The sequence below is a fragment of the Cryptomeria japonica genome, chromosome 1 (genome assembly GCF_030272615.1).
Source record: "Cryptomeria japonica chromosome 1, Sugi_1.0, whole genome shotgun sequence".
In the NCBI taxonomy this organism is placed as follows: Eukaryota; Viridiplantae; Streptophyta; class Pinopsida; order Cupressales; family Cupressaceae; genus Cryptomeria; species Cryptomeria japonica.
The window spans coordinates 561110719-561254897 of record NC_081405.1 but is presented as its reverse complement, the minus strand read 5'-3'; the positions used below and the strand labels follow the sequence as shown (position 1 = coordinate 561254897).

At 34.9% G+C, this 144179-nt stretch overlaps 2 protein-coding genes across 6 annotated transcripts; both read left to right on the top strand.

Moving 5' to 3' along the window:
• Positions 1 to 50539: 50539 nt before the first annotated feature.
• On the top strand, positions 50540 to 99198 carry LOC131029160 (monothiol glutaredoxin-S17). Of its 2 annotated transcripts, XR_009102706.2 has the most exons (4): positions 50540 to 50853; positions 50958 to 51032; positions 97115 to 98511; positions 98719 to 99198. XR_009102706.2 is itself a non-coding variant. In XM_057959556.2 (3 exons), the coding sequence occupies exons 1-3, from the start codon at positions 50683 to 50685 to the stop codon at positions 98372 to 98374; spliced, it is 1506 nt and encodes a 501-aa protein (XP_057815539.1). In that variant the 5' UTR covers positions 50540 to 50682; the 3' UTR covers positions 98375 to 98653. The 2 variants fall into 2 exon arrangements, 1 of the variants encoding a protein (XP_057815539.1); XM_057959556.2 differs by lacking the exon at positions 98719 to 99198 and having other exon boundaries at positions 97115 to 98653.
• A 26888-nt stretch (positions 99199 to 126086) lies between these two features.
• On the top strand, positions 126087 to 136336 carry LOC131029158 (uncharacterized). Of its 4 annotated transcripts, XM_057959554.2 has the most exons (8): positions 126560 to 126696; positions 130501 to 130643; positions 130766 to 130849; positions 131079 to 132155; positions 132249 to 132431; positions 135285 to 135376; positions 135478 to 135549; positions 135803 to 136336. In XM_057959554.2, exons 3-8 carry the CDS (start codon positions 130810 to 130812, stop codon positions 136334 to 136336), a joined length of 1998 nt encoding a protein of 665 aa, XP_057815537.1. In that variant the 5' UTR covers positions 126560 to 126696; positions 130501 to 130643; positions 130766 to 130809. The 4 variants fall into 4 exon arrangements, with proteins under 4 accessions (XP_057815535.1, XP_057815538.1, XP_057815537.1 ...); XM_057959552.1 differs by lacking the exons at positions 130501 to 130643; positions 130766 to 130849 and adding an exon at positions 126087 to 126339 and having other exon boundaries at positions 126466 to 126696; XM_057959555.1 differs by lacking the exons at positions 130501 to 130643; positions 130766 to 130849 and adding an exon at positions 126089 to 126339 and having other exon boundaries at positions 126466 to 126696; positions 135840 to 136280.
• Positions 136337 to 144179: the final 7843 nt, after the last annotated feature.

The window sequence follows — 144179 nt, the reverse complement described above, 5'->3', positions numbered from 1 at the left end:
AGTATTATTATTTTTCTCATTGGTGGTAGAAGAAAATTAAATCTCCAATGTGTCTTTTTAATTTTTTAAAACTTCTTGTGTGGTAGTGTCAATGTAGCTTACCAAGTCTTTCATTTAGTATTTTTGTGTTGCATGTTATATGCTTGTCAACAAATTGTTCTTGTGAGGTAGGAAATAGGCAAAGTAAATCATAACACAAAAAGGTCAACCACAAAAGCTAAAATGCAATGAAATATAATCCTAACACATTCAATAGAAGTATGGAAACAAAACACTTAAAAAAAATGCAAACCAGCGCAAGCGCTTCTTCCATTCCCTTCCATTGTTCTTCTTTCTCCTTCAAATGGATGTGGCTCTCACCTACAAACACAAGTGTATTGAAAGAAAGATAATGACAAAATGATAGCAAAATGATTTTGATAGCATAAAGATACTCGAAATGTAGTTGAAAATCAATGACAAAAGGGCTCAATTTATAAAAAAAAATTGAGACTGATTTGAGATTGAAAGTAATCAATGGACGAGATTAAACGAGAGGACATGTCAAGTGATGATAAAAAGGAAATTGTATTTCCAATGTTGAGGAAGAAATAGAAATGAAAAGATTTAAATGAAAATGGTTGATAAAAAGGAAATTGCATTTCCAATGTTGAGGAAGAAATAGAAATGAAAAGAGTTAAATGAAAATGATTATTGGAAATATTCGTTTTCAACAAAAATGTGCCAAATAAAATAGAGATGAGTGAAAATGATTATTGGAAGTATTTATTCTCACTAAAATATGCCAAAATGAAAGTGGAGGAAATGAGTAGTGATGAAAAATTTGAATGGAGAGTTAAAGGGAGATAGAAATTAGCAAGTGGAAGAGATAAGTGGGAATGAAAATTGGAAGGTGGAAGAGTTAAGTGAAAGGAGATGGAAGAGTTAAAGGGAGATAGAAATTAGAAAGTGGAAGAGTTAAGTGGGGTCATAAATAAATAAAGAAAAATCATTTATTTCTCTCACACATGGTAATTATTAGAATAATTGGAGAAAGGGATTAAATAATTATAAATAATTATTTAATCATGGAAAAACAATTATCTTAGAATAAAGGGATTAAATAATTGAGTGAATTATTTAATCAAAGAGGAATAGTTAGGATTAGTCAATTAAGATCAAGATTAATTGATTAGAAAGAGATAATGATGAACATTAATTAAATAATGAAGATTATTTAATTAATAGCTTAGAAGAACAATAATTAAATAATTAAGAATTATTTAATTATAGGAAATTAGAAGAAAATTAGTACTAATTAAATAATTAAAATTATTTAATTAGTTTAGAAAAAAAAGGTTAGTGAAAAGTGTCGACGAAGACATAGGACAATTTTTCAGTATCTACAGTTCTATTTCTAATTTTTTTTATTTTCCAAATATAGGAGCATCTTTAACCCATATTAAAGTATGATCATGTTCATTTCCTCTATTTTGGAATTCTATGACAAAGAAGTAATCATTGATATGTCCTAGAATTGTGTCATCGCTAAGCAATAATTTTTTAAGGCAACTAATTCTATGTCTATAATAATGAGTACAAGTGACTGGATCTTTTCAAATAAGCAAGTTAATCTCAATTTCATGTTCTTGTTCAAAAAATTTCTTTGCTTGTCCAGTTTTGTACAACATGGTTAAAGTTGATATTAATGGTTGTCATGCATGCTCTGCACTTGAGAAGGTCAAAAAGAAAGTTGGAGGACCTTGTTGTCTTATCATTGCAAATACATTTTTTTGTTTGTTGTAGATAATCTGGAGAGATACGAATATGCTTGAAATCCATGTATCCAATGTCTGATTTTAATTTTTTTTTCTAAATTTGGTTTGTGCTTAACATCTTTTGCAAGTAGGCTTGTCCTTTCAATTGACCTTTTCTAATTCTTATTAATATACTTGGAATAATTTTGTCTATGATTATTCACACGACTTTGAAAAATAGATTTGTTGTATGAGTTGCAAAATCACCACTTGAGCGTAAAATCTCCCATTGAGCAATTTTTTGATACTTAAATTTTTTCTGTTATGTCTATATCTCTTGCATCACCAAAAAATAGAGTAGGAAAAGTTCATTTCTTCTACGTACCTATCCTTCAAAATTCCAAGTGGTTGATTTCCTTCACCGGGTTCTATTTCAATTATTTTATGATGCAAGTCATATATCAACTGAGATTCTATAAATCCGTGTACAAGTGTATTGGTTTGTGTTTCTAGTTCATCACTATTATCAATTTCTTCACTATTTGAATCGCTATCACCATATTCAACTTTTAATTCACAATTTGTAGTTTTTTCTTTTTGAAAATTTGTTTTCCAAGTGTTGTCTATTGATATTTTTTCTTTTCTATATAATTGTCTTTTGCATAAAAGTTTTAATGCTTTCATGATTAGTTTAGGATGAACAACACCAATTTAATATGGATTTTTGTATTCTAATTTCCTCTTTAATGCAACAACAATTGTTATTGTCTCATTTATTGAACATGGAAGCAATGCTTATATTTGTAGGCACATTAATAATAGAACCGGTTAATCCAATTTGAGACCTTTTATGTCCCCATTGTCTAATTTGTGCAAAAGCAAGATGTGGCGATATGTCATTCTTCAAGTTCTGATATAGATGACAAAATATTAATAGGCTTGTTTCACCTTCTGAATTGTGGTGTAGGAAAGAGTGGTAGGCTACCATTTTGTAACATTTGTTTATAATGTTTGCAAACATTTACTATGGAATCTACAATTCTCAGGCTAGTGAACCTTTCATAGGTTTCTCGTTCTCGCTTGGTAAGTTTATTTATGTTATGACCAAATTATAATCTTTGACAAACGTAGCATTCATGTTGAGGAAAATCTTGAATTGCTTTTGAATATTTTTTTGTTGATCATCCTTTGAGTGACTCTTGGCTCGCACAGTGTGCCCTCTACAATTTGTAAATAATAAGTTTAGTTTTTTTGCCCAACCAGCTAATCTAATAGAAGTTAGTGAGTTGTATTGCAAATAAAACTACTCTGAAATGATTGAGATTCTTGGAATGAATTTTTTGGGACTTATTCTTTGTCCTCTTACCTTTCCAAAACATATTAATTTTTAAAATTTGGATGTGGGATCTAAAAATTATGTCTCAATTATAAACTCCTATCTTCATACACTTACTGTAACAATGCTTCTCTTCTGCAGAATGCACAAGCTATGAACAACAACAACAATTACACTATCTTTCATTCAAGTTCCAAAAGAATTAGTTTTTTAAAACACCCATAGAATTAAAAAGAACAATAATCAAGTCCTTGAGCTACATGAAGATAACAAGTGTCATGCAGGGATTGCAAATTATTTTTATGATCAAATAGATAATTTCTATACACCTTGTCTTGACAACAATATCTTTGTGCCTAATTTGGCTTGGGCTCAAATGGGTACTACAAATCCACATAGCACTTTTGAGCAGGTATCTCTAAATGTTGATGGTGGTTACAGAGATCAGTTGAGTTCATATGTGAAAGAAGTTCCATATGGAAGTTATAGAATGAATTCATCTGTGAAAGAAGTTCCATATGAAAGTTATAGAAATCAATTGTATTCATCTATGAAAGAAGTTCCATATGGCAATTATAGAAATCAGTTGAATGCATCTCTGAAAGGAGGTCCATATGGTATTGGAATGACTGAACAAAGATGAAATAATTCATATAGTTCACTTCTATCGAACAACCATAATGCTCAGACTCCAAATTTGTAGAAGAGTTGCATGCATAATTATATGGTGTGCAATTGTTTACATCCTATCTTGGAAACACCAGTTGCCTCAGGAAGGGATGCCATGGCGATGGACAACAGTGTTCAAAGACAAATGGTTGACAAATCAATTTCTTTCTCAGAAGAGAATCCTCTATTTTAGATGGGGATTTTATGGTTGACAAACTAATTTTAGTTAAGTATGAGGGATTTAATTATACTGCATATATATGTATATACATAAAATTTGAAGTCTATTCAAAATCTTCCTTTTATATGATTTGGGCTTTCTAAAATTTTGATTTTGTTTCAGAGGATGTGTGCGCAAATTGAACAAATTATTTTCAAAATTCCAAAGACAAGTTTTTTTTTTCCTTTATGTACAAAGCAAATGCATGTGAATTTGGTTATTAATCAAATAGAAATATGGAGATGGATATTTTTATATAACTATGTTTTAAACAATATGATAAGACTCTAAATTCATGAGAATAATAACATGTTTGTACAATTGTGTTTATTCAACAAGAGATAGAGCATATATTATACAAAATGGTTTAAGATTGTGAAATACGTGTAGATGTATACTTGTTTTATAAACAATATGATAAGACTCTAGATTCAATAATGCGTATATTTTTATAATTGTGTTTATTCATGGAAGATAGAGCATATATTACCAAAAAGGGTTTAAGATTGTGAGATACACGCACATGTAAGATTATTAGTAAGTGTATTAGGAGATCAATAAGAAATGCGGGAAATTTATCAATGCCTTCATTGTGCTAAGGAAGTTTTAAAACCTGAAATTTCCTACTTTTTTGAATTTGCTGCCATTTGTTGTGCCATTATGTTGAGTTTTAGAGGCATTTAGGCACAATTCTAGTTGTTACATGGGACAAAATGGTGAATGACGAATTTAGAAATGCCAAGACATTAGCATGGTAGGATTTGGAGAAGTGCCCAGTAAAAACTTATGTGAAAAAGCATTACCGAACAGTGAAAAGACTTGCGTAGAAAAGCATTAGAAATAATAATATATCCCTTCCCACTATTTCCATGTCTAATGAGAAAAGGGGGAAAAAAATTTTGCCAAAAAGCATTAAAAATAGTAAATCCGAAAATTTTGTCCCAACACAAAACTTGTTAGACCAATAAAATTGTAGATAAATAAATTTTTTAGTTATTAAATTTAAAAATATGCATTCAACTTTATTAAAAACAAAGTTTATTTTGAAAAAAAAAAATTGTCTTGAGATTGGTGCAAATTAATTGACTAATTGAGCTTCATTGAATGCAATAGTATTGCCTACGACAAGTATAATAAAGAAAACAATTTCATTTCATTTCATTTAAGATATTTAATTTAATTTAATTTGTTTAATTTAATTTAATTTAAGTTAAATTGTTTATTTGATTTTTTAATTCTTATACAATTCTTACTTTTAATTAGTTTAGATTTTACTGTTTAAATTATTTTATTTTATTCAAGTTACTTAATTTTAATTAATTTAAACTAGTTAATTTAATTTATTAATTTAAATGATGCATGTAAATAAACTTAACATTGGTTTCTTCTTTTTCTAAAGAAAGAAAACTATTTAATTGAATTTTTCTTTAGTTATTTAATTTAATTAATTTAAGTTATTTAATTTTATTTTATTTATTTAATTTATGTTAATTTGTTATATTTGTTTTTTTACCTTTTATAGAATTCTTAAATCTTATTCACTTAAATTTTATTATGTCTAAATTATTTAATTTAATTTATGTTACTTTATTTTATTTTATTTTATTTTATTTGATTAAAATTTTATTTAATTTAAGTTGTTTTATTTAAATTTTATGTAATTTTTAAATGTTAATTAGTTTAAATTTTACTATGTTTAAATTACTTAATTTAATTTAAGTTACTTGATTTCAATTTAAGTTACTTAATTTTGTTTTAGTTATTTAGTTTAATCTATTTAAATTATTTAATTTAATTTAAGCTATTTAATTTAATTTATTTAGTTTAAGTTAAGTTATTTTATTTGATTATCTGAAGACTAATTATTATTATTATATTATCATATTTTTATATTATTATTATTATTATATTAGATTGACATAATTACGAAGTTAACTATTAGTATGATGGAGATAGATAGAATAAATTAATAGTTAAACTTAGAGTGAGTGGTAGTTGAGAGAAGAAAATAAATAAAATATTTTTTGTTTTTTGTTTTCATGCATTTAAGTGTCACAAACACATCAAATTTTATGATTCTAGTTTTTATTAACACATATTTGTACATCCATTATGTGAGTGACATACGCCTTCGACGTAATAACAACTAGTATACCTATCTTTAGAGAAATATAGGTAAAGTGCGTTGAAATATATCATGTGTTCATTATTCCACATAAAAAATAATTATATTATAATTAATACTATATTAAGATACTATGATTAATATTAAATTATTATAAAGATATTACTATATTATTTATATTTGTATGATAGAGATAGACATAATTGATTAATAGTTAACTCTTTGTATGATGGAGATAGACATAATTGATTAATAGTTAAACTCAAAGTGAGTGGTAGTTGTGAGGAGAGAATAAATTATAAAAAAAAGTTGGGTTTTTCATCATTTAAGTGTCACAAACCAACAAATTTAATTCTTTTAGTTTTTATTAACACAAATTTGTGCATCCATTATGTGAGTGTAATATGCCTTCGACGTAATAAAAGAAATTGAATGTATTGAATCCATTGATATTTTTCCTTAATAAAAATTAAAAATCGTTATAAAATAGATTAAAATTATATGATTGTTCATTAATCTTTATTAAATGTTGTTTCACTTATTGTTAATGTGGTAGTTGATTTTAAGAATTGCTGTCAAAATAATCAATTTATCGATACTATGAAAATTGTTGAACTACTTTCAATTTTTTTGTTTACATATGATGTTCAAAAATTAGAATAGAAGAATTTAATTAAACAAAAAATAGAATTATGTTGCAAATGTTGATCAATGAAAATGGGAATTAAAGTTTTAAATATGATGAAGTTTAATAAGTACATTTGAATGTGAATGATATTAAACAGAAATTATAACTATTTTGTAAATGTTGATCAAAGAGAGACAATGTTGAATGAAATTTAAAGCTCTAGATATGATATAATTTAGTAATTATATTTAAATTTGAATGCATTTAACTTTAAATTGATGAAAGGTTTAGAATTCATAGATTTAAAAATATAATATTCATTATCTTTTATTAAATATTATGTTTTATTATTAATTTTTTAAATATTTTAAACTGAAAGATGTAAATTTTAATTATATTATTAATTATTTTAATCACAAAAATTAGAATAGAAGAATTTAATTAAACAAAAAATAGAATTATGTTGCAAATGTTAATCAACAAAAATGAGAATTAAAGTTTTAAATATGATGAAGTTTAATAAGTACATTTGAATGTGAATGATATTAAACAGAAATTATAACTATTTTGTAAATGTTGATCAAAGAGAGACAGTGTTGAATGAAATTTAAAGCTCTAGATATGATATAATTTAGTAATTATATTTAAATTTGAATGCATTTAACTTTAAATTCATGAAAGGTTTAGAATTCATAGATTTAAAAATATAATATTTATTATCTTTTATTAAATATTATGTTTTATTATTAATTTTTTAAATATTTTAAACTAAAAGATGTAAATTTTAATTATATTATTAATTATTTTAATCACAAAAATTAGAATAGAAGAATTTAATTAAACAAAAAATAGAAATATGTTGCAAATGTTGATCAACAAAAATGGGAATTAAAGATTTAAATATGATGAAGTTTAATAAGTACATTTGAATGTGAATGATATTAAACATAAATTATAACTATTTTGTAAATGTTGATCAAAGAGAGACAATGTTGAATGAAATTTAAAGCTCTAGATATGATATAATTTATTTAACTTTAAATTCATGAAAGGTTTAGAATTCATAGATTTAAAAATATAATATTCATTATCTTTTATTAAATATTATGTTTTATTATTAATTTTTTAAATATTTTAAACTAAAAGATGTAAATTTTAATTATATTATTAATTATTTTAATCACAAAAATTAGAATAGAAGAATTTAATTAAACAAAAAATAGAAATATGTTGCAAATGTTGATCAACGAAAATGGGAATTAAAGATTTAAATATGATGAAGTTTAATAAGTACATTTGAATGTGAATGATATTAAACATAAATTATAACTATTTTGTAAATGTTGATCAAAGAGAGACAATGTTGAATGAAATTTAAAGCTCTAGATATGATATAATTTATTTAACTTTAAATTCATGAAAGGTTTAGAATTCATAGATTTAAAAATATAATATTCATTATCTTTTATTAAATATTATGTTTTATTATTAATTTTTTAAATATTTTAAACTAAAAGATGTAAATTTTAATTATATTATTAATTATTTTAATCACAATTTCTTATAGTTTCTTTATTTTATGTTTTTAATAAATTAAAATTATGAGAAATTGCTTTTGATAATAAATATTTTTATATATTAGCTCACACAATGCATGAAAGTGAAAATGCAAACAAGGGTTCCAGAGGGGAACACAAAGTCCCTTCTCCGAATTTGACTTCGACAAGTGGATCAAAAGAAGGCAGTCAAGGTTAGCATACAAAGTGTGACCATCTATTCTCTATCAATCAAACTGAGGAAGTTGAGGTTGATTTAGGTTTCCTGAAAGATTTAACCATTATCTATCGCCTCATCAGTCCCAGATTAGAAAGAGAGAAAATTTGTGAATGGATCAAGAAATCATGGCAAACAGAGGAAATTACAAAATTCCTACCCAAAGGGTTTTTTATTGTGGTCTTTGCCATAGAAGAAGAAAGAACAAGAATTCTAGGAGGCTTATGTGCAATCAACGGCTTTCCCCTGTATATGCAAAAATGGCACAAAAACTTCAATCCCCTAAAATTAGAGCCATCTAAAAAATCGGTATGGATAAGATTGAACAATTCCCAATGGAATATTGGTCAGAAGAGGCTTTAGAAAAAAATTGGCAGATCCCTTAGAACCCTAATTGGCATAGATGCAGAGATAGCAAACAGAGATCCATACCTATTTGCTCGTATCAAACTTGTTATTGTCTATAGAATTATAGAACAAATAAGACTATTGGTAGAGGGTGAATCCTGGATACAAAATGTGAAAGTTGAAGAAGAAAAATATTTATGTCTTAGATGCAAGAAGTGAGATCACATGGTGGAAAATTGTAGAATAGTGCCTATTAAGAAGAACAAATGGGTTCCCATGAATAATCGAACATAGGAGAAAAGGTTGCAAACTAGTTTGCCAAAAAAGAAAATTTCAAATCTCTTCTTAATACCCCCCAATTCGAATATCAAAAATCAAGAAAAAATCGATGGAGCCAATAATGAAGCAATTACGGATAACCATTAAATTATAGCACATAATAAGGCTTTTGAGGTAATTTCATTAGCGAACAACTGTCCAAAATTAATATTTGAAGAAATTAAGGAGAACGAATTGTCAGAAGGAGAATGGACCTCAGAGGAAGAACAATTGGATGAGGAGTTGGGAATTGTGGACCCCAGAAGTATCATCGAATCAACCACAAGGATTTTGGGAAAAGTTAAGAAGAACAAAGGCAGGACAACCAGCAAGCAAAAAAGAGGAGAGGAAGCCTCAAATATGGGACTGCTCAGTGTTATAGGTTTCCTTAAGAAAACCAAGGGAGACAAGTTATCCCTTGGGAAACAATCAAAATCCTTACACGGAATGTCAAGGGCCTTTTCGCCCCTAACAAAAGAAGGATGGTCAAATGCCATATGGAAAAATTGTTAAGTAACATTGTTCTACTATAGGAGACCAAGATCAATATTGAAGATGGATTTGAATTTGTAAAATATTGTAAGGTCTAAGACGAAGTCTTTCGAGAAGTTATTGGATAGGCTAGTGGACTTGGTATTATGTGGAATCAAGACTCTTGGAACCTAGTAAAAATTGGATGTTATGTATGGCAAACTATAGAATTGCCAATCTATAATTACCACTTTTTAATGTATATGGCCTAATTTGAATGAAGGAAAAGTTTGTGGTATGAACGAATTAAAAACTTGCATTTGAGGCCTGAGGTGTGGCAAGTATGTTATGGGAGGAGATTTCAATGTGATTTGGACCTCTCAGAGAAAAGTGGTGGTTTGAATAAGATCATTACAATCATGTTACATTTTAGAGCATTTGTGGATTAAATAGAAGCTATAGATTTCATCCCCGAAAATGGGAAATACAAATGGACAAATAGCTAGATTGGATTTACAAACATTGCAAAACAACTTGATCATTTTTTTGTTGGACCAAAATGGTTATTGAAAATTGCAATGTTCTCCTCCTCTATTTTCCCAATTTCAGTATCAGACCACTTCCCTATCCAACTAGAATTGGGAATAAGTCATAAAATAGGTTATGGTTTTTTCAAATTTGAGAGTATATGGTGGAGAGATAAATCAATACTAGACAACATTACAATTTGGTGGAAAGAGAATAACATTTACCAGGGTACCAATAGTTTCTACTTCAATACAATTTCTAAAAGGAAACCCGTGTACTTGGAATAAAGATATCTTCAAGAATATCCTTGAGGAAAAAATAAAGGTGGAAGAAGAGTTAGATACCCTCAATGAAAATATTATTAGAGATGGGATGTTCAGAGAATAAAACTTAAAGGAAAATCTCTAAAGGAAAAGCATTCAAAATTGTTAGCAAGAGAAGAATTGTATTGGAGAGATAAATCAAGAGAAAACTAGATCAAAGCAGGAGACTCAAACACAAAATAGTTCCATACTTTAGTTAAAGCTAGGAGGAAAAAAAATCAAATAGAGGAAATTAGGAATGAGGATGACATGTGGTGTAAAGACAAAGATGGTATTGGGGCAGAGGTTGTTTTATATTTTCGATCTATTATTGGCTCAAGATGCCTCCTAGATACCAGTCTTTGGAATAGACTGCTAGAATCAATCTTGCAACTTATAAGTAGTGAGGACAACAACATGTTGAATGGTTCATTCACAGAAGAACAGATTAAGAAAGCTACCTTTCAGTTACATCCAGACAAGACTCTTGAACTTGATGGATTCCCAACTAAGTTCTATCAGATGTGTTGGAGTATTTTAAGAACTAATATCTTGAAAGTGGTAAAGGATATTAGGATAAGTCATAAACTTGTTAAAGATTTGAAATATACATTATTGGTATTGATCCCAAAGAAAACATAGTGTATAACAATGAACAATTTCCATATAATTGCACTTTGTAATACTATTTACAAAATCATCTCCAAAGCCCTTGCAAACAGGATGAAAACGGTTATAGACAAACTAATCTTTGATGGACAAAAATGAGTTCACACCTAGATGGCATATTGTAGATAGTATCATACTCACAATGAAGACACTACATTCAATGGTAGTGGATATAAATGAAAGGAATGATAATCAAACTCGACATTGGAAAGGCATGTGATAAGGTATGTTGGACCTTTTTTATTCAAAATTATGGAGAATTTTGGATTTAATAAGCACCGAATAAATATTATCAAGGCATGTATCACTACCCCACAGTTTTTAGTAGCAGTCAATGGATCCAGGTTTGGATTCTTTGATAGTACAAATGATATGAGAAAAGGTGATCCCATCTCACCTTTTCTATTTGTAAGAATGGCTGAATCACTTAGCGGATTCATTAAAAGGTTAAGAAGTCAAAAAAAATGATCTAGCATATCAATAGATGAGGAATTGGAGCCTGTGAGCCAGTCATAATTTGCAAACAAAAGTAATTAAAAAGGTCTTGGATGATTACACAACAACATCTAATCAAAATTTCAATATCAAGAAATCCAAAATCATATTCTTCAATACTAAAAAGCCTACACCAAAAAAGATAGAAAATATCATTAGATACTTGATCAAGACTCTACCTTCCAAATATTTAGGAGTACCCCTATTTTTGGGTGCCTCTAAAACCACACTATGGGAGGAGCTTATTAACAAATGCACAAAAAAATCTGAGGATGAGTGGTTTTCATTAGCTAGTAGGATTCAACTGATTAAGTAAGTTCTCTCTATTGCACCAATATATGTCATGTCATGTTTCAAACTATCACCCAAAGATATCAAGACATTGGAAAGGTATTTCTAAAAAAGTTCATTTGGGAAGGGTCCAAGGATGTTAGGCAGATCCCATTAATTAACTAGGATACTTCATGCTTAATGAAGGAGGAAGGTTGGGTTGGCCTTAGACACATGGAGCTACAAAACTCAGTATTAGGTGTCAAACTCACCTAGAAGATTTATAAGCACCTAGATAAAGTATGGTGTAATATTATGAGGAAAAGTTATTGAGATAGTGATGACAAAAGTAGAATCCTAACCATTGCATATTCATCAAGTAGCTTGACCATATGGAGATTCATTTGGGATAGCAGGCATATCTTAACAAACCACCTAACATGGAAAGTTGGCAACGAATGTAAGGCTCGATTTTGATGAGATTCTTAGAATGGGTATGATACCCTCTCCAAACTTTTTGATGATTTTGATTGGATAGGGGAAACATGAAATATTAATGGGATTTTTGTTTTCAACTATGTTAAAGAAACTATGAATGGTAATGGCCTCTTTGAGTGGCTTCAGGAGGTAGATTTGTCTATTCCTGATTGGGCTGGACCAATCTTAGAAGTGAAACTCAAGCAAAGGAAATATCATTATCTATGAAATAAGACAAATTCATTTAGTATGCTTCAAATTCAAAAGAGTATAAGGTAAAACTAGGATATAATATTCAAAATAAAATGATGGTAAGAGAAGATTGGCGGGCTAGGCTATGTTGGAAGAAATGTGTAGCCCCACAAGTTGGAGCATTTTTATGGAGTTTCCTACATGAACAAATTCTTACAGGGGATAGATTAAAGAAGTATGGTATTATTGGCCCTAGCATTTGTCTAATGTGCTTAAAGAATGAGGAATCTCTGAATCATCTTCTATGGTGTCCTTTTGTGGTTGAATGTTGGGATTGGCTCATTTCCTCTATTGGTTGAACTACTATAAGGAATGAATCTCTATCAAAATTCCTACAAGGATGGCCTAACTTTAATTCAAAATCTCTATGGAGAGATATTTTGACAATCATTCCTTCCCTTACTATGTGGCATATTTGGAAAGAACACAACAAAAGAATATTTAATGACAAAGCGATGACAATCATTCAAACCAAAAAGGAAATTATGGAAGGTATTAGTGAAATAGCCAACACTAGGATCTATGACAGGAAGGTGGAATATATATCAAAATAGGATAAAAAGATTCAATTGTCTTGGACCTCACTCAAAACCCCATCAATTAATGTTACCAATAAGTATTGTAAGAGGAAAGATTCCAAATGGAAGAAGCCTTTTCATGGAAGATATAAGCACAATTTTGATAGCACAACCAAAGGAAACCCAGGGGCTGCTGGAATTGGATGCATTGTTCAAAACAATAAGGGTAACTATTTATGGTATCTCTATGGCTCTATTGGCTTTGTTACAAATAATGAATTAGAATTAACGACTTTAGATCACAGTATCAAATTATGTGTGAACAAAGGTATCAATTCAGTTGACATTGAAGGAGATTCACAAATTTCTATAATTGCAGTTAAAAATGACCATTTATCAAACTAGAAGCTAGTTGATTTATTGTAAAATATCAAACATAATCTAAGTCACATTAAAGATTATACCATCACCCACATCTATAGGGAAGTGAATAGTACAACAAATTATATTGCCAACATTGGAGTGGAGACCATATAGAGAGAGGTTATTTCAAACAACCTCGAGGATAGACTAAACCTTAAAATGGTAATTGATAATGATAATTCATGCTCTAAAGAGTAGCAAAGGATGGGTGTTGGTTGAAATAGTCCCTTAACAATGATATAAATGATAGTAAATACATTTCCATATCTATTAGACAGAGTTCAAGATCTAAGGTATGATGCAAATTGACGATGCGGGGGGATTTTCTGCCTAAATTTCAATAACTATAACATTTGAAATACAAATTTTTCCTTGAGGTCATGTCAGCTATTGATGCATCTGCCTTCGAAGAAGATAATGACACACAAATCAGAAGGTTGTTTGTGATTGAAGAAGAATATCTGCTTCTAGAAATCAAAAGCGTGTTAGGATCGACATCTACTTAGAACCATCAATATGATGGAAAGATACTGGAGGCATTTTTCATCAATGCAATACAAGTGACTGCAATTGACTACAAAGGACCTAGATTTGAAAACAAACTACTACGAAAGGACTTGAAGGAGGCAGTGATCATTGGAACAGCCAAGATAAAAATAAACTCAAAAAGGGGATTCATCATAGGAGTGTTTGATGTTGAAGTTGTGAGGAAGAAGATGTTTGCAAATGAAGTTCTCAAACTATATAGGGAAGGTTTAGAAATTTTTGATATGGGCCCTTTCGCTGACTATGTTAGTAAACATGGGGATTTGTTCTCTCCCTCTTAGCTTGAGAGGCTAAATGTAATGGCATAAGGGATTAATACCCTCACCCGATTGATATATTAGACTCCTATATATATATATAAGGGATCTACCCCCTATGGTAGAACTTATATAAAAAAATGAATTAAAATTATGAAGAAGTCGATGCTCTAAACTCTAGATATAAAGTTTCCTCAAACCCTAGTATATCAAATGGCTTCCCTTGACTATTTGTATCTCCTACACTCATATACACTATCCATTTCCCCAATGCAATGCTTGTGTGTCCCAAAGTAAGAGATCATCAATTTGGCAAGTGAGGCTTTGGCTCTACAACTAAGGAGTAAAGGTTGGACAACAACATTCATCAGCAGTACATGGACAAGGCCAAATCTTCCTTCGTGTTGGGTGAAAATTTTGTAAATTGATGAAGGTTTACAAAATGTGTGTTTCACAACAACACACATGATTATATCTCTCAGAAGGCAAGATATAACCCCTCCTAATTATAAGGGAAGGCTCCCCCTTTCTACTGCAATTGCTTTCTATTTTTCCTACTTGCTAAGTTTACACTAATACAAGGTACAATAACAACTTAGTCCTCTTCTTTTAGAACCAGTTATATCTAATTCTCTTTTCAGAATAGATTTCCTCTCTAAATGACTTAAAAATTGCAGTAATATTAACTAATTTACTTAGGAAGTAAAGTGTCAATGAAAGAACAAAGTCTTATGTTACTTCTCTTTTTCTGAAAATGACAGAGATGGGAGTTAGCACACTTAGGAACACAAAGATTCTTTCTATGAACCAAAATTCCTATCAACCACTGTAACCCAAATATATTGTCATCTCAAAATATTACTTGTAAAGACTCAAAATACTCTTCAATTTTTAACACCAAGACTATACCCAACTTTAATCATTCAAGAACCTGTGACACCAATGACGTAAAAACATTCACACCATATAAAAGATTGAACTCAAAGCAAAGTTTGAATGCCAAGCTTCTCTCTTTCTTGATTAAATTGTAAATTTACAAAATGAACACCAAGTCTCAATTTGCTCTTCACTTTGGTAATTTTGTTGCATAAACAAAGATGAAAAAAGATCTTTATTACAATAATAACCCTCATATACATAGGATAGGGGTACAACATTAAAATAGGAAATTATGACTAATTATATGACTAAGTAAAAAGAAGAGTTCAATTTGAATTAGGACTTGTGCACTCAATAGGTGCACATGTGTAGTTACAAAATGACACCTGGGGTGTCAATAGACATAATAAAATGCCACTGGAAAAATGCAAAAATGACTAATTTTCATTCCCTTGAGATAAATCTTGCTTCTAGAACTTCTCAATCTTCTACAAAGAATTCTTCATTTGAATTCATTAGGTCCCAAGGTGTTTTTGGTGATGACTTTGACCATTGTGATAGAATCTTCTAACTCGGTACAACACTTCTTATGTTTCTTTAGAAGTGAATCAAGAAAATCCATAATTAATTGAAGATCAAGTAATTTATCAATGGAGGACAAAGAGAAGTCTTCCCTATCAACCTCGGGAGTCTAGAGTAAGCTAAACTCTTTGATGATTTCATCTTCATTGAGAACCCTTTCATTTTTATCAAGGAAAGCACATGGGATTTCAGAGATTTTGGCAACGATCTCTATTTTCTTATCAACACATTCTTTTTGTGCCTTCCTCATATCTTTAAATAAGCACTCAATAATATTCATCTGGTGCTCCAAATCTTCTCGCTACTCAATGTACATGTGTCATGAAGGAATGACACCATTTTGGATGAGGTCATCAGGATCATAATCTTCAAACTTCAACTAGGCTTCAAAATCCTTTTCTTGTGTTTCAAGTTCCTAGGAGAAAAATCCTATTGTATTATCCACCTCTGTCCTTACAACGTCAAAGTTGTTGACAATGGTGCAAGCTGAACTCAAGAGTTGTGTACCTTGGCTTAGAATTTGATCCATCCATTCTCCTATGGCTCTACTCTTTGATGTGACTTGCTTAGCTCTCTTAACAACTTGGTCATCCAAATAAGTTGCCACTAGTTCAACAACTTTTGAAGACTTGGTCATTTTGATAATAATTGAGGTGAGTTGCTCTTTTTGTGCCTTAAGTTGATCTTTCTTGACCTTATCTTTGTCATACCTAGAAACTAAAGTCTCCAAGGTGGATTGGGCATCCTGTGCTACAGAATCATGAGTTTTATTACCTAGATCAATCCTTTGAATGGTATAATCTAAATGTTAGACTTGTCCAATGATAGAATCTTGAGGAAGAATAGAAATCTTAGCATACTTATTCATATTCTTAACTTTTACACTCGACAAAGTTTTGGCTTTCTTGACCGTCTTGGATTTCATAGGAACAAGCTGACTAAAATCAAAGTCTTTGGGAGAAACAACTTGTGTCTTTCTTTTAGGCGCATTTGGCATTAACCAAGGAGGTAAAGTTGCATCATCATCCTCACCTACTACCATCTCCTAAGAGATATTGATAGAATCTTGAACGATGATGGTTACTATAGGAGAGGTCATGGTAATAACATGGGGAGGATTCTCAAGGATGATTCATTAGATCTAGGGATTTCTTCGTTCATGAATTTATCAAAATCATCCATCATGGTTGCAGATACCTCAGACAATGAGTGAAAATCAGAAAATACATTCTCAATATTATCATGGGGTGTATCTAGAGAAGACTCACTAGCACTAGTGGAAGATACATGAATAACACTTGAAGGGGAAATACATGTGACCACTGGAGGCTCAGGCTCAGAAGTAGAAATAGGAACTTGTAACATAGATGAAGGAGAAGATACCTGAAGCAAGGATTCTTGTGCTCATGGCATCTCTTCTGCATCCAATTCATTTTGTTCTTGTTCATCCTCATGTCTGTGAATTAACTCTTCATCAGGATGATCACCCTCCTCTTGTTCATTTAATACCTCTAACTCTGATATTTCCTAAAAAATAGAACTTTAAGGTTGTCCTTGATTTTTACCTTTCTTAGATCGAACTATAAATTTCAACTTAGGAGCCTTTGTCGAAGTAGCAGGATCATCTTTGTTCTTGGTTCTAATCTTTGATCTTTTTCCCATTGGGCCAATAGTGTCATCATTAGAAGCATAAGAGAAAGGTTTTAAAGGAAAACCATGCAAAGATAACCAAACATTAGTATTCATAAGAATACTCTGAAAAATGTGCCCTGATGGAAGTGCATTCCTTTTGCGACCACTGGATGAGAGGCAAAGGAGTAGAAGAAACCTTGTTCTTCTCATACATTGGATCCAAGATATCACCGTCTTCCTCCAAACCTTCAAGAACCTACAATAATCAAATTTTCTCACATCATGCTCGGACCTACAATCATCCCAAACATCTTTAATCTGATGCACATGTACATACGCCTTATTCAATTTGTTTCTCATTCCTCTATAATCAAAGTCCTTTCTATCCTTAAAGAACCTCATGGTAACTCTTCTCGTCTCATCCTCCATTGCCTTGGCCTTAAAGATGGAATTGATAGAATACCTACCAATTGAAAGAGAAAATTTCAAACTTGTCTTGTGAGAACCTGATTGGTCCTCATGCACAACATTCATTTGATGAGCTAGATCCATCAGAATAATCTTATCGGAAGGGTATCTAGGGAGCATGAAGGGCTCACCATTGAAACATCCAACCCTGATCTATGTGAAGGTTGGAAATTGGAGGAACATGCATCCATATTGATTCACTACTTCCCATGTGTGATCATACACTCTCTTATTATACAAGTTCTTGTCTAGCATAACCATGTAATAACCAAATAAAGCATCATTCACTCTTCAGAAATGATTATGACTTTCTTGAAGAACCAATTGGGAATAGTATTTGTGTACCTCAATCTGCTTCATATCACGAGTAGTAGACAATCCAAGAAAATGTCTCATTGAAGTCGTAGCGTACACCAAGTAAGAAGTCATGTAGAACTTAAGTGTAGTAGGAACCTTGGTGAGCTATTCATAGATGGTATCACTGATCTGTTTTCCCCTAAACATCTTCTCCTTGTTTTGTCTGATCACATTAATATACCGATACATCAATTTATAGAAAGTGTAGACACCCAAAAATGGTCAACGCTTGCGAAGTCATACTTTAACATTTGCGCATTGCCTCATTTTAGGTTTTTGCGTCGCATTAACATTTCTCCTATGTCACGCACTTGGTCTTTATCATTTACGAACATCGAGTCATTCTTCTATATTCTTCAATCATCTCGTCCTCGAATTTGGTCTTGTCGGTAACATTATCCAGTCATGATTTTGATCGATTTTATCTTGTTGCATCAATGAGCATGCTTATTTGTCATCATTTTGGACATCGTCAATCCTAATTAGGGTTTTGTCCTCTTTTCAATCTTGTCATCATGTGATCGATTTGTCATCGATCGTTGTCATTGTTTGATCTTGTCATTTTGCGATCGATTTGTCATCGATCGTGGTCATTTTCAATCTTATCGTCTTGCAATCTATTTTGTCATCGATTCTTGTCCTCTTGTCAATTTTGTCATTTTGTGATCGATTTGTCATCGATCGTTATCTGTCTCAATTATGTCAATTTGGATCAATTTGTCATTGTTCCTCGTCAATTGGCGCATTTATCAAATCATTTATCACATTGGTCATTTATCAATCCAAACTCAAATCAAATCGAGTCAATTATCTCTCAAGACCTAATTCGTCTTCCAGGGTTTTGTGATTTAATCATTTAACCTTGTTTGTCATTTCTTCCTCTAGGATTAAATAATTTATTTATTTATCCTAGGTCTTTGTGTCGCAATTAAATGTTTCATTTGATTGGCTAATTAATTATTCCTCTTTTGTGAATTAATTAATAAATGAAAAATTATTAATTGATTTACCTAATTTCTCCTAACTCCTAATTTCCTAATTTTTCATTCCCTCTTTGTGAATTAATTGATAAATGAGAAATTATTAATTAATTCACTAAGTTCCTATTTTCCTCATTTCTAATTTTCTAATTTCCTATAATTTCATTATTTTCCTAATTCCTAATTTCCACCTATTTTCTAATTTTTTAATTCAAAATCCACCTAATTAACTTGTCTCTAGTTCTCCCTATTTTGGTGCTTCATGTGTCATACTCTTGACATAGAAATTTGTCATAGAACTTCCTAATGACATAGAAATTTGTCATAGAATTTGTCTTGACATAGCAATTTGTCATAAAATTTGTCATAAAATTGTCATAAGCCTCTTTGCATAGCAACATGTCATAACTTTGCTATTCTTGATTTGAATTTCTATTCGAATCTATCATGCTAATTTGTCCATTTCTCCAATTTCTCTATAAATTGGATGATTTCCTTCAATCAAATCCTTAATTCCTATCAGACTAATGAACTTATGCTTCTAGTACTCTTGAGCTTTTCATCAATCTTGCTTTCAATTGTATGTGCACTTGTAGGTGAGATCCACAAATTCATTGAAGAGGAAAGAAGAACAATGGAGCCGCATGGAAGGAGCATTCAATTCTGCGTTTGGTTTGCATAATCTTTCATTTTGAATGCTTTGTTTTCATATCTCTGTTGAGTGTGCTTAGGATTAGGTTCATTTGCAATAAGTGCTCTTATGATGTTGCTTTGATTGTCTAGTGTTTTGTTTCTATTGCTTTTAATGATTCCTAATTCCGATGCTACAGAAAGTATTAGAAGTAGGAAGTCCTTTAACTCTACTTAAAATAGTTATTAAATCATTGACCTCTTCAATGAAGTCACATCTAGGAAGAGTCTTTGGCCATCTCACAATATTAGGTTTTGAGGTTTTAAGCCAGTTGTCATTCATATTATGCCTACACTTATCAGAATTTCTATCAAAGTAGGCTATAGCTGACTACATTGTAATATCAATATACTTCTCAATACTAGGACACTTGAAGATTGAATCAAAGAATTCTTTATCAAGCCTAATCAATTTATTCCCAAATTCATCCTTCACACTTGTACTATCTGGATCAAAATGATTTGCCATTGCCATTACAAATTCAAGATCCTGAGTCGACATAGTAAAAGATGCTACTAAGTGGATGCTACTATTGATAATAGCTTCCATGTCACAATATGAAGGTGGTTTCTTGATTCTTTTCTGAAATTCTTCTAAATCAACATGACCTATCTCCGTGTCTCCAATGTGATCAATATTAGAAGTAATTAAAGAAGGTGGAAAAACTGGAGGTGGGTCTCGCTTCTTGAATTTCATCCCTCTTTTGTTTGGAGAAGCCTCTATCATTGATATAATAATAATACTAAGTGAAAAAGACATTCATCAACATTATAATGATATATTGGATCAGTTCACTTTTTTTCATATGACTTGTACAAATTTTGAAAATAGTGTATTTGAAACAATTAGGTTTTCCAAAAACCCCTTTTTGACAAATTCATATCCCATGGTAAATTGGATGAAAAATCACCATTTATGTGTGTGCGATAAATGAATTTAAAATAAATAAATTTTGAAAAACATTTACAACATGTGGGTCAAAAGACATAATTAGGATTTTTTTTAATTCTAATTACATTTGGAAAAAAAAAAAAAAATAGGTGTAATTCGAGTTTATAAACCCGAATTACACATATAAAAATAACATGGTAGAGAGGTGTCAGTTGGGTTCATAGACCCGTCAAACACCAAAAAAGGAAGATCAAAAGAAATGGTGGAGGGCAGGTTTAGAACCCTGCCATATACCATAGCATAAAAGAAACAGTGTCGATCGGGGTTGTAGACCCCCCATACACTGTTCATGGTGTATGGTGGGCCTAAATCCTTGCCAAACACCATGAAATAACACTACAAAAATAAGGGTAAAATATGTGTTGGTCGGGGTCATAGACCCGCCAACACCACATCGTGGTGTATGATGGGCCTGAGGCCTTGCCAACACCACATAATAAAAATGCAAGGGAACAATGTGTGGTCAGGGTCGCAGACTCACCACACACCACACTGCATTTGATAGCATTCGATATAACACAAAAAAGGAAAGGTGGGGTTGTGGCAAGGTCGCAAACCCACCATGAACCACTTAGTGGTGTGTGTCGGGCCTATGACCCTGCCATGATACCAAAGGGTAAAACCAAAAGAAATAATAGAAATTGCTTAGGATCATATGATCCAAGTGAAAAATCTAGTGATGAAAACCAGTGAAATGCATACAAAAATAAAAATAAGGAAGAACAAAGGGTTATAAAACCCGAACAAGAGGGAAAAATAGATACATACCCAAAATGTATAATCGAAATCTTCTCCCTCCAGCCATGAAATCAACTTGGGAAAGATTATAATGAGGGTAAAAAGAGATAAATAAGTCTTAAAACCCGAGGTAAAAAGACTCCTAAACCAACTCTTCAAATGAGCCATACATAACTCAAAGTGAAATTCAAGTTAATAACCCGATTTGCACATATGAGGTGTAAAGCGAGTCTATGCACCCAAATTGCACCTAAAAGGTGAAAAGAGCCAAAAGAGATTTAAATTGGATTCATAAACCCAATTTGCACATAGACTTCACATAAAAGTGAAAAAGGTGTAAAACATGGGAAAAACACGCTTATGACAACAAAAATATCTCATAAAAGTGAACCATAGAGCAGGAAAAGCCACAAATGAGCCAAAATATGTGGGATACCCTCATTTTTTGCTAATGCTAAAAACGAGGATAACACTTCACAAGGTTTGTACTCACTTTGCATTCTTTTATCCCTTCATTTATTTTTTCTTCTACTTGTTACAATGATTGATGGTTAGGGTTGTAAATTATAAGTATCATTTATGCTTTTCTCATTTCCTTCCCTAATGTGCCTCTGGCCACACTCAAAGAGTATGCACATCCAATGATGGAAAGGGGCATGAACCCCCCATCAACCCACAATAATGTTCTAGTAAAGAAGAAGCAAACCATACTGGAAAAATATTCAATGAGATTGTCTCTAAAGTTAAACCCCAAGAGAACCCTAACACAAAGTTTCTAGTCTCAAGCCATGGCAGGGAAGAGGAAGGAGATGATGGAGGAACCACTAGAGATAAAGGTAAGTTCTCTTCAGACACTACTAAATCTCTCCACGTTTCTCCCAATTTGGAAATGTGTCAAACTATAAAAAATGAAAGCAATAGGTTAAAGAATATAGTCATTTTTATGGTAGCAATTTATATATCACTAAGCTACCCGCCCAAAAATTATTGGATGACTAGATCTTTAACATATGGCAAAATAAATTTGGGATCTGAGTTTCATTTTGTCGTACAGTTCAAAAAGGGCTTTTCCCTTATGGATCACAAAATGTAAAAAATAATCATACAAAAATAGTTCTAGAATGTTGGAAAATGCACTTTTCATGACCTAGCTTGGACACTCGATGCTATAAATGAATAAATTATTGCCTTATCGTGCCCTAGATGGATCATGATTAAAAATGTGCCTCCCTTCCTAAGAGTATTTCTCCCATAGTTAATAGACTCTATTGGTAATATGCTTAGAGTAGATGAGGCCAAAATATCCCTCCCACACATGAATGCTAGAATCTTAATGTCCCTCTCACCAGGGGTAGGAATTGTTGATTTTATTGAGATTAATCTTATTAAGGAAACCCACACCTATGAAATTGAAGTTTTAGGTGGGATTAATGCTTATTCTTTATGTCGAAGAGAGGGCCATATAAGGAGGGATTGCCCTTTGATCCTCAATAGAAGAAACCAAACTAAGGGCAAAGGAAATAATGAGCCTTCAACTAACAAAAACAACAGTGAATCAATCAATAGCAACAACCCCTTTGGGTCTAGATCTCGTAGTAAATTCTGAACATTTGTATCATATAACCATTATCATAACAAATCATTAGACTTAAAAATTATCTATGTTTGCTAGCAATAGTGTGAATAATGTTTCTAAGAATGATACTCAATCCAATACTCTTAAGTCCAATAAGGATCCTCCTTATAATAAGGATTTCAAGCACTAACAATTCTATTTTAACATGGTAATATTAACAATAATAATGACAACAACAAAAGCTCTCTTACTAAAGTGTTGTCTAATCTTAAAGGCACAAAGGGGTTTGTTAGAGCGTCGAAAGATATTACTCCATTCGATTTGGTGCTCGAAAATAATTTTGGTGTCCTAGATGAGACATCCAATGACTCCGATAATAAGTAGATTCTTGAGGATCTTGATCTAAACAAGGCCCTTGGGGCCCATGTGAATGAACTTAATGTCGAACATCCAAATGTTGTTCTAATTAAAAGCAATGATCAACAAATAGTTTTAGAGAAAATTAAACTAAACATTTCTAGAAACAAAACTCAAACCCATGCTAACAAGTCTAGTGATTCTAAAAGAGATGTCTCCAATTACACTATTAAAGGAATAATGACAATTGTAGTAATAAAAATTTGAATGAAAATGAAAACCTAAATAAAAACCAATGCAACATCCAAAATGGTATTGAAAATACTTATGAAAATAATTGAAACTCTAAAAGCAAGTTAATTCATAACCCACTTGTGGAGAGTAACAATGGCAACAAGAAAAGAATCAAATCTCTTGTTGAGGAGATGGTGTCATAGATCGAATCTAAACACTAGATTTATAGCAATCTCATTGGAAGTATTAGGAATTTTGATCCTCCATGCCCCAGCTTGGAAGATGAACCAAATGAAGGCAATATCAATAGATACTCCCCCTTATCTCAAGATAAGGATGAAGAAGCTAATATGGAACTAGTAAATGCGAACAATAAGATGAAAAAACAAATGCTTTCTTTGGAAGAAGAGGGAAGAGAGGACCGTAATACTAATAATGGCAATAAGAAGGCTATTAATTTGTCAAGTAGCAAAACCTCCCAAGCTTTGTCTATACCTAAGCGCGCCCCCCCCCCCCAAGGTGACATTAGATATAATGATGCAAGTTTCAGTAAAGAGGCTGGTAGGCATAATATCTTTTGTGAACTTGAGGCTAGTTTAGACATAAAGAAGAATAACAAGACACTATCTGCAAACATGAATGATAATCTTGGTTATCTTATGGAGATACATGGGAAAGAGACCGTCCAAAGAGATCTTGATACTACCCACCCTACAGGGGTAAATGAATTACTACCTAGTAAGATAAGCATTGATGAGCAAGAGGTTAGTAAATTTTTCTCCCCTTCATCCTCAAGAGGAAAAAGAAAGGAAAGGTGATTCCCTCCAGTAGAGGAAGATTAAGTTTGCGTAAGAAAAATAAAAGGAAAAAAACCAACTTAATTATTATGGAGCCTATAGCCAAAAGGCTAGAAGTTGAATATGCAATTCCTAAACGCTATGGCAGTTTTAGGAGCCTTGTGGAGAATGAATCCAAAAATAAATGTCACGAACCTTGAACGTATGTATTGGAATGTCAAAGGGCTAGAAACCCCTAACATAAAATATATAATTAGAATGTTTCTCAATATGGAAAACAACAAATGTGCTGTGCTACTTTGGGAGGTTAAAGCTACAAGATTTACTCTTGAGACTAACCTCAAGCTCATATGGAAAGATGTAGTACAATATGTCACCAAGAACGACAAAGGAAAAGGTGGAACTGCACTTCTTTGCAAAAAATGGGTACAATATGTCTCTGATCATGGTACTTCACCATGTAACAAAGAAGTATGGATTATCACAGAGAAAGATGGTTATGAATTTGAAATATGTTCTATATATGCACCAAACGACTATAGATAAAAGTGTTATTTATGGAACTGGATCTACAGTCTGGAAGACATACCCTAAATCTTAGGGGTGACTTTAATATGACTAAGAATTTGGAAGACAAAAAAAGGTGGTATCAACATGGAGTGGAAAGGAAAAGAAAAACACTTTTGTGAAAGAATGAAACATGAATTGAATTTGTTTGATCCTTTGGAAGGTATGAAAAGGATAACACCAACATCTGGTATACCTAGTGCAATGCCCAAAGAGGTGGTAAAAGGATATATTGTTCGCTTGATATATTCCATGTAAATAGAGAAGTATTCAATTTCGAACCAAAAAAAATGGATCAAAGGTGAAGTACAACTTTACTCCTTTGATCACCACCTAATTAGAGCAAGAATTACAATCAATAATGGTATAAACAAATTGAAAAGAGAGGAGGGTTTCATCCTAAATACCAACCTGTTGAAGGATGAGGATTGCAAAGATGCAATGTTTACACTAAGGGAAATAAACAAATGGATGCTCAAGGTCAAGGATGCTATTGAAAGGTGGAACAATAATTTGAACAGCTAGAAGATTTTAATCAAAACCATTGGAAAAAAGAAAGCAATGAATAGGAGGAAAGAAGAAAATATTTTGCAAGAAAAACTACTTGTTGTAGAGAATCAACTTCAAAAGGATCCTTACAATGAGGGTTTATGTGAGGACCTTGCTATTGCAAAAAAATCCTCAAGAAAAATTCTGGTACATAAGATTCTTAGACTTCAAGTTAGAGATAAACTTAATTAGCTGAATAACAAAGGCAAAGGTACTAAAATTTTCTTTCGATGCTTAAAAGATAAAGGGGCAAAGGAACACATAGATAAGATCTCAAATAAGGACAACTTTATTACTAAGGAAGAGGACATTAAAAGACAATTCTACTTGTTTTCTAAATATTTTTTTACTCCTAAAGACAATATAACTAAAAGTAATAGAATAAGAGAGTAAATTAGACAAACCATCCCTAAGAAAATTGAAGAGGAAGAGATTGGTAAATTAACAAATCACATCACCTATGAGATTAAAAAAAATAATTAACCTTGGTAATGATAAAACCCCAAGGGCAAATGGATTTCTCGTTGAATTTTATAAGGTTAATATACACTGGATATGTGATGATCTATTGCAAGTATATATAGAAGCCATCAAAAAGGGTCCTTGGGGTCCAATATCAACAAAGAAATCATTAAATTGCTCCCAAAATAAGGGGATACACCACTTATTTAAAATTGGATACCTATAATAGTACTAAATGTCTCCTATAAGATTCTAGCTAAAATCTTATCTACAAGGCTAATAAATGTATTGCTAAATATTATTAACAACATGTAAATTGGATTCATCAAAGGTAAATATATCTTAGAAAACTTGATCACCAGTTCATAAGCTATGAACTGAGCTAAATACTCAAAGCAGAATCCAATGATGCTCTTGTTGGATTTTAAGAAGGTCTGTGATAGTATAGAAAGGTCCTTTGTTAGAATGACCTTGAATTATTCTAGATTCACAAAATATTTTTGTGATACAGTTAATATTTTGTTGAATGATGTTGTGGCCCAATTATATGTGAATGGGTCACATTTGGAGGTGTTTGTGCTAGGAAGATAAATAAGGCAAGGATGCCCATTAGCTCTTGCCTTGTTCGTAATTGTCTTTGATGCACTACACTATCCTCTAAGAAGCACAATAAAGTCTCCTAAAATTGAAGGTATCATTCTTGTTGACAATAGTGAGATTACCAACATCTAATTTGTAGATGACACTGCAATTTTTGTGGATTTAGAAGAAGTAAATGTGGATAACTTGACACAAAAACTAGAAGTCTTTCACAAAGCTTAGGTGCTAGAGTTTCAGAAGTTAAATCTATTATGGTTGGCTGGAATGACAACCCCCCTAGCTGGCTATATAAGGATAGTATTCAATGGGGAGCCTTAAAAAACTAAGATACTTGGGGATTCCCTTCACAATCAACCCCAATATCAAAGAACTGTGGATGTGGATTAAAACTAAAATTGAGAATAAGATTGACAGATGGAACAGCCAATATCTTTCTCTAGCTAGCAGAATTCAAGCTTGTCAAAAGTTCTTGTCTTTCCATACCTTGTACTATGCCTCAATATGGTTATTTAAAAGCTATCAAATTAATGACATTCAAAATAAAATCATATGCTTCCTTTGGTTTGATGGGAAAGGAAAGATAAAGAATCATTCAACCAAATGGGACTAGTGCTGCAAGAAGGAATAGGTCTTAAGGATCTAAAAAAGCATGGAAGTGCCTTAGCCATTAAGTGGATCATCAAGCCTTTGGAAGGGGAATAACCTTGAAAGATTCTGGTAAGGAACAACATACAACTCATCATTCCTAAACAAGGAACAACATGGAGGAATTTTCCCCTCTATGACCTTCTTACTAGTGGACATCCTACTCCCCTTGTAGGTTTTGTAGTATTCAAGAGCCTTTGGAAGGCTTGGGAGATGGTTAAAGCAAAGGTAAGAGGTGCTCAATATGTTGAAATCACCACCAAGAATATTTTTTCACGGAGATATGTATGGTGGAATGTAGAACATAGAAGAAAACCTCTTGCACTATTGCACACATGCTTAGATAGAAGATGAGACCAAAAAGGTATCAAATGCTTTAGCCATATTTTCCATAATGGAAAAGATTGGAATTATCCTGGTTTCAAGTTTAATCTTCCTTCTACCTAGTGGTGAACATATTCCATCATTAGGAATGCTTGTAAGGATCTTCACTTTCCAGTTAACTCTTGTGATGATAGGGATGCTTACAAATGTTTAAAATGGGAAGATGGTTTTATGCGAAACAATGTTAAAGTTAAAATTGTTTATAACTCCTTACCTAATGATAATTCTATCTCTGAATACCTTAACCGATGTTATAATGCTAAGCTCAATAACAATCAATGGCTAGATAATTTCAAGAGAATACGGTCTAACATTTTGAAGCCTAAAAAAGCTTGTTTCAGGTGGTTGCCTCTATTGCAAAAACTGGCATATAAAACAAAGAACATTGATATTGAAATCAGATCCCTATGTAAGAAGCCTATTAGAACATTTTTTTTTGAATGCCTATATGCTAAAGAGGTATGAAACATGTTTTGTGCAAGTATTAAGTGATGGAATAGTTGCAAAAGCAATTATTTAATTAAAATTATTTTTGGTTATGTTACTAATTTAAGTAAAGGACACAATATGCTTAGGCTTTGTCTATCAACTCAAATACTACAACAAATTTGGAAGATTGGAAATGAAGAGAAATTTAATGGATATTTTGAGAGTACTTATGGAGTCTTCTAGAAGACTCACATTTCTTCATGTTCTCATGCAGGTTATGGTGACCATGGAAATCTCACAAGCAAAATTCCTTAAACTAATAGGAGAAGGGATCGTGACAGTTAACAGATAAGAAGTAAGACACATACACACTTGGTCCTACAATATGTTGGCCAAGACACTTAACAACGAGGAATAGATGGAGTTTATAAGAAAGCACAACAAAAAGGAAGCAAAAACTAAGAGATTAAAGAGAAGACAACTGGCCTAAGATACTTCATCACTCATGGAGAATAATTCATTATCAAAGGCAGTAGATCTAATGAGGATCTCTCGGCCAAATCCCTTCCATTGGGAGCAATAGATTGGAAGACCGACAGTGAAAGTAGAAACAATTAAACCAGTGTGACAGGTTGTGTTAGTTTGACTATCATTTTGATAAGCCATATGATATATTTTCTTGTAGTTATTTACTATTAACAATTTGGTATTATGTTGTTTTGATATCTTTTTTATTACATGTTTGTAATGTAAGTAATGGTTCCATATGGTGTATTTAGCATCAGACTATTGTTGTTTTGGAAAAGTGGAGCTTATTAGGAGCTATTGTTGGATTTGATAGTGAATTGATCATTGTACTTTTGTAAAACCTTTCTTTAACAATATTTAATACCTAATAAATTAAAATTATCTAAAATACGATTGAAAAATAGTATATTCATTAGCTCACAATCTTTTAAATAAAAAATAAATCCATTTATCAAATAGTACAATGAATAGTGACATGAAAATAAATTTGCAATATTAACTTTTTAAAGTCAAAATTAAAAAACTTAAAAGATTCCATACTTACATCACACTATAAGATTGTTCACATCTATAGATATTTTGAGAACAACTATACATTATAAAATTTGGTCAAACTATTTTAATTCTAACTTCTCACTTGTTCATTTGGTATCAACTAGTAAAATCTAGTGAATGCATTAGTATTCCTATTGTGACATGAACTAGTAATAAAATAATACAGTATTTAGTAATAAAATAACATAGTATTTGGTTGTAAGTGTGATGTTGGTTTCATTCTAATATTCATTAATTTATTAAAATTGTGAGAAAATTAAGGTTTATCAAATCACTAGTGAAATTGAAAAACTATTATATATTGCTCCCATTCACTTCAATAGTTATGAAATAAACTTACACTTGCAAATTTGAATCATTGTAATGCCCCGCCAGGAACCCTAAAGGATTGCAACACTACAAGGCAACTAAAGGGTGAAATAATTTTTTATTTAAAGATAAGTGTATTAATTATAACTTTGCACAAATAATAACACAAGCGGAAGTCTATCATTGACATCCTAAAGGGTTACCAATGAAGATTACTTCTAATTAAAACTACATCACAATGTTAATCCAATGATCCATCTAAATAGGGAAGGTCGATTACGATTAAATAACTCAAACTCATAAATTGATTTCCAATAAGATAGATTTAAAGAGTTACAACATATATACTTCCAATGATTCATTTATACATAAGATGAAAGATAATTGAAACAACATACATCCAATGAACTTTAAATTACAACATTCCATAAATTACATGGCTTCCATAGAACAATAAAGTGCAAAGGTTACAAAGTTGCTGATACAATGACCACACGGGCCTCAAAGGTACAATATCAAGAACGTGAGTTGATACACGAAGCAAGAACCAAGATACACTGGTGAAGCCAATCCTCGCATGAAGGTAAGAACAAGATATCCGATGGGAAGTGGCACTACCACCCGACCATGTGATCCCATAATGGAACCACCCCACCGTGCTAGGAGATAGCAGAAGACCCTCAAGCAAGCAATAAGATAAGTACAACAGTACACATGACTCCGCAGTACACAAGTGACTCAACTCACAAAACACTAGTGACCCTAAAGAGAGAGTGTCATCACATGGCTTAAGATGGTTACCCTAGGTGGGTCTCCATAGGTCCCGGCCCCCATCTTGGGTTATCCTGGTAACCTCTCCCGAACCCCCGGCTCCATCTAAGCATCATGCGGACCCTACCAACCTTTCGTGAGGACAAGGCAGTAGGTTTGCCATTCCAGGCCTTCCCAAACACCTTGAGCCTATACAAGCACTCAACCATGTGCGGGGTACATTATCTCAATTAATTTAATAACTACCCACCCCCTAATCAAGTTATTAGGTTATCACTTAATAGCTGACTTTCGAGAGGTTATCCTGCAATCCACTTTGGGTGCGGCCCTTGCCCAAAAGCCACTCTCTCTACTAGGACACTAACTGGATAAGACTCTCTATGAGAACTCTATGGTGGGACTGACAGCCATATCTAATCCAAACATAACATAGGTGAAGGACTCACAGTCACAAACCTAGGATTGACCATTAGGAACATAGCACATAATGGCTCACGTCCTCAAGGTTTAAACATCGACACCTGACTAAGGGGTAAACATCAATGACATAATGACAATTTTAACAATATTGCAATGACATTTAAACAACTAGACTGCAAATACTATTAACACCAGATCCTACACAAGCAATCTTTCTTTTAAGCAGTCAACAACATAAAATACTTGCAATAAGGATTTCTAGAAATAAAGAAATCGCATCTATTTAACATAAAGAAATGGTGAAGTCACATGTCTAATAAGGTTGAATTGGAACCACATTTAAAATTTTAAACCCCCAATCAATTGATTATGATGAAATTATAATTTACCCAAATCGACCATAACCAAGTCAACATTTAAATCAAATTTAAACAGATATATAAAATAATATAAAATAATCCCAATATAATACATATTCATTGAATATAATATCATATGATTATATTACATTACTTATATAAAGAAAATTAATATTTAATTTAACCAATTTCACTTTTATTCCAAAAGTTAATAATAACTTCCATTTATTTTTATATATTTTCCAAAGTACAAAGAAAAAAATAGAACTAATCACTAAACAGAAGTAATATTAATTAACATTAATATCCTTTTTTTATAACAAATAACTTTAATATTATTATTTAATATTAAATAATATTAATATTATTATTATTTTTAAATAACAATAACATTATTATTTATTATTAAAAATAACATTAATTATTATATTTTAACATTAATTATTATATTTTTTAACTTAAAAAAAATAATAAAAAGAACAAGTTTACGTGGGGCCCAAGGCCTCCACGGCAGCAAGTGCTGCTGCCCCAAGCATGAGGTAGCAGCGCTTGCTGCAACCTCAAGCTTGGGGACGCAGCAAGCTGCAGGGGGGAGGGGTGTGTGGGTTGGGTTGAGCCCAACTCCCCGCCACCGCCCCAAACCCCATTTTTAATTTTTAACTTAAATTTTTATTTTTTTCTAAATAAAACTTAGATAATCGGTAGACACAATTGAAATACGGAGGTAAATCTCTGTTAAAAGAAAATTAATAAAACAATCCCCCATTAATTTTTTTTTTTAACAAAATTTAGAACAAATAGAATGTTAATTTTAATCACTGGTAATAAATTTTTTTACTAGCAATAAAACTTCTGTGACAAAACAGAGATAGGAAGAAGTCTCCCAAATCAACCCAATTCATTCCTAAAATCAAATTGAATGGGAACAAGCTTGATCTCCATTCTCCAATTGAGTTTTTTTGGCTCAAACAAGAATGGACAAGAAGAAATCTAAAACATAATTTATTTATTTTTAATCTGGAAATTACTAGGAAGAAATTATTTGGGAGAAAAACTTGGCAAAATTTTGCCAGCATATCTCTACTCATAAACACAAAAATAACCCAACTACAAACACCAGGAACAATGAATTTCTTGCATAAACAAAATGAAAAACATAATTTAAATTATGAAATTGCTTGGAGAGTTTGAGATTGAAATTTGATAACCAAATTGATGGGATTTTTTTTTTTTTTTTAACAATCTCATGACAAACAAAAATTCATAACCCAATACTTATAAAACCAAACTTTTAACAACAATCAGAAATTGGAAAGAAGCATGGATTTTTTTAAAAATAAACAAGAAGAATTCAACCAACCTCTAGAGTTTCCAAGAAGAAATTGTGAGCTTCAACAGAATTCCAAGCCAAATCAAAACCCAAAATCCTCCTTCCAAGAAATTTTTTCAGAATTTTGTTTTCTCCTCCAACCAAGCATATGCTTCCAAAAATATTTACAAGGGTAAATAGGAAAAAATATTTTAACCTAATCTTTTAGGTTGAAATATTTTTCTATTAAAAAACATTTAAATAAAAACAATTGACTTTTTTCCATATTCCTCCAAAAATAAATGGGAATTTCTTTTTTTTGAAAAAAAATACATTTCTCACATTTAGAAATTTAATCAACTTTTCAACTAAAATAGAAATCAATAATTTAACTTTATTTTGTTTTTCTTAAAAGCAATTAACTTTAATTATTTTTACTTCTTCCATTTGATTTAAACATGATTACTTTTCCAAAATAAAATAACTATAGATTTAAATCTAATAAAATAACCAATTAAGCTAGGTTCAAGACATAAGGGCATAATAATGAATAAATTGCTTATACCAACAATGAATGACAACTTAAACTTAAATAAATAACCGAACCACTATGGCACGCAAATCGAGGAAATGCAAGAAGACTCGAAAGTCGAACACAAGGGATGGACGACTGATTGATGACACTCACAAGAGTAGACTGAGGGTAAGAACTAGGGTCAACAGCTATCTCCTCCACTCCCATCTGATATATAAGGCACGCTCAGACCTGTGAAGCCAGGTGGAGACAATACCCCGTACCTACCCGGTACTTGTACCTGTAATATCTTGCATCATCGAATCACACATGCATGCATATAAATATAGAATACATGGCACACACACTGATGAAGGAGAATCGCGACGTTCCCTGTCTCACCGACATGAGTGAAGGAAAATCGTCCCCTTGCATCCTATACAATTACAGACAGGCAACATATATATGACACATGCCTAGATAAAGTAAGATGTCAATACAAAACAATAATCCATGAAATACCACAAATCACTAGTACTGAAATACTAAAAATAACTCATGCATCTAATATCCAGATAAACATGAAATAATATCAAATACGTCTGAATAATGTCAAGCAATAAAGTGTCAACTGAATAGTAAACTGCAACATAATATCAGTCTAATAAGTCCGATCGAGAAGGGGTACTACATTCTCCCCCCCAAAACTAGGCTTACTCCTGGAAGCCTAAAACAGATAACAATAGAGCTCTCTCATCTTCGCTGCATCCTCCCATGTCGTCGAGGTCTCATCATTTGGGTCCCATAGGACCCTTACCTGGTCGATGGTGCGACCCTTGAGGGTCAAATCCCGACGTTGAAGAATGCGCATGGGCTCCATGGAAAGCTGCCCGTCCTCGACCTGCAAAGCATTCCAATCAAGAACATGAGTCGCATCTTGGTGATAAGGTCGAAGAACTGAAACATGAAAGACATTGTGGATGCGAGATAGACTCGGTGGCAAGGCAAGACGGTAGGCAACAGGTCCTATCCTCTCAAGGATCTCAAACGGGCCAACAAAATGAGGCACCAACTTAGAACCCTTTCCATAATGGATCGGACTCTTTCGCGGATGCACTCTCAAGAATACACGGTCGCCAACAGAAAACTGACGATCTACCCTGTGAGCATCTGCATACTTCTTCTACCTATCTTGTGCAGCTACCAAATGCTCACGAATTCGCTCTACCTACTGCTCCATCTCTCGAAGAATATCCAGTCCTATAAGCACCATGTCCTCTAACCGATCCCAACTCAACGGAGTACGGCAAGGATGACCATACAATGCCTGAAAGGGAGACATACCTATGGAGCTATGATATCCATTGTTATAAGCAAACTCCACTAGATAAATATAATCCTCCCAACGTGATTGCTGGTCCATAACATAAATGCGAAGCATGTCCTCTAAAACCTGATTCACATGCTCAGTCTAACCATCTGTCTCTGGGTGATAAACTGAACTGAAGTTCAACTGAGTCCCCAAAGCATGCTGAAGTGAGGTCCACAATGCTGAGGTAAAGACTGGATCTCTATAAGAGATTATCCGCCTCAGAATCCCATGCAATCTCACCACATCTTCCAAGAAGACACGCGCCACCACTGCTGCTGTATAGGAAGCTCAGATAGGAACAAAATGAGCAACCTTCGTCAACCTGTCAACAATGACCATGATGGCATCATGACGACGTGAAGAAACAGGCAACCCAACAATGAAATCCATGGAAATGGTGTCCCATTTCCAATCCAGTACTATATTAGGTTGTAAAAGCCCTGTCGAGTGCTGATGCTCCGCCTTCACTCACTGACATTCCAAACACTTTGACACAAAATCAGCAATATCACGTTTCAAGCCAGCCTAATGATAAATCTGTCTAAGATCTATGTGCATCTTCTTGACACCTGGCCGAATAAGGTGCACGATGGGCCTCGATCATGATCAAAGTGCGAAGACCCTCCAAAGGAGGTACGTAGATCCGGCCAAGATGACGTAGAAGGCCATCCGCCTCAAGACTATACCCAGAAAATCTACCCTCTAAAGGCCTTCCGAACTCCAACACGGCTCTAACATCCTGATGCCAAGAATCTTGAGGAAGAACTCCAAGAATTCTCTGTCTCAAGTCCACTCCAAGGGATAATGCTAAAACTTCATGTCGCCTATGACTCAAAGCATCAGCCACTACATTCTCCTTCCCTTGAATATATCGGACCTCAAAATCATACTCGTAGAGGAATTCCATCCACCTTTGTTGTCGAGCATTCAAGTTCGGTTGCGTGAAGATATACTACAAACTGCAGTGATCACTATGCAGCTCAAACCGATGCCCTAACAGAAAGTGACGCCATCTAACTAATGCATGCACTACAACTGCCAACTCCAAATCATGAACTGGATAGTTCAACTCGTGGTCCTTGAGTTTGCGAGACTCATAGGAAACCACACGTCCATCCTGCATAAGCACTGCACCTATACCTTCTAAAGAGGCATCTATGCATACCATAAAATCTTTGGATGGATCAGGGACTGCCAAAATCGAAGCACTGACAAGGAGTTCCTTCAAGGCACGAAACGCTGACTCACACTGCTCTAACCAAACAAACTTCTTCCCTTTCCTCTAAAGAGAAGTAATTAGGTGACCTATTCGGCAAAAATCCTGAACAAAGTGATGGTAATATCCGGCCAAACCCATAAAGCTCCGAACCTCTGAAACATTGGTCGGTGCTGGCCAATCCACTATGGCTTGGATCTTTGAAGGATCCACAGATACACCCTCTCCTGAAACCACATGACCAAGATAGTTCACCTCAGTCTGGAAGAAATCACACTTCGCCAAATTGGCATAAAGCAGGTTCTCCCTCAAGCACTGCAAAACTTGTCGTAGGTGACCCTCATGCTCTTCCATAGATCTAGAATAAATCAATATATCATCCAAGAACACAAGAACAAAATGATCTAGGTATGTGCGAAAAACCCCATTCATGAGGCACATGAAAACTGAAGGCGCGTTTGTCAACCCAAATGGCACTACTATGAACTCGGAGTGACCATAACGAGTTGGAAACGTTGTCTTATGAATGTCTGCATCATGAATGCACAACTGATGGTACCCAGATTTCAGATCAATCTTAGAGAACACCTTGGCTCCCTTCGCCTGATCGAAAAGATCATCTATCCGAGGCAATGGATATCGATTCCAGATGGTTACCTTATTCAATTGTCAGTAATCAATGCATAACCGAAGAGAACCATCCTTCTTCTTTACGAAGATAACAGGCGCACCCCAAGGAGAGACACTAGGACGAATGAATCCCTTGGCCAATAATTCCTCTATCTGCAACTTCAACTCACTCAACTCCTGAGTAGTCATTTGATATGAAGCTCTCGAAATAGGTTCTTCACCAAGAACCAAGTCAATGCAAAAATCTATGTCTCACTTCAGAGGCATACCAGGAATCTCCAACAGAAACACATCAGCAAACTCTTGAAGAATAGGGTGACCATCAAGAGCGATTTCTCGACTCTCTCCCTCATCCATATCCTCAAGAGTTACTGCAAAAAGCTAACATCCTCTATGCATACACCGCTTAAGTTGCATAGCGAAAATCATACGTAAGGATATCGATCTCTGAACTCCAACGATCCCCACTTTCCTGCCATGGTCATCTAAACACTCTACTGTCTTCTGATGACAGTCCACACGAGCACTGTGAGATGATAACCAATCCATCCCCAACACTACTCCATAGGATCCCAAAGGAATGATTTGAAGGTGAACAGAAGTCACAAAGGGTCCTAGATCCAACTCACAACTAGGAACAAAGGCATCTACGAACACGCGCACCCCGGTAGCCAACTCTACTTGCCACTTTGTCCACCTGCTTAGCAGACACGAGTCCACACCCCTCCACAATGGACGAAGAAATAAAAGAATCTGATGCACCAGAGTCAAAAAGCACTGAGATAGGGGTATCACACAACACACCTGTGGCCTCAATAACTGTCCTCTGATGCTCAGCCTGGTGGTCATCAACCACTGCAAACACTCGGTGGGATCTACCAGCATCCCCTACTGTAGGCTCTAATGCAGCTGGCCTCTAACTCCTCGTCTGGTGGGAACGCTGAGGACATTGCGCGGCTATATGACCAAACTGCCCACAAGAGTAGCAAGCTCCTCTACCTGGTCCTCTACCTCCAATCGGCCCACTGGACTGTTGAAAAGCTTCCCCTGCTAGGGGACTGAGATGCACTTTGAGAAGACTGTCTTGGAAAACCCTGTTTTCTCCTCTGCCACTTCCTGTTCCTTCTATGATGAGGGTTGCCACCCTGCTGGCCCTGAGACTGTTTCGGTTTTTGCAGCTGCGATTGCTATTGTTGCTGTTGTTGTCCACCCTTAGCGGGTGCCTGAGGGGTCCTGAACGGTGCCGCTGACTGGGACTGATTCCCATGAGCTCTGTTCCCACTAAAAGGAACACTCCCTATCTGAACTCCTGACTGTCCACCATGTGAACGGATGAGGTTCTGCTCAACCAATCTGGCTTTCGCCACCGCTATCTCCACTGAAGCTGGCTCAAAAACTCTAACCCCTCCACTAATGCGGTCGTTAAGACCTCTCAAGAAATGTTGTACGAGCATAGCCTCATCGTTGCCAATCTCGACATACTATTTCAGCTCATAAAATCTATGCTCGAACTGGTCAACTGACATACCAAACTGCCACAATGCATAGAACTCATTTGCCCAAGTCTGCCTCCACTGCGGTGAGAGAAATCGTGCCCTGAATCTCTCCAAGAATATCTCCCAAGAAACGGTGTTGATACTCAGACCAATTTTCTCATCCTCTAACTTCCACCATATCGAAGCAAAATCATCGAGACGCATGATCGCACATCTCGCTCGGGTGTTGCTACTATATGGGAACATAGCGAAACACCTATCCAAACTAATCAACCAAGTCTCTGCCTCGAGACCTGTGCCTCGACCATCGAAGAAGGGAGGGTTGGTTCTCAAAAGGTCCTTGATGTGACTCGAGGGAGCTGAATCATGGCCAACTAGGACCTCCCTCCTCCTAGGAGACCTCTCTCTCTCTCTCTCTCCTCTGAAACATGTTGATGTGACTCCCCAACTTGAGCATGGATGGGTTGCTCACCTTCAGGCCTGGGGCCTAGCCTAGCTAGAACCTCCTAAAACATCTGCCTCAGCTCTTCCCTTTCAGGAACCTGCTCTTCTACATGTAGTGATTCCTGATGCACTGACTGATCCTACTCCACACTCACATGAGCGGGTGGTGGCGAAGGACTATGGCAGTCTGAACCTTGACCCCGTCCCCCACCTCTACCTCTATTGCGGCCACCAACATGGCCAACTCCCTTAGCTTTCCTAACCATGACCAAAACTGCAAAAGAGAAAATAGTTCAGATCTATGACAAGGATAAAGCAAGGGAAATCCAAACACTAAGATCTACACACAAGGTCAAACTGAATGGGCTCACTACAATCCCAAAGTACCCAGTGTTGAAACATGGGCTTTGATAATCATGTTCTTAGATTTGAACTCCACTTGAAATTTACTTGATTTTATTATTAAGAACTATTCAATTTGGCATTTGCAGCCTATACTTAAAGAGGTGTAGCATAAACAGATACAATTTAAGAGTTTTTTAGGCTAGGATTGTTCTCCTTTGATCAAACCTCATTAACAATTCAATGTTTTTGTGAAAGAGATCAAAGATAACAAGTATGTATATAATAATGCCTAAAAATATTGATTTAAGTTGATGATACAATGTCAATGCCCTATAATGTGTTATGATACTCCCAATGTGCTAAGATGTCTTGATATTTTGAAATGAGTTAGGGCACGTCCTTAAATACAACACCCTAACATATAATTTAGAAAAATTAATGCTTAAGTCAACGCATAATGGTTAGTTGGAAAGATCCAATGGAGACCCAAATTTAAAGTAGAATTTTAAAATTTCAAGAGTTATTTTCATTTTTTTATAAACAACATGGATCTATTTGGCTTTTTGTAGATCTAGGCAATGGAACATATGAGCTAAGTATTGGGATTAGTCCTTAGGGATGTATCCAGATAAGCCATCATGTTACGTTCATATTATTTACCATTTTTTGAGCTATAATACACCACTTGCATATTATTTGTTGCATGAGAGATAACCTTATCAAATGGAGCCAAGACAAAGGAGAAAATGTAGTGTATGCATAGTTTCACCATTATGTTTTGTCCCCGTTTTGACTTACATGTGAACTACTATTAAGATGCATGTCAAAGTAAAAAAATCAATCAACATCAAAGTAAAGTATTTATACACTCAGAAAAGGATAAATATATGGATGTTAATTATGTGTACTCTCCTTGGTTTGAGTGCTCTATCTTGAAACCCTTAATTGAGCATTTAAAATAGTATAAAATAATAAGCTTCCTAAAATCTTAATAATTAAAAAGTAAAAGTAAAAAAGATAAGGGATTTCACCTAGAATACAAATGTGATTCTTCTTGGAGAAGAAGGAGAAGTAATACGTTTTTACCCCAATCTAAATAAGCAAGGTGATTCCATGTGGAATATAAATGATTGTGTGCCACTCATACAACCATACTCATTAATGGAATGGTAGTGAAATTATGTATCATCCTTTGGATTGGTCACATACAAAAGATGCAAGAATTTGGAGGAAAGGAGAAAAATATGTGGTTATTTAAACAAGATAAGCCTACATATATCATTGTGTGATAAACATATAACAATAATCATAAAATATGGACATGAAAACAATGTGGAAGAGGAAGCAAGGTGACTCCCAATGTTGCCCCCAATGAAGGTTGTAATGAAACTTTTCTCGAAGACTTAATAAGTAATTTTAGCAAAATTAATAGATTAAATATTAATGTTAAGATAAATTATAATATGTGATGGGGTTAAATTAGATGTAAATAAACAAAGTGACTATGACATGTAATAATTTGATAAGAATTGTAAAGGCAGTTGTTTTGACACAATAAACTGAATAACATAGTCACATAACTTAACCTTATTATCATCAAATAATATATATAACCTTCTCAATATATTATAGCATTAATGTTTTCAACACTATCTTAATCTTGAGCACTTGGAATAGTCATTCTAACTTTGAGAAGATTCTAGTGGCCCTGGGTCCTTTATGGCTATAGCACCCCACAGATGAAACCAGTTCTTACACAAAACTCGCATATGCCATCATGACATGAAAAACATAGCCCTGGCTAGGTCACTATCGAGTGTATGTTGTACCTCAACTTGGACACACATTGTGTGCCCCTTCTCACTAATGCTCAAAGCCCTTCAAGCCACAAATTTCTTCTTCTTCCATGAGTGATCTCCATACCCCATTCCAAGTTTCATGTAAATGACTTATATGACCTTTTAAGGGGCAGTTTCCAAACTATCAGGCCCTTTCAAAACAATCACCTTTATTTAGCCTTTTAATAAATATAATTATTCTTCTCTTTTAAGAGAGTTTTTCATAAACATTTTTTAAAACCTTTCTTAAAACCAAAGGATTGTAACATCCCTTGTTTTTTTTCTCCCTTTTTAACTCTAAAAGGGATTTCATAACTTTATCTTCTCCTTGAAAATAATTAACATAACAATTATCCCCTGTAATTTAGCTATTGTCCTCAATAGCACGAGACATGTCTACATCACAACTCAAAGAAATACATATTCAGTAATTGAACTTTTTTTTTGGTTTACTATCATGCAACATATTTCTTTGATGTAGATGTTCTAATGTTTTATATGGAACTTCAATATAAAATATGAAAAAAATAGTGTTAAAGTTAAGTGGTGGTGGTGGTGTTGTGGTCACCAAGGTTTAAACCCCTCCTAGGCCATTGTGATCACAAGTTTGAACCTTCATCAATCCATGATGCTTGTAGATTTGAGCTTGAGTTTTCTAGCACTTAGAAATAAATATTATCATCTGTTCACATTCCATAAAACACTGATCATAATATAATACATGGGTATGCACACTATCACGGGGGACCAAAAAGATGCCAACTTTTTTTTGGCCCTGAGGCATTTGACAGGTGCCAAATACGACGCTTGCCATATTTGATGTTAGCCAAATAGGTAATCCCATATGTCAATTTGTTCTCTCTCTCTCTCTCTCTCTCTCTCTCTCTCACACACACACACACACACACACACATTTCGTCGGTGCAATATATACATAAAATATATTAGAGTGATACTTTAAGTTATATTTTGTGTATATATTGGCAAGATATTTGTGAGTAGTTTTAAATCTTTAGGAGTTATAATATAGATTCTAGGTTTTATAAGATCATATAAATATTCTCTCTCTCTCTCTCTCTCTCTCTCTCTCTCTCTCTCTCTCTCTCTCTCTCTCTCTCTTTCTCTCTCTCTCTCTCTCTCTCTCTCTCTCTCTCTCTCTCTCTCTCTTTCTCTCTCTCTCTCTCTCTCTCTCTCTCTCTCTCAAGTGTGAGATAAAGATAGTGAGAGAATACTGATAGAAGCATGCTAATTACAAAAAAAACAACTTTGTCTAAAAATTTATATGATTTTTTAAAACCTAGATTCTACATTATAACTCTTAGAGATCTGAAACCACTCTCAAATATCCTTCCAATATATATATAAAATATATCTTAAAGTATAAGAAAGAAAAATACACATTTTAAATGTCACTTGTACTAAACATTATATTTTGTGTATATACTACACTAACAGAGAGGGAGAGAGAGATGAATACAAAATATTAATGAAAAAAATTGACTTTTGATTGGTTTAAAAAAAATTTAGGGGGGGCCACACTCAAATTTCTGATTTTCAAGATGTGTCTACTTCAAAGACTAACAAAAATCATATATTCACCAAAAAATTAGCATAAACTACACGGTGTTTGCTAGTTTTTCATTGTAGCGATTTTCAAAATTATAAAAAAAACATTTTAGGGGCACCACATTCGATGCCATGTTATGTTTTTATGATAGAAACATGATCAACAAATGTGGTGTCCCTTTTTGAAACCCTTAATCTCCACTATTAAATACTTATTAATAGTAGTTTAGAAAGTAGATTCATAGCATACATGTATTTAATAATATAATTTATATTATTAAATACTTACTAAACTATTATAAATTATCATTTTTCTTACCAAATTTGTTGTTTATTTTACATGCACCAGATGGTGGGGGTTCTTTGACCACCATGTAGTGGTGAGGAAATGCAAGCAAACACCATGTAATGGTGTGAATAATGCACTAACCACCTTTTCTTTAGTGTGGAGTAAATGAGAGGGGTGTGTGGTAAGTACCATGTAGGTAGTAAAAGTGAGGGGGTGACCACCATAGGTGGCACACCCTACTTACACGGGAGTGGGAACTTATTTTTGGTGCACCCTACTCACATGGTAGTGGGAACTTATTCCTAGCACACCTTACTCCTAGCACATCCTACTCCCATGGGGTAAGGGGTAATTAACTATTAGACCACCTCCCACCTTGTTAAAATCACCACAAGGTAGGTAATAGGGTGCATGAATTTAGGATTATATTGATAAATATATTTAAAAATGTCATGTGGAAGTTATTTCAATTTTAACTAACCCACATAATATGGATAAAATAAAACAAACTTGAAATTTTCAAGGGAAATGGATAAGCTTAGTGGCTAAAGAATCTATTTTCCTTTGCCTATGTAAAGGGGTGTTTTTTAGAAGAGGTAGACACTTGCTTTGTACCTAGGGAGAAATCATAGGAAATAATAATTAGTTTGTTTTGCAAGGGAAAGTAGTTGTTTTGGTGTTCTCTCTTTCGTAGTTAGGATAAAGAAGATAGATTTTTGCTTTTGTCTTGTCTACTTGAGAAGTTGGAAAGGATATTGGAGGAGATTTTGTGAAGGAGTCTGAGGCTTGCGTCTTTTGTCATCTCAAGTTTTTCAAAGCATTATCCAAGCATGTTCTCCATTTGCTTGGAAGTCATTTTTCTTCATTTTAATTGATATTATAGATGCAAATTGTATGCATAAGAAATGGGTATTTTTATTGAAATATTGCATGACAACATGGAAAGAACCTATTTGGGATTAGTTATTATTATGTTATCAATATGATAAGTAGTTTGATATACATGTGGAATCATGTTTGAGTTCCTTCATATGTGTGTCTATATATTGATGTTTGTTATTTTGTGAAGATTATAGAACATAAGAGTTGTTCTCATCTTTAGAAAGGAAATTATGGTCTTAAATATACTTTCATATGGACTAGGGGTGGTGACCCAGGACCTAGTTTGTAGTAGTAAGGAGGGTACCCATTTTATATACGTACTTAAAACTCTATGTTTAATATGTGATAATTTGTGATTTGTCTAGAGAGTTGAAACTTTCTAAACCCTAGGACGAGCATAGCCTCCAAGTCGAGTAAGAGGTCAAGTGAATTTATGACTATTTTAAAAGTAAAACTTTGGCCAAAGTGTCATATTTTTCACTACATGCAACTAGTAAATCACAAGTGATGCCAGAACATGGATCTTTCACATTGGTCATACTTAGTTAGAAGATAATCTAAAGTAGTATGGTCATAATGAGATATGTGGCACAAAACACTAGTACTCAAATGGCTCGACATAGGTACCCTTGGTGAAGGGTAGGGCCACTTTTAATAGGAAGGTGTGTGGGAGACCATTGGTCTGTGGTTGGAAGAGTATTGCTCGAACGATGCTCTCCCTCCTACAGTTGACTAGTCGAGGCTTGCAAGATAGGTACAAGATTTCTAAGTGGGTAACTTTGGTAATCTTTATTTATACTATGTAATGTGTTAAAGTCTCAGTGAAACGAAAATGAATGGTTACCTTTATATAAAGTTTTATGTAAATATATTTATGCATTCAATTAAATGATTGCTAGAAATAAAAATGTTTTTTTTTCATGATTTACTACCTTTTGGTTTTTAACTTGTGAACAGTGAATTGAGTTTATTTCTTTAGTGGCAATTATGTGGTTGTTACACTTGCCTAGGCTTAAGTCATACTTAGTGGCTCAGTCTAACTTAACTTTAACATTAAAGGTCAAGTTTGCTTTTGAAGTTAGACATTTTTTTGTCTCACCACATGTGCACATGTGAGGTTAAAGACTTTGCCATCTCACCTCATCAATGGTTGGAGATATTATCTCCTCATCTTATGGGGAGGTTGGAGACTTTATTTGAATCACTCTCCACATGGTCTCACACATGGCTTAGTGTAGCACACATACCTTGCATTGTGTCCCAACACTTGTCACATGTGCTAACATTTGTTCTTTACTTAGAGGGTTAGTCATAGTTACCTCTCACCTTCCCATCTCACACTCATTTATGTATATATAGGAGTGTTGCATTATGTACTTCATATCTAGTTTTATGTTAATTGACGTGTTGATCATTATTTGGCTCATTTATGGTTTATTCCTCGTGAGTGGTTATTTGGGCATGACTTCGTGGCCTTGGCTTCCCTAACATAGGGTACATTACTACAGGAAAACTAGTTAGTTGGATTGGAAGGTCAACTTGACATAAAGGTAAAGTAGTACTCTGAGAATGATGTTGAATTTTTTTTTTGCATTTTTTAGGTCTCTAAGCATACTAGGAAAAAAAAACATCCTAATTAGAGAGAAGTGATATGAAAACAAGTTCCTATTTATGATTGAAAGGTTGGTCTTAAAAAAATTCAACTAAGCAGTTCAATTTAAGCATATTTTAGTGTTAGAGTCATTTTTGTTAGTTAGACAAGTTGATGAGTCACATACATGATTATGATCTAGTTCATTGAAGAGGTAAATTGCTAGGTTTCATTCTTTATCCATTTAGTTATCACATTGACTAAGGTGGTGTTTGAGGTTACATGCAAAAGGATTTAAAATATCTTAATCTAATGCTAGATACTATAAAAAATAAAGAAATATTATCTTAGAGAGAATTTCTAACCAGAAAACATTTAAAAACTCTATTGTATGGAGTCATATAAAATGTAATCTACAATTTTTTTTGAAATTCTGTTTCATGAAAATAAAATTTTCATAAGTATTAATTTGTTGTAAATGAACTTCTTAACCACTCTATTCTTTTTCTTATCAAATCGCAAAATGTAGAGCGAACAATGATTCAATTTTTTTTATTTACAATTATGATTAATAAATAATTTATGTCTCGAAAGTGTGAGATATCAACATATGATGGAGAATATAGCAACAATGTAGAATGTGAAGCTACAAAATGCAAGATTTATTCTTCAAATAAACATAGTCATGCAAAAGTACATACAAAATAATAGAGATAACATAGATAATGATACCCATTTATGGAAGTGTAATGCCTCACCAGGACAACCCCGAAGGAATAAAACTAAAACAGTTGATAGGAGAGCAAGCATTTTTTTTTTTAACTTTAATTAGTTTAATTATAAATTGAGTTAACATAAGTTCAGATTACTTAGCAAAAGACTTAACTCACACCTAAGGGGTTTCCCAACATGATTACTTGGTTCATCACTAACTCAACTCACCCTAATTAATCCAATTAAGTTGATTAACTTAATAACATAATTATACTTAAACAATGGTTAAATTTATTCGATACTTTGCATTACACTAAACCTACGTTCTTCATGATCCATATTACTGCATCTAATTAGATAATTTCATACATGTATTTAATATTAATATCATCTAATCCATATTATACATTTTAACCATAATGACATTCATACATCTAAAATAAAAAGGGACCAGATGAACACAAACACCACATAACACCAAATTGATATCGGAGTTCACCCCTAATGGGCTACATCTCTGGGTCTACTTCAACTACAAGAGCCCTCTAATAAACAATAGGGTGAAGAATATATAAGGTTCACATCAATTACATCTTGCCATCAAGGCGTACAAAAACAAATATAATACATATGACCACATTGGTCCAAGAGATACATGAATGATCCAAGAAGAAGAAAGAGTATCCATTTGAAACATGAAATGGAGCAAATACAAAAGAACAACCGGAGCACCAGAGAAACTAAATCCTCGCAACCCATCATAAGCATCCCATGGTATATCATGAATATCAGGTACTCTAAAAGGCATAAGCAATCAGATATGACTCCACAATAGTGCTCCTAGCAAAAACAAAACAAACTGCACACTAGTGAACATAAGGGATGATTGTCATCACATAGCTTGGTATGGTTACCCTGGTAGACCTCCATAGGTCTCGGCCTCCGTCTACTAGGTTATCCTGACAACCTCTCCTGAACCTCCGACCCCATCCAAGTCTCATGTGGGCCCAACACATCCTTTCATGAAGATAAGGTTGTTGGTTTGCCATTTCAGGCCTTCTCACTGCATCTTGAGTCTGTACTAACACTCAACCCATGAGTGAGGCATAATTATCTTGCTTAGTGTTTTCATCTACCAAATCCACTAATACACTATTAAGATTATCACTTATTTAGACACACTTTTGATGGGTTACCCTGCTACCACTTTAGGTGTGACCCCCACTCGAAAGCCACTCTTCCATATGACACTTAACCACAAATCAGACAAACTCCCAAAACCAAGGTATACACAAGAAATAGTACACGGAGTTCAAAACGGTAGGAAAAACCCACTTGGACAAACAAGCCCTCACACAAGGTGTACTGACTGACGATTCTTTGACTAGAGACATGACTAGTTACAATCAACCACATGACAACATCCAACACTCACAATTAAGGACATGATCAATTACAAATCAATCACATGAAAACAACCAATGCTCACAATTAAGGACTTGCCATCTATGAAATCAAATGCGAATACAGTAATTAAACACGCATTTTCATTAATTTATAATGACAATCATTTTTTTATTTTGTTAAAAAAATACAAATCGATCAAAGTTTTCTAATAGATCTAAATTTTCATAATACAACATTTTCAAAATCACCATTTCTTAATAAATTAACTCCAAATTATAATTATAGAATTTTGCCTACTTTCCAATACATAGAAAAATATAAATTAATCAATTGATTTCTCTAAAATGAAGATATCATTAAATTTCCCACTATATCTATTTTCTTCATTTTCCATTTCCAAATTTCCCAAATAATATATTATTTAATTTTCAAATTTTCCAAATAAAATATTATTTAATTTCACTATTTTTTTTTTTTACAAATAATATATCATTTCATTTCTAAAATTTCCAAATAATATATATTATTTCACTTTTAAAATTTTCAAATAATATATATTATTTCATTTTTCCAACTAATATACTTCAGTGAGCATATATAAAAAAATGCAAACTAAATATTAATTAATAATTAATAATATATATATATATATATAAATTATTAATTAATAATTAATAATTAATAATATATATATATAAATTAATAATTAATAATTAATAATATATATATATATATATAAATTAATAATTAATAATTAATAATTAAAAATTACTTTTTAAATAAAATAATATAAAAAAAACTTTATTTATTTATTTTTTCTTTGTTTTATATTTTACAAGCAACAAAGCAAACCCACGTGGGCCTCCCTTTCCTAAGGGAAGGGGCTGCTATGGAGACCATGTCGTGGTCTCCATCCAGCCACGACATGGCCTCACAGCTATGGCCTCTCCCCATGGTTTGGGGAAGCCACGACTCTCCCCAACCATGGGTCGAGGGCCGTGGTATTTTTAAAAAGAAATTCCCCATTTCCTGTGCAGTCTCAGACTGAGAAAATTATGAGAAAATAAATTTCCAGAATACATAAATATATATATACATATATGTATATGTATACATATATATATATATATATATATATATATATATATATATATATATATATATATATGTATATGTATATATATATATATATATATATATATGTATGTGTATACATACATATATATATATATATATGTATATATATGTATACATACATATATATACATATATATATATATATATATATATATATATATATATATATATGTATGTATACACATACATATATATATATATATATATATATATATACATATACATATATATATATATATATGTATATATACATATACATATATATATATATGTATATATACATATACATATACATGTATACGTACATATACATATACATGTATACGTACATATACATACATATATGTGTGTGTGTGTGTGTGTGTGTGTGTGTGTGTGTGTGTGTGTGTGTGTGTGTGTGTGTAAACAAACCCCCAAACAAACAAGATAAACTCAGAAATGGCAAAGAATTTGAAGGAGCAAATTTGGATTGAAAATAAGTAGTCCCAGAAAACTAAAATTGGAAAAATTTCACCAGCATAATCCCATATTTGGGCAAATTAAAATAAATTTCACACATTCATCCAACCAATTTGCCAAACACAAACTAATTTCACAATTTAAAACTTGAATTTGAATGCATTCATATGGAATTTTAGCAAAATTTCACTATGAACAACCACCCCCAAATTTTGATTTTGAAATCAATTTGAGCAAATAAGAATTTGATTTGGAGGTAGGAAATGAGAAACAAGGAGGATTTAAATTCGAAATTTAACTAAACTCTTCCTATTCCACAAGTTCAAGAGATTTTTCAAACAAAACAAACACACATATTTCTTTTAAATCAAAACAAAATCTTTTTAAAAATCAAGGAGGTAAACAAGAATTCAACCTCTATTAGCAATCCTTGAAGTGATTTGATGAAGAGCCCAACCTGCAAGCTCAAGAATTTCTTCCAACCAAAAATGCCCACCCAATTTTTTTCCATTCCTAAAACCATCCCCCAAATTACATGAAAACCTAGGTTAAAAGGAAATGTTGACCTAAAATCTATATTTGGGTCAAAATTATTTTTAACCAAATAAAAATCATTTCCAATCAAATTAATATTCAAAAATTGCTTTTCTTTCCAAAATTTGATTTTCTCAAATAAATTAAAACTAACATTTTTGTTTCCAAAATGTCAATGAGGGTAAGATATTAATTTTCCAAATTTCTAATTAACCTTTTTACAACAATGCATACAAATCATTTAATTCACAATTTAAAAATACAATAAATCAAATTTACGAGTAATATGCATTAAACAATTTGATTTATTGATTAATCACACAAATGGGTCCTATTTAATTTAGTCCCTTTTATTCATGAATGCGTGAAAACACATTTAATCTAATTAAATACTTAGGATTTAATAATCAATTTTATCAAACACACAACACACAACTCAAGAACACCAAACAAATACACGACCCGCATCCCAACAAAAAGGGGAAACTGACGGATGACTGACGACACTCACTTGAGCACGACTAGGGTAAAATGTAGGGTCTTACGACTACCTAATCCACTTCCATTGAACCAATAAGGCATGCTCAGACCTGCGAAGCCAAGTGGAGACGATACCCCGTACCTACATGGTACTTGTACTTGCAATTTTATGCAACAACGAACCACACATGCATACATATATATTCAATGAAAGTGTTAGCCCGAGGTTAATAACACGAATCAAAAGAACAACTAATCATACATAAGAATCAATGCATAATCAACATTCATTGATACACACATCAAGCATAATCCCTAAATATAACATCACAACATGGTATATTAACCATCCAAGTAGGCCACTAAAAAGTCAACCAAGGTCAAACTGGGTTTAAAAATTCTGATCAGGGTAGGGGTACCACATGAAGTTAATGGAAGTTGATTGAATCTCATCTTATACCACTTTGTTAGAAATTGAGATATTTATCTTCGTTAATGATTAAGCAATTTTATGGTTGCATTTATGAGGTCGCTACATAAAGCTACTCCATTTTATAGTATAGTATGTAATCCCACATAGATAACATATGCCAACATATAGATCAAAGACAAGCGTAAGTCAAAAGAGATTACATATAACCAATAATACTATAGAATTCATATATTGTACTTACAAGTTCAAGAAGATTCTAAACATTATTCTCTTAGGCATTCTTGCATTCATTCCAAGATCCCAATCTCTAATTTTTCAAATATTTTACATAGGTACATGTTATAGAGGATGAGAGTGCAAGAATATAGTACATTTTCAAATTTAAATATTTGAAACACATTTGCATGGACAAAATAGTGTCAAATAGGATAAGAATGCATGCTATCATATCCTAAAAACATAGAATTCAAAATTTGAAAAATAAAGACCTTGATGTTGGCTTTAAGTTCTCCAATTCGACAATTTAAAACAAACAACAAAATAGAATTCAAGATTAGAAAATAAAAACCTTGACGGTGGCTTTAGATTCCCCCTTGATTCGGGCAATTTAAAACAAACAACAAAATTACACTTAATATTGAAATACAAAGACTAAATACACCATCCAATTAAATTTTAAATTGTTTTTTAAGTAAATTTTTAACATGGACAAGGATTTTGTCCGGGACCATTGTTTCAGTGGGTTTGGAAGAAAATACTAAATAATTCGCGTAAGATATAAGCTGCAATTATCTCCTCTCAGCTGAAACGCCCCCAAAAATACGATCATTTTTCAGAGAGCGAAAATGGGTGCCAATGTAAAAGATCTCCAATCTAAAGCAGAGCTTGACGTCATTCTTAGCCAAGGAAAACCTGTAATTTTACACTTTTGGGCAGAATGGTGCGAGGCCTCCAAGCAGATGGATCAAGTCTTTTACCATCTCTGCACAGATACTCCTTATGCCAATTTCCTCAGGGTTAGTTTCCATTCACGCAATTTTTTTTTACTCCTAATGTCAGTTTTGTTAAATCTAGGGTGTGTACAGTTCTGTGAAGTATCCTCTTTTTCTTTGCTACATAGGTCGAAGCTGAACAGCAACCAGAGATTTCAGAGGCATACTCTGTCTCGGCGGTTCCATTTTTCGTCTTCTTTAAGGTCTGTTGAATTGCATTGAACCCCAAATCTTTATAAATAAGAAATGGTGTTTTTAATTTTTTTCTCTTCAAATCAGAGTTCCTGGCTTCTTTTGGGTTGAAAGAAGTTTAAATCTTGCAAATTTAGATAAATACGTCTTCTTCTTTTTTGAGTCGAACCCTAATTATCCTCTTTTTTTGAACCAAACCCTAATTGTCATTTTTTATTGGAATCAAACTCCAGTTTTTTTTAAAGTTTGAAGCAAATCCTAGTCGTGCTTTGTTGGTGACGAACCTTAGTTTTTCTTGTTTGAATGATTAACGCCATGTCTTAGTTGTCTTTTGTTTGGGTTAAATTTGTATGAAACGTCGTCAGTTTTAAAGTTTGTTCTCTGAGCCAAATCGTAATTATCTGTTATTCTCGCTCAGATTGTGCCATAATCTAGATATCTGTTTATTAGCCAGACCCTAAGGCAGAAACCTAGATGTGTATAAGCTAGACTCCTAAACTTAGTTGCCTTTTTATAAGCCAGATTTCTATGTTATTCCAGGAATGAGAAATAAGAAACATGCGATGGCAATGGCCTAGCAACGAAAAACGGAATTTGTCATAACATACTTGACATATACATATATACATACGTATGTGCATGCATACATGTAAGAATATCTACAGATATGCATACATACATTTATTGATAATCAAACCAGTGTGTGTGTACTGATATCAAATTATTATAGGTATGTATGCATGTATGCATATTATATATACATACAGATAATGATCAGATTATCATCATATTAATTTTATTAGCATTAGTATTATCAAAATTCATGTATTTTAATATTTATTTATCAATCTAAATATACAACATTTAGTATTATCTATATTTAAAAGTATACTTTTTTAAAAAATAAAAAAAGAACATAAAAGATATCTAAGTTTAAACTAATTATTGGTTCAGATTTGGGTATGCAAAATTGTCAAAAACATTCTTGTGGTTGGGTTTATCCGTACACGGAAATTAAAAACCTTACAAAAATGTACATATTACAACCTAAAAACATGAATGAAGTTCAGAATACCACATGACATGCATGTATTAAACAAAATGCTATAAAAATAAAAAATAATATTTCAGTGTCAATTTGTCAAACTCTATTGTCATGATAGATTTTCATTGTTCAATAGTAAAATATTAAACTCAGCAGTCAATTTCATACGTGTCTTCAAAAAGATCATCATCATTATTTTCATTGACATTAGATGGTGTAGCTAGATCAGAAGAGCCACAACGAGTGGCATTGTCATTCACACTAAAAGTATGCTTGCTATTGAACTCCACAAATGGAAATCGTTGGGAAGTGGAAGCATCTAAGTTAGTATGCTTTGGCTCTACATCCACAATTTTCTAAGTAAAACAAAAATTACTAAAGTGAAACGTATAATTGTATTTATTCACTTAGCTTCAACAACTCCAATTAAAAAAATGATCTCAATATGCACTTCAATATGGTGGATTGTGATAAGCATTTGGATGTCGTCAGCTTCAACGTACATTTGGTTGATTCAATCAATTTTGTTGAGTGGACAACACAAGGTGTTCAAAAAAATGTGTGAATAATCTGCCTCAATCAATGTTCCAACTGCTCTACAATTTTTTGCTTTGTTGATAATGATTTGGACAACATTATTAGGTCCTACTGTTGAGTTTTATGATCAGATTAGATAGAAGATAATTCAATCAAAAATGCACAGCATGTACCCTGGGAAAACCCTCCATTATGAGGGAGAAAAACCCAGCTATAAATCTCTTATAATTAATAAAGTGAATGAATACAATATGGCTATCACACAGCCAGATATGAGGCCACCAACAAGGCTGATCTGCAACTATAATGGTGCCAATTATACCCAAGTCTGAATGTAGTGTGAAGGAAAGCCAAAAATCTTCTATTTCGAACTGCTGTAGTTGACTTGATCTGCTTGTTATGTTATTCAATCCTTGTGGAGAGAGGGAGTTGATCTATATGTACCTATACGTGGTTGATTCCAAGCAACATGTCTATTCCAAGATGTTGTGAGATATTCACACATTGCCCCATTGCAAATGGGGACCCTCACTTTTTTTCCTGCTTGCCTAGTTGTTAGTTGGGTCTTTTTGTTGTTGTGTAGCTAGGTCGGATCCCTTCTAGGGCCGACCTAGTGCACAAAATGCCAAGTGGCCTATCGGCCTTGGCATTTGGATATCTCAGTTGAATGAGTCTAATTTGGGGCAGGCCCTATTTGGGCAAACCACTTGTGTGTAACTTGTTATTAAGTTAAAAGTAACTTGCAACTAAGGGAGACTCATATGTAACTTGTAATATATAGGTCTGACCCTATCCTTGGCGCCAAAAGTACATGGTCGACTTGAGGTCTATTAGGAAGTATTGATTCATATATATGCAAGGTCATGATTGCATCAATGACATGAATTTCAAGAACATGAAGGACGTGTAGTGTGCTCAGGGGTGACGATAAGAGCTTATCGTCTATGGTTGGGAAGGCAACAGATCTGATGTTTGCCTATGGTTAACGAGCACTACCATAAAATCAACACGTTTGCTATTAGCCTTTGCATTAGAGAAGCATAGGTGCTTAAAATGGCCAGGAGTCAAGTGAATAGCCTTGTGTGAAATGTGGAGTAAGTGAGTAAGTTTATAGGGTTTGCATGTCTTGCCGGTTAATCAGGAGTCTAGTTAAAGAGTTTAATGAAGTTGCTAGTAACATCAATCCAAGAGTTAAAGGTTATAGGTAAGCTCCAATTGTTTTAATTTCCCTTGAGTCCTTTGCTTAAGAATTGGTGTAAGTTTGAGTTTGAGCAATTGAATGAATTATTCCAAGGATTGAAATCTTGTGCAATGAAGTGATTAATAAGCTCGTTTGTAATCCGCCTCATCCCTAAGTCTTCTCTAGGTTTTAACTTCATGACTCACACTTTTGGAGCGAACTTCATGTTTGAAGGATATGGAGCAAACTTCATGTTTGAGAGATATGGAGCGAACTTCATGCTTGAGAGGATTGGAGTGAATTTTACACAAAGCGAACTTCATGAGTTGCTACTTGTTGATGTGTTTTTATGCACATGCGAACATAGAATGAAATACCAAGGTATCTTATCCTCTCTTGAACAAAGTTTCCCCGAATGCTGAAGATTTCACCTAAGGATCAATCGAGAAGACTCCAAGGTTCTTATATGTAGGGTCTCTACGTGTGGATAAGTTCTGCGGTTTGATGTGATTATGTTGGAATCACAAGGGATCTTACATTCGACTGCTTGAGCGTTTAATCTGTTGGAACTTGAATCCTATCTACTAGTTGGAAGATAAAGAAATATCAAAAGATACAGGGTTTGGAGAATCTAATCTAAGGCTTCAGAATGCAAGAAGATGGATGAATGACTAGGTGGAGTCCTACTGGGCTGGGTCTCACCATCAGGTTGAACAATTCAACACCAACTCAGTGCGATCTTCTAAGGGATGCTTCGAATATGTTCAAATCGTTTACCATCAGACATTGATCACCATTCAAGATAATGCATGAACAATAGACGTGTAACGACTTGAGATTAAGCTCGTTCTATGCCAGTTGACCACGCAGGGCGCACTTACAATCAGCAAGAGGCTAGTGGTTTGGACTAGGTGGATTCCACGCGAGTGCATTCAATAGCTTCCTTCATTCAATCTCATTATTTACCATCTAAAATGAAGATTCAACAACAAACCATGCGTATTGCAAATAAATAACATCCTTCACCATAACTTCAATGAAAATGGAGTTCATTTACAATCAAGGCAACAATTTCTTGCCTTCTCTTCCTAATCTACTCTATTGCTATTCTATTTGCTATTCTATTTTACCGACTATTCACTAACTCTTAACTATTAACCCACTATTAACCTTTACAAATGAAGAGCCAGAGCTTTTTATATAGGGAGCTCTTTACAATTCAATTGCTCCGATTGATTTACAATCAATGGCTAGGATTACAAGATAAAAACCCTAATTAGGGTTTGTTACAACAAACTCCGTTAGCCAATTAGAAAATTACATTCAAAATTTGAGAACCAATAGGAAACAGGGGTAGGTGCCTCGAAGTTTGTGCAATCATTGGTGAGTCAGGTACATTGAATCTGGACATGGTGAGGTGGAGCTATCTGATTGGAGGAATAGTGACTGGGTTGCCACCTTGTCTGGTACCTACTCATATCTCTTTTGATACTCAATTTGGTGATGCTGAGAAGCTAACTTTGATTAACTCTTCTGAAACTATTTGCTTCTTCAATGTACCCTTGCATTGACTTTGGTTGATCTTCTTCTGTCCTTGATGGATGGCGTACCTCTCCTTGACTCCCCTGTGCTTGATGAAGCCTCCTTTCGGGTCAAGTCACTCCTTGTCTGGTAGCTTTTATATCTCTTTGAAGTTTTATAAGATCTTTCTTCTGATATCTTGTGGTTTCTCCATGTGGTAGAATCAAGATCTTGAGGATAGCTTGCAACTCCTTGAACACTTGAAGTCTTCCAACACTTTAGAAACACGTTGAGTCCTCCTCCATGCATTTGAAGTGTCCTTAATGATGATGAAACTCAACGAGGTCACCCTTGTCCTGGCTTGATCTTCCTTCTAGCCCGACCTTTTTGTTCTACAAAGAAAGCAAAAGATGATTAAGAATACATGATATATATTCATTCTAACATGGCATTTCTTACCTTAAATCATCAATAAGAAGATATTTGAATCAATTTCCCTTGAAGCTAGGAGGAAAAGACACACTTTTAAAAGAAATTCGTTTCTGTAATGTCCCCACTTTGAAATAGAATTTACTAATAAATGATAATAATAAAATTAAAACATTAAAAATTAAATTAAAATATAAAATAATATAATTAAATATGATTAATTAAAAATTAATTAAGTTAATGAAAAGTCAAAAGACATGAAAGGAAAAGTTGTGACTCCCTCAACAATGAGATATAAAAGGGAGAAGAAAACCTCATTTGCGAGGGGGGGATAATTTGGAAATGAGAAGTGCAGATCTAATTTAAATAATAAGTGCATTCTGATTATGAAAGGTTGTGTCCCTTTCAAAGGGTAGAAATAATTAAGAGTTGCACTCTTTCAAAGGGTGCTAATGGTGAAAGGGTATGTCTCTTGCCAAAGGGCATACATGATGAAGAGGTGTGACCTCTCCCTCAAACTGAGAGATATAAAGGGAAGGAATCAAAAGCATCTAGTGACATCACTATTAATCAGATCATATCAGAATTGTTATCAAGTTACAGGCAGTAACATTTGTGTTCTTGGTGGTATGCATGGGGATGTGCTTAATACGTATGCTTAATATATGAATTTTGGTAATGTTATTATGTAGAATTTAATAATACTATTAATATAGATTGCTATACGATGACAGTCATATTTAATTTCATTACTGTGGTAGACCAGATCTGACACATGTTAGATCTGTCTACTTTTACAGCCACAATAGGTAGAAATGGTGTTAATAATTTATATAGTAGGTAATTACCAAATATATTGGTAATATAATTATATATATATATATATATATATTCAAATTGGAATAAGGATAATAGATTTATATATGATAATGATGTTATCAAGATTTATATTGGCTTGATATATATATATACTTGATTATATTTTCTTAGATTATTTTTATGTGTGTGTCTTATCTCGTAATCAATCAAAGGAATGAATGGAGGAAGTATGTTAGGGAATTGCATTTTACCGGTTCTCCCAAGCTAAGTAGGCCACCCCAAGGGATGTAATTGCCATAGTGGGACGTTCCTTCCTCTTGTGGGCCAAGAGGTGAGTTGTCATAGTGGGATGCTGTGTGCTCTTGGGCTTAGTTGGGTTGAGCAGTTTACAGGCACCCTCTAAAGGCTTTCCTACCAAACTAAACTATGATTGGTTATAGGTAGAAAGACATGTTTATCATTCTTTGCAATATATGTGCTATTAATCCATGTATTTATTCGTCAATTCGTAAGTTTATTCAATGAATAGATTAAGTCACTCTCATAATTTGAAAAAATGATAAACTATATTATGGAATTACTAATTTAGATCGAAATTCAGGTAATCCCTAGTTAGGGACATTACAGTTTCTGTACCTTAGAGAGGGTTAGGAGCGAATTTGACATTTGTGGATAAATTCATCAAGTTTACTCATTTCTACTAGCTCAAACCATGATCATAGGTCCTTAAGGCTTGGATGAGGTTATTATTCCTTATGTAAAGTTCTGGAACCAAGGATTCTACCCAAACTGGAGGTGAGATGTAGATTTTGAAAGAATTCGCTCCTGTACCTTTGGAAGGGTCAGGATTGAATTTGATCCTCTAGGCTCAATTCATACTCCTTTTCACTTAGCCTTGTCTTAGACTTGACCTTTCAATCTCTTTCTCCTGAAGACGTCATTGATTTGACCCCCAAAAAGGCCTAAAAGAAGGATTTCGCTTTGGACCTTGGCCAAGGACAAGACCTATAAGGAATTTCGCTATGGACCCTTTGGAAGGGTCAGGAGTGAAATTTGTGATTTAGCTTCAATTCTATCATTTCATTGCCTCAAATCACTTTTCAAGGGCAAGTACATATCAATTCTTTCCCAACCATGCCTTAGAAATCAAGATCTTGGTCTCAACAAGGAGCAAATAGAGTTTTTTAGGAAATTTTGCTCTCGACCCTTTGGAAGGGACAGGAGCGAAATTTGCATTTTGACACCATTCTTCTTCTTTTCAAATCTTCCTCCATCATCATCAAGTGAATTCGCCCTCAATTTAGCCTAAAACAAGATCTTTTTGGGTGCATTAGATGAAATAAGGAGGAGTCCTAAGGATTTCACTCTGGACCCTTTGGAAGGGCCAGGAGCTTCAAAAGAATTCTGCTCTGGACCCTTTGGAAGGGTCGGGAGCGAAATTTGCATTTTAGGCCCAAATCCACCATCTTTTCACCCCTCAATTGCTTCCAAGGCATGATGACATCCTAGCTAAGGCTTCAAGGCACAAAATTAGTTCAAATTTGAAGCAAAGGGAGGATTCTATAAAATTTCGCTCTGGACCCTTTGGAAGGGTCAGGAGCGAATTTTGTCTTTTACCCTCAAATCCATCATTGCCTTTATTTCCATTCACTTCTTAAGGCAAGTATATATCCATCTTCTCTCAACCATGCTTTAGGAACTAAGATTTTGGCCTCAAACAAGGAGAAAATAGGTGTTTAAGAAATTTCGCTCTGGACCCTTTGGAAGGGTCAGGAGCGAAGTTTGTCTTTAGGCTCAATTCAAAGGGTCTAGAGCGAAATTTGTCTTTAGGCTCAATTCACTCTTCTTTTCCTCTCTACTCACTTCAAACTTGACTTATCAAATCTCCTCTTACCATAATCAAGTCAATTCGCCATCCATTTAGCTTAAAACAAGGTCCTTTTAGTGCGTTAGGCAAAATAGAGAGTCTTGCTAAGAATTTCGCTCTGGACCCTTTGGAAGGGTTAGGAGCGAAATTGATGTTTAGCTTGATTTTCCTTCACAAAGCTCCATTTCTCATCCTTTAATCATCAAAATCTTTTGCCTTCAAAATTGCTTGGGAATGAGTTAGTTCGTAGGTTTGAGCAAGATATAATGCTTTATGAAGAAATTCACTTTGGACCCTTTGGAAGGGTCAAGAGCGAATTTGCTCAATTAGACTCAATTCTCATCCTTTTTCACTTATCTTTGCTTTAGACTTGTCTTTTGAATCCTTTCCTTGCCACGAATGTCCGTTGTTTGATGTCCTTAGTGAAGAAATAGGTCTTTTGGGGAATTTCACTCTGGACCCTTTGGAAGGGTCAAAATGAAGAATTAACCTTAGATACCACCCAAACACTCAAACTTCACCCTCATTCATGTTGCTCTTACCTCAAGTCATGCTAACAAACCACCCTAAAGGAGTTCCTGGCTTAAAAGTTGGATTACAAGGACATCTTAACCATTTCTCCTAGGTACCTTTGGAAGGACAAGACCTATCCAATAATTTCGCTCTAGACCCTTCGGAAGGGTCAAGAGTGAAATTCTCTAAAATGCTCAAATTCTTGACCTTTCTCCAAATTTTCAAGTCCAGACTTGATCATTAGGCATTCTCCAAGGATAAATAGGTTAGTTTCACATCAATTAATGCCTAGAACTTCATCATTCATCAACTGGACCAATCTCAAACCCTCAAAGGGAAAATCCTTGATGATACTCACTCACAAACCTTCATTCACTTCCTTAATTCAAAGACATAGGTCAAAAAGGCAAGACTCCTAGCAGGACATAAGGACTTCGTCAAACTCAATCAAGACTTTACCTAGAAACAAGAGCAAAGCCTGACCTCGAGAAGGCCTTTCAAAGAGACCCTGACGTGGACCACCTACTGACCAATTTGAGCCTAAGCAGACCTTGCTATCGTAATGACCTCTCTGACAATTCTCCAATGCAAAGGCTAAAAGCCAAGACCAAACAACTAAGCAAAGAAAACTGACCCTAGAAAGAAAAAAGCAGGGGTCCCCATTTACAATGGGGCGATGTGTGAATATGCCACAACACTACTTTGGAGCAAACTTCATGAGTGAGACTTTTGGACTGAACTTCATGCATGGGAGATTTGGAGCGAGCTTCTTCATGTTGGAAGTGGAAGAATGAAGGAAATTGCCTACTTCATGATCGAACACTCAAGAGCAAGCTTCATGAGTTCACCATTTGAATCAAAATTCCTACTTCATGACTTGCCTCCTTGGAGCGAAATCCTTACTTCACGACTTCATGTAGAGGAGCGAAATTCACACTTCATGACTTCACCTTTTGAAGCGAATTCCTAACTTCATGAGTAGATTATCTCAAGCAAACTTCATGAGTTGGGGTATTGGAGCGAATTTTACCTTCAAGGCTTCATAAATGAGATGAAAGATAAGGAGATGAAGGAAATTTAGAATCACTCACTTCATGTTCAATCATTCACAAGTGAACTTCATGAGTTGCCTTCTTGGAGCGAACTTCATGACTTGCCTTCTTGGAGCGAATTTCATCAATGAGCATACACAAGCAAGCCTAGATGAGCGAAGTTGAATGAGAGATGAAGGATGATCGCCTTGAATGGATTCAATGCCAAGTGAACTTCATGACTTCATGTATTGGAGTGAAGTTGAACTTCATGATTTCACCCCTTGGAGCGAAGTTGAACTTCATGAGTTGGACTTTAGGAGCGAAATTCATGAATAAAGAGATTGGGCCGATTTACGTCTTCAAGTCTTCATGAGTAAAGTTGGGAATAAAAGGACGAAGCAAATTAGACAACATGAACTTCATGAGTTGCAAATTGCAAGCGAACTTCATGACTTTGCGTAGTGGAGTGAAATTTATACTTCATGAGTTTAGCAAGTGGAGCGAAAAAACATACTTCATGAGTTGAGCAACCCAAGCGAAATCCCTACTTCATGATCTCACAGTTTGGAGTGGATTTCATGTTTGAAGCAACTTCATGAGTTGGAGTGATGGAGCGAACTCTAAGTTTGAAGGGTTTGGAGCGAATTTCACATTTGAGATAACTTCATGAGTTGCCACTTTGGAGCGGATTTTGCAACTTCATGAGTTGCCATCTTGGAGCGAATTTCATGTTTGGAACATTTGGAGCAAAGTTCATACAAGTTTATTCAAATGCTGAACTTCATGAATCAATAAAATGAAGCGAACTTTATACAAAATGCACTTTGTGAGTTAGAGAATTGGAGCGAATTTCACATTTGGAGTAACTTCATGACTTCAAGGTTGGGAGTGAACTTCATGAATCAAGAAAGAGGAGCGGATTTCATACAAAGTTGAACTTCACGATTCAAGATAGAGGGAATTCCACATAAAATGCACTTTATGAGTTGACAAACTGGGGCGAACTTCATGAGTTCAAGGTTTGGAGCGAACTTCAGGAGTTGAGGATTTGGAGTGAATTTTTACAAAGGTGAATTTCATGACTTAGAAGATGGAAGAGAATTTCATGAATAAGCAAGGTGATTGAAACAAATTTTGCGTGCACACCATCTAGAGCAATCTTCATCTTCAAACCGACATGAGCAAACCTCAACTTCATGAATTAACATGTATGGGCAAATTTCATATTGAACTTCACAAACTCAACATGCAAGAGTGAACTTCATGATTTGACTTACATGAGCAAACTTCACAATTTGAAGGATATAAGCGAAGGTCAAGAAAATGAAGAAGAGTAAGACAAGGACAACTTCATGAACATCAAGGGGCTTAGGAGTAGACTTCAAGAGCTCCTCTTCATGAGCAAAACACAACTTCAAGTGTCCCTTTATGAGGGCAAATTCTCTTTATATGCTCTTATTAGACCTATATATCAAGTGTATTTGATACTAGCTTGTTTGTTTTGCAAGAAACGAAACAAGATACAAGGAGAACCTCTTCAAGAAGCTTCATCAGCAAACACAAGAGCATCAAAGAAGGATAACCTACAAGATGGAAGAATGTTTTACAAACTTGAATTCCCTTCGGGAATCCAAGAATCAAAGTTAGTACGTTGAAGAGCTACATTCAACCAGGTGCACCCTTCATCAAGTATATCAAGAACAAGGATGAATCAATCAAAGTCATCACAAGGCCTGCATCGAACATGATCGAGGGAGCAGATAGTTTCAGAAGAGTTAATCAAAGTTTGCTTCTCATCATCATCATCCCTTTAAGCAAGCTGGATAATGTTGAGTATCAAGAAATATCTTCATGATGATGATCTATCAAGCCTACAAAGTGCGAGTTGAGGTGGAATCCTAGTCATCGTCCCAATCACTAACACTCACCAATCAGGGAAGGTCTATCTCTGCATGTCTTGATTCAATGAATCTGACTCACCAATGATGGCACAAACTCCGAGGCACCTACCCTTGCTATCTATTGGTCATACCAATGTGTTGTAATTATTTAATTGGCCGAATCGAGTTTGTTGTAACAAACCCTAATTAGGGTTTTCGTTGTAAAATCTCGGCCATTGATCTGAGCCGTTGAATTGTATTGAGAGCACTATAAAAGTCTCAAGCTCTTAATTTGAAAAGGTTAATAGGTAGTTAGAGGAATAGAATAGTGAATAGAGCTAAGAATAGAATAGCAGATAGAATAGAAGTTAGAATAGAATAGGAGGAGAAGAAATTGTTGTTGAAGACTTGTAAATGAGATACTCTTTTCATTGAAGTTATGGTGAAATATATTATTTCAACAAGTCTCATGGTTTCTACTTCTCATTTTGTTTTCATGTTAATTAGATTGAATGGAGGAATTTGTTGAATGTATTCGTGTGGAGTCCGTTTAGTCCATACCACTAGCCTCTTGCTGATTGTAAGTGTGCCTTGTGTGGTCAACTAGAATGATATGAGCTTTACTTTGAATCGTTCTACATTCATTGCTTATGCATTAACTTGAATGGTGATCGATGCTTGATGGTATTGATTCGAATATCTTTGAAATATCCTTAGAAGATTGCATTGAGCTTGTGTCAAATCGTTCAAGTTGATGGTGAGACCTCGCTCAATAGGATTCCATCTAATCATTCACTCATCTTCCTACATTCTTAGGATTAGAATAGACTCTCTCAACCCTTTCCTTTTGCCATTTAAAAAAAACTCTAGCTAGTTTAGGACCAAAAGCATCACCATATTGTAATATCAGATGATCAAGTTCCAACAAATCAAGCATTCAGGCATTCAAATGTAAGTCCCCTTGTGATTCTAGCATAATCACATCAACCAACTGAGCTTATCCACATGTAGTGACCCTACATTCATGAACCTTGGAGTCTTCTCAAGTGATCCTTAAGCTAGTCTTCAGCATTTGAGAGATTTTGTTCAAGAGAGGATAAGATCCTCTTGGGTATTTTATTCTGTGTTTGCATGTGCGTAAAAAATACATTAAAAAACACATCAACACAAGAGTCGGCTTATCATTAATGAACACGTCTTTTCACCAAGGATTTGTTTCATTATAACTAACAAGTCTTTTCACCCAAAGTGGCAGGTTTAACAATTGGTTATATTTCAAAACATTTTATTTAATTTACAACTGCAAAGTCGGCATCATATCTGAATTGAACCTATAAATGTCTAAGGCCGATAGGCCAATTAGGCATTTATATTGGCTATGTCGGCGTGGAGGAATCTGACCATAGCTATAATAACATTAACACTCCCGAATCCTTCTCGATCTCTGTCAGAGTTCCCAAACTCGCCACAAGTCAGGCGAGTTTGCCGAGTTGGCGAGTCGAGCCAAGCTCGGTGAGTTATGACAACTCGTGACTTGGACTTGGCGAGTTTTGCTCATAACTCTCCTGACTCGGGCGAGTTAGGCGAGTCATGGTAAAACTCGCCGAGTCCGAGCTCCAGGACTCGCGCCGTTGCATGTCAGACATGGTAGACAAAGAGGCTGAGGCTATGGCAGAGGAGGAGGATAGAGCACGATCCGACACATGCACAACTGATTTTGATCATTGTGGCACCTCACAGGCGAAGACTATGGCTACTCAATCATCCAGGACCTACCTTAGATGCCTTTGTAGGAGGCAGATAGACTACTCTGAGGCTGAGGCTGAGGATGAGCTAGAGCTTCTATTTGATGATATTATAGTGTCTTTAAGCTTTATTCAATAATGGGTGCATGAAACAAGTTTTAAATCGTTAAAAATCTCTAAATTTCAAGGGTTTTTTTTATTTTGCCGAGTCATTGCCGAGTCATTGCTAAGCCATAGCCGAGTCACGAGTCGAGTCGGCCTTGCCGAGTCCGAGTCTGGGAACTTTGATCTCTGTAGAGATATCCACCATGGCTACTCCTAGAGGGTGGGTCCATCATGGCTACTCCCATGAATGGAAATGCAAATGAAGACAAGTGCTCATCACGAAATCACTCAATGTGATGTTGTCATCTCATCATGACGTTCACCATGGCTACTCCCATGAATGGAAATGCAAATGAAGACAAGTGCTCATCATGAAATCACTCAACGTGATGTCATCATCTCATCATGACGTTCACCGTGGCTACTTCCAGAGGGTGAATAAACACAAGTGCTAAGTCATGGAGTCTCTCACATGACATCCACCATGGCTACTCCTAGAGGGTGGAACAAGGGCTTTCACCTCAAACTTCTCCCTCATAGAGAGGAATGCATTATAGTACATCTCATAAAATCACTAATGCTGAGATTCCCTCTCAGCAAGTGCTTCATTCTCCACAACTCCAAGCTTGTCTCGAAAATGCACAAACTTCACTTTGGCAAGAGGCTTGGTGAGAATGTCAGCTGTCTGTTCATCAGTACAAATATATCTCAATTGAACAACTTTCCTCCGTACCATATCTCTGATGTAATGGTATTGGATCTTAACATGTTTTGTTTTGTCATGGAACACTGGATTGACAAATAGCTTCACTCAGCTTTAATTGTTAGAATGAATGATAGTTGGCTCCAATGATTGTCTAAACAATCTTGCAAGGAGCTTTCAAAGCCACACTACTTCTCGAGTTGCTACACATGCTGCAATATATTTTGCCTCGGCTGTGCTTAGAGCTACTGAAGACTGCTTCCTGCTACACTAGGAAATCATAGCAGATCCCAAACTGAAGCAACAACCAGAGGTGCTCTAACGATCAGTAACACTCCCTGCCCAATCAGAATCAGAATAGCCTTGCAGATTCAGGTCCACACTGGAAGAATATTTCAAGCCATATCCAACTGTGCCACGCTAGTATCTCAAGATATGCTTGGCTGCAACTAGATTTATTTGCCTTGGTTCACACACGAACTGACTAAGTGCACTCATTGCATAGCAAATATCCGGTCTAGTGTTAACTAGATATATCAAGGATCCAATCAATGGCTTGTACACAGTAGGATCCACAAGATCTGAACTAGTTGCAGATTCCCTCAATTTCTTTAAGTTAGTTTCCATCAGTGTAGACATAGACTTGCAATCTAACATTTCGAATCGCTTCAAGATGTCAATGGTGTATTTTCCTTGACTTAGGATAATCTCATTAGGCCTCTGCCACACTTACAAACCTAGAAAGAAATGCTTGAGTCCTAGATCCTTCATCTCGAATTCTGAAGTCAACTCCTTGCATTTAAAGATAAGATGATCTTCCCTAGTAAGGAATAAGTCATCAACATATAGAACCAAGATTAAAGCTTCACCATTGACTATTTTGAAGTAAAGATTTAGATGAACATCATTCTTGCAAAAACCCAAACTCACCAAGTATTTGTCAATCCTTTCATACCATGCACGAGGAGTCTGCTTAAGACCATATAATGCTTTCTTCAATTTGCATACACGAGACTCTTTCCCATGAATTACGAAACCTTCAGGTTGCTCAATATAGACCTCTTCTTCAATTACACCATTGAGAAACGTTGTTTTCACATCCATCTGATGTAGCTTCCATCCCTTAGCTATTGCAATGGCAATGATGGTCTTCATGGAAGTATAGCGAGAAACTAGAGGAAATGTTTCTTCATAGTCTATCCCTTCTTTCTGAGAGAAACCACGAGCCACAAATTTAGCCTTGTACTTCTCAATACTTCCATCAGCTGCATGCTTAAGCTTGTACATCCACTTGGAAGATACAATCGACTTTCCTTCAGGTCTAGGTACAATATCCCAAGCATCATTTTTAATAATGGATTGATATTCTTCATCCATAGCATTTTTCCATACTTGCTGCTTTGAGGCTTCCTCAACATTGGAGGTTCAGTCTCAATAAGATTACACATCAATGCAACATAGCTAGAGAATCTCTGTGGTCTTTTACTTTCTCTGAATGTGCCTGTAGGAGCCGCAAACTATTCTGCCCCTTGAATAGTGTTCCTTGCCCAAAGAGGTCTTTTTCAATTCACAACAATATCTCTACGCCCATGAGTAGGATCCAAAGGTTCAATTGGATCATCATCCGCTACAGGTTTAGTAGACTCCCTCTGAATCTCAAGAGAATGATCAATGTCCATGTCTTGAGGAGTCTCATGATCTTCATCATCTATCTCCATGCACGAACCTTTAGATTTTCTGAAGGCAACAACTTCCTCATGTTGATGTGTAGCTAGGTTGGATCCCTTCTAGGGCCGACCTAGTACATAAAATGTTAAGTGGCCTGTTGTCCTTAGCATTTTGGCATCCTACTTTATTGTGTAAATGTGTAAATCCTTGTTTGGGTCTGGCCCTAATTGGGCGTCTCTTGTACTTGTAATTGTATTGGACAATACCTATCTACATGTAACTTGTAATTAATAGGTCTGATCCTATTCTTGGCGCCAAAACAATAAGGCCGACTTGAGGTCTATTGGGAGGCATTGATACATGTATATATGAGTTGATTTGTAATCATTCAATATCATTCACAATCTGCAAAATACTTCTGCATACTGATCAGTGATCTACTCCAGATATTCAAGCCTTGAGGTCAGCGAATTCACTTGGATAATCCTCCAAGATCAGCGAACTCCTGTTTAGGATTGGCGGGCATCATACAAGGTTGGCGAATTATCATAGAAGATTGGTGAACATCATATGAGGCTGGCGAACCTTGTTTAGGGCTGACAAACTTGTCTACCGTGACAACGAATTCACCTAGGGCTCTTCAAGGTCTGTGAATTCATCTACAGCTGGTGAATTCACTTACAAAGACAACAAACTACACCTAAGGTCTGGCGAACTCAGTCTCAAGGGCAGCGAACCTGTAGATCACCTTAAGATCTTGCATATAGTCTACAGTAGACTCTTCAAATAAGTCTATTATAAGTTCGGTTCAGTTTGCTGCTTCATGTGTGAAGCTAATTGTAAATCTAATACCGATTTCTGAGTGAATACAATTAAGGATTTGTTGCTAGGTTTTTCACCTCCAAGAGGGAGGTTTTCCCAGGGTATTGCTGTGTAATGTGTGTTTCATTTATTGTTTTCTGCTTACTGTTATCAGTCTGATCATAAAATCAACACCTCAAATGTAACATCTCTACTCACTTCTATTTGCTTCTGACCGGGAATGTAAATTCGGTAGGCTTTAGAGGTTCCATTGTAGCCCACAAATATTCCTCTCTTGCCAGAAGGTTCCAATTTGGTTCTTTTGTCTTTGGGTACATGAACATACACTGGACAACCAAAGATCCTCAAGTGACTGACATCGGGTTTAATCCCTAAAAAGGCTTCCTTTGGAGTCATATTTAGCAATATCCGATGAGGACATCTATTCTGAACATACACCATTGTTCTAGAAGCTTCTGCCCAAGGAAAGGTTTGAAGGTCTTGATCATGTATCATGGCTTTTGCAGCTTCAACAATGGATCTGTTATTTCTTTCTGTAGCCCCATTCTGCTGTGTGTTGTAAGTGACGCAAAACTCCCTCTTGATCCCTGCCTCAATATAGAATCACAAAAGCTACCAGAGGTGTATTCACCTCCATTATCAGACCTTAAAACTTTAATTCTCTTTCCTATTAAGTTTTCTACTTGAGCCTTAAACTCTTTAAATCTACCTAGGACTTCATCAGACTCTTTAGACCTTAAGAAATAAATCCAAGTCTTCCTAGAGTAGTCATCTATGAAAGTTACATAATACATAAATCCAATCTTCCTAGAGTAGTCATCTATGAAAGTTACATAATACAAAAATCCACTTAGGGATGCTATTGACATTGGACCACATAAATTAAAATGTATAAGATCTAAAATTTCTTTTGACCCACTTTCACTGCTATGAAATGGACTCTTAGTATTTTTACCCATAGCACAACCTTTACAAGTACCATCATGTACATGACTAAGTTTAGGAATACCTTTGACCATATTCTCCAATGATGGAAGAGCCCTGAAATGTAGATGCCCAAGTCTTCTATGCCATAGTTCGTTGGAACTGGAAGAGTCATGTAGAAGAGCTTGAACCGGATGAGTGGAAAGCTTGTACAAACTCTCATGTCGATTCCCAATCACATGTGCAGTCTTGATGTTGGAGTTCTTTGGCCATGCAAGAACTCTCCCTTCTGAAAATGCTATTTGATAACCGTTATCCTCCAAGGCTGATATAGATATAAGATTCCTCTTGATTCTTGGCATGAATAAGACATCACTTCGATGAAGAGAAATTCCAGATTCTAGGTTGAGTGATGTAGCACCAAATCCTTTCACTGAATAGCGTGCATCATCTCCAATGATCACTTGAAGATTAGACTCCCTTTCCACCAAATCCGAAAGATGTTCTCGATAGCCTGTGATGTGTCGAGAAGCTCCACTATCAATTAGCCAAGTGTCACTATCAGTGGGAACATTACTTGATAAGGCAGATATGAAGAGGAATCCATTAGAGTTGTCTTTTGCTTCCTTTTGAGTTGAGACTTCATTGATGTTTGCCATTTGTTGCTTAGGCCTTGTCAAACAATCTCTTGCATAGTGACCAAACTTGTCACATCTAAAGCACTGAATGTGAGAGAGATCTTTTTTCTTCTTTGAATCAGGTGCAAAATTTGATCTTTGATCTCTATTCCTCTTGAAGTTGCCTTTCTTCCAATTTCTTCCTTTCTTGGAAGATCGAGTGGCAAGAACATGAGTGTCTTCGTTTTGAGAACCTTTGACAATTCCCCTTGCAGCCAATCTAGATTCTTCTTGTATGCAATCTGCACGAAGGCAATCAAACTTGGGCTATTTGGATCTCCCACTTATACTTTGAATAAATGGCTCCCAAGAATGAGGAAGACCATTCAATGCCAACATGACAAGATCTTTGTCTACCACTAGGTCTCCAATAGCGCTTAGTTGATCCCTCAGTTCCGAGATCTTCATGAAGAATGACATGACTGATTCTCCTTTCGCCATCTTGACTTGATGAAGTTGTTGCCTCAATGCAAGAGCCCTACTTGTGTTGTTAATCTCATACAGGCCTTCCAAGGTCTTGAACACGTCTCTTGTAGTTGTCATCTTGGAAATGAGAGGCACTAAGCGATCCCTCATGGAGTCAATCAATATCTTTTTCACTTTTATGGCATTCTTCTTGAATTGAAGTTTTTCCTCTTGATCTTCTGGCTTAGATAAGTCTTTTTTCTCCACAAACTGAAGAAGATCATTTTCTTCAAGTGCAATAAGCACTCTAAACTTCCACAAAGTGAAGTTTGATGCGTCTTCAAGCCTATCCTCGACTTTAAGTCCATTCACCATTTTCGCTTGCAAGGAACTACTCCTTAGAATAAGAATAAATCGCTGCTTATAGAAAATTCTGTTCACGATCTACTTCACCGTGGCTCTGATACCATGTTGAGTTTTATAATCAGATTAGACAGAAGATAATTCAATAAAAAATGCACAGCATGTACCCTAGGAAAACCCTCCAACATGAGGGAGAAAAACCCAGCTATAAATCTCTTATAATTAATAAAGTGAATGAATACAATATGGCTATCAGATAGCTAGATATGAGGCCACCAACAAGGCCGATCTGCAACTATAATGGTGCCAATTATTCCCAAGTCTGAATGTAGTGTGAAGGAGAGCCAAAAATCTTCTACTTTGAACTGCTATAGATGACTCGATCTGCTGTATGTCTTAATCGATCTGCTTGTTATGTTATTCGATCCTTGTGGAGAGAGGGAGTCTATCTATATGTACCCATACGTGGGTGATTCCAAGCAACATGTCTATTCCAAGAGTTGGCTTATCATTAACCAACACGTCTTTTCACCAAGGATCGGTTTCATTATAACTAACACGTCTTTTCACCAAAGGTGGCAGGTTTAACAATTGGTTATATTTCAAAACATTTTATTTAATTTACAACTGCAAAGTCGACCTCATATATAAATCGAACCTATAAATGTCCAAGGCCGATAGGCCAATTAGACATTTATATTAGCTTTGTTGGCTTGAAGGAATCCGACCATAGCTATAATAACATTAACACCGACTTCCTTAATGACCTCTATAAGGATGTTTGCAATAAAGTGTGCATTCTTTTTGCTCCTACAATTCACAACTTTCAACTTTTTGCTCCATTAGGGGACACTACAGTCACATTGTTCAAGTGTTGATTTTATTAGTTTTTTAGAATGCTTCAGTTCTATTACATTCTTCAATAAAACATAATACAAACTTATAGGACTTACATCTCCTATATTATAGGAGAGCTATTACCACTCCCTTACATAGACACTAATGAAATAAAATCATATTAAATAGTCATGGGTATTATCTTAGTCACCACATTTGGCGAATTTGATCCATGAGATTCAAAATTCAATGAATTTTTAAAAAACCTAAAAAATTCATTGAAGTTCGTCTTAAATTGGTATGATACATGGGTTAGGGTTTTTTAATAAAAAATGTATTTTAAAAACGTGAGCTTCCTTCATGGGTCTATTTATTCACAGACGTCTGGTTTTGGAGAAGTTGTAGGTGCGAACAAAGGCGACACCGTGCACATCCAACACGACCAAGCAATGCCTTGCAAATTTGAACAGAGGCGACACTCTGCAAATCTGACACAAAAAACCCGATGCCTTGCAAGTCCAATGCTAAAAACTCGATGCCCTGCAAGTCTGCCATGACCCAACAAGTTTGATGTCGTTGCAAGTCTTGCATGAATAGAATTTCATCGTTTTAGTTTTCATTTAGGTTTTTATTATCATTTAAAAATACTTTTTCCTTTACCTTTTTCTTTTGTTGTTTTAATTCTATTAAAATTTAAAAGATACGTTGTGAAAACTTCTATTTTTAATTTAAATATTGACTTAGATGTCAATAGAAGTTTAAATATTATACTATTTATGTTAAGTTTTTATAAAAAAATAATATTTAATTATAATAAATTTAAATTTAACATCTTTCCTCTTCAAAAAATAATAGTTAAACTAATTTAATAGTTTATTGGATATATATTATTTATATATAAAAAATGCATATAAGGCGAATTTAATGTAATTTTTTTTTTTCAAATTTTTGCCCTTGCCAAAGTTCATCTGAATTTTATGGTTGTCGAACTCGAATTCAAATTCGATTGCAGTGACTTAGGGTATTATCAAACCAAAAAAAAACTAACAAATGAATTATTGTATCAAAAGATACACCGACAAACCTAGAGACACGAGAATGATGTAATATTTCTAATACCCCTCATAATTACGTCATTCTTCAATTAGGGATAGGTGGACTAACAGCACTTGATCAATATGTTTAGTAGTTCATAAAAAAACACAAGTTATGAATATGAACATACTCATCTACACTATTCTTCTTTATTAGGATTTGACCTTATGGGACTTTATGCAAGGATAGGGACAAACCCATCCACCCATGGAACCAAAGATAGGGACAAACACATCTATCCAAGATCGCACAACAAATTTGGATAAGGACAAACACTTCTATCCGTTATAAATTATGAATAGGGACTTACACTTTTGCTCACAATTGTTGTCGATTGTAGCAGTGGGAGTCTCCTTGGCCGACTACGATCAAATATGCAATTAGCCTTTCGGCTTTGCATATATGTATATGCCGATTAAAATAAACGACTTGTTAATAAAATATATTTATTTTGTTGAAGGGCTGACTTGGTAAAAGTCCGCCACCCTTGAGGAAAGACATGTTGATTTGAATGGAACCAACCCTTGGTGAAGAGACACCCAGGTATGGGTATAAACAAAGATCGGTTCCCTCTCCATTAGATGGCATATAATCTACAGCAGTTCGAATACATACAAAAGTTCGCTCTCACACTCCAGATTGCAGGACATCTACAACACTTTGCACTTCTAGAGTAGATCGGGTATCATCTAGAATAGTTCGTGCATCCTCAGCAGACCGATTCATTCTGATCGTGCTTCAAGGAGTGAAGTGATTTACATTGATATTGTAAAGGCATCTTATTGTACCTATTTGTTAAATATAATAAGAGATCTTGTTGCTGGGTTTTTTCCCCTTCATGTTGGAGGGTTTTACCAGGGTATATGTTGTGCAAATTTTATTGAATTGTCTTATATCTGCATTCTATTAATCTGATCATAAAAATAACATGGTATCAGAGTGGGTTTAAGAAGATCGTGATTAGATTTCTCTAAAACAGCGAAGTTCACTATTCTCCTCCCCATTCTAAGGAGTAATTCTTAGTATCAATATGGTGAACGGACTCAAGGTTGAAGATAGACTCGAAGGTGCAACAAACTTCACTTCATGGAAATATAGAATTCGAATTGCACTTGAAGAAAATGATCTTCTTGAGTTCGTAGAAAAGGATGGTATATCTGAACCAACTGATGAAGCCGAAAAACTTCAAATGAAGAAAAACGGTATAAAGGCCAAGAAGATGTTGATTGATTTTGTGGAGGATCATTTAGTGTCACTAATCTCCAAGATGTCAACCGCTAGAGATATATTCAAAAACTTGGAAGGACTTTATGAGATCAACAATACTAGTAGAGCCCTGGCTCTAAGGCAACAACTTCATCAAATCAAGATGGCAAAAGGAGAATTTGTCATATCATACTTAATGAAGATTACTAAGTTAAGAGATCAACTAAGCGCCATTGGAGATCAAGTTGTGGACAAAGACCTTGTCATGTTGGCATTAAATGGTCTCCCTCAATCTTGGGAACCATTTATTCAAAGTGTTAGTGGGAGATCCAAGTTTCCCAAGTTTGACCGTCTTCATGCAGATTGCATCCAAGAAGAATCTAGGTTGGTTGCAAGGGGAAATGGCCAAAACTCTCACAATGAAGACAATCATGTTCTAGCCACTCAAACTACAAAGAAGAAAGGAAGAGATGGGAGAAAAGGCAACTTCAAAAGAAACAGAGATAGAAGTTCAGTTTCCTCACCTAATTCTAAGAAGATGAAAGATCTCTCCCACATCCACTATTTTAGATGTGACAAGTATGGTCACTATGCAAGAGATTGTTTGACAAGGCCAAAGCAACATGCTTCTATGGCGGATGTTGGTGAAGTATCTCCTCAAAAGGAATCTAGGAACAACGAAGAAGGGTTTCTATTTATTTCTGCCCTATCTAGCAATGTTCCAACCAATAGCAGCACTTGGTTGATTGATAGTGGGGCTTCTTGTCACATCACAGGTTATAGGGAACATCTTTCAGACTTGGTGGAAAGAAAGACCAATCTTCAAGTGATAATTGGAGATGATGCATGCTACTCGGTGAAAGGCCCTGTACCTACCTCTCTCAACTTAGAATCTAGCATCCCTCTCCATCTAAGTGATGTCTTGTTTGTGCCGGGAATCAAGAGGAACCTTGTCTCCATTTCAGCCTTGGAAGACAAAGGTTATCAAGTTGCATTCTCAGAAGGGAAAGTTCTTGCTTGGCCAAAGAACTCTAGCATCAAGACAACACGTGTGATTGGGAATCGACATGAAAGTCTATACAATCTTTCCATCCGTCCAGTTCAAGCTCTCCTACATGACTCTACCAGTTCCAGCGAGCTATGGCATAGAAGACTTGCTCATTTGCACTACAAGGCTCTCCCATCATTGGAAAAAATGGTTAAAGGTGTACCTAAGCTCAACCATGAGCATGATGGCACTTGTAAAGGTTGTGCCATGGGTAAAAATACTAAGAGTCTATTTCCTTAGTAGTGAAAGTAGGTCAAAAGAAATATTAGACCTTGTACATTCTGATTTATGTGGTCCAATGTCAATGGCATCCCTAAGTGGATTTTTGTATCATGTAATTTTCATAGATGATTATGAAGTCCAAAGAGCCTGAAGAAGTCCTAGATAGGTTTAAAGAGTTTAAGGCCCAAGTAGAAAACTTGTTTGGGAAGAGGATTAAAGTCTTAAGGTCCAATAATGGAGGTAAATACACTTCAACAAGCTTTTGTAATTTCTGCATTGAGGCAGGAATTAAGAGGGAGCTTTGTGTTCCTTACAACCCGTTGATGTGTTTTTTACGCACATGCAAACTCAGAATAAAATACCAAAGTATCTTACCCTCTCTTGAACAAAATCTTTTGGATGCTTAAGGATCACCCAAAAAAGACTCCAAGGTTCCGAATGTAGGATCTCTATGTGTGGATAAGCCTAGTTGATCGTTGTAATTGCTGTTTCATCAAAGGGCATTTATAGTTCGAAAAGACTCAACAATTGATTAGCAGATGGTATGCAGTAATGATTCTCCCTAAAACTACTAAATGATTTTTAAAAAAAAGGCAAAAGGTGAGGGTTTAGAGGGAAATCTAAATTACTCTAGCATGAATGGATGAAGAATGAATACAAATGAAGCTCAACTAGTTATAGCATCGCCATACATGAACAACTTTGCTAGAACTAATGCAATCTTCTAAGGATGTTTTAAGGTTTTCAAATCATTGTTAACCATAGATACCATCAATTGAATGCATATCAAAGGTTGAACAATAATTGAACTTAAACACTTTTAAACGCTCTAGTTGACCATGCAAGGCTCACTTAAAATCAGCAAGGAAGCTAGTGGTATGGATAACAAGCTAAAACTATGATCAAAAGATTAGCTTGAGAAGATAGAAGAAGCATGCAATGAACTTCAAGGATTGAGTAAAAACACCATGACTTCAATGTTTCATTAATCCAATGGCCAAATAACAACAATTCTTTAAGTCTTACTCTTGCTACTCTTGCTCTCTCACTATTCACTATTGCCTCATGCTATCGATTATTAACCATTAACTCTTAACCTTACAAATGAAAATGAGTGAAGCTTATATAGAGCTTCCAAATACAATGAAGGGCCCAGATCAAATGGAGATCAAGGGCCAATATTTTACCACCTAAATCCTAATTAGGGTTTGACACAAATGAAAACCCTATCTGGATAATCATCACCATGAATGAACTAATAAGAAGGCATCATATGTCGGCACGAAAATCGAGGAAACATCCTCCAATAGGAATGCGAAATGCCACATGGGATCATAACAAACTGTCTTCTATAATCTGGTTCCCTTTCTCATGTTCCTTTCTAGCATATTCAATGAATCTAGTCACGATTTCTTCTATATCCTTCATCGGGATCTCTGGTAGGGACTTGAGTTGCTCTTCCATGTGCATCACTTTGTCGAAAGCTTTGATGATAGTATCCTCCCATTCGGGTTCAAATCTTGCTTGTGAAAACCACAAACTCGAGCATATCATTCATTAACTCTTTGGTTACCATACCACCTTTGCCATAGAAGATAATCTTTATTCTTTCTTGCAATTCTTTGGATTCAATGACTATTCCTGGATCAATCTTTCTCCTCAAGACATCCTGCGCTACTTCCACAATCTTATCATGAATTCAATGCATTTCATCTTGAACTTGGCTACATCCATTTCCAATTTCTTCTAAGATAATCTTCTTTGTGCGAAGCAGGCCACTCCATTGTAGAAGATTTGGCGTTGTTCCTTCTTTCCTTACTTTTTCCCTAGATAAAATCTCTCTTGGTGTCTTCCTTATTACTTGAAGCATCGGGATGATAACATCTCTAGCATGAGCGAATGCTTCAGAAGCCTCTAAAGGCACATGAGTTCTTTCAAGGACTCTTATAACTATACCAAGTGTTTGCATGATACGTTTCATGAACTCAATCACTCTATTATATGAATCTTCTATCCATGCATCCATCAATTGTGCTGAATTCCTCATTTTCTCCATATGATCTATTGATTCTGCGAGAAGCAAATTAGGTGGTGTAGTTGTTGGACTTTGCTGTGTCAAAGGCTGCTGAAATTGTTGAATGTGGTTCCTCCATTCATTTATCTCCTTTTCCAATTTTCTTTTCTTTTCTATTTCAGCTCTCAAAATATCATTGACGACCTTCAGTGAATCAGTTGCATCACCAATAGCTTGCTCGGACGTGAGTGGACCCAAGTCAATGGTCTCCATATCATACTCATCAGTTGTAATCTCTTCTTGATACTTTTCAATTCCTGGAGTAGCTATTTGTAACTTTCTTGATCCTGATTTATCTCTAATTACCTTCGACATCTTCATAGCTTTCTTCTTCTCGGTGACTTCTCGAGTTCGACTTAGAAGGCTTGCTATGTCATATGTTTGTTGTTCTTCTTCTACCATTATCACTTCCTGAGCTAGCCTCTCTTTTAGCCATTCTGGAATAGAAGATCTTCCTTCTTCGATTTGTGCTCTTTCTATCACTTGTTCATCTCTAGGTGGTGAAGTAGCTTCATCGTCATCTTCACTGCCATCTTCAATCTCTTGAATAAGATGAGTGAAGTCCTCTTGCTCTTGGGATGCTTTCTCTTTGCCTTTTGCATTATGAACTGTGGATTCAGCTGATTCATTGGCTCCTTGACTCAATTTGTTTTCAATCCTTAGCTTTTCCGGTCGAGAAAGGGGATGATCTACACTTGATTTATGTTTCTTCTTTACGGGCTCCTTCTCACCATGATCTTCCTTCCTTTTGGATCCTTTTGAATGGGATGGTTGAGGTGCACCACCACTTGTACTAGCTACATCTTCTTCTATTCTTTCTCCTAAGTGGAATGTTGGTGTTATGTTTTGCTCCTTCAACTTTTGGTGCTGCACATCTCTACCCATATGCGAGTATACTCCAAGACTGGTTTCATTAATTCCTTCAAATCTTCAATCTCCAAATCTGCCCATTTGAATTTGATCTCTTTACCTTCTTTGGCATAAGCCCCTTGGAGATATTTACCACTGTCTTGAACTTGATCAGCCACATGGAATAGTTTGCCTTCCCTGATGAAACTGAGGGATAGTTTGGAAATCATCTTCTTCTTCACCTCTATATCATTTGGGATATTGACCCAATAGTCTTCTAAATGCCATCGATGTCTATAATTTTTCCCCAAAAGTTCTCTTAGTTTACCATATGGATCAAAATTTTCTCTCATTGTGAATAACTTGAGTGAATGACGTGCTAATTCCTGCGCGACATCTTCAGCTGCATAAATAGATGGGCATAACTCAATGGAATCTCCGAGTGTGATGGGAAAAGGAACACCTGCTCCATGCTTATGTCTATATGTTTTGACATATGCCAATAATTGTCTTACCACCTCGAGTAGTACCACTCTATTTGTTGGGTAACGTGGTAGCATGTAGGGAGGAACGGGAGATCCCTGGATTTTGATGTAAGTGAATTTCGGGAACTGAATGAACCACGCACGATATTGCTCTACCAAAGCTTGTGCCTCTGGAGAAAGTCTTTGTTGTGATCCACCTCGAAACTGCCTCGTGACATGCATAGTGAATGCATCATTCACCCTCCTATAGTGTTGTTTCAGTGGATGTCTAAGTTGTGGATAGCAATCATACACCTTGATTTCTCCAGGTCTTCTTCCTACTACTCCTGTATACATGAGTCCCGAATATTGAAAAATTCTTGCAATAGAATATATGACATAAGAACTCATATAGAATGTTCTGGTGCATATTAATCTCCTTAATTGCTTATCAATATTGTTGCTGATAACTCTTGCCCAATTGATCATCTTCTTGTCTTGGGTGGTAGTCTCAATGTAGTAGAACATCCATTCTTCAAAGTAGAAAGCCTCAGGTGCTCCAATTACTCGATGGAGTAAGGTGATGAAGTCCTTGTATTCATCATGGAAGTCTACCCTGTGCAGTCTATCCGGCCATCTACTTCTGCCTCCTCTAGTTTTCTTCAACCAAAATTTATCAATGATCTTTGCACAAGCCTCAGGGTCATCTTTGTAGGCCGATTTAGTTCCTTCTAAAGTTATATAAGTCATCTCCTTGGATTCAGGTAGATGAAATGTCTCGCTGATAACTGTCTCTGAGAGATATGCAAGCACCTTCCTGCCCTTTGTGACAATTCTCCTTGACTCTGAATCATAGTGTTGAGCACATTCCGCGATGAGTTCCTAGCATTGCACCGCGGGAGGAAAGCCAGCTGCATTGATAACTCCACTTTCAATCATCTTCTTGGCTATTGCCTTAGGTTTGTTGATGAATGATGGGTGGCAAAACTTCTTGGTATCGAACTTGCCAAGATGAGTGTCTCCAATTTTGCTCCAGTTTGACGTGATCCTACTCTCGAATGTACTCCCCTTCATATCTTCCTTAATGAGTGCTTGACGGGAGAGAGTCTTGTTTTGGTTGGGAGCTGCCATCTTTCACCTATAAGAGATGTATAAGTTAGATTAATAGTGAAAGGTAGGTAAAATTCAAATTTAAATCAATCTTCTTGATAAATATAATTTTATTGACTGAAAAAGATTGATTTTATGATTAATATAGATCTGATTCAATGCAATTCAACCAAATTTTAACTATAATCAGATCTGAAATGGCTCCTCTGTCAAACAAAATCTTATATTTCACCTCAGATTTTACTGATTTCACCCTTTCAAGAGACTAATTGTTGATAAAAATCTGCAAGAGCTATGAAAAGATGAACAAACTTGCTCTTCAAAGAACACACTTGCTAATGAATTCGCCTTGATGGAGACGTTGCTACTAATAAATTTGCCTTGTTGCCGATGAGGTTTGCTGATTATAAATAAATTTCGCTATCTGCTGATGCGATCTGCTAACTGCTGACAAAATTCACTCAAGAAAGAAAAGATAATCTGCTTGATTTGATGTTGAAATGATTGTTTTAACTCTTCTTATATAGGCGATCCAAATGAATAGATGTGTCTCTAACCCTAAGGCCGACTTTGTAATGCAATTAAAATTAAAATTTACTGTTAGCCGACTTATCTCAAAATCAAATTCAAATTTGCCCAAGGCGCTTAAATCGTGCCTTAATTGTTTTTGTAAAACATGAATCTCGCTTCATAATATCAATCTTCGAAGTTTATCTTATTTGCTCTAATCACTCAACTCACGAAGCATAATTTCGCTCTCCTTGCTCAGTACATGAAGTTGTAAGATCGCTCAAAATCAGTAGCTTGTGAATTGAAAACCTTGCTCCAAATCATGAGTGTATGACGTAACAAATTTCACTCCTATCTCTCAATACATGAAGTAGCAATTTCGCTCCAAATCATGAGTTGATGAAGTAATAACTTCGCTTCAAATTGGTGAAACCCGAAGTTGTTTTAATCATTTCTCCCATTTATCCAACTTCATTCACAAATAACTTTTCTTGACAAGATCATGAACTTCGCTCCTCCTCCCAAACACATGAAGTAGCAATTTTGCTCTTAGTTGCTTGAACCTGAAGTTCATTCCTCTCTCCTTGAAGTTGAAGTTGTGAAATTACTCTTCTTCGCTCCTAAATGAGATCATGAAGTTCATTTGATATTGCATCTTCTTTAGGCGATTATCGTTTGCTTATTCAATTTCACTTATGCTTATGAAATTCGCTCTCCTCAGTGAAAACATGAAGTTTGCTCATCTTTCTCAACTACCAAAGTTAAAACCTCGCTCACTCCCTTCAACTCATGAAGTAAGCACTTCGCTCTTCTCCTTCAATGCACGAAGTTGATATATTTCATTCTCAAGATCGCTTCATTTTGCTAGGTCATGAATTTCACTCCAAAGTGCTTGAACATGAAGTTGTCAATTTTGTTTTAAAATGTAAACTTGTAAAGAAAGCAACTTCACTCCATATTGGTTAAACACGAAGTTCGCTCATCTCAGCTCCAAGATGAAGTTCGCTCACCTCTCCTCCAACATGAAGTTCGCTCACCTCTCCTCCAACATGAAGTTTGCTCACCTCTCCTTCAACTCGAAGTTCGCTCACCTCTCCTTCAACATGAAGTTCGCTCACCTCTCCTTCAACATGAAGCTCACTCACCTCTCCTCCAACATGAAGTTCGCTCATCTCCTCTTGAAATACATGAAGTTCGCTCACCTCTCCTTCGACATGAAGTTCACTCGTAAAGGCTCAAACATGAAGTTCAAAACTTCACCTCATTTGTTCAAGTCATGAAGATTATCCTATTCAAGATACAAACTTGTGAAGAAAAAAATTCGCTCCCCTTAGTCAAATCATGAAGCAAGAACTTCGCTCCACAAACTTAACTCATGAAGTGAAGAATTCACTCTACTACATGAAGTTATGAATTTCAATCTCGAGTGTTTTAATCTTGATATGAGCAAAAGGATTGGAGAGTTGTTGGCATAGGAATTGGAATCTAATGGTAATAGTGGTGATTCCCAGATAGTTCAAGATCCTAGATTGGTTTCTGAACATAAAGAAGAACGAGAAGGATTGGCATTTTTCTTATGTGATTTCCAATGACCTTAACTGGAGCTTGTAGATGATTTGGAATATCATTAGAAGATTAGAAAACACTATGGTCTACAACATTTTTGGGGCCTTTGAGCGCGTGTACATGTTGATGTGTGCTTTATGCACATAACATTTCAGAATAAAATACCAAAGTAATTTACGCTCTCTTGAACAAAATCAACTCAGATGCTAAGGGTAAGATCAACTAAAATGATTCCAAGGTTTCTACATGTCAGGTCTTGACGAGTGGGTAACTCAATGGTTGATGTGAATCGCTATGTTCATTTGGGGACTTACACAAATGTTAGGATTATCTTCTTTGATCATGAAATATGTGGAATAGGTATGTTGACAACTTAGGATTTAACAATGTAGTTCTGGACTTAATTCTTACTAAAAAATGGGCAAAAGGAATAGGGTTTAGGAAATCTATTCTAGGCCTAGGAATGTAGGAAATGATGAACAAGTTTAGTGAAATCAAACTATACAGGGTCTCACAAATAGGTATTGACACAAGCTTAGTGCAATCATCTAAGGTATACTCAAGGATTTTCAGATTATCACCATCAAACGTTGACACCATCCAAGTTGATGCTTGTCAAGGGACGCGTAATAGTTGAAGTTAAACTTACTCAAATTTCCAGTCAACCACACAAGGCTCACTTACCAGCAGCAAGAGGCTAGTGGTATGGATTAAGGATTCCACACAAATATATTTAACAAATCTTTCACTCAATCTAATAAACATGAAAACAAATTCTAATCTAAAATTCTAATCTAACTTGGAGGAATTGAGAACCATGAATGCAAAGACAACATTTGAAGAGCAAAATCACCAACAATTGAACAATGATTTAGATTCAAATAGCTGCAGCATATACCAACAATTCTACAAAAAATCTCTCTTACAAATGAGAGACAACGAGGTATATATAGAGTCTCTTACAAAATAGATGGCCAAGATTGATTCAAGATCAACGACCAAGATCATGTCAACAAAACCCTTGAATTGCCCTAATTAGGGTTTACATAAAAAATGGTGCCACCAACATATGGCCCAATAAAAAGATACCTAGTCATCAAATAGGGAATCTTCTAGAAGATTCCTCCTTGCATCTCTCTCTCTCCTAGCAAACTCCAAGAATCTAGCCAATACAAAATCTAACTCCTCCATGGAAATGCTAGGCAAGGTATCTTGCTGCAAATCAATCATGTCCAGTGAATCCGAGCAAGCATCCAAAGTGTTCTCCCAATCTGGCATGAACTTCTGCGAACTATGAGCATGAATCAACAAAGAGACCAAATCATCTATCTGACTCTTCTTCAGACTCTTCTTCAAAGAGTCCAAGTGACAAAAATACATAAGTTTCATCTTGTCTCTTAATTCGGCTAAGTGTAAACCACTAGCATCACTAACATCAACACCCAATAACTCCTCAATTGAGGCAAGGATCTTCATCTGAATGTCCTGAATCAATCCTTCCATCTCTGTACAACTCAACTGGGCGTTCTCATAAGTTGATTTCTTCACGGCCAATGAACAATACCAGCCATGGAAATAGTACCTGTCTCCATTGTGCACAATGTTCTCGGTGATCAACATGGACTTGGGAATCTTCTTCAAAGCTCTGAGGCGTGGAATAGTCTTCTCCTGAATAGGCCGGAATTTTTCCCAAACTCCCTCCAAATACTGGATTCTAAACATGAGCCCTGTTATCCTATCATATGCCTGGACAAATTGAGTAAGGAAATCATCTACTTGTTTTCTTGCACTCTCAATCCACTTCTCCACCTCCGAGAGTGTATCTCTCACTGCCTCATAGTGTGAATGTAGTCCATGATCAACCGCAATAGGGGAAATAACGGTGGGATTCTCACACCTTATCCCCACAATATACTCTCTAAGTTTGATATTCTCTTCTCTTTACATCTCCTTCCCTTCGATTTCTCTATCTAACCTTGCGTTGATTGCCTCAAGGTTATCACCAACCTCCTGAAACTCTTGCTCTCTTGTAGTACGGCCAAAGGCAATTGAAGTAATATGGAAATCCATAGGAGTAGCAATGTCCGTCGTCACACCTCCAATAGGAACAACCACTTGCACAATTTGCATTCCTGTCTCATCTCTAGCTATGTGCGACAAAATCTCAACTCCCTTGGGTTCTTTCTCCTTATTGCTCCTAGCTAGGTAGTCATCAATGTTATCAATAGGCTGTACCCCTATCATCTTCTTACTCTTTTCCATACTTTTCATCAGCCAATCAGGAATAGCGGCCATCTCCATACCATCATCAAGACACATATCTCGATCAAGTCCTCTCAATGCCGAGATAACATCATCATCATCATCATCATCATCATCAGGATTACTCCTGGTCAAATCATATATCTCATTTCCCAAACTAACCTCCAAAAGGACAATAGGGGATCCCGACTGATCATCATTCTCATTTGGTGGAGCAAATGTCGCTGTGGCATGTAACTCCTGAATATTCTCTGGTAGTATCATTGTGTTGGAACATTGTTGGGTTTCCTTATTGTGTTCTGTTATTTCAATTTCCTTAATTGATGAGACACTGAGAGGTGGTGAAGGAATGATAGTCTTTTGTTTCTTCTTCTCGACCTCCTTAATCTTCTTCCCTCTGGCCTTGACTCCTCCTGGCATGTTTTTCCTTCTCTTGGGAGCTTGACTCTCTTCATCTGCATGAATCCTGACATCACTAATAGTCCTCTGATCATCTTCGGAAGTAGATTCTTCTGGCTTCATCTTTTCATAAGTGAAGAAAACACCCATATCAACTAACTTATTCATCTGAATATCTACCCATGTACGGGAGAAACTCAAGACCTCTCTCATCAATACATTCAAATCAATTTCTTTTGATTCTGACCAATTAGGCAATAAGATTGCCTTCTTCATTTTCATTTTCATACTGTGGATGCGTATGATCCCTGTCATCTAACACTTGATCAGGAATGAGGAAAAGTCCACACTTCCTCATGAAATCCATTGACATTCTGGACCACATTTGTCTCTTCATTGCCTGCTCGTCCATCAGGTTGGCCCAATAAACTTCTGTGTCTACCTTGTGGATGAACTTCTCTCCCCTGACCCTTCCAACTTTCTTATCTGGATCAAATCTCTCTTTTCTCGAAGGTTGCAAATCGATAGAATGCAAGCTCCTCACTCGCAGTGCTGGCGGCTAAGGCAGACTGACAAACCTCCAACATCTTCCCAACTGAAATAGGGAATGTCATGCCTGTTCTATGCTTCTCTCTTTGAATGGAATCAAACTCTAGAAGCTATCTCACCACTTCCAACAAGATCATTTTGTCGGACGGATACCTAGGAACCTGTAGGGTTTGGATTGAAACCCATGAATCCTAAGGTACGTGAAAGTGGGAAACTGAATATACCATGATCCACATTTCTCTATTAGCTCTGTTGCCTCCTTGGACAATCTTCTGTGGATTCCGCCTTGCAGCATCCGCATGATGTATATTGTGAATACATTATTCACTCTCTTATAGTCTTCAATTCTATACATGTTTAGCTGGGGATAGCACTCATGACTCCTGAATTGTCCTTGCCCATTCCCGACTTCACCTCTGCATATCAATCCTTTGTATGAAACAAACTGTGCAAGCAGGTATACCAAGTAGGAAGTCACAGTGAATGACTTGGACCGCTCTACATTCCTCAGCTGAAAGTCTAGATTGTCACTTGTGATTCTAGACCAATTTATCAATGTCCCTTTAAAACAATCCTGGATGAAGTAGAACATCCATCCATTGTATATTGCACCATGCGGCATCCCCATCAATGTCACTATATTCCTCTTTGAAGTCTGTGCACACGAGTGTCTTGGGAGCCTTGGAATGATGAAGCCTAGGCTTGATCATCCACTCTTTGTTTATTATATTCTTACACGCACCCATCTTCTTCGTGTACTGCTCTTCATATTCATCCTTAGTTGCATTCTTCATATCTGCTCCACATGGGATTCCAGAATCCAAACACTTCAGCAATCACATCCTCAACAAGGTGGGCAATGACAACGCCCTTAGGAGTCTTGATCATTTGCGAGCGAGGATCATAACATCATGCACACTCCAAGATAAGCTAACTGCATTGTATGGATTGTGGAAATCCAACGGCTTGAAAAATGCCACTCTTCATAATGTTTACATACGTTGGGGAAGGAATCTGATTTCCGACAATGAACATTTGCTGTCGCATTAGGTTCAGGCTCAAGAAATGCATGTTTGAATCCGTAATCTCCTTCCATCTTGGATTCTGGATAGAATCTAGTCTCCAGTATCTTCTGTTGTTCTCATCTTTCCTTAAATCCGGACTTCGACATCACACCTGTACGAAGCTTGAAGTTAGAACTTAGGAAAAATATAATATTCTCAATAGAATTCCTGACTTCTTAATGATTTTAGGCTAATTAGGGTATGAAGTCAGGAAAATAGTCCACACTCTAGGTAGATCTTAACAATTTAAATACAAAATGTGACAAGATTAGGGTATGAAACTCTCATGAAATCAACAACTCCTTATACTTAGAAATTTCGTGCAAATTATAGTGCAAAGGAGTATACCGGATCAAGAATGACTAGGGAAAGGTGTGAAAGGTTGTGTTTTCAACTTTTCACAAAAAATTATGTCTGAAGACACCTTCTGCAGTCAACAATGGAGGTCACAAATCTGAAGACAACCTGCAACTATACAAATTAGCCTTTCAAAACAAGTTGCAATTATCTAAATGTGCATAAATTTGATGGAAAACAATTTATACAATGTAAGCAAGTCAAATCCGGGAATAATGGTATGGCTGGTAAGAGTTAAATTTTCTGAGGACAAACAGCCATGGCGAAGTTGCAGACCTGTAACAGCCCTCAAATGGTCAAGTGATTGACTGAAAATGACTTGAAAACTCTCCCGAAGGCATATCGTTAAGTTTGGAGTTGGCTGGCAATGAAAGTTTAAGTTTGAAAAATGAATGTACAGCCAACAATGGAGGTCACCCCTGCTGCAATAATGGCGTTTAGGCTCAGATTTGAGGCAATGACAACAAGTAGGGAGCAATGGCGGTATCAAGCATGCATGGAATTCACCAAAATATGTCACAGAACACTTGCCAAATGGAAATCATATTTTCCCAGCTGTGGTGCCACCTTCAAATCTGAAACATGTCTTTAATGTGCATACAATCTGCCAACAATGGTCTGAGAACAGCAAATAACCAAGACAATATTAAGGAAAATCATCAAAGTTTGGAGTTGAAATTCAAATCGCACTTTACCAAAATCGTGGATTTCCTCCAAAAATGGCGAACTTCACCAAAGTCGTGGATTTCCTCCAAAAATGGCAAACTTCACCAAAATTGTGGTATGGGGGTCTTCAATGGCAGCAAACCAGTCTGATAACAGCAGCAAAAATGGCAGCCCCAAGGAAAATCGCCAACTTAGAGGTAGGAGCCCTCTAAAATCATCAAAGTTGCCAAACTAGGAAAAATTGCTAACTCCCAAAAATCGAAAATCTGAAACAATGGAGTCAAGGAACTTCAATGGCAGCAATGGAGTGAATCGCTAAGCTGGAAAAATGGAGGAATAAAATAGAAGTCTTCAACTACTCCAACAAAACACTTCATCAAAAATCACCAATAAGAGAGAAAATCGCCTTTGCATGGAGACACCTGACAAATTTAATAATAAAATAATGTTGGACTCCTCTCTTTAAACTTGCTTTCATCACCAACTTTACCACACAAGCTATATGGGATAAAACACTTGTTCTTATACTTGCTTAGGTAAAATTGATTTGCTTCTAGAAGGTTGAAAACATTAAATGCTTATTGCAAATCATTTAATTGTTTTTTAAATTTATTAAATAATCATTGCTTCTTTAAAAAACAATTAAAACAAGGCTCTATTTTAATTCTTTATTAAAATATTGCAATTTAAATCAAAATTTGAGCCACTTGGGAAAATCGATCCAGGTAGGGATTAAAAAATCCCATCAAGATTACTTAAAACGTCAAAATATTCCCCATAAGGGAAAATGGATCTTAGTATGGACAAAATTTCCAACAAAATCCATCAAAATGCACATAAAATGGCTCTAGGGGAAAATCTACCTTAGTTTGGATGAAAATCCAGACTTTAAAATCACTTTATTTACTCAAACTGCCCCTCTGGTGGAAAAACGACCTCAGTTTGGATGAAAATCTGGACTCAAAAATCATGAAAAGTACTCTCAGTGGAAAATCGACCTAGGTGTGGAATGAATGCAAATGTCAACCGCAACCTCGTCCATACCTCCTTGGTGGAAAAACGTGGGTATTCAGGATAAATCTTGACACTTAGTCAAATTTTATGCTTCCAGGGGAAAAACGACCCTAGTATGGATTCACAGTGGTGGAAAAATGGAGCAAGTATGGATATCAGGGGAAATCCACGTCCAGTTTGGATTTTGAGAGGGGAAAACCATGGGTAGTCAGGAATATGAGGGGAAAAGCACCTCTAGTATGGAATTTTGACCTTTTAACCCTTAGAATATGGATTTTCATCTGGAAAATGATGATTTTTCCACTCAGAATCACTTAGAAACTTAGAAACTTAATAAAACTCAACTGGACTTAGGCAAATTTATCAAAAATTGGAGTGTAACACAAGGAAATCTATCGGGACAAAGTGCGAAATCAACTTGAATAATTCTCTAGGAGCAAGAAAACAACTCCAAAAGGTCTGAAAACACCTTAGCACTTAAATCACCGATGAGGACATCTTTAAAAACACGTTAACGCTCCAAAAGGGTCAACACTTAGACAAAACTAGAATCATTAAAATCTCAATTTGACGCGCTTGATCCTATAATCTCAAAACCCTAAACGGCCCTAGGCATGACCAAAACTCTGAGACTCGGGCATGAGAAACACAAAATTGCCCACTAAGCAGCCAAAACCCTAACCCAACAACGCAAAAAGTAGGAAAAGAGGGGGTCCCCGTTAGCAATGGGTGATGTGTGAAAAGGTCACAACAAGACAACACATAAAGACCACTAGTCGTAGGAGGAAGATTTGTAGTGGACTTAGTGGATTTTTAGAGGAAAATAAGCAAGATAGTGGTGGTTTGTTTAACAGTTTTATGATACATGGGGGTGATAGGTGGGATTATAGTGGTCTGGCTTTTCACAAACAATCAGATGAGAATGAACTTGCTCGTTTATGGCCTGCATTGGAAAACATTGAGACAAAATTTGGTGAGTGAAAATTTTAACGCTTCCTCACTCAAGTCCTGGGAATAAATGGCAGCACCTCTAATTGAAAATAGGATGACACATAATATCTAGAAAATCAAATGCAAAATCCTCTACGTTTATGCTGTCAAAAAATAGGAAAAAAGCAAACGCAGCTCTGATATGTTAGATTTTCAGAATGTTGTGATTCTACTATATTGTTCAATAATACATAATACAAATTTATAAGACTTACATCTGCTATATTATAGGAGAGCACCTATAACCAATCCTTTACATGGACACTCCTGAAACAAAACCATAACAACTATGCATGGGTATTAGCAAACTAAAACAAACTAACAAATGATTATTATATGTATACCAAGGACACACTAATAAACCTAGAGACACGGGAATGATGTAAATATTCCTAACAGATTTTGCTATCCTTCCATCCATTGGAAATGATGGACACCTGTTTCTTGTCCCATGATTCCCTAATAGGCTTCAATGAATCTTCTACAAGTTTTACCTCCTTTACCATTAAGCTACTAGGCACCATATTATAACCAAAGTTCCTAGACTCGGACTCGGCAAGGCCAACTCGATTTGTGACTCGGCTACAACTCGGCAAAATCTTGAAATTACATACTTTTACAATTATATATATATGAAATTATATATCATATTCCATGACTCGGGCCGAGTCATAAAAACTTGGCAAGGTCTGCTCGGCTTGGCGACTTGGATAACTCGCACGACTTGTGGTGAGTTTTGGAACCATGGTTATAACCCATGCTCTTGTACCCTTTTGGAGCCTTAGTAATTTTGCTCAATATTTCTTGCCAATATGGTGAGTGAAAAGCCTTTTCAATGGTCCCTTTGTTCTCTTATGTGAAGGGGCTCTTCTTGATGCATGACAAAAAATGGGTGGCTTTCTACTACAATTTCAAGAATAGATAGGAAAGGAGGGGGCACCATTTCCCAAGATGTTTTCCTTGCCAAACGATGACTTGTTCTATGGGCAATTGCTTTTTGAGTCTAATTAATTCGCCAATATAGATGCTGGCTCAGGTGCACACTTCTTGCTCGGACAAGCTTTGAAGCTCATTCTAGGAATGTTAAACAAATGCGCTTTCAGCCAACTGTATGAGCTATTATATTGCATGTTGCACCCACTACAAATCCAATCATATTCCCCATCACTTGGACCTTGTTGTATCATGTCAACACACTTCCACAACAATGAATCTGGTTTTGTTTTGAAGTAAGGTTGATCCATGGAGCTAGAATCGGTTGCCATTGTAATCCCTATGGCAACAAGTTTGAAAACAACACATTCCAAATGAACGAAAACAATATGTATTTAGATATCTAATATATAAATATGTGTCACATTTATATATGTATATATATCTGGTATGTACATATAGGTATACAAATGAAAACAAAAACAAAAGAGTTTGCAATATCAAATATGAAGAAAGAAGTTAAAATAACTTATCTAATCCAAAAATCTTCCTCTAGGATCTCCTTGGCAGAGAATGGGTATTGCACACTTATAGGATTAGCAATCCAACTATTTTGGAACCTTCAATGATCAATCGTCAACTCAATTTCTGTAATGACAAGTAAGAATGAATGTTCAGCAAGTATATTTTGTTTGCATCATTTGCATTCAAAATGAGGTAAAAAGAGTTTGTGTTAGTGTTTCAAATCATTTAAATGTCACTTTTAGGGTTAAGTCTCATGATTTTAGGTTCAACAGTCCACCTATGGCAAAAAAAAGAAAAAAAAAAAAAATTCTGCCTTTTTTAGCTGGGTTTGTCCTGGATTTTGTCTGGGTCCTGCAAAATGGACTTGGATTAGCCAGGTTTGCTCTGTAGCAGACCTGGCCTAATCAGGGTCCGTTTTGTAGGAGCCTTGGTGGCCCTGCAGAGGATCTGAACTGGGACTTAGACTGGGTTCAAACTGAACCTGGATCCTGGGGGTTTCCCTGAACAAAATGGTAACACAGGTCTTAAATACAGCCAATAAATGGGCCATTGCAATGGGTTTCACATTGTGGGCTGTTAAAATGCAGAACTGCTACCAGACGTTGTGTTTCTTGAAACATTGTGGGGCTCTTAAATCTTAGTTGCCTTTTAGTTTTTTTTGAAAAATCCCTAAGTATGTTTAACTAAGAATAACCCTAACTGTTTCCTGTATCAAAGCAAAATTATTAGCTGCCTTTTTCATCCAAACAATTTTAGTTGACTCTTTTTTCAGAAAAAACGTCAGTTCCATTTAAATAAACAGAAACCTAGTCATCTTTAGTCAAGCAAGCTGCAAAACTCTAGCTCCCTTCCTTTAAGCATAATCCATGTGGCCTTCTTTAGAGACAAAATTCATAGTTGCTTGTTTCTTGCAAAATATCAGTTACCTCTTTATTGACTGGAAATCTCACCTGTGTTTATATTTTTGGCTATGATAAACCTATTATATCATATTCTCAAAGAAAATTGTTCACAGAATTGCCAGGTCAGATCTAACTATGAAAATGACAATCTGTTGTTTTTGCAGCCTTGAAATGACATATATTTCCATCTACATATATGCCACTAAACAAGGAAGGTCACCGTTATAAACAAAATACACATGGTTTTTGTTGTATCTAATTATAACGTATATGGTATTTGGCTTAATCCCCATGAACCACCAAAGTTAAAACTATCATAAACTCAAATGCAAGTTTTGCTCACGAAAGAAGTATTCTTATATGATATTGATTTATTTAAGTATCCTCAATATCCTTAAGCAGTAGCAGTATGGAAACAGTGATGATTAAAGCTCCTGCTAACTAATGCATATGCTAATTAAAACCATTATGAATTTCAAATTTTGAAACATAATATAGGGGAAAGGACCCAGTAGTTGAGCATGTATCAATTGTTGTGAGGGTTGTTGATACCTTTTGTTCCAAAAATTGAACAAATAAAACCTATTGTTTGAAACGAAAAATATCAATTTTTGTTAGGAAATGTACCAACAGTTGTTAGGAAATGTACCAGCAGTTGTTAAGAAATGTACTAATATTGTAAAAAGTAACCAATCAGGTGATGCCATGTCAGCTGCACAACTATTGGGGTCTCTTTTGCACGCCTATTGGTCTCACTTTTTGGGGGTGCTGTTTTGGACACCTTGGCAAAAAGCATGCTGATGTGGCATCATATTTGATGATGTGGCATCATATTTGATGATGTGGCCCTGAAACCTTAGTTATAAGTAGGGGACTTGCCAAGTAAGCTGCTGTAAAAAAATTGGAGTGATTTGAAATTTCCAAGTAGGATTTTGAGAAGCACGAAGTTAGGGTGCACAACTACTGGGTCCTTTCCCCTAGTAATTTAAATTCACTTTTCAATATCAAGAGGATCAAACTTGAATGTCAGATAGATAATCATATTATAACATATAAATAATACAGTTAGTAATCAGTTTACTAATCAGCATCAGATGGGTCATCATCAAGACCAAAATCTTCAATGACATTAACATTAGATAATGGAACCCCATTGGCACTTGCAGTAAAAATATGCTGGCTACTTGACTCCATAAATATTGAAGATTGTGAAACAAAAGGGAGATCCAAGTCACTTTGCTCTGGTTCAACATCCCACAACCTCGTTGCCCCTTCCTTGTACTTATCATCTTTGTGAGTAAAAAGGCATTAGTTGGAATGCACGAAAACTAGCTCCTCTACTTTGTTTGATGCCCAATTGATTGTGCTTCATTTAGTGGATGGAGAAGTATGTACTCCAAATTCATTCAGTTGAAGAACTGGCAACCTATTGAAGCAAAGGGAACTCACATTGGAATTGTTAAATTAACAATTTTATAAATCAAACTTCAAATTTGAAAATAGTAATTTTTAAATGATAAAATCAAATTTAGAGAGTGGGTGAAAATTCATAACCTTGTGATAAAATTTTGATCACAAGAATTTGGAGGTGTGGCAATTTGTGGCCATTGGAAGTACCACTAAGAGTGAGCTTTCTTCCTATATTTGTCACAAAGAGTATCCATTGGAGGTGTCACGAAGAGTAGCCATTGGAGGTACCACCAAGAGTGAGCATTCTTCCTATACTTGTCACAAAGAGTAGAAGCACTTTGACCATGGGAGGCTACAAAATCAGCAAATTCATTTGTAACTGCATCTTCCATATCAAAGTCAGGGAAGAGCTTGGTTAATAGCTTTCCTAAACCCTTGTTGACTTTTGAATCATAGCATGGTGGTGCCTTTTTGGCATAGCAAGTATCTATTCTCTGTAATATTTGGAAGTCCATGCGAAAGCAAGAATATGGAGTGGGGTGTTCATTTTGTTCCATTGCTCAACACAAATTAATTGCACCTCTTTGAAGAAGGTTTCTTCAGAATCTTTCTCTTTTGCATTTATGATGGATTTCATCTTCTCAATCATTGAGTTGATGCCATCATAAACCTCCCCCAAGTATGGCTTATCCTTGTCAATAAAGCGGATCATACTCATGATGGGCTTGATGAAACTAAGAAGATATCCCACACGATCCCACCAACTGTCATCAAGAATCATTTGCTTTACATTTGCTGCCCTCTCAATTTTGGAATGCTCCCATATTGCCCATGATTGGCTAATGACCATACCAAAAAGTATCTTTTGCACCTTCACAAGTCATCTCAAGATGATTGTGTTGGATGCAAATTTAGTCTCAAGAGTCTATTTGAAAATAAAAAATAAAATAATAAAAAACGCAGAAGAAAGTATATATATAATTTTTAAAATAAATTACTAAAGTAAAACATAAAATAAAAAAATTGCATTATTTGAAAATTGAATTGCCTTCAGTAGCTCTAGTCCCAAGAATGATCTTAAAGTAGCCTGCGACATGTGGTGGTTTGTGTTGAATATTTGGATCAATTCAGCTTCAGCATAGACTTGTTTGATCCAATCTATTTTTGTACCCATCTTCTTTAGCACGAGGTTGAGTGAATGCACAACACAAGGTGTCCAAAATATACCGAGAACCATGTTTCAACTAACATATTGTTTGTTATTAGTTGAACAACATTTTTGAGGACCCACTTTGTTAATGCACTGTATAAGGATGTTAGCAATAAATTGTGCATCCTTCATCTGCCTCTCACAGTCCACAGCTTTTTGAAACATACTGCAATTACTTATGGTCTATTTTTTGCATCCTTGCATCCATCGGAATCGATAGATACACAGGTCAATGGCATCCACTGGTTTGATGAGTCACGGTTTCTACAAATTTTTGCTCACTTTGATGTCATTTCATGCAATCCTTTTTCGAATTTGTGTTGACAGCATAAAAGGAATGAAAATTTCGAACAGAGGGCAGAGGTTTTGTTTATAAATTTTTAGATTTTTTTTCACTTTTCAAAAGTCAAACGTTGCTAGAATCAGTCTGCAATCACCATGTCATCCTTGGAATTGTATGGAAATGAACTATTGTTCATCGAAATGTTTTGGCATCCAAAAGATCAATCCCTGGATGCACCCACAGTAGTTTTGAATTTGATTCCGATTCCACTACACGTTTAATACCCCCCTGGAATCAGTGGAAAAAACCTGCAGTCCAGCAACATGGTGAACTACATCTACATAATCAGAAACAAAGTTCACATCCTTTGTCACAACAAAGTTCATCAGCGCTACACAAAGCTGGAACTTGATACAAACTACTTTTCCTTGGAGTTCAAAGAGGTTTTGCACCATTATTTGCATTTCTGCGGGTGGTGTTTCGTCTCCTCATTACTGTTTTGATGTAGCTGGTAAAACATTTTACTGATAGAGCCTGTGCACTTGTCTTTATCATATCCTTTGCCCAGGGTTCAGTATTATCCAAACACAGTGATAAACATCCTAACCCTGCACCTCAGAATTAATGTTAAAGCAACAGTTGAGAAGTGAGACCCTGAAGAAGCAAATGTTTTTTCTTCCACTCCCCTAGCAATTAAACAACAAATGTTTTTTCTTCCACTCCCTCAGCAATTAAATAACTACAGTGTGCATCTGCTTCCGCATCATGACTTCAAGCAAGGCTCTGACATGACATTTCAGAATCACAAATGAAGAATTTCTCATAAAATGGCTGATACCGCCCTTCTAAATCTTACTTATAGTCAATGACCAATTATAGTCATTGACCAATTATAGTCATGACTATTGGATCTGTCCAGGCAATCAAATTATAATTATCTTCTCGGCTGTTGTAATGGGAAGATACTAAAAAAGGCTTGCTTGAATCATTATATAGAGATCCCAAATCAAAAGAAGTACTACCATATTATAAGCAACACTAGCTATATACACCATTTTAAAATGTTAATTAAAATTACCATACCCTAGAAAAAGAATTCCTAACTTCTGTATGAAGAAGCCAAGAGTACGAGAAAGCTTTTCTTATCCTTTCCATCAAAGATAACCTATGGCTGCCTGTGAAAATGGGTATCGCCAGCTGTTTCCTATGAATGTTGCCATTTAACTCCTCATCAGTGAAAGGTATGCTATTCAGACATTAAGTATCAGAATTTGCAAGGAAGCAGTCTACTTCTTTTATGGCTTCTTCTAACATGCTTGAGTTAAACCCTTTTCGTGGAGGAAATAATCTAAAAGATAGTATGGATGAGAGTAGCACATCTCCAATTATAAAGGGTAGTAGTGTTTTCTGAGCCAGATGCTACCCCAAAATTTTAGATTGGGTTCAAGAATCACACCTGGAGCAACTGCACCTGGATTTCTGAATTGTGGTTTTATCTGAGCTTCCTCAGCTCAGAATATGTTTGAAGGGCTGGGCCAATGTCGAAAAGGAAATTCCCCTATACTCATTAGACAAACACCACTGTACATAGTGGCCTTTGATCTTCCTTTGGATGACCATCCACATGTATCTTCCACCTCTCAGCAGGCGATGGAGTTTACACAAACTTCTTGTTTCCTTCTTACTAACCCCATAACAAGGGAATCTGTCTGTTATTGAGTCAAACTGTAGTTGCTTATTTTTAGAGGTAATGAATAGATGTTTCTCTTTCAAATGTGAGCCTTATTTTATTTGTTTTTTGATAAGGTAGTTGTGGGTTCTGTAGGGTTCCAAACTTATTAGAGAATAACATGTACATTATGGGATTCGTCAGAAGAACTAAATTCAGGTTATTACATAAAAGCACTACACTGTCTAGAAAACACACTGGATACACAGAGTCAAAAATTAAAATCCAAAGGGAGACATTAATGTGCAGCACAATCTTTAGCAACCATTAAGATCCCTGGGCCTACATAATCCTGCTTAGCAGCCTAATAACCCCTGTTGGCAACAATGAGGGAGTTTTTAAAAGATAGAAATCTCCAAATGGTCATTTCCTAAAAATTATCTATGTATAATGTCCTCGAAAAATGGTACATCATCACATATACAAGATGAAGTGGAAGAATGTATTGCCGATGCATTACCTCGAGCAATCCATCCATGTCTCCTCCACATCTGATCTATCGGCCATGAGCACATTAGCTGCTGCAGGAGACAGTGCATGCAAAATCCATTCAGGAACCACAGTGTCAGGTGCATATGCTTCCAATTTGGCAGCAAAATCCTCCACTATTGATGCTCTTGAGTGTTTGGCACCTGTAATTCTCCACCCACCTCACCAAGTTTGTCTTTAACAAATGTTAGGGAACAAAAATCTTTGATATTGCGCTTCAGTCAATAACTAGATACCACACCATAATAAGCATTCTTGACCTCTCTTAACATGTGGCATCCTGAGAGAACAAATGCAACTTCCAGACTACATGAAAATCTGTGTAGAGGCAAACAAAACTCCAAGGAAGAAACCCCAAGCACCAAAATTTAGAGCTTTTTTCTACAATTTTCACACCTGATCACCATAGTGGGAGTGCACGTAACAAGAATACCACGCACATGAAGTAAATTGAAGAGCAAATGGTGGCATAATGAACATAATGCTTTAACAAGGCATAACAAATAATTACTTTGAATGAATACAGAAATTAGGAGGATGGTTGCAATACCATTGGATAATATGTAGCAATGTTGGAAGTTAATCAAAGCTGGCATCTACCAGCTTAGCTTCCTTTATTCAGCTCCCTAGTTTCCAGTCTTTACTATTATCTTTAATGCAACCCTGAATAATTTACAAGAGAGTTGTCTTTGACTTCCAATCCCTTACTATTCATGAATTTTGTCATTTTCAATCCTTCTAGCAATGCTATAGCTTTTTCCTCATTATTAGACTTGATGCCAAGGAAATTTGGTCCTTATTTTTTGAAGGAGCCTAAAGGAGAGTGGATGATCACTCCCTCTCCCACCGTTCTCGGATTGCCTTTGGCAACCCCATCAAAATTCAACTTTAAAAAACCATCCTTAGGTCTGATAATTTTTATTCTTCACAACTAACCCAAAAACGGGGAGTGTGAGTCTTATTTATTATGCATCACTTAATTTTGAGTTAACTGCAATTAACGAGGGTTGGGAATTAAACTAAACTTTGGTATTAAAGTGGGTTAAGCTTAAGTGGTAAAATATCAGATCTTTCATAGTGGAAACCCATGTTCAAATCCCCAAGGGACATGTTACTTGTTCATATGTACAAATATTGATCTTTAATTGGCCAAACTATCACATCCAATTCTAGCTGTGGTGGAACCCAATGGATGAGACCAGGTGCAAGTCTTGTGTGTTGGGTGCATTTGATGGAAGGTTACCCTTTGGTTGTGGCATCTAATCTAAATACTCCATGCAAGGGGAAATTACCAATGGAGACAAAATATCAAATTCAGTTATTATTTCTCAACTCTTGCCAGAATTTTGATGAGAGAAAAGGGCCCATTTTTGTCATGTAGAGCTTGGTTTTAGTCAATATTTTTTGGTTATATAGATTCATACCTCGGGTTTTCCACATTGATATTATTAACAATCGAGCTTTATGGTTAATAGAGTGAAACATTTAGTATTGATCATAGGGTTCTATAAGCAAATTCAATTTGATTGATTCTTTTGATATAGATTTCTTTTAGAGTTAATAGGTTGTAAAATTTGGCATTGCGATAAGGGTTGTATAAGCATATTTCACATCTGCTGTTTTATGCTTTATAGTAATTTTGTATGTGTGCATGTTAAGATAAAATGCGGATTGCAAATTAAATTAAAATGTGGGAGAAATTTTAAAAAAGAAAAGAAAAAGCAGTACAAAATTGAATTTCATCATTAGTTTTGTGGTCACATAAATTGCTTATTTAGTTTTTTTTACATTGATATCCATAACAAGACCATTTCACTTTGTATATGCATGAGATGATTTTCTGTGAAGCCTTTTTCAGATGCATTTTTGCCAAGGTTTTTAGTCTACTTTATAGATGGATTTTGTTACCGTGATATCAAGGATAATAAAGACAGCCTAATGTTTAATGCCTATGTAAGAAAATGGTGTTCAGAAAAATTATGTCTTGACTACTGTGGTTGCATGTTTGGTTATCATTAATTTGCATTCCCAGTTGTCAAGTTATGAGTGTTTTGCTGAAATAATAGCACCCTCATATGTGCTAATGTTTGCAGGATGGGAAGGTTGTAGATACACTGGAGGGTGCAAATCCATCAGAGTTGGCCAACAAAGTGGCCAAGGTGTCTGGCTCCATAGACATTGCCGAGACAGATAGTCCTGCTAGTCTTGGAATGTCTGCTAGTTCGACAGTTATCGAGACAGTGAAACAAATATATAAATTACCCCAGACTGCTAAAACTGATATAGAGTCTGGTGATGCAGTTAAGAGCAAACTGCAACAACTTATGAATTCCAAACCTGTCATGTTGTTTATGAAAGGGACACCTGAGGAGCCACGATGTGGATTTAGCAGAAAGGTTGTGGATGTTTTGAAATCAGAGGGTGTAGAATATGGCAGCTTTGATATTCTAAGTGACGAACAAGTGCGTGAGGGCCTGAAGGCATTTTCCAACTGGCCAACCTTTCCACAACTGTATTGTAAGGGTGAGCTGCTTGGAGGCTGTGATATCACCCTTGAACTGCATGAAAGTGGGGAACTGAAACAAATATTTAAAGACCATGGCTTGCTCTCAACTGCTAACAAGTCTGGTGAATTAACTGCAAAAGCTACTTCTACTGAACCTAAACCTGATACTGTTATCTCAGAGTCTGGCAATGGTGGTATAGCGGACTCAACTGGTATAAGTGAATCATTAAGTTCTCGAATAGCGAGCATCATAAACTCCAACCCAATCATGTTATTTATGAAGGGCACTCCTGAAGAGCCACGCTGTGGTTTTAGTCGAAAGGCTGTTGAAATTCTTAGAGAAGGAGGAGTAGAATTTGGGAGCTTCAACATTCTGACTGATGAAGAGGTAAGGCAAGGTCTTAAAACATATTCTAACTGGTCTAGCTATCCACAATTATACATAAAAGGTGAGCTTATTGGTGGATCAGATATCATGATAGAGATGCACAAAAGTGGAGAGCTGAAGAACATTGTCTTGGAGAAAGGAGTGCTGCCCAAAGAGTCACTTGATAATCGGTTGAAAAAACTAGTCAATTCTTCTCCTATCATGCTCTTCATGAAAGGCACACCGGATGCCCCTCGATGTGGCTTTAGCTCAAAGGTTGTAAATGCTTTGAATGAAGAGGGTTTAGACTTTGGTCATTTTGACATTTTGAGTGATGAAGAAGTCAGACAAGGCCTGAAGACATATTCCAATTGGCCAACTTTTCCACAATTATATTACAAAGGTGAGCTTATTGGGGGATGTGACATTGTGCTGGAAATGCACAAGGCAGGAGAGCTAAAATCATCGTTGACAGAATAGAACCAAAGTTTTAAAAGTAGATAAAGATTCATAAACACAAGCTTATCTGGTTGTTGACTTCTGGCTTGTTGGTACTATTGTGTATGGCTTCTTCCTTTATTGGGTTTGCCAGAGTGGGAGTAGGAATTCTGGGAATGGTGAGTCAAGTTTTTGAATTGGTAAAGGAATTATATACTGTGTAACTCATCTCATGTTGAACAACTTCTGCAAAACTTTGTTGTATCTCTAATGCTAAAAATTGGTAATTTAGGTACAAAAGAAGACATATTTGCATATTAATTTTGTTTTCTTTTTTTTTTTTCTTTACATCTATGGCTCATAAGATCTTGTTCTTGACTGCATAGCTTTCAAGTTGCCGTTGCCGTTGCCGCTGCTCCGTTAATTGGGTCTCCTTTCAATATTGAATTTCATATTTCATGGCTATATTAGGACAGATTCAATTTTGGGGATTCTTGAGCAGATGGTATGCAAAGCTTATTAATATATTGTCTCATGTGTTGTTATTGTTGAGCTTGGAACTGTTATTACTCATGTTTGTCAGTGTTTCTTTCCCTGGATTGAAATGGAGAGGAGCATGGTGCTGTACATGTTTCTACCTGGTCCAATATCTACTACGGTAATTAATGGAAGACAAATTTTTTGCATGAAAAAGTGAAATTGAAACAGTATTGAACTACATAGTTGTTTATTGCAAGTCCACTATGTGGTCAAGGCACCGAATTAAATTTGGTAAGTCTATAGTTTTCAGATGCTTATTGTTTTGGACACCACAAGATATGAAACCTGCACTAAAACCAATAATCAAGCAAACCTAGTTCAAAGATCGTATGAAGGCTGCAATATGAAGGTAAATATGAATGCTAAAGAATGTGGTGTAAGAATGTTGACAGAAACGAAAAATGTTTAACACGCCTACCAAAATACTAGGGATATCATAAATGTGGGTTCTGTTGAACAACATTTTAATTGGCCAAACATTAATATTCTTCAACTGCAGGTAGAACCATTTTTTTGGTCAAGAGGATAAACATCCTGAATTATGATGTAATCTGTTGGTTAGGTCAAATCACAGGTGCTTGAATAATCAATCTCATTTGGTTTAGTGTCAAGACTGAGAGGTATCCATTTCACCAAAGTTGCCTGGGGTATGTTCCCAGAATTGTCTTTTTAGAGTGTTATGGCCTTTGCATTCAGCAATATAATAATATTTAGTTCTTGCTGGGTTTTTTTGTGAACTACTCAATTTCACCATTATATCATAAGCCACATTACTATTTAACAATTTTGGTCTTACATGTAACTCTATTACAGATATGTCTAATTTTTCTCTTTCATCTAGACCCGAGGAAACCCTTTTACTATTTGAAATCTGTATGAACAACACCCTTCGGTTTTTGCATTGGTATTTCTCGACAATTTTAACAGGCATCAAACCCTAGGATATGATGTGCAGTGTTGGCTATTAAATATATTGTTGTTACAAAACAGTCTTATATTTAAAATGACTTCTCACGTTTGAGTTCTCTGTTTTTGTGTCATCTCCTTTTTATTTAATTTCTTCACAAATAATATTACAACGCATTAAGTAATGTTTGTTCAATTCTTTGTGGTGAAGTTTTGCAAGTCTTGAATACGTTGAAGGTTTTTAGGGGATGACATTAAATTTATGGTGGGGGTTACTCAGTTTTTGTCATAGTTTTTTATTTGGAGGTTACCTTTCCAGAAAAAAAAGAATTATTGGCATGGGGTCTTCTCAATTGCGAGGAACTTCAATATTTAATTGAATCTCTATTCTTTTATTTTCTTATCAAGAATAGGAAGATTACTTGGTCCGGGGCCATGGCATTCCCTTAGGAAAATATATTACCAGAAATTGAAGAATCTTTTATCACATTTTTAACGAATTCGAGTCAAGTGTTTTCGATCAGTCTTTTTAAATATTAAAGGAAGCTTCTTTTGCAATGTTCCTGATACTGAATTTGAGCTTCCCAATGGGGTTAGCTGTAGTTGTGTTTGGTGTTTTTAGTGGATGTTAGTAGCATAAATAGTATTTAGATTCAATGCACGTCTTATGTTGTTCAATATGTTATATTGCTGGAACAATATTTGTATTAGATGCTTTTCGTTGCATATTTTACATTATTCTGACAACATTCCTTTCCTGCTATGATTTGCATGGTTGACCATAGATCAACCATTCTAGTCACTCACTATCGTGTTTTGAAACACTTTCCTATTAAAATTATATTTAGGTTTTGAATGGAAAACAATTCATTGATCAGTTTTTGCATTTAAGATAATTTAAAGATTTGTGACATGATTCTAGAGTCTGTTTTGTAAGACCTTAAAACAGGACTTTGTTTTTTTTATTGGTCATGGTGATGCAAATATATAAATCTTGCCTATTAAATGATATTTAGGTTATGAATGGAAAACAATTCATTAATTAGTTTTTGCATTTAAGATAATCTAAAGATTTGTGACAGGATTCTAGAGTCTGTTTTGTAAGACCTTAAAACAGGACTTTGTTTTTTTTATTGGTCATCGTGATGCAAATATACCAAATTTTGCCCACAGGAACTTACTTAAAAGTTTTACAGTTCTTGTCACAAGACATTAAGAGATTCAAAAAGTGGGTATTTATTGTGTATTTGAAATGAAAGCTTATAATTATGGTATTGCAACTTTTAGTGAACTATGAAACATTACTCACTATGAACTGAAAGTATTTATTATAAAGATAAATTATTTTACCCATAATAGAGATAAACAACCGAAAGATAAATTATTTTAGTCATAATAGAGAAACACAACCGAAATAGAGATTGTTGAGATTTTGCGAACACAAAAGATGAAATTATAGAATATGGAAGCATGGAGGGATAAATTTTTAGGCAAATATATTTTGATATATCCTTTGAGGTTCAAAAATAAAATTCTACGTGCTCCATCCATTTGCCTTGGGGCGCAGGGAAGAATTAAGGAAACCTAAAATAAAAAATAAAAATAACAAACTTGTGAATTGAACATCTACTATATTGCTTTGCATCATCTCTTTGATTTACTTGAATCCTTCTTAATTTAATCAATTAGAATATCTTGAATGCCCTGCTTATCACATTCGTAGCATCCCATTTACTTTGAAAGCCCACAACACTATTATAAATCTTATTGAATTGCTAATTCAAATTAACTTTTGCATACACTGTTTGAGTCAAGTCAAACAAGTGAGTAGTTATAGCCCCCAATTTATTGGTCATTTTCAGTGTCATCTCTTTAAAGGTTGGCAATGTAGACGATTATCTTCGTTTTGCTAAGAATTCGAGAAAGCTGTTGTACCATCCAAGTACAAGAGTAGTAATTGTCTTGTTACAATTAGTAGGTTCACAAAAATGGAAGGAATTGACATAAATAATGAAATTGGATAATATATTTATGAAAATGTCCTAAAAGGCTTACAATATGGTCACACAAGCCTTCAAATTATATAGTTCAATAATCTACAAGACTTTTTCTTACCTCAATATTTGTCGTTATCCTCATTTAATTTTACATTAATTTGTTTAAGCGAAACCAAGGCAATGTATGTAGCTATTTGCACACTAAGTAGATTAACCATCCTATTATTGCAGAAATAAATTTTGAAGATTGGTTTCTATAGATGCTAAAATTAAATCATAGATTTTGAAAGAGATCTCTAATCAATTGATTGAAAGAAAATAACTTTAACTATTTAAAGCGGATTTATTTTAAATGATTAAAAAGCATGAAAACAATTTTGAAACACATTGCATAAAATGATTCTAAGCTATGAGAGGAATTTCAATTATGAAGATTAGGGGAAGAGTACCAATAGATAACATAGTTCCAATAATTGTCACCTTGTTGCCATGTTGACCTCCCAAAACATAAAAAAAAATTGTCAGTACATAAATATAAAAATACTAGTAAATATTTTTCTTAACACCAATACATGTTCACAAATGAATTAGTAGTTGACAACAAAAAAATAAAAAACATAAACAACTATTGGTACATTTCCTAGTTTAATACAAAACAATTTGCACAAATAATAAACATTTTTATTTTAAAAAAAATTTAATGTTTACATTTGCCACTTTATGCAAGTGGCTAAAAAGTACAAATGTACTCCAATTACAATTACATATGCAAAACTATTGTTGCATTACAGACATAAAAACAATCAACTTTAGACTTCTTAGACACTCAAGTGTACATTCTTCCAAATATCACTTCACAGTTTCATGTATTAATTGGATCTGCATTTGCAACAACTGGTGTAAGGCTCCCCAGTAACCAAGAATTTGCATAAAATCAAATTAAAAAAACCAAGTTTCATTCAAAGCATATAAGAAAATTGAACAATTCGAAGCAATGGAGGATTGCATATTTAATATGACATGACCGTTTGTTTCCCACAAAAAATCAAATTTGAAAATAACTAGCTACCACAATCGAATGCATTGCAGGTTCGAATTATATTATAAGATAGAATTTTTCGTCACTCTCATTACAATCCAATTCATTGCATATTCTTGAGCTCTGCAAATACCCTTTGCACATTCCTTATTCAAGAGTGCACATTCAGGTTGGTACACACAGAATAACCAAATTCCCTCTGCAGTCAACGTTAAATGCTATAAATCTTTCAATTGCAATTATATTGTTTTTAATAAACCGACATTTCTTTCAATATAGTCACTGTAAATAATATTAACAACCATAATGGATGTCCAATGATGGTTTAGCTCCTTCATAGCTGCATTATGCTTTGTCTATTGATGATTTCTTTGTATGCAGTTTGCAGTTTCATTTCAATGCTCTCTTACAATTTAATGTACCTATATGGTTATTGTCCATTAATAGTGTGAACTTTACTCCAATTTCTTTGCTTCATTATAGTGTGAACTTGACTCCACTTTATTTGCTTCATTTTGCAATGCAAGATTCATTTCAATGCTCTATTACAGTTTAATAATGTTGAAATCCTTACAGTATAATAATGCCGAAATCCTCACAGAGTGGCAAAAAAAAAATGATTATCTATTTGTTTTATTCGAAACCCCTTCATTATTTATCATTTTATTTTATGGGTGTGCTGTTAAATGGTGTCTCTTTGTTTATAATGCCAAAATAATTACAGAGAATGCAAAAAAAATTGATTATTGTTCATAATTATTCGAAACCCCCATTATTCATCATTACAATAATGTGTATGTTTGATACTATTACTTACAATGACTATATACTGGCTATAAGGTTGTTGTCCACACACACACACACACACACATCTATGTGTGTGTGTTATTGTCGACATATAACAACCTTCTCACATACACGTTATGGGCCACTTGGCACGAATTACCGCCAACTACATTGCCCTAAAAACTTTGGGAAATGAAGATTTTTTGAGTCATTTTCATTGTTTGCTCTGCCTTCAATTTGTTAATATACTCATTGAAAATAATATTATCAGACATACAATATACTACTTCCAATAAATTTCATATGAGAAATACATCAACATCATTCAATTATTAGTCATTTGAGAAATGAATCTGCATCTTAATACTATATCAACAATATCCAGTTTTTAATCACATCACAGTTACATCTTTCACTCATGCATCTCGTGCTTCTAGTTTCTCTCCTTGTTATATAATGTTTCAAGTTTTGTACCTATGTGTGTGTGTGTATACACAAACAACACCATTTTATTTTGGTGAAACATGTTCAATGATGTAATTGTTCATTATCTAATAGAATATCAACAATATCCAATTTTCAATCACATCACAATTACATACTTAACTCATGCATGACTGTTTCGAGCTCTCTAGCTAAATGGTTATTGTCTATATTGTCAGGCATACAGAAATAGAGACACGGTACCATTTTATTTTGTTCAAAGATGTTCAATGATGGATTTGTACTCATTGGTACCTACATAAATTGATTTGTTTTTCATCATTTATCTCAATGGCATTGAGGGTTTCATTTCAATGATTTGTCTCTGTATATATATTTATATAGGCACACAGTTGCATTTTATCGTCAGTACCTTATTGTTGCAGATTCACTGAACATAATGGCACTAGGTAGAAAGGGAAACAGATGTGTTAGACATCGAATAGTTAGAGTCACTTGCGGGGTGCACTTCCCCGATGAAGATGGTTTTGTCCAAAATGAAGACCCAGTGACTCTTGTTGTAGATGACCATCCACCTAACAATGCAACTAATGTGGAAACTACTGTTGTACATGACCATTCTACTGCAGCTTGTAATCCTATTCCAAAAACATCACAAGTATAGGTGGCCTCAAAGGTTCCCAAACCAAAATGGAGCATATCTGACATGAAAGAAGCAATATCATGCATAGAAGACAAGCACATGTCTCTTAGAGGCACATCAATCAAGTATGGTATCCCCATTGCCTCTTTGAGGGCATGGCTAATGGGAGCCACAACCACGACTGTGAGGGGTCCACACACCATTTTATTAGTAGAGGAGGATGAAGTTGTCCAATGGTGCAAAGACATGGTTGAAATTGGTCACGGTCTCCAAATTAGTCAACTTCAATTAGTTGTTGCCCAAATTACCAAGAATAGGCCTAATCCATTCAAAAATGGGATGCTGGGGAGGTCATGGTGGGCAGGTTTTAGACGAGGGCACCCTGATCTGACAATGATAACAACAGAAGGAGTGGACTCCAATAGGGGTATTATGCTTCGACCTTGCATTGTTGTCTCTTTCTATGACAACTTGGATGTAATGTACAACCTCAATCACTATGGTAGCAGCTGGATTTGGAATTGTGATGAAACTGGTGTGCAAGTTGGGAGGAATTGTGGAATGAGAGTGATAGCCAAATTGGGCCAGAGGTGTGTATCGCACCTAATTTCCAAGAGTAGAGAGTGGATTACTGTTTTGGCATGTGTTAGTTATAGGAGTTGAGAAAATACAACACCACAGGAGCCCAAATAATCTTTGCAAGTTGAAAAACTTGTTACAAGGAGAAGCAATGAAGCAAATCATAGAAGGAAAGAATACACAGGAAAAATATGCTCCAAAAGATGAGAGCTCAATAATCTCCAAAATGTATTGTCAATAATAATCCTTCTTCATATAATGAAAAGAAAGAATTCAACCTTTAATAGGTCAAGAAACCCTAAAAGGGAAAACCTAGGTTTGCACATAATAATTAATTAAAATAATTAATTATATGCACCTAAAGTTAGCTTAAGTGTAGAGAGATAAAGGGAACTTAAATAATTAAACAAATAATGTTTAATTAATCAAGTAAAAACCCAAATACACCCCCCCTTAAGCTAGACTTAGGGAGAAGCTAAAACCTAGAACAGCTACTGAAAGCAATAAAGATGGGTCCTGACAACAAGGCCTGATCAGGTACCCAAATACAATGAAATCTCTATGAATTGGAGAAATAGAGAAAACCACGTGGGAACAAAACTCTACTCCAAAAAGAGATGAAAAAGAATATCACTGAAGCAGTAGAACCAACAGGATAAACCTCCCCATAATGCGGAAGTGGGAGAGGGACAGGAACACTGAAAACGACAGCCAAAAACAATTGCATGACGAAGAACCAAGAACATCAAAGGTGTTGAGACACGTCACCATGAGGGGGTTGATGTTTGTCTATTGTTTGCCATCTTCCTTTGTCCAGTGAGTGTTCCTTCCACGACATTTGCCTCATGATGATGTGTCTCAGCACCTTTGATGTTCTTGGTTCTTCATCATGCAGTTGTTTTTGGCTGTCCTTTTCAGTGTTCCTGTCCCTCTCCCACTTCCACATTATGGGGAGGTTTATCCTGTTGGTTCTACTGCTTCCGTGGTTCGATTGATCAGCTTTGATACCATATAGGAGTTGAGAAAATACAACACCACAGGAGCCTAAATAATCTCTGCAAGCTGAAAAACCTGTTACAAGGAGAAGCAACGAAGCAAATCACAGAAGGAAATAATACACAGGAAAAATATGCTCCAAAAGATGAGAGCTCAATAATCTCCAAAATGTATTGTCAATAATAATCCTTCTTCATACAATGAAAAGAAATAACTCAACCTTTAATAGGTCAAGAAACCCTAAAAGGGAAAACCTAGGTTTGCACATAATAATTAATTATATGCACCTAAAGTTAGCTTAAGTGTAAAAGAGATAAATGGAACTTAAATAATTAAACAAATATTGTTTCATTAATCAAGTAAATACCCAAATACTCTAACATTAGTGCATGTGGTTTCAACATTCATGGATTTTATTTTTTCAAATCTAAGAGGCATATCCGAAACTACATTGCAAACTGTGAGTCCGGAGCATGCATGGCAGTCCAAGAACATGCATGGATGACAAAGGAGTTGTTCTTAAATTGGTTGGAACATTTGTTCTTAAATTGGTTGGAACATTTTGCACGTTCAGTCCCTGGTGCAGTTTCACCCTCACGTAGGGCCCTACTAATCTTCGACAGTCATGACAGCCATGTAGCCTTCAAGACAATTGAAGAGGCAAGGCAGATAGGTATAGATTTGGTAACCCTTCTTGCTCATACAAGTCACAAACTGCAACCACTTGATGTTTCTGTATTCTCACATTTCAAGAATTATTTCAAACAATAGAGGAGTATATGGATGTCAAAGTACTCACAAATTGAAATTGGAAGGGAAGAGTTGGCAACTCTTGCAAGCAAGGCCTTTGCCCAAGCATTGACACCGGCTAATATAATCAGTGGCTTTCATAGGACAAGGATTTGGCCACTTAACCAATATGCATTGCAGAATTATATGAGGCAAAGTGAGGCATTTGAGGTTGCAATTGATATACAACCAACTGTTGGAACAGAACATAACACCACTTCAAGGGATGAAGAACCAGAGTATATGGCAGTGGAAGCTTGCTTGCGGTTGGTTGGTTTTAATGAGGAAGACATTCAAGATTTTGTAGAACGCCATAGCGGAACACAAACAACAATTGAGGGTACAAGTTTGACACCACAAACTACTGAACTAGGTTTGCCCCCACAAACCAGCTAGCCAAATGAGGGTTTGGAAAGTACATCAGCAGGCATGTCTTTGCCAACACAACTTGTCATACCAGATTAGACCCAAGAAGCAACTAATTGTGATGATGTAACCATTTCCATGCCAAGTCTATCAAAAATTGATCCAGTAGATGTGATACATTACTTCACCAATGCAGTCAACTGGGAATAACAAGATGGTGCTGATTGTGAAGATGAAATTCACATAAGAAAAGTCATTGTCTACTAGATCATTGCCAAAGTAAAGTCATATTGACTTTACTTGAGAGGAAGGCTTGCTGTCTTCGACATAGTGATTGCTTATCGTGTTTGTAATTGCCTTCCATAACAATCACAACAAAATACAAAACAAACTAAAGTGTGTTAAGAAACACATTTAATAAGAAATGCATAATTACCTAAGATATCTACACAAATTAATATAAAATGTAAGCATTAAAGGCATAATCTCTAAAGAATTGAAGTGTGTTAATAAACACATTTACATTGATATGATGATCTTCCACAAGTATGGTTCTTCCCTCGATGCTCTAGCATGCCTGCAAAAAATAGTAATAATCGAAGGTAGCATAACGTTGTCAGAACAAATCATCCATACATTATTGAATGCAAAACAACTTTTTGACCGTCTTTAACATTTGACAACATGCATACAATCCTAACACATTCATACATACATATTCAAATGCACAAGTACATACATATACATATCCACCTACATACATATGCACATGTACATAGAATTGCACATATGCATATGCATATGTATAACATATATAAATATTGCAAACAAATAGTTACCTAAGGAATGTGCAAAGGGAATTTGCAGAACTCATAAATATGCAATGAATTAGATTGTAATGAAAGTGACATGGAAAGTTTCGTCTTATAATATAATTCGAATGTTCAATGCATTCGATTGTGGTAGCTAGCTATTTTCAAATTTGAATTTTTGTGGGAAAGAGTCGGTCATGTCATATTAAGTATGCAGTCCTCCATTGCTTTGAATTGTTTAGTTTTCTTCTATGCTTTGAATTATTCACACTATAATGAGTCAAGTTCACACTATATATATGTATGTTGAAACAATATAATGAGTCAAATTCATACTATAATGAAACAAATAATGTGGAGTCAAGTTGACACTGTAAGCCCTCAAGTTCACACTATAATGAAGTAAATAAAGTTGAATCAAGTTCACACTATAATGAGTCAAGTTCACACTATAATGAAGCAAATAATTTGGAGTCAAGTTCACACTATAAACCCTCAAGTTCACATTATAATGAAGCAAAGAAAGTTAGAGTCAAGTTGACACTATAATAAGTCAAGTTGACACTATAATGAAGCAAACAATTTGGAGTCAAGTTCACACTATAATGAAGCAAATAATTTGGAGTTAAGTTCACACTATAAACCCTCAAGTTCACACTATAATAAAGCAAAGAAAGTGGAGTCAAGTTCACACTATAATGATCAAAAAGAAAATTCATTTCTGCATGTACCGATGAGTACAAATCCATCATTGAAAACCTTTGAACAAAAAAAATGCTATTATGTGTGTGTGTGTGTGTGTGTGTGTGTGTGTGGACAATAACCATATAGGCACATTAAACTATAAGAGGGCATTGAAATGGAATTATAAATTGCATACAAAGAAATCATCAATATAAAAAGCATAATGCAGCTACGAAGGAGCATAAACCATCATTGGACATCCAATATGAGGGTTAATATTATTTATAGTGACTATATTGAAAGAAATGTTGGTTTACTGAAAACAATATAATTTAAATTGAAAGATTTATAACATTTAACATTGACTGCAGAAGGAATTTAGTTATTTAGTGTGTACCAATCTAAATGAGCGCCCTTGAATAAGGAATATGTTGTTGATTACAACAAGTTTTGTGGCTATATGGTTATTGTCCATATATATTTACACATTTATATAGACAATAACCATATAGCCACATAACTTGAAACAACCATCATTATAGAACATATTATGCTATTGTGTGTGTTTCTTCATATATATATATATATATATATATATATATATATATATATATATATTTGTATATGTGTGTATATATATGTATGTGTATACATAAATATGGACAATAACCATATAGGGACAAAACTTGAAACTATATATAACAAGGAGACAAACTAAAATCATGAGATGCATGAGTAAAATATGTAACTGTGATTTGATTGAAAACTGGATATTGTTGATATTCTATTAGATATTGAACAATTTCATCACTGAACATCTTTCAACAAAATAAAAATGCTACCATGTGTGCTTGTATAAATATATATACATAGACAGATCATTGAAATGAAACCTCAATGCCATTGAGATAAATGATGAAAAAACAAATCAATTTCTGTAGGTACCAATGAGTACAAATCCATCATTGAACATCTTTGAACAAAATAAAATGGTGTTGTATATATATATATACTCTCACACATATATATACATGTATATATATGTGTGTGTATGTATATATGTGGACAATAATCATATATGTACAAAACTTGAGACATTATATATCAAGGAGAGAAACTAAAAGCAGATATTGTATTAAGATGCAATATTGTATTAGATATTAAGATGCAGATTAATTTGTCAAATGACTAATAATTGAATGATGTTGTTGTATTTCTCATATGAAATTTATTGGAAGTAATATAGTGTATGCCTAATAATATTATTTACAGTGAGTGTTGTCGGCATAAATTGCCTGTTGTTATGTTTGATAATATTTGTTATCCAACAATGTATTAATTAATTGTATTGAGTGGGTTTTCAGTCTCAGGTAGTTATGTGTCGGTTGGTTGATGGTTGTGTGTCTCTCGACAACCGTCGGGTCCTTTAAATATGTCATGTACTGCCAAGGAAGGGGGATGGTATTGTCGGATCTATTGTAATCCTTAGCTGACCGTCTTTGGTCTCTTCTCTGTAATAATTGAATATGTGAATAAAGATATATTTTTTGTCGTGTCTGGTATGCATTGTCATGTACATTATTATTTCATGTATTTAATTTACCAATTGTACCAACAAACATTTTGGTGTCGTTGCCTTAAAATAAATTGGGTCAGCCTTGAGTGATTCATGTCCGTAGATCCCATCAAAGGTGAGAAGAGGCCACAGGGTGGTCAAGACCAAGCAATCAGGTGATCTACCAACCCTTGGCCCGAGGGAGCATAGAGACAAGTGGAAGCCTGGAAGTACTCAGAGTGTTGGGATGTTGGAGGTGGATGTGTAGAGGAAGTGCACGTGTCTGAGAGTGCAAGGAAAGCACCAGAACATAGCGGTCAGAATAGTTCACTCAGGTCTGAAGTACTCGAAATGTTGGGGATGTTGAAGGTGGACGTTTAGAGGACGCTTGCGTGGTCGAGAGTACAGGGAAAGCACCGAAACGTAGCGGTCAAAACAGTCCACCTAGGTCTGACACATAAGGTGAATACACACATACCTTCCGAGTGAAAATAATGTTGAACACCTAGGAGAAGTAGAAACTGCCGAAGTTCATAGGAGACAAGTCAGAGGACCCGGTACGACATTGAAAAACATGCATAACCATTTGGGAGGCAAATGGCCAAGATGACAGGGACTACTGGCTAAAGGCATTTCCCGCCACCCTTCGGGGGATCACCATTGACTAATACACAAACCTCAATGCTTAGCACAAGACAAGATGGAGTGATCTGAAGAGGGCATTCCAAGAGGAATTCAATCTCTTGAGGGATGATAATGAGATCGTGGCTGAAATCTATAATACTAAGCAAGGGAAAAATGAGAGTGTATGCGCTTACAACCATAGGCTCAAAGAATTGTTGAACAAGATGGAAAACTAGCCAATCGACGGGTTGAAGAAGAGGTGGTTCACGGAGGGATTGATATCCTCATTATGCAAGAATATGAAAGTAGTGCCTCCATCCTCATACGACGATGCGTAAATCGAGTGATGGACATTGAGAGTGAAAATAAAACCTCCTCCCGAGAGAAGAGGAAGACCAATGATGATGAGAGCACCGAAGGTAGCAGTGACGAAGAATCCAAAATCGTATGAGCCCTTCGACGGGATATGTTGAGAATGATGAAAGAATTGAAGGCTAAGAAAGGAACCAACAATGAAGGTAATGAACTAGATGGTGTATTGAGTGAAAAAGGGAGGGGCACACGAAAGGTAATTGTCCTAGAAATATGTTTTGTGAAATTTTCCAAGTGTTGGGGCATTCAATCAAGGAGTGCCCATACAATTTGAAGATGAGAAGTATACAAGTACTCTTCACACAGGGAGAGTCCAGCCCATCGAAATCACAAAATGTATCGCCAAGTGGTTATGGAAATCAACAAGGGCGAAACCAAATATAATATGACTCTAGAGGACGTCCTATCATATAGTGTCGACAATTTAGTGAATGGGGAAACTTTGTGAGAGACTGCCATAACAGGAAAGACAACATACAATTATTGTGCAAATGGTGTGGACTAGGTGACCATGAAGACACCAACTGCCTGAATCAGAAGGGTATTAATATGTTGGACGTGGAGGAACAAGAGGACGTAGTTTTGGCAATCACAAGAGCACAAACAAAGAAGGCAATGTATTCAAACTCTGGTATGGAAAAGGAACAAGCCGAAGTAAAACAAGTGTTGGTGAAGGAACAAGTAACTTCTAATGGAACTGCAAGCATGTCATTGCGGGAGTCAGAGAAGAACATAGTCTGACAGGTGCTACAAACAACCATACCCATCAAGGTGGCAGACCTTCTTCAAACTATGTCGTAACTGAGAATGACAATTGCCAACACAGTCAGTGATGACACAGTCTTCCAAAAACAATGTAAGCCACACAAGGAGGAACTGATGGGAGAACCATCAACCGAAGGGAATGCGTCCAGTGATCCAATGTTGTTGATAGTGAGCATCGGGAGGAAGCCGATGGTCATCAAGGTGGAAATAATGGGGAAGCAGCTGACAAACACCATTGTCGATGGAGGCTCGGGAGTAAATGTATTGCCAGAAGACACATGGAAGTGTCTGGGGAAGTCGAAGCTTTGGCCACCAACCTTCCACTTGGTAGGTGCCGACAAACACGACATCCAGTCGTTGGGAACATTGATGGCATAAAAAGTAATGATTGGGACACAACAATTTTTCTTGGACTTTGTAGTTATCCGGTTATAGAAGAAGGCATACGATGCACTCCTCAGGAGGGGATGGTTGGTTACTGCCAAGGCGAATCATAACTAGAAGCGAAACACACTCTCGATTGAGAGTGACAAGAGGAAGCACGCCATTGACTTGAGGAACTAGGCGGTGAGTGAAAAACTGGCACCCTTGGAGTCTGAGGGTGGAGAGTTAGGTATGGACAAAAGAAAGAAAGGCATGAAACCCAACGATGAAGGGGAGCTCAAACTAGAAGATTGCTCTGAGGATGAGTCGAGTTCTCTTAATGGATTATTTCAGTGGAAGATGGAGGATTATGAAGTTTTCCACCCCCACTGTAACATGCTACAAATTGGCCAAATTGAGGAAGTACAAAGTCTGTCGTATGATATTCATTTGTGCACATCCGATGTTGGTGTGTTTGGGTTGTATGAACAGTTGCCAAGTGAGCCTGTACCATATGAACAGAGGTCGTCGAGTGGGAATGGGGAAGTATCTAAGGTGTATGAAGAAGATTCACAGGGTGAGGATCTGAAATTGGATGTTGTAGAGCCTGGTGGAGATGCCCTGAAGAAGTTAATACTATACACTAAATGGTTCACATCAGCAGAAAGTAATTTGGCCGTATGGTTCAAATTAGTCGAGAGTACATAGAGCGTACGATCCACAGGAACCAAGAGTGAAGTTGTCGAAGGATTGTCATTGTATGCCAAGAGTAAAGTTTTTGAGGAATTGTCATCGTACGCAGAGAGTAAAGTTGTCAAACGATTGACTAAGTCCATACCATACGTCGTACGGTTAATAGCAGAAAAGAGAAAGTTGGCTCCTGAAAGTCTAGGTTGCGTCGACATGATGAGGTTACCACACGCAGCTAAGAGCCCTAGCTACACCGTACAAACTAGAGAAGCCAAGTGTTGGAGATTTGTATGGTCAAGGGAGAGCCGGGGAAGAAGACTTGACAAGAGGACAAAATCAAGAGAGGGAAGGAACATTCCCATCCACCCACAAGAGAAGTTGAATCTGTACAATGCAAGTGAAGAAGTAGAAATACCGTATAGTGTACGGTCGACACACAGGCGCAGAGCAAGGCGAGGAGTCTGTACAACGTACGAAAGAGCACCATTATGTATGACATAGCTCACTCGTATGACGTACCTTGTTCAATCAACCCATACGACATAGCTCATCCATCCATTCCATACGACATAGTCCATTCATTCAACCTGTATGACGTACGCCATAAACTGCATGAAGAATAGGGTACGGTGTATGGTGAAACGTACGATGGATATCGCACAGGTGGCATCATACGACATATAAGGAAGTCGTACAAACATCATACATGAGGCATTGTACAATATACAAGGAAGCAATCAGGGAGAGGTCGTTCGACCATGCTACAGGTACGACAACCAATGGCGGAGGCCATACGACAACCAAGAGAAATCTATATGGACCATAGGAGGAATACCGTACGGTCAAGGAAGCAGTATATAAAAAAGTTGAAGGCATCAACTTTGAGTTGGATGAAGGGAGTCTCAAGCCACACACCTATGCATCATACAACCAAGAGAGAAGCACAAGCCTGAATGAAAGAACAAGTCTATACGTAAGGAGGATAAGCTCGTATGGAAGGAGAACAAGTCAGAAAACACAATACCCGTACGGGAGAATGCACCTTGATCAAAATTTTGACTTCATTGGCCTCATTTATGACGTCTTAAAAAAGAAGAAAATTGATGCACACCATGGATTTCCGTGTGGGTTTGAAGACTGTAACCCCAAAACCCTGCGAGGGGCGTTGCCCCTCGACCCCGCAAGGGGCTCTACCCCTTGACCCCGTTGGGTGCGTTGTCCCCAAACCCTCGCAAGGGGTGCTGCCCCTTGACCTTGTTGGGGGCGTTGCTCCAAATCCCCATTTGATTTGGCAAGTACACTACAAGTTGGGGGTGTCCAGTCGAAGTCACTATCTGTCGTTAGTCTTTCTGAATATCACTTGATGTTTGCTTGTCATCTGGAAGACGACTTTTCTTTTGGGAGGGGATGATGTTGTCAACATAAATTGCCTATTGTTATGTTTGATAATATTTGTTATTCGACAATGTATTAATTAATTGTATTGAGTGGGTTGTCTGTCTCGGGTAGTTATGTGTCGGTTGGTTGATGGTTGTGTACCTCTTGACAACCGTCAGATCCTTTAAATATATCGTGTACTGCCAAGGAATGGGGATGGTATTGTTGGATTTATTGTAATCCTTGGCCGACCGTCTTTGGTCTCTTCTCTGTAATAATTGAATGTGCAAATAAAGATATATTTTTTGCCATGTTTGGTATGCATTGTCATGTACATTATTATTTCTTGTTTTTAATTTACCAATTGTACCAGCAAACAATGAGTATATTAACAAATTGAAGGCATAGCAAACAATGAAAATGCCTCGAAAAATCTTCATTTCCCAAAGTTTTTAGGACAATGTAGTTGGTGATAATTCATGCCAAGTGACCCATAACGTGTATGTGAGAAGGTTGTTATATGTCGACAATAACACACACACACACACACACACACACATATACATATAGATATGTATATATGTATACATATACATATATACATATGTATATATATGTATATACATATGTACATACATATACATATATATGTGTGTACACACACACAGATATATATATATATATATATATATATATATATATATATAGCCAGTATCAGGCATACACATTATTGTAATGATAAATAAAGAAGGGGTTTCAAATAATTATGAACAATAATCAATGTTTTTTGCATTCTCCGTAATTATTGTGTCATTATAAACGAAGAGACACCATTTAACAACACACCCATAAAATGAAATGATAAATAATGAAGGGGTTTCAAATAAAACAAATAAATAATCATTTTTTTTTGTCATTCTCTATGAGGATTTCAACATTATTATACTGTAAGGATTTCAACATTATTAAACTATAATAGAGCATTGAAATGAAACAAAGAATAATAATGAACAATAATCAATTTTTTTTGCATTCTATGTAATTATTGTGGCATTATAAACAGAAAGACGACATTTTTTTGCATTATAATTATGAACAATGATCAATTTTTTGGCCATTCTCTGTGAGCATTTTGACATTATTATACTGTAAGGATTTCTGCATAATTTAATAGCCCACCCATAAAATAAAATGATAAATAATAAAAGGGGTTTCGACTAATTATCAACAATAATCAATTTTTTTTACACTGTAATTATTTTGGCATTATCAACATAGAGAAACCATTTAACAATGCACCCATAAAAGGAAATGATAAATAATGAAGGGGTTTCAAATAATTATGAACAATAATCAATTTTTTTTGCATTCTCTATAATTATATTGGCATGATAAATAGAGAGACACAATTTAACAACGCATCCATAAAATGAAATCATAAATAATGAAAGGATTTCGAATAAATATGAACAATAATCAACTTTTTTTGCATTCTCAATAGAGAGAAACCATTTAACAGTGCACCCATAAAAAGAAATGATAAATAATGAAGGGGTTTCGAATATTTATGAGCAATAATCAATTTTTTTGCATTCTCTATAATTATATTGCCATTATAAACAAAGAGACACAATTTAACAACACACCCATAAAATGAAATAATAAATAATGAAAGGGTTTCAAATAAATATGAACAATAATCAACTTTTTTTGCATTCTGTATAATTATTTTGGCATTATCAATAGAGAGAAACCATTTAACAGTGCACCCATAAAAAGAAATGATAAATAATGAAGGGTTGCCGAGGAAAAGGAAGAGAGAATCTTTTTTTTGCCATTCTCTGTGATGATTATGGCATTATTAAATTGTAACAAAGCATTGAAATGAAACCCTAATCCACATATAAAGAAATCATCAATAAACAAAGCATAATGCAGCTACGAAGGAGGTAAACCATCATTGGACATCCAAAAAGCATGAAGGAAGAGTTGTGACGGTTACCTCGAGCCATTGCATAGCCGAAGGAGCCACAGAGCGTCGACGGCAAGTAGAGAGCACAACAGGAGAAAGGGAAATGTGCGAAATTCCACATTTTCCCTTAGTTTTTAGGGCAACATAGTTAGCGGTAACTAGTGCCACGTGGGACCATTTTTGGTCGGCTGGAAGGTGGAAATGGGTGTCAATGATTTATTCGACTACCCTTTTAAAACATTATTATATGCAAACTTGGTTTTTAAAAATTCATAACTTGTTATAAAAATGTTTTTTTAAGTCTAAAAAATGTGATAATTATATTGTGTATTAGGCCTTTAAATAACAAGTATTGGTCTTTTAGTGTGTGGGTATTGGCGCAAAAGAGGTCAAGTATTGGTCATCACTTCGAAATGACCACTTTTTGACCTTTCGATGCATAACGACCCGTAGAGATCAGATCGTTACTACCCAGAAGCCAAATCAATAGCTTTAAGCAATTCAGTCGCATACAGAGACACCCAAAAAAAATATTTGAAATCTGATGTATTGTTTAAGATATGTAGGTGTGCGAAGTTAGCTATGACGGCTACTGGTGCTCTTCCCCTAAATGAAGTGAAGTTGAAAAATTGATAAATAATAATTAATCTAGTAAATACCACACATCTTCGGTTGAATAGGCCCTTGCTCCACCTTTGGTTTGAGATCAATTATCTAATTAATGCTATCAACTTTTCAACTCTTTATTGATTACTTTATAGGCAAATACATCTTTAAAACAAAACGAATCTTACTATTTTTTAAAACTTCTAAACTATTATGCAACTAATTTATTATATCTTTTATTATATTTGTGTTCTTGCTCAATTAAGAGTTCCACTTGTTGGGTCTTTAAATGATACTCCTAAATTCTAGATTATTTATCCACTTTCAAGGCTAGTGTTTTATCATCACGAAGGGAGAAATGACCATCAACAAACTTAGGATTGTTAGAGATCAACTCGAAGAGTGGCTTGGAGCTCAACTTAGACTCAATAGGGTGTTTCTAGGGTATAACTTAACAAGGATTTGGGCTATATACATGTCTTTTACATTTATGTGCCTACTAAAATGAGATTTCTACTTGTTGGGTCTTGAAATGACACTGCTAAATTTTAGACATTTTCTCCATTTTCAAGTCTAGGGTTTTATCATCAAGAGGGGAAAAAGAAATCATCAACAAACTTAAGATTTTTCGAGCTCAACTCTAAGAGTGAGTCATTTCTCTTATGCTTGGACCTCAAATTAAGACTTGTGAGGGTGTTCCTAGGGCATCCCATAAGAGGGATTGGGATCAAAGAAATTTGACAACCAAAAATAATATCTAAACCCACTTTAACACTTGACCCCAAAATTTTGTCACCAGGTCAAGTAAGACTAGTTGTATTAATGCCTATATAGCTAATCATTCACCTTGTATATGTACTTGTAAATATCTTAATGATAATATCTTATATGTATTTGTATATTTTTGATCCCCTAAGGTTGTCTCATAAATAATCTTACATGATGACTGGGTGCAAGCATGCACGTTTAGGTTATTTAATGATAGATAATTTTTCTTTCATAATATTTTGTTTGTTTGTAATAATGAGCTCTAAACAACATTTTAATCCTAATCTAAACTCACATTTAGCTAGAACATAAATATTGTCTATATTTAATATATGATCTCAAACCAATAAAGATCGGTGTCTCATTTATTAAGGCAACAACATTATAACAACAAAGAGGAAAAGTATCTAAAAACAACTCGATGTCTCCTGCTCCCACGTAGACATTTTTCAAATTCCTCCTCTCGTGCTTGCAACGACTCCCCTGCGCCTGGTGTTGGCGTCGCTGCTACTATGGGTAGTGGTGGGTGTTTCTTCTCGGTGCCCTTGTCCATGACCTTCCCTCCCTTTTGTGCTGTTGGGTCTGTATGCGTTGCTCCCCTGGTTGTGGGTTTTGGTTCCCCCATGAATGGTGTTCCAGTTTTGGATTTTGATGCTCTAGCTGTTGTTGATGATGCTCTGGTTATTAGGGAGTCTCACAGGATTGGTGTTGCTCCTGACGATCCTCCTTCAGGTGTTAATGCTTTGCCCAAACCTCCTTTTGCTGGGATTCGTAGCTTTGCTCGTGTGGCTAGATCTGTTGCCCATCCTTCCAACGGGGTTTGACCTCTTCCTTGTGCCAAGACTTCCTCTGTTGTGGTCTATGGCTGAGAGGTTGTGGAGAATGTTGATTTCTATCAACATAGTGCTTTGGTCTGTAGATTTGCTGGGTTTTGGCCTTCTCTTTTGGACCTTCATCGTTGGTTGAGTGATTCTTGGAAGCCTTTAGTTGCTTATGGCATTGAGCTTTTCCCTTATGCTAAAGGCTTTTTCATTGCTTCTTTTACCTCTACTCTTGATCGTGATTTGGTTCTGGGAAAGTTGTGGACTTGGGGGGATCTCTCCCTCTCTATTAAGCCTTGGACTTATTCCTTCAACCCCCTTACTAAATCTCTCTCTATTCGTCGAGTTTGGGTCCGCCTCCCCAATCTCCCTCTCCATTTCTGGAAGCCTGAACTTATTTCGAGGCCATCGGTAACTCCATTGGCAGCTTTTGAAGGTTGATGATGCCAGGTTCTCCATGGGTCATTCTACCTTTGCTCGTTTGTTAATTGATGTCGACATATCTCTGGCCCTCCCTAGAGATGTGGTTCTTATGGTTGGGGAGAGGCCTTGGACTCAGCCATTGGATTATGAGGGCCTCCCCTTTTGCTGTCGAAGGTGCTTCTCAATGGGTCACTTAGCTTCAGACTATTCTCTCTCTCGTTGCAGAGGTGTCGCTACTTGGTGGAAGGGTGCTACTCAAGATCACTTGACTATTAATGCTTCAGATATTTTTTCGGTTGAATCCTCTCGAGATGAGGTGCCCCTTACTGTTGGTGAAGTATTTGCTGATATTACCGCTATCATGGACTCTTATGCCCCCTTGGCTCCTACATTTGTTTCTCCTGCGCCTCTACTTCGCTATTCTCCTGGCGTTTCTACTCTTGATGTTGTTCTATAGCATCATTCTGCTGTTGTTCTACAACTACAGTCTGGCAGTGTCTCTGCGGGGTCTTCCCCGCCAGATTGTTCTTTGATTCCTAATGACAATGGCTTTCCTGATGGTTTACAAGCGGGATCCTTTCTGCTTGGTCATTCCCTTGATGGCCTCGAGAGTAGTATCACCTGGACTGTTGTTTGTCGCAGGCGGAAGGGGAAGTCCTCCCCGCCCCCCCCTTGGTTTGGGTGTTCACACCCCTCCTTGAGTTGGGTTTGAGTTGTTGAAGGTTGGACAAGTTCCCTTTGCTCGACCTTGTTGGTCCCGAGCTTGCTCCGATGTGTTATTTTTCCTACTTGCGGGCTTTTCTTTTTTGATAGTCTCTTTCTATGTTAAGGGTCAACGCCCTAGTTAAAGCTGCTTTTTTAATAAAAAACAAAGAGGAAAAGTGTAATGCCTATCTTTTCCTTGCCTTGTGATGTTTACATTGACCATTGTACATTATGTAATTTGAGATGCTAGATGATAGTATTTTTATGCTTTATGATGTATATATGTTAGTTGTATGACATTATATATATCTTCCTTATATGATATTATGATGTTGTACCCCATCGAGATGGTGGTTATTTAAGAGATATCTTATTGTGCCTTGTCTATTCACCATGATTGCACTTGAATTGAGTAAAAGGTATGTTATATGTGACTTATGTTATATGTGTAAAATCATATTAGAATAGTAGACAATTTCGAAGTCTGTTCAAGTTGTGAGTCACTCGTAATTGTGTATTTTTAGGTTAGTGGTTTGTTTCATATTTTTTTCGTTGTTTGGATTCATTAAATGTTTTTTGAAGTTTTGAGAAAATAGAAATATTGTTAAGTTAATTGTTTGAGAAAATTATTTAAATATAAATATTTCGTTGGAATATAAAGATGCATTGAATAAATTTAATTAGTGTATTTTATAACTGCAAAAAAAAGGTGTTTGAGCATTTTAAATTAATATGAAATGTTTGTTGGGGAAAAATGAAATTTAATAGCAAATAAAAGAAAACAAAAAATATCAAAATGAAGAAGGGCATAAAGGGAAATTAATATAGGTTTATTTTTTCATTCTTGCATTTTTTTATGGAAATGGCTCTTAACCTCCTCTTCTTTAGAAATTTGAAATTGGTGATTTGGGAATGGATTTTGGATTGCTTGAGCGCGTGCGCTGCATTGGAATGAAGGAATGGAAGATCTTGCATGGTGTGAGTGTTTTACTTCATAAATTGGTGAGGGTTTTGTTCTTGGTTTTGATTTGAATGTTAGATGTCATGCTCACCGTCGAGGTAGCATAGGACTTTATTTTAGATTCAAATTTTGAAAAATAGATTATTTTTTAAAATTATGTTAATTTTTTTGAAAATGCTTACCATGTCAATTTATTTCGTAGTTTAGGAACACAAAATTTATGTTAAAAGCGTGTTGTTGTGCATATTTGAAAGTAAAGGTTTTTCTTATAGAATTGAAAATTGAATTTTAAAATTTGAAGCTTTTCTTCAATAATGGATTTGCGAATTTTTATGGTTTTCATGTGAAGGAAATTTTTAGAAAATTCAAAATTGGAAAAGATCCACAACCAAAGGGTATTCTTAGAATTATGAAAGTTAATTTTGGATTTTCAAGCTTTTTCAATGGAGTTTTTAAGAAATTCTATGGTTTTATGGCAAAAATTATTTAGAAATTTTGAATTTTAGAATTGAAATCAAATGAGTTGGATTGGGATAATTCTTTTCTCCTTAATGGATTTCCATTATAAATCTTATGAAATCATGCATATTTTTGCATGCCATGCGTGTGCATTAGTTTGCATGCCATGCTCGATTGGTTAAATTGGAGAACGAAGAGCCTACGATTGAGGTAGAGGATTAGGGAGGACTAGCTCTACACAATGTTCCACATTCAATTGTGATTGTGGCCAAATTACTTGAAAGTTGTAAATCATATGAGTTTTAAGGAAATTGTGTTTTTGATTTGAGTTAATAATATTAGTTTAGCGACTCTTGTTCTTCTGTTGGTGCTTGTCTTTGTCATCTATATTATTGTGTCTCATACAACAGTTCTATCCATGTTGTAGTGCATGTGTGACATGTTATCAAGTATTTGTTGTTGTTTATATTTTTTTTGTCGTCAAGTTTTCCCCTAGGTTTGTCAGTTGGGCATTGCAGAAGGGAGCATTGGACACATTCTTATGTTGTTATAGGGCTTATCTTTTATTTTACATTTAAAAAATCCAATGTTTGAAAACCCTAGAGAGGCTTGTAGACAAAATTGGTTTAGCGACAAACCCTTGAATGTCAAACTCCCTAGTATATATATCTATTGAACTTAGACATCCCACTCGCACATGGGAGCCCCATTAGGATGAAAATGGTGAAGTTGTGTAAAAACCAATCACCATCATAGTCATCCATGTGTTATAATTCACAATTGAAATTGACTGAAAATTATAATATCTTTGAAAATGTTGTAGGAGATGAGGAGAAACATGTAACATTTTTGCAAAATTATATTAAATTGATGATGTCTTAGGATTTGGAGTGATATGGTCCATTTTTGTTCACAAAATTTGTTGATGACACCACCTAGTGATGGTATGTCGACATTAAGTCACAATAGTAAATTGAGGCTTGAGTTGTTGAAACCCTAGTCATAACAATAAATTTGGATATGTGTTGTGCAATTTATTTTTTATTAAATCTACACCCTCTTGAATAAAAATAATTTTTGGGTGCTTACCACTCAATCCTAAATGTTACAGATCCTTATTGGTCACATTAATGGGTTCTAGGATCGTTGATGGGGTAGGTTTGAATTGGTGTGAGAAAATATAGGATTTTTAGGTTTTAGATTTTGAGGGTGGTAAAAGCTTCATACATTGGGGGATGATGAAGGAGTGAAGTTTAAACAAAGGAGGCTAAAAAGGATGAGAAAGGGAGAACATTGGGGATGTGGAATGGGAAGGGATTCGTTCTCCAAAGGGTGAGGAGAAAGTGGAGTCCTTAGGTTCATCTTCGATGAAAGAAGAGAATGGAGAAATGTTGAGGTTTGAGGTTACCTTGTGATAGGTATCAAGATAAGGAGAAGCTATAATTTTTTCCTCTGAATGTGAAATTTTGGGTCAACATTGGGGGGGGGGGGGTTGGAGTTGTATGATAATACATGTCAGTTGAAACTTCAAAAGAGACAATTTCCAGCCTAGGCAAAAGTGTGGTTTGAAAGAGATGTTTTTAGAGATGGAAGAGTCATAGTGCTTGATAGAGTAAAGGGAAGTGAAATTAGACAAGAAGGTATGATGGGGTAGGAAAATCCAACACATTAAGATGAAAAAATAGAAGTAGGGAGAAGTGGGGAAGAATGTAAGAACACACCAAAACTGATACATCAAGATCAAGACACTGCAAGAGAAGTGTGACACATATAACTAAATAGAAGAATGTAGGATAAAATAAATGAGATATGATATGAAATTGATCTAAAGAGTGAACATTATATTGTATAAAGAGTGAAGATTTATTGAGAGACTAATTATTGTGCATGGATAATTGATAGAATTAATATATAATGGTTTAAGCTATATTGTACATGTATGATTATGTACTTTACCACAATATCATGTAATCCACTGCATAAGTTCAAATCCTTTTCTTATCCTTTATAATAGAGTATATATACAATATAAAAGAGCATAGGCTCAAAAAATTTAGTTTATATTCCCTTTTGGCAATATTATGATATGGTTCATATTAGCTTATATGCATATGTTTTAGTTTTCACTATATTTTTAAGGTTCATTAGTATGTGTGTGTGTAAGATGTATCATGAATAAAAAAACCATGTTATCAAAGGCAATTGATAAACCCTATTAATGTGATGGATACTAAAAAGATGAATCAATCACTAGGCCAAAAGGAATTCCATAATTAAGATTACTTGCAACAAATTATCAAGAAGCCTCATTTGGATCAACAATTGGTTTGAATATTAGGCTCTCTTCATTCCATCCTTGTGTGAACTAGTGCTAAAAAATAATTAATTAAAGTATGATCCGAATTTGTGAAAGTATAGAGGAGATAAGATGAATGCAACCAAATGTTGCAAAATTCTACCACTTGTATATAAGAAAAAGATCACTAATCAACAAGATATCACAATCTAAGTGTTCACATTTAGTAGATAAGAATGATTTTACATGTAAGGAAGCATTGGTATATCCATTGTAATAATCATGTAAAAGTTCTTTGCTAAGGCTTATAATATCATCATGCACTGTATAATAATATAACAATGTATCAATAAAGGGCTTAAGAGAAACTAGCAAATTATCATCAATGTGTAAGCTATCATCATGTGTGGTGATATTATAGAAACACAACCATATTTATCCATAGATTCAAGATGAGATGTAGAAGAATGAAGAATGATTACTATGCTCATCATTATGTATTGAATAAGTTGATTCATTCCAAACATATAAATCTACTGATGTAGGACTATTATGACATGTACACGATATAACATTGCAAACCATATTAATCTTATGTATAGGTGCCTTACATGATAGATCCGTGCTTAGTGTATGGTCATCATTGTCACAAGGGATGTGATCATTATTGGAGTTTATGAGTAAATTATATATACATCTCTAATAGAAGAGGATCAGTAATAACCAACTCTATGAAAGAAGAAAAATACAACGTATGAGAAAAGAAAATCTCCATAGAAAGCACAATCATGTATGTAGCATAAAAGGTCATGGGCATGTTGAGGATAAATGTTTGATATGAAAGATGAGAACATGTCAAAATTTGGAAGAAGTTTGTGGAAATCAACCAAGGAACAAGATCTAAAATGAGTCATAATGATACAATATCCTAGGATGCGAGGATGGAAAAAGAGGTAAATCACTATGTATAACAAAAACCTAATCAAAGTAACAAAGCAAATGTAAATCAAGCTTTATGAAATGTAGAAATTGTTGATAAATCAAAATTGTATTAGATTTATAAATTCTAAAACTAGTCAAGATATGTCCCTAAGGTCAAACTCTAAAGAGTATAAGCATGGATAGGTTCACAAAAAACTATAAATGAAAATAAGCTTCCTAAACATGTTACTAGATTAATTAATCAATGCAATCAATAAGTACACCCAGTAATCTAGATAACATGTCTTAGGGCTTAGATCTCACGATACTTAAATATTAAATGTCAACTAAAAAATGTAAATGACAAGGTACCTAGCTCTAGAACAAAGGAGAAGAGATAATTCTACTATTGTGTTGCAATATGCTATCTTGATGTTGTAGATCAATATTGTTTATCTATATTTTACCTTGGGATCAAAACTATCTATTAACTTTGCATATGGTCAAATCTATAGACTTGGGAGAACATGCACTCTTGATTCTTGGTTCAACAATTCCTCTAATTGTTATGGATTAATGACATTTATAAACACTTAAAAGGAGATTGTTAGATATCAAGATCATGCTCTCCTAAGTTAACTCACTTGATATGATTGACTTTATGATCATAAAAAACATCAAGGACATCAATCTTCAAACATGCAAATGATGATGGAGATAGATCATTATAGTGCTCAAGTGAAGTGTTCTTCACATGACTTTCTTAAAAAATGATGGTATATGAATGCTGTTTAGATGTATGTGGATATGATGATAAATGAATGCAATTGAATATTTTTAAATACAAGAACATAGCAATGAACTATGCAAATACATGTTTAGTTGACTTCTAAGAACTAGAGGAGTAGATAGTAGTTAGTCAAATGTAATTTTATTTTTTGAAAATTTACAGGTCAAATCCATGAATGTAAAATCAATCTCCTCTTTACAAAAATGAATGTAAACAAAGAAATACTAGAATCAAAATAAGAATGAAAGATTTAGTATCAAATACATGAATAAACATAAGTAATTTATATATCTAAAATACATCTATTAAAAAAATGCTCAATTTGAAGTTATTTTATTTATTTAAGAGTTTTTTTATTTTACATTAGAATAATTGTATGTACAATTAACAAATAAAAAATCTCAAATGAACAAATCAATTTTTTTTTTCTCAAACATTTCAAAAAATTGATTAATCTTTAAATTTACTCTTAAAAAAATTTAAGTCTTTCATTTTACACACATTTTTATTTTTACTTTCTATTTATTTTATAAATGTTATGTTTATAGTTAAATATTAATATTTTGACATCAAATCTAAGAAAAAAAGTGCAATTTATTTTGTTTAGATAATATATAAACAAATATATCAAAAAATAAACAAATTAAAATTTATGTCTATGGAGATAAAGTGAGAATAAATATATGAGACAAAAAAATGGAAAGTGACATACCAACTTTCACCATGACAAACGCACTACTTCCTCTCATAACCCCATCCAGATGAACAGTTAATGCTTCTGCACAGCTTCGGGGAAGCACATTTTTTATGCACTCTTCCATATTTTCCAGTTCGATCTATTTGAAGTTATAGCAACGATTCTCGCATTTGACAGAAAGTCCATAAAGGGAATTCGGAAAAAAGATCTTATTCTTCCTACGCTAGTTTTTTCCGACAACAGAGAAATGCATTCTGCCAGGTAAGCATATACTTCTCCACAATATTCCCCCCCTTTGTTTCGCAATCTATATCTCATTAGTTTATGTTGTTTAAGTTTTCTTTCGGTTGTATTCTGATGGGAAATCGATGCTGTTCTTTTTTGCAGCTAGGGTTTGAAAGCTAAAATAATGCTAGGGCTTGAAAACCGGAGTAAGAAATAGGGTTTATAAGTGTTTGTCACTGAATTTAGAGAGTGAAATGGACTCAAATTTGGCGTCACAATCGCCTGATACATCGGATATCAGGCCGTCATTTCGCAAGCCGTCGAATGACGCTTCACATCGCAAATATCGCCGTCATTCTCCTCTGTCTGCCTCCTCGTCGCCTTCATCAAGCGGTGAGTGTTTATTTATTTGGTATAAATTTGTTGTATAAGGCGTGAATTCTCGATTCGTATCCGAAGGTTTGTATTTAATAGTTCATGTTTTTTTTGCTATAGTTTATTTTCGTTGTTTTGTTTGTTATTTGGCTTTTTTTAAGGTTAACCTGAGGGTTATGTGTTCTGCTACTAGAGTTTTTACAGTTTAGAAAAAGGAGCCTACAGTTTTCTTGTTTGTTATTTGGCCGTGTTAAAAGTTAAGGGATTTTTGTTTTGCTATTAGGGTTTTTTCACCTTAGGAAAATGGGCGTAAAGTTTTTACAACTCTATACAGGGTTGGATTATATGTAAATATAAATCAAATTGTGATTATATGTCAATTTTTGAATCAATTGGTTAGGGTTTTCATTAGCGTGAAACTGGCAGGCTTGAATAATTTGCTTTTTCTGGATTCTGTACCTGATTGTTTTTCCTCGATTTTCTACCTGTGGTTGTAACACACTTATACTGAAGACTGGATTGACCCAAATGTCGTTAGTAAGCATTGAACCTAGGTCTTGCCAGAAACAGCCGAGATGCCTACCAACTTTTCTAGCAGCCATTTACAAAATTGAATTGAACTAAATGTTTTCAGCCACAATGTACTTATTATTATATTAAGGCCACCTTATGATTGGCTTTTTTCATTGCTAATTCAAAACTTTCAAAACCTTTGTTGGAGCGTTCTGTTTAGATATCACAACATAGACATATTCAGCGTAGATTTCTCAATTGAGCGATAGAGGGATATTGTGCTTAGATGCCTTGGCTGATGTATAGTAAGCTTTAGATGTTACAACAGAGGTGTTTTAACTTTTAAGTTAAGATGCTTTGCCTGGGTTAAATTAAGTTTTCATGCCTTGACTAAGGGTTATCTTATTTGTTAAAGTCATCCTGGAGGTCTTCTACATGTCCTGGTGTTGAGTTATGGACTTTAGTCTGGGACTTTTCCATTTAAATCTAATTGATATATCTCTTGAGCTCATCCCAGTTGACAATGGTGTTCTCAGTCCTTTTATAAAAAAATCAATTTGCTGAGTGATTTGCTTTTGGGTGCATTGGCAATATTGGAATTTTAGGTTGTGTGTTGCAATGTTGAATTGATTTTGATATTTTTATTATTTTTGCATTAGGGAGGCTGATGTATTTATTGTTTATCAATAGTTATAAGAATTCTGGAGTTCATACTTTGGGTGCAAGAAGAATAAATCTTAAAAATCTTATTCATTTAGTCCCTTTTTTGGCATTTTAATTGCCTTTGTGATAGAGGAAAAAATACCACCCTCTTTTGTGATTATTTTAGGAAGCAGACTTAGAACCTCTGGGGCAAGGGTCTCAGCATAGGTTTCCATATGTGAATATATGTGCAGTGTGATAAAATAGTATAAGCTATTTTTCTGGAAAGTTAGTATGGTCTAGAACCTCTAGGGCAAGGGTCTCAGCATATTTTTCCATATGCGAATATATGTGGTGTGTGATAAAATATTATAAGCTATATTTCTAGATAGTTAGTCTGGTCTGGAATGTCCATGGATTGAAAATTTGTATCTCTGACAATTGAAGGCATGCATAGGTTTCCATATGTGAATGTATGTGCTGTATGTTAAAATAGTATAAACTATTTTTCTGGAAAGTTAGTATGGTCCAGAACCACTAGGGCAAGGGTTTCAGCATATTTTTCCATATGTGAAAATATGTGCTGTGTGATAAAATAGTATAAGCTATTTTTCTATAAAGTTAGTGTGGTCTGGAATGTCTATGGATTAAAAATTTGTATGTCTGACAATTGAAGGCATGCATTCCAAAATCTACCAAATATTTCTGGAAATGTTTCTAAATGTGATCACCTATTCTCAAGTGCTGTTGATTGAATTAAATACAGTTGATCAGATAGCATTTCCATTATAAGAATTATGCTAAGAACCAATATCCATTTTGCATATGTGGTTTGATTCGTTTGAAGTATAATCAACAAACCCCAAGTGTACCATTTTTTACAAGAAGTTATTTTTGGTGCTACATTGACATTGAGCAAGTTCAATATTTTCAATGTGTATTTTATTAAATATTTGGACGGATGGGTAAACGGGGTTAGTGTGATAAATTTAGTGTTTATGAAAATATGCCACGTTAACTACATAGCTAGATGTGAATGGTTTGCACATAGTGAGGAAGAGTGTATGAATCTTTGGCATAACAATCTGCACATTATATAGAAGGTGGTTACGCACTGGTTCTTGGATTCCAGGTTATCTGCTCTTCTGGGGATAGAAGCAGAGGCCCCACCCCAACTGCCTTCCCTTCTTAGCCCCCACCTCTAGCCTTAGCCCTTAGGCTTTAGCCTTCCAACCGAGGAGTCCAGCCAGGTAAATGGGCCCTTCTTGTTGATTCGTACAGGAAGCATCAGTTGGATACTAGAAGCATGATTCTAGGATTGACAGAGTTGGTCGACTAACTAAAGTTAGCCTGCACCTCTTGTAGTGAGTGATTCACTATGGATATCATAGTGAATTCTCTAGGAATTGCACCTAATTGCAGGATAAATCATCTTAATGGCTCAGTGGTCTCACCTTGGTGTATCATCAATAGGTTCTTCCCCAGAATCATTAGATCCAGCTGCATCTGGTTCAAATCCAGCTAGATCAAGGTTTTTTAGATTGGCCAAATTTGTCTTTAGCTGGTCTGGATTTTTCAATTCCTATAGAAACTTGATTAAATCTTTTTGAAAATTTCAGGTTTCCTATTTTTCTTGGCCTCCTGAACAAATGAATTTTTTTGAACCTGGTAATTATAGTCTTCTCTAGGGAATTCTTTTCAGGGATCATTACAGTTTGGATAGGAGCATTAGGAGTGCTAATGTACTTGCCATGACCATCTGTATAAGACACGGGAATGCTAAGTTCCTGGAATACAATGTGGCATTTAACAAATTGTATGAAGATGTGTGGCTGCTTTATGTTATTTCCTCAAATATTTTTCAATTCCTTCTCTGTTTTAAGCATAACTTGTGCCTGAAAATTGAAATCATTGAACCTCAGCAGTGATGAACACTGAAAATATCTTTACACGAGGCTTTACATCTATGAAATGAAATGGCATTGGTTAAAAGTGAAACCTTTTCCCTGAGTCATAACGTGTCTGTATATGATCTACAAAGTGTTCTAGTTTTTTCTGTTCTTGTTTTAAGATTTGATGTGTGTACAAAGTGTTTTTCTTGGGATATAGAAAAGCAGTCTTATAAATGGAGACATGTACCAGGAGAGCGTTGGCATACAAAACCATATAAAATTTAAAGGACATTAAAAATGAAACTTAACTTTAATAAACATGAGTTACTCTTAGGAAAGTTTTATAAACACTCAAAAATGCAGTTTGTGTGAAATTATATTTTTTAATTGTATTGGATTAAATAGTAATCTATCTTTATAGATGTTACTTTGTACGCAATAAATATTATTTAGTTTGTTTATTAGTCCCCAACTTAAGCCAGAAATGTGTAATTTCAGTTATACTTAACATGGATTAAATAAAGTTATTGCTGTATACTTTATTCAGAAAGACATTTATTTTCAACTGGTTGCAATTTCCATTGATTCATCCCATATTAAAAAGGTCGTCTGGAGAAAGGTTCAGTGTTTTTAGTCCAGAAAAGGGGAAGCAATTGAATCGAATCAGTTCTCTTGTCATAGCTTAATTACTAATAATGTTGCTTTAGTTAGAATATTAGGGGAACAAACATACCAAGTATTAAGGCAATTTTTGATTGCCATATACTTTTTTCAGAAAGATATATTTATTTCAACTGGATTGCAATTTCCTTTGGTTCATCCCATTTTAAAAAGAAGATAGTCTCTGGAGAAGGTTTCAGTGGTCATTCCAAAGAAGGGAAAGTAATCGAAGTGTATAGTGTCCATCCCGATAAAAAGGTAAGCTTTTTCCCAAAGGAATGTTTTATTATTGTAGTCTAGATTAGAGTTCATTGTTTTAGTCCAGAGAAATGGAAGCACTTGAATTATCTAATGTCTCTTGTTGGCCATCATGATAAAAGGTAAATTTTTTCCCAAAGAGGTGTTTCAGTCTACATTAGCACCAATGTCCAAGAATTGTGTTTTTCTTCACAATGTTTTGCAAGGTAAGGACCCGATACTACCAAAAATATATCTGTAGGCTCAATGAATCTTGTCACCATACATACAAAAATTTCAGAGCTAGTTTTTTCAGTTTTATCATTTCAGGAAATCTGTTTGTTTATGATCCTTTATCCTTGTTGTATGCATTATAAGAATGGGGTAAATTGTTGCTTCTTGTTGAAGTTTTACCTGTTTTTCTTCATCATTACTTCTGATTTGGTCTTTAAACAGGTGGCCACAAGCATAATAGGAGCATTAGTCCAGATGGTCCTCAAGGCTATAGTAGTAAAGCAGCTGATGGTGCACGAAAGGAGAGGAGAATTGATGGAGAAAGAGATTCAGTTAGGGATTATGGTCGTGGTCATGGTAGGAGAGGGAGTGACATACATGTCAATTCTGACAGGCATTCTTATGGTCGGAATCGTGATTACCATGGTAGATCAGATGAGTATTCTTACAATCGTAGGCATGGGGGCAACGATGACAGAGAGTATCAGAGATACTCTTCTCGTGCAGCACGTGAATCGAAAAGTGGTGCAAGGTCTGAATACTCAAGACGAGATGATGACTATCAGAAATTGAGCAGGGATGATAGGTGGAATTCTGATAAAGGTACTAGGGTCAAAGATTTTGATGAAGCATCAAGGAAGAGGAAAGATATGGAAAAAGATAGAGACAAGGATGATGGAAACAGGGACCGCAATAAAAATTTGGATAGGGATGTTTCAATAGAGAAGTCCAAAAATGGAGGCAAGCACTTAAACGTTGACATGGACATAGAAGAGGAAAAGCACAAGGAGAGAGATGAAATGGTGGATGTTGGTAGAGATAGGGGTAGGAACAGAGATGAAAACAAAGAATATTCAAGAGACATAGGAGATAGAGGAGAACCAAGGAAAGGTCGTGATGATGTTAAAGGCCGAGGTAGAGATGATTCTGGAGACCGTGATGAAGCTAGAAATAGAGCTAGAGATAAGCATAAGAACATTGAGAAGGATACTGACGCATACAAAGATGATAAGGTGCAGCATAGGAAAAGAGACGATGTTAGAGAACGGGACCGATACAAGGAAAAGCATATCAGAGAAACAGATCGACATTCTAAAACTGAGGCCAAGGCTTCAAGTTTTTACAAAGATAGAGATGAAAAGGAGCGAGATCGCTATCAGGATGGGGATGAAGGAAGTGCTAGAAAGGGACAAGAAAATGAACATGGAATTGAGAAACTCTCCAGAAGTGTAAGAGATGGAAAACATCAATCTGATCTATATGATAAAGATGGCAGAAGACGTCAGCCCATCAGTGAGAGTAAGTATAAGAGTGAGGGGTTTAAAGGGTGGGTTAGATTTTATTCTGAAGCTTCTATAGGAAATATGGCTTATGTTGATTATAATATTTCAGATGCAGGGCAGATAGAAGGAAAGGGTACTCTGTTGGTTGATGATAAGAAGTCAGATAAAAGCACAAATAAATTGCCTGAAGCCCAAGGATTGTCGGAATCAGCCAGCTCAATTGCTGCAGAGGCAGAGGTTGCTCATGATCTAAATGCTGCGAAGCTTGCTGCAATGAAAGCAGCTGAACTAGGTATGCTTAAATTACTTTTTGATCCCAATCTTTGTCTTCTACTGGTTGCCCATTAATCTCAGATTAAATGCAACATTGCAAAGTGATCTGGCTGTTCTTTAAGATTTATTGTCTGTTCAATTTTCTATTTGCCCAAGGACAAGGAATCTTTTTTTCCCATTCTGTGTTTCTATTAATTTTCTTTTTGTAAAAGATGGCATGCCCATTTAAGGCCTTGTACTTTGATGCTGTTCACACACACATTTTATTGTGGCTTAGATTCTCTGAATCAGGGGTATCTATATGTCAAATTCATCCAGGACTTTCACCTGGGCTTGACTTTTGGGAGTACACTACAGCTGGACTTGGTTGTGGTAATTAACCTGATTAGCAGAGACAACTTATTCAACTCATACTCAATAGACCCAGTTATTCAACTTATATGATGTCAGTGGTTGCATTGTGAGTTGGATTATGGGTCTTCATAATGTGAACCCAGTGTCTTAACCGTGGGATTCAGCTGCTTATATATAATGAATAAGCTTTTCAAATATTTAAGAAATATTTGGTAATATCTTTATGCTTTTCACAGTCTCCAAATATTGGGAAAGACTTTCGATGGTACTTCGTCTTATGGAATTTTGTGTCTGCATTCAACTTCTCCTCTTTCCATGTATCTTAATTCTCTCCACCACTTGCATGATTTGAGTTCTCTCGTCAAAGGTAATAACTTCTTTTCACTTCAACAGGTTGTTGGTATGCATGCATGTCCAGAAGTACTCCACCACCAACACCAAACTCCCAGAAGAAATGAATGTGCTGTGATACAACTTGATCCGTAAATTAGTGAGGGTATTCCTCTCACATAGTCAACTACTTAAAGAAATTAGAGTGTAAATTATGGAAGCCATTAAAATTGACTATTACTTGCAAAATATTAATTGCACTTAAGAAAATGAAAAAGAAAGAACAATCACTATGAATAATGGAGACATAAGAAGTAATGTAGAAAAATCCCTCGTGGGTAAATACTCCACAAAAATTGTGAGTTACATTTAAATACTCTAGATGGCTGCAATACAAAAGATCTGCCCACAAGTGGTCTTAAGAATTTTTCCAAATAACTGAGAACTCTACAAAGAACAATTTGCAGTCTCTTAATGAACTCCCTTGCCTCAATACAGTAAAAACATGAGAACTATGCACTCGAATAGCTTCCAATACGAAACATACAAAACTCTACAAGCTCTATCTATGCTTAAGTTCAAGCAATTAGGAGACGTCCGACCTTTCATCTCACCCTCTGGAAATGGAAGAGGCCTAGTATAGCCCCTCATCTCCATTTTGTGAATTTTTATTTGTGCCTGACAAAAAAGATGTAGGGATGTTTCCCTTTTCTTGGAAAGAGACAGACAGAGAAAAGAGGAAAAGAAAAAGTGGGGTGTCCACTTCTCTTTGATGCCCTTCTTGTCCTCCATCTGTTAGAAGCCATAACTTCTGTACAACAGGCTTGAAATGACATGCTGTTTTTTTTGGACTTGCATAATTTTTTGAGAAGAATCCAGATCTGCAAACATATTAAGGATTTGATGCCATGAAATGTGAAGGTCAAATCCATTTTATGATCAGTCATGAATTGTATTTATTAGTTGTGGGAATATGAGATCACCATTTTATTCAAGGATATTTTGGTTGGAATTAGCTAGGTGGATAATCATTGAAGGAGGCTTCTCTTTTATAAAATTGTCCACTGCCAAATTTGGCAGGATGAGACCTCATGCTGCAACTCCGAAGAGAGGCAGAAAGGCTGTTGCAAACAATATATTTATGGTAATTTTCTTGGCATTAAACATATCATGGATATTTGCATATCCTTCTAAGGAGAACTCTAAATGTCCACTATTCATCGAAAACTCTATTTTTAATTTTTTAGTATTTATCGACAATGGACATAGTTACCAGAGATGCACTCAAATACAGGAAACCTGGCAAAAAGAATCGCCAGGTTTCCTGTGGAAAATGAGACGTCTCCTGCTGGAAAAAGAAGAAAATTTCTTTTTTGCTAAAATGCGGCAATCAAAACCCTGAAAAGGTCGATTGCTGTTGTCTGGATGCAAAAAAAAGACCAATTTTTATCTAGATGCTGGATGTATGTTATTTTCTTTTTTGAGCATTTTATATTCCTTGCCATCATCTGGTCTCCTTCTATAGGTCTGGAAAGTCTTTCAGTGCAGGTTGACTGGATTTTATAAATAGGCCTGGCAAGTCTTTCAGTGCAGGTTGACTGGATTTATTAAATTATATTTAAAAAAAATGGTGTCTCCTTACCCCCGTGTCCGATTTTGAAAAATAGACATACTGGTACTGGTACCAGTCTCCTGGTAATTATTATCGAACTTATTCATCAGAATATTGAACAATCACAACTAATTTGATCAGGCTTGCATGAATGTTTCTGGTTATTTCTTCTTGGTGCACTGTCAATGTAGACCATTAGGTTTGCATGCATGTTCCTGATTATTTCCTCTTTCTCAGTGTGGTAATGCTTGCCTTCTAATCAGAATCATTTTCTAGTCGGTGCAATTCTCCTATTGGTAATTGGGAATGCAAACTCTTTATGTCAAATTTAATAGGAAAACTGTTGATTGCATGGAAACATGAACACTGGATTTTGTCCTGTTGATGTCTGATGTAAATTGATTTATGTTGATTCTAGCTGTTTTGTTCGATCAAAATCATCTAGCTTGAAATGACATTTTTTCCCATGCTTTTCAAATATTTTCTGTGCTTGTCCTGGTTCAATGTTAGGACTCAAATTGTTTTTGGAACTTCCCGATTCTCTGAGTTTTCACTATAGTTCTCTGTTCACTGCAGTGAATAAAAATCTTGGAGTTTCTGGATCCATGTCAGCAGATCAGAAAAAGAAGCTTCTGTGGGGAAGTAAAAAGGCTGCCGCACCTGTAGAGGTAGTTGAAATATTTGTTTTGATTTCAATATCATAAATTTTTGGAGTTCTTTTAGGAATCCATCTAATATGTTCTGGATGTATATCTGGGTTTCAAAGCAGTCAGGTAGTAACTGCTGGGAGATGGCACATTTTGCTGATCCTGACCGTCAAGAAAAATTCAATAAACTCATGGTAATTTCCACTAACATTATTATTTTTTAGTATTTTTACTATCTAAAGTTGGAATGCATATAAACATATTTTAACTTGTATGCATGTGGTCTTTGGGCTAGTGTAATGCTTAATGTATCATTGTAAAACTAGTCACAAGTTGCCTTTTTAGCAGTTCTCATCAATGACTGGTGCAATCCTATTTCATGATGTCAAATTTTCTTTAAAATTGTTTGGATTTACCATCACTATACGTGCGCTAACACCTTTTCAGAGTCTGAGTGCTCCTTGCTACATATGGCCAATTGTAGGGTGTCAAGGGAGAATTGAAGACAGAAAAGAAGGTAGAAGAAAAAGATGGGCTGTTTGCTGCAGAGAAGCAAAAGGAATTGCAGCAGGACTTAGAGAAGCAGTTTACAGCAGGACTGAGGCGACGAGATGGTCGGACTGTTGGATTAGGTTTATAGGCATTCTGGTTTGCGATGTGTGTGTAACTCATCTCGATTATCTTTTGGGGAAGGTCATTATATATTTAGAATTCCCAATAATCTTTCAAGTACATTGGGCAGCCAGCAGTGATAACGATAAGCTTACAAAGTCCTTTTGGCTCATGTTTGCATGCCATTTGAAACTGCCAATTTTTAAAAAGTGTAATAGTTTGTGTTGTAGAACATCGAGTTGGCACAATCTTTACCATGTTTGTATATTTTTGTTAATTATTGAAGTTAAGATTAACTGTATGCTTCCATGCACTACTTTTGGCTGTAGCATTTTTATTTTAGTTATTTTATATTTTAGGTTCAATTGATTGCATGTTTATTATGTTAAGTAGGATGTTTTTTAGCTTGCTGGATCTTGGATGATGGGCTAAGTATCTAATGTTTTAAGGTGATCTTGTCAGATTGTTCACTGAGGTTATGTTGTTTGTGGTTGTTTTGAAATCTTTTTAGTCTAATAGAGTCGTGACATGCATTTTTTTTTTGGTTTGTTAACTTTACCAATTTCCAGCATTCTGGGGCTAGGTATATTTATTGACTGAACAATAAAAAAAGTATAGCTTCCGTAACAGTTGCAAGAAAATTTACTTAATTCTATGATGCCTTAACCTAAAACTTGCGAAACATGGTTTTCTGATATAGCGTTGTTTTTAATTCTACTTGAGTCTTAAAATCTTCAAAATTGAGAGACATTAGTGATGATTTATTCAATTTTTTTAACAAAAACTCTGTTTTTTACAGAAGCATTCAAAACCATATTACGTAAACTCTGGAAATACCATGTTCTTAATCAGACGCTGAAGTTATGTTGTGCATGGATGTATTGACATGGTGATATAAAGCTATTAATTTTTTGGTTCGATAACTCTGCCAATTCCAGCTTTCTGGGGCATCTCTATTTGATGTGAAAAATCGAATCTCCGAGTCTAGGAGCCCTCACATAAAAATTAAGACTTCGTTCTTTTCTTGCTTTGTTTATAATCATTCGAGACCTTTACCTAAAATTGTTCAATCATTAAATCATTTCGGGTCTATAAAATTTGCCGACTTGATATTCCAAAAATGATTGTTGATTATCTTAAAATATTTGTTTTAAGATGTGAAACCAAATTGTTAAATAAGCCGAAGAGAAGATATTTAATGCTGTCATTTGAGTAATTTGATGTGTAAATGTAGCATACATCCATATGGATCTTGAAACTACAGTATTTACCATTATTATGGCTGGAAAATGAAGTAGTAGTTTCTTGTGTGTTTGGATATTATTACGAATGCTAGCTATCTCCAACACTTTAAGAGCCTGCAAGATGACATTGCCTATTCTGATTTATCCGAACATGCAGATACTCGTTAATTTGAAGCCCAAGTGCAGCCAATTTTTTTTTTTTGCATGCTTGCATACTGTTTAAAATGTAAGACAAGGTGAGATGGGGATGTGCATTTAGGCATGCTGTATTATGATTCACTATTTCTTTTTTGTGACTAGTAAAAATAGGTAATTTTGTTCTTTTTTGGTTAATTGGCCAAGATGAACTTTTCCTGTGTAACTCTCAAAATTTTGATAGTCCAAAAATCATTTAATTTTTGAAAAAATGTCATAATTAAAAAAATCTTTATATGTATCCTAGTTGATGATAGATCATAACTTTTCCATTCAACTAACTCACCTATAACAATTTTAATTTGAATGTTTTTTTGTTGAATAAACATTTAGTAATGTAACTACAAATATGATAGTTCATAACTTTAAATATGTGGTTCATAACTTTAAATATAGGTAAAGTATGTCGAAAGATATCATATTTGTTTATTATTTCACTTAAAAAATAATTATATTATTATATTTTAATTAATATTATTTTATTATTAAATTATGATATTATAATCAATATTATATTATCATTAAGATATTACTATATTTTAATATTTTTATATTTATTAAACTTTTCACCAAAGCAAAAACTTTTATTAAGACTAATTATGATTATTATTTTATTATTATAATATTATTTTGATGAAGTTAACTATTAGTATGATGAAGATAAATAGAATTGATTAATAATTAAACTCAGAGTGAGTGGTAGTAATTATAGATTTTTTTTCTTCCGATTTGAGTAAATGAAATTATACATACAATAATGAAATTCCTTGTACTTAGCTTACGCCAATGTGATTGAGCAGGATAAACATAATTCAATTTCTTGGTCACATATTATTGTGTGTGACATTTTATCTTGGATCTAATAGTGAATTATAAACAATGAATGTCACTTCATTTTGAGTGATTTATTAAAATGCACTATCTCATTTCTATTTATTAGTTCGACTATTTAATATTTTTGTTTATTTTTAGTTCAACTATCTAATATTTTAGTTTATTTGTTGATGATCATGAGAAAGTAAATTTAATATTTTAGTTTATTGGTTTTTGCAAGCCTCTTTGTCAAAAGACTTACCAATCATTTGTGCAAATTTTCCTACAAACCTACAAACCTCATTGCATCAGATACGCATAAAACAAACGCCCTTGTTCTTTGTCCTATAAAAACTTTTGGTGACATACAACTTAAAGAAAAGGTGGGATCAACAAAGCTAGGTAGCATATTGCAACCACCTTAGCAACACATGTTTGGTATTGTGACATAAATTTGGGTATTATTATTATGAATTGTTGTTATGCTCAAGCAACCAACCTAGCTCTATCTTTATGCTTTTCAAACGCACTTGTCTTTTGTGACATAAAAATAAATTTCTTTATTCATTCCATTTGTATAGAACAAGCACAAACATTTTGGAATAGATGCTATGGAATATTGTGTATGATAGATAATTCTATTTAATCTTGCAATCTAAAGTTCAAACATTTCTTTATGCTATTTAGTCATCTACTTGATATCATTCCTACATATTTATCACCTACCTTACCTATATATGCACAATTCTAATATATTCACCTAATTCATGTATTAATTTTATAATCCACATACTTATTTGCCTTATTTCATGATAGGAATATTTGCACCATTGAGATTTGTTTTTGATTAGATAAGTAGCAAGCTAGGGTGTTGACCCTTTATAACAAAGGCCCAAGGGTTGAGAAACATAGACCATAATAGACCACTTACAACACACATGTCATAATAGGGTACTTACAACACAAACAAAACTTCAAACATCCCACATCAAGAGTGGGATGAACTTACACCCACAACTGAGAATGAGTTTGATAAGAGGAAGAAGGAAGACCCGACAAAGACATGATGGGTGCAAAACACTACCCAAGATGACTCCAAGACACATTAGGCTCATTTTAAGTCCAAAATAAATATTCTTACATATATTGTACCATAGCAACATTTAGGCATGAAAGTAAATCAAAATACAATCATGCTCGTCTCCAACATCGAGTCACATAAACTAGGATTAGATTCACTATCATATCCATTCGAGTTCATTATGAGGACTTAAATGTCCTTCCATTAAACAAATTGCAATGAAACAAATGAACCAAAGTGCATGCAGGAAATTCATTTATAGAGGAGTCTAATGTTACTTGTAGGTTCCATGCCACCCAATCATGTGATACTTGTAGGTTCAACCCAATGTGCTAGGAGATAGTCACAAGGCCCAAATCACACACACACAAGATGCATAGGGATGAAGTCATAAACATATGCAAGACAAGGAGAATACACTACACAACATACAAGTATGCAATAAAGTCAACACTAAACGGAAAGGAATTAAATAATCTTTTAAGTACCACTCAAACTACACAAGATTAGATTTTAGAGAGCAAGAGAGGGAGTGTCATCATGAAGCTCACTGGTATGACTTATGTAGGACTGAGAAGTCCTCTTGTATGGACAAGGAGACTTCATCGTACAATATTCATGTTCCATTAGTAGCCATGTCTTCCCCAAACATACATAGTTTTATACAAGCACTCAAGACATCAAAGGGGAAATCCATTATCTTGGTTAATTAGTTACCTGAGTATCATTAGTTTTTACCTATTACTATGACTTCCCTAGTGGCCCCTTTGTGCCTTAGTAAACATTGGAATCCACTTCCAACCATCTCTAATACCTACAACCTAAGCTCATATTGTTCTTTAACTAATGTGTCATGAAAAATAACATACAATCTCTAATTTTATGACAATAGTCACAAAATGATTCCAATAGATTTATTCCAATATTTCACAAAGTACACCTTCATCCCCAAAAATCCAAACATTATAGTTCAATCAAAACTTCCAAATTTTTCAATATTCTAAATATAAGAAAACCATAAAATATTTGGCTTCACCATTAAAACAACTTGGAAACTCGTCAAATTTTAAAATTTTAAAATAACAATATCCTCTCGTGCTAAAAGTTCCCAACATCCATTCTAAACTCTCAAATTCAATTTCATTCGTTTCTTGAAAATTTGGGCAATATAACAACATTTTGGAAAAAAATTCTCCATTTAAAAAATAAATATACATAACTTAAATTCATGAAATAAAAGGAATTGGGAGGTTATAACACTCTCCTAATTCTATTTCAACCTTTGAGAATGATAAACAATGAGCAAAGAAAAATAAATCAATGAAATACAATCAAATTTCTAGAAAAAAAACTCTTTAAACACACTTCATGAATGCATGAATACAAACAAAAGCATGTTCCTCTCACAATTCATATTCTTATGCTTCAAATCTCATCGAATTACCTTCCCAATCACTCCCACAATCATCAAACCAAGAATCGTCTAAAATAGGGTTTCACATTCCCAAATTTCTCAACAAAGCAAAATTATGAAAAATGAAATGACTTTTTGCCTACTTACCCATTTTCCATTTCCAAAATAAAATAAAATAATTTCTTTTCTTTCCAATTTATTTACATTTAACTCTAAAATCATTCAAATCCAAATAACAAATTTAAATATATCCTCATTTAATATTTGACATTTAATTTCATGCTCTAAATCTATATAATCACATTTTCAAATTAAATTGTGAGAAATTAAAGTTTTAAAAAAATCACATTTATTGGGTGTTCACATAGTGTACAATTTTTGGATTTATACCAATAGCAGTTTTTGGGTCAACATAGGGTAAAATACATAGAGAATTGTACTTAATCAATTAATAGGTTTGGCCAATGTGACATCTTCAAATAACCACTCAATACCACGTCAAGTGTACTTTTGCATATACGTAATAGCCAAAGCACATACAATTCCTGAACGAGATACATCATAATCACATAAATAATCATTGAAACATACATGTGAATAATCAATGGAAAGAGACCGACATAATCCATCATAGCATAATAATAACATATGTGTCTTGTAAAGTGCACCCAATACTTGTGCCAGTACAAAAATTGATAATACGAAGAAACCTGAATCAAATATATAGATATTAGTAAACGAATCAAGTCCAAAATAAGACTAATGGAATGTGAATATGAGAGACATTACACTATTAATTAATTGTTCTTTAAAAAATATAAATATGTAATACTTGATTGATAGAGCTAGAAACATTTATACCTATTAGAAATTTGATAACACCTTTAAGTAACACTAATAGAATTTAGGTACATGAACAATGGAAGCTAGTAATGCATACAAGTAAAAAAACAAAGGCCGCTTATTACACAACATCACGACAATTATTGTTCCATAATTTTATGGTTTTTTTATTGGTTAGAAATTAATATGGTAACCATACTGGTGGGTTTATATTCATTATTATGTAGACAACTATGGAAGTGCTTTCTCATCGACTTACTCTCTTTTATGCTTCTACTTTCTTTGCCTACTCTCTTTTACACTTCTAGTTTCTTTGCCTTAGAACCAAGATGCTTTTGAACTAGATAAAATTGCTAAGATTTATTGTTAGTTTTTTCATATTTCTAGTGATTCTTTGCCATGATTTTCTGAGTGTCATATATATATCTAGATAGAGGGAGAAAATAAATTTGATGTGAATGATTTTTAGGATCAATAGGATAATATAAAATAAAATAATCATTCAAACTTGTGATAAAGTTATTAAATTGTTATTTATGGTTAAAATGAATTCTTGAATATAAATAAATAAGGGCACATGGAAAAAGCTATAGAAGAAAGCGATTCATATCAATTCATTCATCCTTTAGAAACTCGTAGGGACGATTAGAGAGCCACAATGATTTTTGTGGGGATGTCAAGTCTAGTCATGGGGGGCATCCTAGTGAAAGGGTTGTGGTGGAGACTGTAATACCCTAAAAATGGTCATCTAAATCATGGTCTCCTAATCTCGACAACATCACCAAGGTCCTAACCAAAGACAATTAAATCAATCTTGAGCACACAATTAATTTCTAAAATCATCAAATGTCACATGGCAAAATTAATCAACCAATATTAATTAAATATTTATTTAATTAATTAGATCATTCCAAGTAAATCATTTTAAACAATTATCTTATTTATTTTATTAAATATCTTAGCATATTTAATTAAATAAATCAATTTGCCATTAAAACCTCAAAAAAAGAAACAAATTAGGAAAGAGGAATTGGAAATTATGAGCACAAATCTTAAAAAAAAGGAATTAATTGACAAAAAAAAAATAAAATTGAGAAAAGAAATCAATTGGAGATAATCTTGAAAAACAAAATTAAAATTGATAAATAATCTCAAAGAAAGCAATTAAAACAATTAAATATTAAAATTGAATGAAATAGAGAATAAATCAGTTTTTTCTGATTTTATCTTAATTTTATCAATTTCCTTTAAAACTGAGAAAAGCATCCAATCACATCAATTCACCTGGATTGTGCTTCCTCTTGGAAAATCTTGACCGCTCATCATCATTTGATCTTAGCCTTTGGTTTCTTTTTGAATTTTCTATAAATTCAGGCTCTCATCTCTCATTCAAGAATCCTGGAGAATATATTGTTATCATGCTGTTTTTGCTCTAGGTTCCTTGATATTTGTGCATTTAGATATTCACATATTAAGTTATTGCATACATATTTAAATCATTTAGCTTAATATTGCTTAAATCTTGTTAGATTAATCTTGCATCTATTTAGCTTAATATCATGCTCATATAGATTAAAATCCTTTGTTTTGGTGTAGTCTAGTCACTGGATTGCTTATACAAATCTGAGAGCAATCTTATACTCGCATCTTTTAGAAGGCAACGGGTTGCCTTGTTATGGTTTTCATATTCATGCTTATATTTGTCTAACCATACATGTAATGACTTAATTAAAGTGTTGTGTATTGCAGATACAGATACAGGTCCACTTTTCACACACACATTTTTGGCGCCCACCGTGGGGCATAAGACTACATTTTTTGGCCTCCAAAGACTGACTTTTAATTTTTGTTATTTTCAGGTTTTTTGACTTTTCGGATTTTCATCCCTACAACATCTATGTCATCTTGTATGACATTTCTCACACACTGAAATGACAAATTGCAATACGAACTGAAATACTCTATCGTACGATCATAAATCCTTTGTCGTACGAGTAGAAATCCTCTGTCGTGCGAGAAGAAATCCTCTATCGTACAAGTAACTGATTTGTCATTTTTTTTCTATTTTTACTCGTTCGGTTCGGTGAGAATTGTCGTATGATCAGGTGAGAATACTCGTATGAGTTATTGTTTTGTCGTATGAAAAACATAGAGTTTTTGTTTAGAATTTTGCTTGAAATAAGGCTTGTGGAAGGTCAATATATATGGAATATAGCATTTAAGTAGATATTTCCTCTTCTCTTCTCTCTTTCTTATACTTTAAGTTATATTCCATATATATTGTCAGGATGTTTGAGAGGGGTTTCGGACCTCTAGGAGTTATAATGCAAAATCTAGTTTTTGGAGGATCCTCCAAATTTCAGGGCATTTCAGCATTAGGAGTGAAAAATTTGTAACCACGATTTGAAATTAGGCTTGTGTAAGCTCACCAAGAGATTTGATATTTCACTAACTTTTTCTTCTTGCAGGTTTCTAACAATTTCTTGCAAGTTGGAGGAGTTAGATTAGGATTCTTTTTTTGAAAAACAAATTACTTTTCAGGGTTTTTTTTTTGAATTAAATTTTGATTACACTAACGCTAACCCTGAATTGTCTTATGTCCGCCTGATATTTTCACAGCCT

Bases quoted from the DNA above. Each gene is read 5' to 3' on its own strand.
- LOC131029160 (XM_057959556.2), top strand. From the start codon at position 50,683: ATGGGTGCCAATGTAAAAGATCTCCAATCTAAAGCAGAGCTTGACGTC. The intron at 50,854-50,957 runs GTTAGTTTCCAT...TTTGCTACATAG, and splicing joins CTTATGCCAATTTCCTCAGG to GTCGAAGCTGAACAGCAACC. The intron at 51,033-97,114 runs GTCTGTTGAATT...TAATGTTTGCAG, and splicing joins CATTTTTCGTCTTCTTTAAG to GATGGGAAGGTTGTAGATAC.
- LOC131029158 (XM_057959552.1), top strand. From the start codon at position 126,558: ATGGACTCAAATTTGGCGTCACAATCGCCTGATACATCGGATATCAGG. The intron at 135,377-135,477 runs GTAGTTGAAATA...GTTTCAAAGCAG, and splicing joins AGGCTGCCGCACCTGTAGAG to TCAGGTAGTAACTGCTGGGA. The intron at 135,550-135,802 runs GTAATTTCCACT...ACACCTTTTCAG, and splicing joins AAAAATTCAATAAACTCATG to AGTCTGAGTGCTCCTTGCTA.